The 144,179-nt window shown below is 44.7% G+C and overlaps 2 protein-coding genes across 2 annotated transcripts; one reads left to right on the top strand and one right to left on the bottom strand.

The window, feature by feature from the left end:
* Positions 1-41,212: 41,212 nt before the first annotated feature.
* Positions 41,213-96,477, top strand: SCML2 (Scm polycomb group protein like 2; the record flags this gene model as incomplete). Its single annotated transcript, XM_084305888.1, has 14 exons — positions 41,213-41,234; positions 46,281-46,349; positions 51,710-51,780; positions 57,144-57,378; positions 61,601-61,689; positions 63,079-63,322; positions 76,227-76,477; positions 81,047-81,182; positions 83,118-83,321; positions 87,368-87,550; positions 88,642-88,755; positions 93,880-94,161; positions 94,834-94,997; positions 96,352-96,477. 14 exons carry the CDS (start codon positions 41,213-41,215, stop codon positions 96,475-96,477), a joined length of 2,190 nt encoding a protein of 729 aa, XP_084162014.1.
* A 9,839-nt stretch (positions 96,478-106,316) lies between these two features.
* Positions 106,317-138,807, bottom strand: RAI2 (retinoic acid induced 2). Its single transcript, XM_084294364.1, has 2 exons — positions 138,681-138,807; positions 106,317-108,442 (listed from the first exon to the last, which is right to left on the bottom strand). Exon 2 carries the CDS (start codon positions 108,353-108,355, stop codon positions 106,706-106,708), a length of 1,650 nt encoding a protein of 549 aa, XP_084150490.1. The 5' UTR covers positions 108,356-108,442; positions 138,681-138,807; the 3' UTR covers positions 106,317-106,705.
* Positions 138,808-144,179: the final 5,372 nt, after the last annotated feature.

Below are 144,179 nucleotides of genomic sequence, written 5' to 3'. Positions count from 1 at the left end.
CAGTCACAAAGGATATCGCTAAGAGAAGTCCACATCCTGAGATTCATCCTGAGTGAAATCTTAACATCGCTCGTCACTGCTAGGACAACTGCTTACTTTCTGATTAATGAACGGCTTTAACCATTGGATGAGGGGTTTTATACATAATTCTTTTTATTATTATTATTATTAAAATATTTCTATTGGTACCTAACATGAAAAGCAAACTCTAAGTTACCACAAATCTGTACCCATCCCCTACTCCAGCAACCCAGAAAATACTTAAGAGCTGCCAGTATGTCTATCAACTAGCCTGAACAATATGAATTTGACATCCCAGTTAAGATGTGAGATTAAAAACATTTTCACATATTATACGAGATGCTGTATGTTTTGACAGGTCCAAGATCTCTTCACCCCTGGCTTGAGTCACATAAAAACCCGAGTCTGACGGGCCCCAATCCCGCACACACTTCTCCATAAGCAATACGACTCAAGTTGAACATATGTTAACTTACGACATGCGCACAAATAGTTGTAGAGAGGACTAAGTGACTCCAGGGAGTAAACAAAATGCTGCCAAGTGCTCAAAATAAAAAACAGAAGAGGAAACTTTTCCTGCAATTTGTTTTCAGCTACTGTAAAGTTTTACTGAACACAGCACGTTGGCGGAAATTGGGAACAAGTGTAGCAGCTCTGACAAGAACAGAAGAGCTGACTGTGACACATGCCTACCTTCCATGCCGTTTGGTTCATTACTATTTCAGATAATTGCCAAAACATAATATATTTTTTAAAAAAATCATCTCAGAAGCCGCTGAATGATCAAACTACATTACATGTACTCATGGAAAACTGCTCCGATGAACTTGCAATTAACATGATATGCTACAAGATGCAAGGCACTCTCACCAGTGGTTGCAAAATCCAGCACAGAGTAATATCCAACGTCCTTCAGCAAGCTTCTGAAGCTTTTCCACTACAGGGCTCACATCAGAGCACAGCTCCCTCTTCATCAGCGTCTTGGAAGTGTCCAGATGAAAGGGAGAGGAGAAAAAGAGAGCCCTGCACACCAGGCACGGCAGGCCTGCAACATTCAGGGCATGCTGGACCGTCTGCTATTCCAATACCAGCACAGTGCTGACGCACATGTAGGCAAATACAGAAAGCTCGTGAGACGTGGATCTCCTCCAGAAAATAAAAGGACCTTTTTCAGATTAGGAAATGTAGCACTAAGCATGGAGCTTATAAACACAGATGTGTTCCCTCAGGTTTCAATTTCATTCCCAAATTTCTGTGCTTGAAAGATAAATAACCAAGCCGACGTTCCGGTTGCCAGCAGCCAGCTCACGAAGTTACCCCCGAGCTCGAGGATGGAGGAGGCTGGGGCGCCTTCCAGCAGCTGCCTGCCGGCTCCAGCTCAAGCAACTGCACAGCCAAGCAGCTGCTCTCTGCCTAAGCACTAAGCTCAATGTAAAGCTGGTGCACCGCAGGTGATTCAGAGCCTGATAGGCACCCCTAGAAAATTATCAGCTCCATGGGAACCAAATAAAAATAAACGAACCCGTATCAATACCGCAAAGCCAACTTCCAAGAGTTTGAGAACCACGGGTTCCTGCCTCAAATACAAGGGCTTTATAAATGGCTGTTAGATGGCGAGAGCAAACAAAGCACAGCTCTAACAAACTAAGCGAAATAAGAACCTTCCACCATAAAATAAAATAATAATAATGAAAAACTTCAAGCGTTAACCATTTCTCCGAATTCTCTAGGAACGCACAATTCCTACAACCCAGTAGGACTTTTCAATGTTGACACCTAACCACGAAGAAAAGGCTGGGGGGGGGTTGTTTTCCTATTCAAGCTCCAAGATTTATTTTTTCTTTTTTTGTACACTGAATAGTTGAATAAATATTTGATTCTACTGAGCCACATCCTCCCCTTCCTTCAGTTGAATGGAGCAGTGTTACCAATAACAGCCGTATTTCCATAGTCATCTGCAAGAAAAGATTAACAGAGGCAGCGATACAATTCGGCAGAATAATGGAGCTCTGTGTGGCTGGCATAACTGTGATTCAGCTAAGAATTGATTCGCGCTTTGTTTTTTCAGAGGCTAAATTTGGTGGGGGGCTTTATTTTTATTTTTAAGTATTGCCAGGCAACCGTTTCTCATGAGTGCCACCTTCCTTCTTCCAAAATAAATGTCAATGTTAAATTAAGCTATGCTATTATTTAAAAGGCATTGGGAAAAGGGTTAATTTTCAAGACGTTAAGGGGCAATTCCAGCACAGGAAGGCTCAACCTGCTCAGATTTGAAGGACAAGCCTGAAGGCAAGCTAGAACACCGACATCTCTTCTGAAATAACAATAGAAAACTGAATCTCATTGCACTAAAGCTAGAATTAAAAGCTTCTGGAGACCTAAACATTCCAGTATCACAGTCAAGCATTATGGAAAGTCATCGTGTATTAACTGTAACTGTTTATTCCATGCACGTTTTCCTCATTTTAAGAGGAATAAAGTCCAATGCAATGGATTATTTTCAACTCCACTGCACCTAGACATAACTTAGGTACCAGCCCTTCGGATGAAGAGAGAAGCAGAGCACAACTCTGACTTGAAAGCCCGTACATTCAGGTGGTTATTCTTGCTGAAAATAACCCAGGGACACAGGCAAGGCAGCTCTTGGCAGGCTAGCTTATTCCTACAGGGTTCTCATGGTTGCCTCAGAGAAGGGAAGAAAAAAGAGAACGTGGGCAGCTGTGCGCACCCACAATGTTCCTACAGCTGCAAAGTTTAAGGCACGCAGAACCTTTTAAATTTATTTTGGCCCCTCGTGGTGCTTTCAGGATAATTATGAATTATTTCACTATCTTATTTAGCACAGCGATAGAAAAATATACTGAGATTGTCACGTAAACAACAACAACAACAAGCTTAGGCTTTTTATCTAGGTGGACACACCAGCATTGCGAACATCCACAAGTTCAACATTTCTCCTTCATCGATATTTAATATTATTAAACTGGGCAGACTCAGCAAGAGGGCTGATGGTCTAATAAGTACAGCCAGAAAGCCATTACGTATTGTTTTAATACTCATTTTAATTTATAGCGTGAAATTAATTCTCCCTGCTTCTGATGCAGAAAGCTGTTATTACTATTCACAAACAAATCCCTTTGCACCAAGACACGAAGGTACAACCCTTGAATTGTCTGGTAAAACAAACAGAGGTGGGAGAGAACAAAGAGTGGCCTTCTAGACAGAATACAGCATTCAGAAACAGGAAATAAACTCTATTCCTCATTATATCCCATACATTCTTTAGCTATAGCACATCACTGGCCATTCTCTCGCCTTGATCTCCTGATGTGGAAATGAAGATGAAAGCCTAGAGCTGTTCGGCTTAGCTCATGAAAGTAGTGCTAAAATTCTCTAAAATCCTCAAAAATAAGTTATGACAAATGCACACCATTCTTGTTCCGTTCACATGACGAGCACATAGAGCCTTCGCATACCTTCCACATCAGCCCATTTTCAGAGCAGATCCACGTTTGTGCTCTGCTCAGATTAAGCATGGATGCTCCAAAAAAATCTCATAAATATGAGCTCGTACCTCATCCAGAATTTAAGTAATACCTAGGAAAACTGCTGGTTATTTTCTTCCAGATGTCTACTGCTGAGCATTGTGTGTTCCAGAGAGCACGCTAACGCTTACACGCGCATGGTTTTCGAGAGCGTCCATATATAGGCAGCATTATAAATAGCTATTTTTATAATGGAGGAGAACTGGCTTTTCATATAGGAGAGAGAGCCTCCTGCATATAGAAATTGTTCTCTTTTTCCACCTTGTTCTTGCAGCCTCAGCTCACCTCCCACTCACACAGCCCTGCTGCACATAACAGAAATAGCCACTGCCGGTGTCAAACCGCGCTAGTACTACAGCTAACCGGACCAGCTCTCCAATAATAGTTTCCAACAGGCTAACCCAAACCTCTTTATAATAAAGGCATTTTCTTCACAGCGACTGTGCATTTTTTTTCATGTTTTCCTGTGGCTATTTCACTGCAGAAAGACTTATGAAATTGATATTCTCGAGGGCTTTGTTAAGAGCGCAGAGCTACAGTAAACATTTCAATACCTGAACCTCAAAGGGCATTTTCTCCTCATCATTTTGGGGCTAAACTAGAAGGATCCACGAAGAGCGTTAAAACAGAGCTGCAATTTCTTTGTTTAAACACCTCGAGCTTTAAGAAACGAGGCAGAACATACCACCTGCAACGCTAACAGGTTCGATAAAACTGATTGCAAAGTGAGACAAAAGGCAGGAAGCAAAATGAACTTCTGGGTTTAGATTTGGTTTTGGAGGCTGACACGATAAAAATACCTGACATGGAGCAACACCGTATATCAGATTCGCTGAAGCAGTTGACGTTCCAATAACGCTGGCTGTGAGATGTAACACTTGGAAGTGAAGCGTAATACGTATATATGAAACGTGTGTGGTTTTAAGTGATGCTGGCTGCTCTCAGCCGCAGGTCTCAGCCCTGGCAGCCCTAGGTGCAAGACACGGGTGTAGCGCTCGCATCTTGCAGCAAGTGATCGCTGCTGCTTCTAGGCTGCCCCTTTTCTCCTCGCTCTTTCCCCCACCCCCCGCATGCAGCGCAGCTCCCCTGCACCTCAGCACCACCCCAAGGCACCTCAGCATCGCCACGACCCCCACGCAACCCTGAGCAAACGCCGCATTTTGGGGGGAAACCCTGACAAATAAGGCTGGGGTGGGCTCCCAGAGGTGCCCCCTGCCCCATACCCAGCCACAGGCACCCCAATTAAGGGGATTAAGGGGGGGGGGGGGGGACCACCATCCCCATCCCCAAATTGTGCCATTTCCCACAGGCTGCCCCCAGCTGCGTGGGCGCGATGGCAGCAGGCGATACACCTCCACCTATTAAAATGGCGCTCCGTGCTCCCACTCCGGGCAGGTATATTTTATATATATATATAAAAATAGCCTTTTTTTCCCTTTTTTTTTTTCTCGTTTTTTTTTTTTTTCTCTTTTTCCCCCCTCCTCTCCTCCCCGCCGCACGCACAAAGGCAGCCCAGCCCCTCCGCCGGCTCTGGCTGAGGCGTTGAGCGGCCGTTTAACGGCCGGGGCGTTACCCCCAACCCCCCCCCAAACGGGGAAAATTTTGGGGAAAAAAAAAAAAATCACCCCCAACGCCCCCCGGGGACGGCGAACGGCAGCGGGCAGCGCCGCTCGCTCCAGCCACGGAGCCACCACCCCGGCACCCGGCGGGGCTGGCAGCCGGCGGCTCGCTCCCCCAGCCCGCGCCCCTACCTCGCTCCGGATCGGCTCCGGTTCCGCTCCGGATCAGGCGCCGGCTCCGCCGCTCCCCTCGCAGCCGCGCCACCGCCGCCGCCCCTTGGCCGCGCTCCCCCCGCCTCTCAACGCAAGCCGCTAGCCGCCCCGCCCCGCCCCCGCGCCCGGACTGACGCCTCGCCCCACCAATAGCAGGGCGGGGAGCCGGCTCTAAGCCCCGCCCTCTGTGATTTCCACCAATGGGAGCTGGCCGTCAGCCTGCCACCGCTGCCACCGCCTCTCCCCTCAGCCTTCCCGGCAGGCTCGGGTGGCGGGCGGCTGCCGGGCAACGGCTGCGGGGCCGGGTTGGGGACGGGGACGGGGGACAAGGGACAGGGGACAAGGGACAGGGGACAGGGACAGGGGACAGGGACAGGGCTGGGGACGTAGACAAGGACAGGGACAAGTGACAAGTGACAGGGACAAGTGACAGGGGCAGCAGTGATCCCAGCATCCTTGCCCTCAATCATAACTCAAAAATTTAAATTGAATTTAAATAAAGATACAACCACGCTGACTAAATGTAGTAAGTGTGCTACCCGTGTTCGCACTCCGTACATCACCAACGCCTTTTGTGGTCCTTAATTACTCCTCTCAGCCTGTGCTGGCTCCAGGACGGGAGGCAGTGGTGCTACCGGTTACAAACGAAGATAAACGACTTAACGCTCAAAAATAACGAACCGAGCTTCCGGTGACATATGCTAGCAATTAGAGCAATTTTATTTTTTTCCCTTCTATCCGTGTGTCTCGTCGTGTTCATGTGAGGCCAGATTGTAAGCGACGTGGTGGTGCGTGTCGAGTTCCTGTGAGAACACGGAGACAGGAGCGTGGCTGTGGCAAAGCCTGAGTGCATTTTTTTGTACAAAACTCCACAAAAACAATTTTATTTTCCTACAGTGCTTCTCACAAGTAACCATTTTTGCACACTGCCATGCTGTAGTTACTATTTTTACTGAGAGCTGCCTGGGTTTGGGTGTTTCTCACAATACGCTGCGTGATAGAGCGGATAAAACGCTTTGTAAGAAACGTTCGTCTTGAGCTCTGCTTTAACAAGGCCAAAGTTTACATGCCAGAAATCAGATATCACAGCCCACTTGTCTTCTGGGTTTCTTCAATATATTCATAATAACATTGTTCTCCCTCGCCTTGTGGTTATGACAGAAATGTCAGAGCACAACAGCTCTTTGTTTACTGCCTCCAAGAGCTCGAGGCTCATTTCACGCAGCCAAAAAGTCAGAATTTTCTAAGGTGAACCCTTGCCAATCAGGCATGGGTGTGGAGCTCAAGCCCCTCTCTTCTGACACGTGTCATGGTCTATAATGAAGGTTTTCTTGTGAGAAGCTAGGCTAGACTTCACCAAGTCACTAAAATAGGGAAAAATATGGTTTACCAGGTAAAATAACCATATGTGACTCTGAATACAAATAAGAAGTGGGTCTCATTCATAATAAGATGCTGTTTTTAGGCATTTTTCCTATACAAAGGAGGGGAAAATGCCCAAGTTTAGACCACCTAAGTGTCACTTTTTCAGGGACTCCAGAGTGGGGCATGGAGTGATCCAGGCCAGAGAGAAATGCATGAAGAAGGCAGCCAGATTGCCTCGATTCCTTCCTTGGTCCCACAGGCGCTAGCTGGCTCCTTGTCAGGTTGGCCATCCCGCACAGATTGGAGCGGTCTGATCCGTTCTGCTGGAAATGGCATGAAGTGCCAGGCACGTGCCTCCTCTAGGAGCCCGCACGGGTCACTGCACCAGCGGCAGGCGTATGGGATCGATGGCTACACGACATTACACAGCCTCGGCAGCAAGGGGCTGCTCACCCGCTGCATCCCTGCCGCGCCACTGGCACTCACAGCCAGGTGATGGAGGCAAGCATCGATGGGCATACGGGGAGAGGCATGAAGATATCAAGTGGGCAGCACTGGCCGTACAGCCCCGACAGGTGTAAACATAAATGCACGGAGCAAAATGGGAGCAGAGCATTTTAGAAGAGCTTTTACACAGGAAAAAAAAAAAAAAAAAAAAAAAAAAAAATCGATGGGAGTTTCGCCTAGCTGGAAAGTGGAGAAATTGGCACACAGATAGGAGCAGATTATTCATTATTCTTGCTTGCAGTGACATTTCATTACATACAGAAGAAACAAAAACCATGAAGAAGTGAATAGATATTGTTTCTTTCCTAGGGTCTTGAGAGAAAACAATGCAACAAAAGGGAGTGATGCTGCTTTTATTATTACTCTCTACAAACTGGCTGTTGCTTTCCCAGGAACTATGCTCTCAGTTGAGCAAGCAGTAATTTAAAAAGTGTTTTGCCACAAATTTCCTATGCAGCATTGCATATTTAATAGGTGCAATAAAGGCTGACAGTCACAATTCTCAGGTGGTAGAGTTTGCTGTAACTGCACTGACATCCTTTCACAAAGCTTTTCTTGAAATGTGTATTTTAAAATGTGTAATTTGCCAGTATTGCTCTTGAATGGGATCGTTTCATTTGGAACACTGGGCTCACGATCAAAGAGTTATGGCTTTATTCCTCTGCGTGATCGTTTCCACGCAAGTGCTGCAAACTGATTTTTTCCTCCTCCGTTTGGTGGGTGCTGCAACCATCCTCCACCCACCTGGCAAGTGGGGCGCTCCCCAGGATCTGCCTGCTATGCGTGTTTGTGGGGGTTCGGCAGGGATGTAGGTTTTCTGGGCAGCCCCGTGGCAGAATTGCCCAGCACTTCCAAACCCAACAGAGCCCTTTGGTAGGGGGAAAGTCACATAAGCAATGGTGCCAGTCCGTAAGAAATAGTTTTAGTGTCGTGTTCAACAAGGCTTGTTAAGGCTATGAAAAGTACCAGAGATCTAGAACTTACCTAATCTGCCTCTTAGTTTATAAATAGGCTTACAGTGCTTAGCCACCTGCTGTATACTCCTCTTATGCATTACCACTGCCCTTTCTTCTGGCTTCCTAAACGTATGTGGGTAGATTGCGAGATACGCGTTCTGCTTTTGCAGAGCCGGGACTCAGCCTAATTATAACCCGCAAGATCAGGATGTGACTGTTTTGACTTGCAGAAGCAAAGAGGAATAAATGAGCTGTTGACATTTAATTTGTTTGGATATTCTGAACTCGGTCCACTTTTTACCGTAATTTATTGTGTTTATGACAGTGCTGATACCTGATGAAAACCACCCGTGGGTGCAAACCATCATTTGCATTGTATTTGCTGATGAAATAAGATGGCTCTTATCAGACGCTTCTGTTGTTCTTTTATGAGTCTGAAGTCAATGTGTTTTTATAACTTCTCAATGACAAGAAAATAGTACACAGAGCAAAGTTAAATAATGTTTCTTTCCAGCCTACTGTAATTTAGACAATCTGACATTTCAAAGAACCATACATCTTTATTTCCATAATAATGACCAGTTATGGTTAATGGATTTCATTCATCCTAATATGTCTTACCGTGTGTAATAGGCACCTTCAGTGTGCACGTAGGTAGCTTTGCCCACGAGGTGTTTCCTCCCTGAGCATAATGCATGGTTTTATATCAGCATCAAGAAATTGGGAAGATGGCATGACTACAAGGCAGCTTTCTGTTGTAGAGGTCTGCGCCTTGAGTGCTGAGGGCAATTCCTGTATGTCTAGCCCCATCAGTGTTGCAGTCCTTGATTCACCTCCAAATAATGGCACAGACACACATCGTTACAGTCCCACAGATCACGTCTTATTTCACCCCTTTCCCTCCATCATGCTCTGGTGTCCCTAGCAATGGTGTCAGGATGAAAACAGTAGGCTAGATCACACATTTTCCATATTTTCTTATTTTCCAGTGACTGTTTTCTTAAAATCACTTGTTTTCAGAGCTCTCTGAACTCTCCATAAACTGTTTCCCAGAGCATGCCCCCCTCTCATTAAACTTAAATACTCTATTTTCCTTCTCCGCCTTACTTCTCCCTCATTCTTTCTCTCCTGGTTGCATTCAAACATTACTCAGTGACTATCCTACTTGTGTCAGTGAGTCATATGCACCTATACAAGCAGTATCCCTCACTCTTATAACCTGTTTTCTATGAGAATAGGTTTCCATAGGAAAGAATCACCCTTCCTCTCCAGCAGCATTAGAATTTACTATCATCCTAAGCCAAGCCTGATGGAGAGCCCATACTGCTACAGACAGCATTTATAAACAGAATCCTAAAACTTTTTGTATGAAAAAATAATATACAAAGCATTGCATCTAGGCTGACATTGTCCCATTACATGCAATCTTCAATGAAATCAAAGACATAACTAGCTTTTAATGTATTTTTAACAAGAAAAAAAATGTGTATTTTTCCATAGCCTGACATACAGAAGAAAATGTTCTGAAATATGATTGAAATGTAGCGGCAATAGAAGATTGCAGAACAATATCAACACCGTTGAGATGTTGCAGTTTCCACCTATTGTAGTATGTGTTACCACCACCCTTGTACCTAAGAGCCCTACTCTTGGCCTGACTCCTTAGTGGACTGGGTGTCATGGAAACCCAAAACAAGAAGATAATCCTGGCCCACAAAGCCTTATTCTTCAAGAGGTGACAGCTGACAGAGTACCAGAAAAGGATGAGTTAATTCACTTACTGAACTTATCTAAATCTGTAGCATGGTGGCAGAGGTGAATTTCAAACAGAGACTTTTAAGGGAAAAACAAAAAGGTTTTCTTGATCTTTCTGAGAAACTCAGCAAAAGCACTTGGGTGAAGCATGGGAGATAACATGAATGTGCCCATGTGAAATTTTATCAGTCAGATGGAAAGTATCATCCTGGGTAAGCTGGATGCAAGGGCTTGGGAGATCATATGGTGGGGATAGAACACAAATGGACTTGAAAATGAAGTCCATTCACATACACTGATGCTATGAAGACAGAGACCGAAGAAAGGGTTGTAAAAGAGGATGATTTAGAACTTGGGGTCTCTCTGAATGATAATGCATCATTGTTATGGCAGTGCATGGCAAGGGTAAGGAAACAGATGTTGCAGCAATGATGTTTGGCATAAGGAAAATTTGGGTGAGTTTTCGGTATGTAGATGAATGCAAAAAGCCTTCTACTAGAAATGTTAGTCTTGTTAGGATTATGGCATAGTTTGGTTATGAGAAAAAAGAAGGAGGTGGAAGGTGCAGATAAGTGGCAGGCTAGATAAGATTCGTCACCGTGACTGCAAAGGAGATGCAACCGAAGGTGTTGTTTTAAACATACTGTTCTTGGAGTGATGTCCAGGAAGAGCAAATCTGAGCCAAATTTTCTGAGACTTTCCTTCAAATAAAAACAGGCAGATCTGGAGTGAAGAGATGAATATTCAAAATAATAACTAAATAATCGTAGTGGTAAGTCATCATAAATGCTGGAGGTGGGTCTTGAAAGAGCTCCAAGTGGCCTGCAGTGGTAATGGACAGATGCACAGGGGGAAAGCAAAGAAAAGACAGTCACAGAAAGCTAATGAATACAAGGTTCCAATGCTGGATGCTTGTTTTTGAACCTTGGTTCCATTCAAAACTGAGGAGAGACACAGGTAAGAGCACATTACGTCTTGTCTAAGGGGAAAAGCTAGTATACAGGTTGAAAGTGGAGAAGATGTGTGTTCAATTAGCTTGGATATGAAAAAGAGGAGCAGAGCAGTCCATAGCTGGTGAGAAAAGGGGATCAGAAAAAAAATACACATATATTTTTGTGGGAGCATGAGAACTGAAGGAGGAGTGAAGAGCAGTGTGTTCGGGGTGGAAGAACTGAGGCAGACAGAGGAGTTGGAAAAGAGAAGTTCTTAATACGTGGCATGGAAGAAGGAAAGGAGATACAGAAAGGGAAGGGATGGAAAGCAGATGTCTTCTCAAAGAAGATGCTGGTTGAGATCCCAATGAGGAGAGCAAAGAAGATGCAGGAGCAGGATAAGAGGGAGGATGATTCAGGGCAGAAAAAAATCTACTTGAGATGACAGATGTTCTCAAACTGGAGAATGAGAATTACTTAATTAGGAAACTGGAAGAACTGAACATGGGTAAAAAAATGTGTAGTGGGGAAGGACAGCTTGTCTCAGAACTAGCTGTTTGGGAGTGAGAAAGAGGCAAAAGGAAAGGATGAAGAGTAAGGAAGGCTGAAAATGAATGTCAGTCCTTGAGGCAGAAGGAGAAAGGAAATAAGAAATGTGGGGAAAGAGAGGAGAGACAAATACCAATAAATACTCATGACCTCGAAGTTGTCAAAAGACTGAGTGACAAGGGATGTGGAGATGAAGATGGTTAAGTATGAAGCTGAAGGATACATGATTGCTGTTTAAAAGGGAAGAACATAGCAACAGAGATCTGGGAAAATGGGTGATGAAATCAATGCAAGACAGTAAGCTTTGGCATAGGGTGAACCAAGGGAGGAATGCTGCCTGAATGCAGAAGGGAGACGTGGAGCTACTCGGCAAAGGGATTGGGTGGATCAGCACAGACTTAGTGTAGGATATGATGAAAACAAGAGTGGCTTGAACTAAAATCAAAGAACAAAACCAAACAGAACTGCTGCATGGAGGACAGGCAGCAGGAAAATGGTAGGGGACAGAGGAAAAGGGTCATATGTAATGCTGCTAAAAATGGAGAAAGACGATTTAGATAGGGAGGAGCACAGGCAGGGGGAGAGCAAAAGCTCAATGTGACCACCATGAAATGATGCTGAGGGAAGAAACGCTTGGAAAAGAGAAACCTGTGAGAGAGAGAGAAGAGAGACAAAAGTATCTGGGCCTTGGTGAGGCTGAAGGCAATGACATATGAAGAAGTCATGGATGACAGGATTTTTTTACAGAGACAAAGAGAGTGGGAGGAAAGAAGGGTGTGGGTGTGAAACTTGAAGCTGCGAAACAAGTCACAGGTAGAAGCAACAAGAAAGGAAGACAAGAAAGCAGAAGGCAAGACAAAATCTTCCAACTTGGATGGTAAAAATAATAGTCCTAAGTTCTGCTTAGCCATCTCAGTAGAAAGTGGCTTTAAAGCATAGCCCCTCAAAACATTTTTCTTCATTTCTTTCCAAAGACCATCTGCAAATAGTTGCTTCGCTGTGTGGGCTTTCCTCTGGGGAGGGCGAAGGGAAATGAACTACTGATTCCTCCTCTCTCCTGCTCAGGGTGCTCATTAGGCAGTCGGAGAGGCTGAAAGAAATCACGTTTAATAAAGAGGTAGGTGATTGATTTAGCTGAGAGAAGGCATAGCTGTTAACAGTGCCCTTCCTTAACAAAACCTAATCTCTCTGTTTCATCACACCAGGCAGTTACGGTTGGCTGAACTACGTACCAGTGCTTCACGTGGGTTTGAACTCCAGTGAAACACAGGTGGCCAAGACAAGGTCACCTGGGGTTTGGATATATACCTGCAGAGAGCATTATGTAAACCTATTTCCAGAGCTCAGAAGGAAGCTTCCCCAGGTGGGATATACACATGGCAAAGCTTTGGGAGGGGATCTGTCTCGCTTGACTGCACCTCCTGCTCCTCGTGACAAGGAGCACTGGGGTGCTGCAGCCGCAGGCCTTCTCCTGCTGACCCCAGCCCGAGTGCTCTTGGTGGGCCCCATCTCTTCATTAACACTGCCTGGGGCTACGTGGCCTGCTTCCAAAATAAGCCTTCCCCTTCCTATTTTGGGGCTTGATTGTTCAGCTGGGGGAAACAGGGAGGGACGTGGTTCTGGTTTGTTTTCTAGGAGTGAGCAAGAGCAGTTGTTTGGCCTCCCAAGTGCGTTCTGGTGCCTCTGCTAGCAGCCGTGTCCCTTTCACAGCATGCGGGCTTGCTGAAGGCATGATTGTCATCTCATAACCCCCCTTAGTTTCCCAGGGTGCTTCTCACACACATCCTGTTATTTTCACTTTCAGGCTTCAGCCCTTCCATGTCTGACATACAGGCTTTTCCGGGAATATCTTTTAAATGGAAATGTTCAACCTGGTAAACATTTCACTTTCAATTATGTTCATTGTTGGCCAACGTCTGAAGATTTCTTCTTTTAAGCAACCTCCCTGCACCCTGCTTAAAAACAACATTTTGTTTTACTATATGAGCAGCCAAGCCATCTTAGAAGCAAAATATATTAAACGAAAAACTAACCTGGTAGACATTTTGCTCTCACATCAGAGCCAAAAACACAGAGAGTTCTTGATGAGAATAATGAATGAGAATAATGTATGCATAGGATTAAGGACTTGAGGGGAGGCTGCATCTGAAGGAAGGTGGTTATCTGAGTCCACAGAAGCAAAATGAATGAACTGCATGCAAGCTGGTTCTGGTTCAGGAATTATGGCTGTCCCAGATTAGCTTCCCTGATGCAATTTCAACTGCAAACAGTTCCTTGTGTTTGGTCCCAATCAAGTAACAAAGGCATAAGACAAAAATTGGATGTGAGGGCTGATACTCAGTGCTGCTTGGGAAGGCATAATGCTTCAGTTCTCCATGGTGGGCCACTCCCTAGTGAGGCTAATATTATCCTTTTCTCCCAAACTGTGCTAGAGCTAGCGTGCAGCACAGCATTATCCTGTGCTGCAGTGACATCTACTGAAGGAAAGCAAAAAAAATCCTTCAGGAAAGCAGTGCTGGCCTCAGCCACAGTGCAATCATTGAAGCTTGAATGCATTTTTGAATGCAGAGGGGGTTCATCTTTTTCCCTTTCCATACCACAGAGCTGTTATGATGTGATTGTTACTCAGCACCCCTCGTCAAAATGTTTCCAGACTTTGAACAAATGCATGCCCAACTAATGCAGCCTGATACCTGGTTTGCAGACATCCAATTCCTGAAAGGCTGTGTATTAGCTTTAGTTTGTTCTCCATTTGAAAATAGAAGTGAAGGGATTTTCCTCTCTGAAGGAGGGGAGAGGCTGGTATCTGGAGGCTTGCAAATGCACAAGGTGTTCAGGTAGAGCTGGCCCTGACCTGACTGCCTCTGCTGGTGGGAAGAGATGAAGAGACGAGAAGGACGAGGGCAGTTGTCTCTCTGCTATTCAGATGAACTGCTTGTATTTCTATTGCACTTATGAAGAGCTTGTTTGATCATGTGTTCTCTTCATGCTTTCTTCTTGCCAGCAAGCATTGTTTTATGCCAGAAATGAAACTGAACCCAGGTTTTTATTGCCCAGTGACTCACTTGTGTTACCTACAGCCGTTTGGAGTGGAAGGTCTGCCTCGTTTGCTGGTGAAGGTTTGTGGTCTGCAGCTGCTTCACCTGGATGCTTTCATCTCCTTCGATTATGGGCTCTAACCTTCCTGCCAGGCAGCAGTGGGGACAAGTCCCTGCATCGTGACAGGAACAGGGGCTCATGACTGCTCTTCCCCCCCCTATGAATTAAATGGCATCCTGCCCCTCTTGCTGTGAGACCCCCACCCTCCCAGGGACAGCTCCAAGCAGAAAAAATCCTGTCAGCACATACACAGCCCAGGCTAGCACTGGGCTAGAAAAAAGCGCAATGGGGCTGCAAAATGTTGGTAGATTGAGAATAAATTTGAAAAAGACCTGAAAATACTGTTGGGAATGTTTTATGGTTCTGCTCTCTTCTGCCTTTTTTTTTTTTTTTCTATCCTCCCAGAATGCAACTCTTACAGCCTATAATTAAAACAGCTTGCTGCTATTTGCATTTTCATGAAAGGAGCCTCTCCTAACATACCACTCTTATATCTCCTGTTTGATATCTAGTGAAATTTAATTTCAAGGCTTTCCTCTTTGCAGATCATTTAACTCCTAATGGCTTTTTTAGCCTAAATCCATCTCAGCTTCTGTCTGAGCTGCGTGTCTCTTTCCCTCTCTCCCTGTCTCTCTTTCTCATTATTTGTTCACCTTTAAGCCATTCCAAAGCTATTGGAAAGACAGATTGCAAAGACAGAAGCCTGAATTTTGCTATTACGCTCAACAATTCTGGCATGAGTTCCTCCACATTCCTATTAAAAATATGCCTGTAGCTGAAAATCCAATGAGAGAAAGATGGGCTCTGGTCCGTTAATTAGTTAAATAGTTCTATACGGCACTGCTTCCACACGGGAGTCAGATTTATGGATTTAGATGAACAGTGGCAGCATAGTGCTTGGTGCTGTATTCTGGGAAGTGCTGAATTTGAGGACATATATAAATTAAAATATTGTGCACATGCTAAGTGCTAGGTTCTTTGTGCAGTATAACCGAGCAAGGGATCCCTTAGGAAGGTAATAGCTAGCAGCAAAGGATGTCTAGCAAGTGGAATTTTCTGTTGGTTCTCTCATTCCTTTCCCTCTCTTTCCTTTGCCTGACAGAAACAGATGGAATTTTATTTTCTCACAATTACTATGAACTGAGACTAACAGCTCCTAAATTGGCAGTGAGGAGGTGGAAAGGTGCGAAGAAAAAAAAATATAAAAAAAAAAACAACATGCAAACCCTCTGTAACTGTCTGAACAGTGAAATGTGGAAATAAATCCTGTCATATGAATTAACCGTGACTGATATGTGGCTTGTGGACTATACCTCTTATATAATGACCCAACAGCTCGTCAAACAATGTATGCATGTTGAACAATAACACGGTTTGGTGGCCCTTCTACTAATGGTCAGAACTCCCAAACTGGTATAAAAAGGAGCAGCACTGTCCTATCATTTACCTAGTGTTGAGCTACGCAAAGTTTTTCAGCTTTGAAATTGGTGGTTAAGCACAATCTGTATGGAAGCCACTGAGTTTCTTATAACATCACATGTAGGTTCCTCTCTGCTCTGTTTCTTCTTTTGACAGATTTGACACAACTTTGTGTTTTCTTTTTGTTACTTTTTTTTTTTTTTTTTAAACTGTATAGTTTAATCAGGGGGAGGGCACAAAGGCAGTAAACTCACTTTAAAATCAACTCCAACTAGCATATGAACATCTTCTGAGAAGGAAGCCACTTGACTTTCTTGTAGGCACATTCTGGAGCTAAGCTGGACGTGCCCCAAGCAGTGTCCGTATTATGATGGCCTGACACATGCCCCAAGAACCACATGGGGACTTTCTGTGCTACAGCTATCGATCGTTTTGAGAGAGAGGACTTTAAAAGTTGAGCATCATAACTTCAGAGTTTTGGGTACTCCAAATTTTTATCAGTTTCCCCTTGTTTATTCTGTTTGTCCTTCTTCTTAGAGGTCTTCCTGAAGCTAGAGCAAGCCCTCTTCCTTTACTTTTGAGATCATTTCAAATTCCAGTCACTCTGAGCAAACCTACTCATGATTTAAGGCTTGGACTCTAAGAACTGCGGAGGCATTTTAAAGTAACTGTTCTCATAAGTACATTTTCTATTGCTTGTGGTAGAAGTAATAGAATTTTAAGAGTTTTTCTTCACAAAACTTAAATTCTGGCCCTTAACTCTCTGGCTGCTTGATATATTCCGAGAACTCACTCCGGCTTGAAATTTTCCATCTATTTCAGTGAACTAAAATATTTAAAACAAAGGGGAAAAGAGCGAAAGGGAAGAACATTTCATGTTTAATATCTTATGAGCCACATATTTCTAGCTGTAGGATGGGAGGATATTGAGCCAGTATTCTGCCAAAACCTGTTAAGTCAACAGAAAGAGCTGCACTGACAAAAGAGCGTTAGGACTGGACACTGAGGTGACTTCAGTGCCATATGCAGGTACGTGAATGGCTTTATGGTTAGTGCAGGAGGAAACAAACATGAGGGCACCACAGGATGGAGTTCAACACGCTCTGATTTACCTGATTACTATGAGAAGTCCAAAGTCCTGACAGACTTCTTCCCTTTCCTGGGTTTCATTTGATCTCTGGTGAAGATTTTTTGGGATGCTCCCTAGCATATCTGCCATAGGGATATTTCCTAGGGATATTTCCTAGCATAGATACCGTGTAATTCCAACCCTTACCTGTTGTCACTGTGCCCGTAAAACAAGGCAGTAGAGCTTGTGTCCCTTCCTCTTTGCACCCACACACACATGATCCAGGCTATCCATCACTGAGCTTAGCCTGCAGTGTGAAACACTAACCCCAGTGGTCAGTGATTCCTTCTCACCACTGAAGAACTTGAAATATGGAAGCTGCGAATGGTTGCACACCTTGAGCCTAAGCAAAGTTTCTGAGAAGATGATTGTGAAGCACGGGATAAGAGATCTTGAGAACACTAAAAATATTCAGCTACGTATTTTCTGCCAAGCGGACCCTGAAAGTTCTGGGAGAAATGCCAGAGTGATGCTGGTAGATGAACGTTTCTGAGCCATCTTGTCCTTGACTGCAGGAAAACAGAAGTGCTGTTGAATCAAGCTATTTTTCTACAGTGAACCTCCCTTTGTTTCATTTTTCTTCATTTGTGGTCGTGTTTAATACTAGGCCAAAAATCTTAAGAGTCACTGTTGGTCGTGCCCTTCTCATGGTAAACCATATGTTGGACAAAGCTTTTAGCTAAGCAGTTTGCATAAATTACACCTTATTTATTTCATGGTTGCCTCCTGCCAGTGTCATATGCATACTCCTAGGTTTTCTAGGTTTCCATTGTTTTGCTGATTCACTGCATACAGCACACTGAGAATACCAAGTAACCTTACAAACACAGCCCAATTCACATTACTTGTACTGCATCCTCATTTAGTAGAAGATCCAGCTTCAGTCTGCCTTAGTGTGTACAGCTGTAAAATGTTTGGCCCAAGCCATGTATGAAACCAGTTTCTTGAGCACTTGCTCAACAGGATTCTGCCTTGGATTTGCTATGTTGCTTTGGATTTGGGGCTTTTGCACCTGTGCCTAATGGCAGTGGCTATTGACATTTCTGACCTGTATGCAGAACTGGTCTCTAAAACATGGCTTGTTTGATTCTCACAGTTATTGTTATTTGCCTAAAAAAAAAAAAAAAAAAAAAAGGAAAAGAAAAAATTACTGCCAGAGTTGTATTATGATTGTTCAAATTACAATCTTTTTTCCTGGTAGTTTTGATTAAGTTAGAATGCTTCTAGATAATGACACATCTTGGTTAATCCCTTTGCAGCACTGTAAGTTCCTGGTGTTATTGCTGTCATTATTATTATTACAGTTCTACGGCTTTTTTTTTTTTTTCATCTTTTTCATATTTTTTTTTTCTGTTTAGCATAGCCAATATGAAGAAATTTTCATTTTATACTTGCTATTTTTTTTCCCTGACATTATAACATGAAGATTTCTTGCTGTTTGACTTCAATATCTTGTACTGATTGGTGTTTCTGAGGCTCTCTTTCATGTCTTACTTTTAATAATTGTAACCACAGTTTCAGTGGGACACTCATTTCACATTAGCTTCTTGTATTCCAGCAATTTTTTGCAATGATGTGGAAAAATAGTTTAAGTCTTCAAAGAAAGTTTGTCCAAAATGGAAGTGTTTAAGTTCATTTCTGAAGCATTTTCTGATTTTTTCCCCTTGTGAGAACTAAAGTAGCCAAATCAAATATATGTTACAATATTAAATATTTTATTTTAATATTTTAATATTTTTAATTTAAATAATTTTTATTCTGTAACATGGGAATGGAGAGAAGAAAGTTTGTAGGAGGTGCTGAACACATAGAAGTGAGTTGCCCTGTAGTAATAAATGTCCCATTAAATTTGCATAATGTTAGGTTTTAAGCCACTGTTAAGATTCATGGAAACATAGAATCACAGAACAGATTGGATTGGAAATGACCCTAAAGATCACCCAGTTCCAAACCCCCTGCCATGGTCAGGGACACCTCCCACCAGCCCAGGCTGCCCAAAGCCCCATCCAGCCTGGCCTTGAGCACCTCCAGGGATGGGGCATCCACAGCTTCTCTGGGCAGCCTGTGCCAGTGCCTCACCACCCTCTGAGGGATGAATTTTTTCCTTATATTTAATTTAAATCTCCTCTCTTTTAGTTTCAAGCTACTCTCCCTTATCCTATCACTGCACTCCCTGACCAAGAGTCCCTCCCCAGCTTTCCTGTAGCCCCCTTTAGGCACTAGAAGGCCACTGTAAGGTCTCCCCAGAGCCTTCTCTTCTTCCAGGCTGAACAACCCCAACTCCCTCAGCCTGTCTTTGTACAAGAGGCACTCCAGCCTTCTGATCATCCTTGCGACCCTCCTCTGGACTTGTTCTAATGCTTCCATGTCCTTCTTGTGCTGAGGGCCAAGGAGCTGATTGCAGGGCTGCAGGTGGGGTCTCAGGAGAGCAGAGCAGAGGGGGAGAATCACCTCTCTTGCCCTGCTGGCCATGCTGCTTTTGATGCAGCCCAGGATACAGTTGGCTTTCTGGGCTGCAAGCACACATTTCTGGCTCATATTCAGTTTTTCATCCACCAACATCCCCAAGTCCTTCTTGTCAGGGCTGCTCTGAATCCACTCATCACCTGGTCTCTGTTCAGGTTTGAGTTTGCTCTGACCCAGGTGCAGTTCCTTGCACTTAGCCTTGTTGAACCTCATAAGTTTCACACAGACCCACCTCTCAAGCCTGTCAAGGTCTCTCGTGGATGGCATCCCTTCAATCCAGTGTGTCAACTGCACCACACAGCTTGGTGTCATTGGCAAACTTGCTGAGGGTGCACTCGATCCCACCGTCCATGTCACCAACAAAGGCTCCTGAGGAAAACCACTCGTCACTGGTTTCCATTCTGGACTATATACAACATTAATAAGTCTAAACATGTATATCTTTGTCTGGGGTTTTCAGGCTGCTTTGAATACGCTGGGCATGATGCTCTGAGATGCAAGAAGCCCAGCTGCTTAACAGTAGCTTCAGAAATGCCACCACCGCTGAAGCACGGGGCCACACATGGATATGGTCTTCTGCTGAGACTCTGGTCATGGCAACTGGAATGCTGCTGTAGAACTAAGGGACAGCAAAGGAAACTCTGGCAAGCAATACAACCAGGAGTCTTCATCAGGTCACATATGGGATAGACAGGCTTGGAACTGTGGAGGAGACCACTTACCTCCCGTCTGACTCCTCCTGTGTTCAGGGACACAGGGCTGTGTGAAGGGTCTTTCTTAAGTGCACCACCGAAAAACTCATGTAATTAATGGCTGATGTGTAAATAACTTTTGTTTTGTTTTGTTTTGTCTTGTTTTGTAGTGGAAATACCCAATAAAGCCCAACATACTGGCTAGCTGTGTGATTTAAGGGGCAATAAAATAATTGCTCAATGCTAAGAATGAGTGCAGCACATCATTCTACAGAGAGTATCTCTAGGGAAACCAAAAAGTGTCTTGGCAACTATAAAAATGTTGATATATATATATATATAGGAATCTACCATGACACATAAAATTAAAATGCAGCTAGAGTGAAAAAATAGTACATGTAGAAATCTATCTTTTTATGGTTTTATACTTAGACTGATGGTAGACTGAAGGTAGGGTCATTATGACCTGTAGCACTGTGCATGTCAGGACTGATATTATGTGGAAGTTCTTCAGAGCAATGTGGTTCAAATTCAGTGTTACTGGAGGCCATGTTAGCATGGTCCCGACTCACAAGGGAGAGAAAACTATTTGGGGCTGGATCTTATTGTTCTCCCTGTTAATGTATCTTTGCTGGAATATATTCACCTTGTTTGATCCAATTCAGGAGCTGATTTTCAGCACAATTCTAGTTAATCTTGGTGTTTTGTTGTTGTTGTTTTAAGACGTGTAAGGCTAGAGTGGCGGCTTTCCAAAGCTATAAAATGAAAACAGCAGCTCCTTTTTCTTCCATTCAGTCAGCCACTTTTTCCTTCTGTTGGAAGGCGCACTATCTCACAGGAGCCTGTAGCCTAGCCTTAAGGTTAAGTGCATGCCTTCCCATTTCCTGCATACCTGCTGTAGCTTTCAGGATTTTTTACCATGCTCCTGCTGTATTATTTCTAGATCATTGCTACCTTAAACTACTGAAGCACTGCAAATGTGCACAAAAGGGTCTTTTATTTCATTAAAGGGAAGTACAGGACTTCAATTATAACAAAAAGAAGAGAAACACTGTCACTTCTTTGTGTTATCTCTTTGCAGAAGTCATTTCTCCAAATGCCCTGGGCATCTTTTGGACATCAGTTTATTAAACTTGGCTCAGATAAGAATTATAGGGCACCTCTTTGCAAAGGATGTTTTATTGCAGAGTTAACATCAAGAAACATTGAAAATAAAGGTTCCTGACTTTGTATATTAAAATAAAACAAGTTTGCAGTTTCTTAGGTAATGAAAACACTCCTGGAGAATTTCTATTTTCAAAAGTAATTTCCTGTGATCAAGACTGGATAGAGTAGTGACATTTGGATTGGGACAACGCGTGGCATAATGTTTTTCCCATCCCATGACCTCAAATGCACTACTTGGGTGTTACAGCCCTTCAACATGCCTCCTTTAGGTAACTGCATTGGATCAGAGGACGAAATTCAACCAGATACATCACAGCTATAGCAGGCTTTCTATCTGGAAGCATAAAGCATCCCACAATGTGGGCTCAGGTCCATGAAAAAAAAATTATCACAGTCCACATGATTTCTATGGGCTAATCTTCACTGCCATTGCATCTTCGAGTTTATACATGTATTTAAGAGACAGCTTCCAACTGGACATTATGAATTAAGAACGTACTGTAACTCAGCTGCTGCTGTGGCATGTCTGCTCAGAGCATCCCCTCACCTAGCTGGCCATGCCTAAAAGAGTGGCAGAGGGCATGGATACAGCAGTGGTGCCATGAACAGCAATGGTTCACTGTGAGCACAAGCCAGGGGAAGAGAAGGAAATACATGGAAACTTGCCGGATTCTAAATGAGGGGGGAAAATGGGCTTCAAATTATCAAAAATTATTCAAAATTATCTTCCAATGATTTAGGTGACCATGCACATTCAGGTGTTTGCCACAGGGCTGATGGCGGGGGAGATAAGGAGGAATGGAGAGTTTTGGAAAACCTTTTGGAAATCCAAAATCACTTATTTACTTATTTATAATTATAACAAAGTAGATGCAAGTAGTACGTTAGTAGTTTGGTATTTGTTCACAAAAGCAGTTTGGAAGAAAGCTAATTTTTAGTGTAAGGGAGAAAAAAAAATACTCAAACAAAGTCTGTCTGTGCAATGGTATGGCATTATCTAAGCCATCCATGTCTTGTCAGTGTGTTAGCACAACTTGTTCTTCACTTGTCACAGTGTGTAGAAAAGATCTTTGTCTTGTGCAAATAAAAAGACATTTGAGTACTTCTAAGTACAACTTTGAAAGAAAAAATATTTGCTTGAGACAAACAACTGTTTTGTGACAGAACTATTTCAGGTGAAAAGAATGTAAAAATCCAAGCAATGTGTCTCTGGTATATAAATAAATGCCCTGTAATTGTCTGTTAAAAGTGGAGGTAATGGTGTTGAAACAATAGGCTCCATTGAAAAATGAAATCCTGTAAAGTGATAAATGTGTAAGGTCAGCTGAACTATTTGAACGTAAATCATTTTTCTTTCCTTAGCTTCTGGCACCTCTAATCTTAGAAAGAAGACTTTCAGAAATTAACTCCATGTGTTCCACAGAGGTAGGAAAGGTCTTATACCAGGTATAGGATCACACCTTCCCCGTCATTTAGCGGGAACCCCTTCAGCACATTGCCTCTTGGCGGGATTAGACAATTCCTAGCACAAAAAATGTCCAAGCTGTGCTCAGACACGCTCAGCTCCAGCTAAGACAGTTTCAAGCAGATGGCTGGCAAGACTGATGAGAGTGACACATTTCTGACCAGCTTGCTGCTAAGGGGCTCATACTTCACATTCCTTTTAAGAGGTTGGGGTCCTTTAAACAGATAACAGGTAAAAATCCTCTCCCATACACAAAGAAATGTATATGGGTCCAGTGGGCCCAAAACTCAGCTGGAGCTTGCATCTCAAGAGGGAAGTGCTGATCAATAGGCAGTCCCTTACCTCCCAGCCATTCCCAGCTCTGATCTCTCCCAACCTCTGCCAATTCTATATATGCTTTACATATAAATATATATATATGTTATAGAGCATATACATAGATCTAATACATAGCACTGCTGCTGTCCCAGGCAGCAGCAGTATCCTGATGTAGAGAGTTTTCCTCCCCAACCACAAAACTCTGTCGAGGAGCTCAGGATCCTCACTGCATGTACAGAAATGCTCCGCTTGTGATAGGAACACGAACTTCTGGGCAATAACAACACGGTGCCAGTGCAGCGGGCTTCATTTGAGAAGGGCTTGGCTCAGTCTCTGTGTTCATGGCCTCTTTTGCTTTGAAAGCATGAGAATTTTTCCAATAAAGCTTAATTTGTGAAGCTATTTTGATAATAACTTCACACACAACTGAGCAAGAAGAAAGACCTAGCACAAGATTAAAGACATAGACAGTGGAAGAATAAAGATGAAGCTATTAATACCAAGCGTGTAAGAACTTAAACTCACAAAAAAGAACAGCTAGGAATAAGAATGCTAAGTTCAGATAATTCAGATATTTGATCTCTTACTTCTCATACGACTCATTTTCTTTACATCCCTGGTGTTTCCATTAGAAATATGACTCTCCTTTCCTGCCTCTTGTTCAGCTGGTATTTTGGTCATGACAGTTTTTCATCTTTAGGAACAAAGGAATTTTTGTGCTTTATAAGATCAGAGGTTGATGCAGTCCCATGACTTTTCTCTGACAATGATAACCCAACTGATTGCAAAAAAAAAGTACGAGCAATTGTTGCAAGCAAAAAAAAAGAAGAATTTTCTTTCTTCCTTTTAGCAGCTCTCAACTTCAAAAGAAAAACCTGAAGGGATGCTCACTATTTAAAGTTATCTCTATTATTATCATCATAAAATGGCCAGGCCTATTTTAACCTCTATGGGTCTATTCCTTTATGATGTCCTCTTAACTTTTGATAGCAATGTTATGTTGTGGTAAGGGGCTTATTCTATTTCAGTTCTTCAAATTTTGTGCTATTCAAATTCAGGATATGATCTTATGCTTCGAATAAAAGCCAATATGAACTACATTATCCATGTTTTCTTGTGTGGTGTTTATTTTTGTTGTTGTTTGTTTGTTTTGGTGTTTATGTGTTGTTCCTCATTCATTTCCGTACTAAACAGTCCCATGTATAGGGTTTTGCCTTGTATGAGAGTCTCTAGAGAATGCATATATTTCATCATCTGTCTTTGAAATAATTTCATTTGCACTGTTTTGAGAGGGAGAGAATAAAACTAAACAAAACAGGATATATGCCTCTGATTTATATAGTGCTTGTATATTTTCAGTGTTGTTTTCGATGTTGCTTATAGGCATGATCCTTTGATCCTACAAGGATGCTTATAGGTCATGATCCTTTTACCTATGTAGACACTTGCAAAGTGTAGCAGAATTTGCCTTAGGAACCACTGACATATTTGACTATTTTTTGGAAAACATTTGGAGACAATACCTTAGGTGAAGAGTGATTTTGCAAAGACGTTCCTGAGAAGGATCTGAAGGATCTCTTTGTTTTGCCTAAGAGTGAGTGCATCTTATTTTAGCAGTTCCACCATTTCTTTCAAAACTCTCTGAGGATATCATTTAGCCCTGAGAACTTGTCCTTTGCTTTATCCTGTTTCAGCACCTCTTCCTCTTAGGCTGGGTCATAATACCACAGATCTGTGGTGTTTCCATTAGGGAGCCAAATGCAAATGCTGCAAGAGATGCATTTGCTGCAGTCTCTTAGGCTGTCCAGGGAAGTGGTTGAGTCACCATCCCCAGAGGTCTTCAAGTAACATGTAGATGTAGAACTTCACAGCATGCTTTAGTGGTGGACTTGTCAGCACTAGGTTACTGGTTGGACTAGATGATCTTAGAGGTCTTCTCCTTCTCCAACCTGAATGATTCTGTGGTTCTGTGAAAGGAAAACCCATCACCTCAATGTATTACAGATCCGGGGCTGTCCATTATTAATGCAAACAGCTGCTTTGGGGAAAATGACCCTCACTTCTGGCTGCTGACAGGGAGGCTGCACCTGGCACTTGGCGGGCTCGGGCCGCAGAAGCTGAGCAGGCCGCACGCTGCCACCAGGCACATGTCTTTTCCTAATGAAGCTGAATAAACTCAGTGCGTAAATAAATAAATACTTGAGAAGCTGAGTAAGTGGAGCATCACTTTCTGTGGTTGATATAAGCTATCCTATTTGCAAATAATAGTCTTTTAGAGAAGCAGAAGGCACTTGCTTTTGTGAGCTTGCCAGCAGATAGCTGCAAGCAAGCTGCTCTGTCATCGAGGTAAAACATAATGCTGACAGATCTCTAACTTGACGCTGGCACTAAACAGGATTAACCGCTTTAGCATCTCAGGTTTCATTGCTTTGACACGTCAATAGGCGCTGCTCACGAGGAGAATGTCATTTGTCATAGTATTCGTGCCTGTGGTGGCCTCTCGGAGCATACCTGGCCTGACACATGGCACTAAAGTGTGTGTGGTTTTCAGCCAAGCCTTTGAGAGTGTCTCAATGGTGTTATTAGCAGTTCTTTGGGACTCAGTGTGCGTATTGAACACAGCAACCCAGCTCCAACGCCCTCCAGAGTTTGGGGTGTTCCCTCAGAGGGCACCAGTCAGCAGCTGTCCCCTCACAGCCCTACGCACAGCAGCCTTCAGAGGCCTGGCCCTCCTGATGGAGAACCAGGGACCCTGCAGCCAAACCCAACACGGGTCTCTGTGGTAACTCAGCCTCTCAAATGCCCCACAGTATTCTGCTCAAAGAAGTTCACAGGAGACACTGAAGAGATGGTGACCCCAGCATGTGGAGAAAGCCACTGCCATAAGAGAGAACAGGGGCACGGGATGCCACCTGCCATGTGGTGATATGCAGCGCCTCAGCTGGATGAGGATAACTAACCATAGGTTTCAACTATCACAAAATAAATCTGAATTTGGGTCAGGCACACGACTAAAATATCCAAGGATCAGTGACTTAGGAGGTATACTGCAGCATTTGCATTTGGCTCCCTACCACAAACCACTGATCTCTCCAGATTGTGACTCAGACATAAAAGTTTTGTTTTTTTGGTGCCACTGCTTTGTTTCAAACTCCATGCTTACATCTGTTCTGCAAAATGTCTTCCCCCATTTTATTCATGAGTTTCGGACTAGTTGGAAAGCTTCCTGCAACATTTGTACACTGAAATTGCCTGCAGTAAAGGGATGATTTTGCTGTTGTTCTTAGATCCAAACGAACAAACAAACAACAACAATGGTTGGATATTTTATTTCTCAGAATAGGACATTCTGAATTGGAAGTTCTGAAAACTTTGGGAACTCTGATTCACAACATTTCAATTCAAATGTAATTTATGTAAAAACATTAAAGAGAGGGTCAGATAAGGGCACTTAGAACCATTGAAAGAAACCATTTCCATTTACTGAAACAGTTTTACTTGGTCAGCTTATGGACCCAGTGGGGATTTTGATTTTTCAGTGTCAATCAGGATGGAAAAAGTACTTGAAATATGCAAAATTCTTCTGGAAGAAAAACAATTTTCTGCCTAGCCCTATGTATTATTTATTTCACTAAGAGGCAGCTTGAAGCCTCAGAGCATTTGACAGATGTCAGAAGAGCCCCTCATAACCTCAAATTTGATCTTTTTTGGTACTACAAATCTGTTACAGGTTTTTGTCCCCAGTATTTTGGAAGTAAGTATTTTTTGTTTGGTTGTTTGGTTTGGTTGTTGTTTTTTTGCTTGTCACTGTGTGGGAAGCATGCACCTGAAGTAATAAGAAAACAAAGAAAGCAGATTTGTTTTCCCTTGCTGGAGCAATTTTAATCACTATCTGTTCGATGGCAGAAGGTTACTCCTAGCTTAAGTCTACCTTATCTGAAATTGGTTCCTTGCTGCTTATCCCGTCCCCTACAAACCAATATCTAATGAATACAGTAAAATATTTTAAAAAGCATTGCGGCCAAGATTTTGTTCTCACTTATTTCTGAGAGTTTTCTGTGTCTCAGAAAAGTTATTTTCAGGTGTGCCATGCAAATGAAAATAACACAACTTTCCTTTCAGTGTTGCAGTTCTGGCATGCATATCTAAATACCTAAGCTAAACATCTAAACTGCTTTAGAAGGCTTGATTTAATTTTTTATTTTTATTTTTTTTACTTATTATAGTTGCAGTGAGTGTTCTTTACACTTGTCACCTGTAATTATTCCTGTTCTTAATCTACACAGTTCAAAAATTGTGAAGGAGGTGATGGCATTTCCTACAAGCAAGCAGAACAGAAAAAAAAAAGAAAAAAAAAATATGTTATTAAAAGAATATGTCATTGTCACCTTTGAAGAACTTCTGAGACTGTTCAGAAAAAGGTAAAATTCATTCTCAGGAAAGAACAAAGTGCCACCTTGCCTTCACATAAAACATCTACAATTTCTACTGAATTCACATAACAAAGAGTGGAAGTCAGACCTGTTTATGTCTAAATTATTTCTCTCTTTAGGGAGTGAAATTGTGCAGCTTCTCATATACCTGTAATATACTCAGTTACATGGGACAACCACACCGTGACAGCTTGAAGGAGGGAGGACTCTGAAAGCATGAAGGCAATTTGTAATTCCCCTTGAAACTATTCTGGCACATGCATGGTTGCTGGAGCAATGAAGCCCCTTCCCTGAGGAAGCAGATCCTCCAGGAAGGCTGCCAGGCTGTGAAGCTCGCTGCTGGCAGGGACCCTGGGGGACACCCGGGGGTGTCTGGGGCTGTGCAGCCCCCCAGCCTGCCTTCTTCCTTCCCTCACCATTTTACAGCCTTGTCTCCTAATCTCTCTTGTAGCACATACCTTTTAGTTATCTGGTCATTCAGATTGATCTTTTCTGCTCTTTTCAGGTCTACACAGTTACCAAAGCCTGACAGACCACTGCTGCTGAGCTTTTCTAGGGCTGTGTAAAGCCGTCTGTTTCACACCGAGTCTGTGCTTCAGTTTTCGCATCCTTGCATGTGGTTTGACATTCTCATTGCAGCACTCTGACATTGTCACCTTGTGTACAGACTGTGATTCACATAGCCACAGATTGTTTTCTTCTTTTCTTTTGCACATAATTGCCGCTTTTTTTTTTTTTTTTTTTCCTGCAGAAAATCCCCATTTCCTATGCATACAACTGATCCTATATTCCTCAGCCCAGCACCATGCACTTATCCCTGTTGAATAGAACTGTCCTTTTTACAGACTCTTTTGTCAGTGCATGAAAATCCCCCTAAATCCCACAACTGTCCTGCAGCACAATAAACTCTCCTGATTTGGAATAATCCGCGGTTAGATAAACACGTTTTCTAAACCACCGCTGAGTTCATCAACATCCTTCCAATTTGACAGTGAGCCACTCGTAACCACTCCCTAAATATCTCCAACCTACCTTGTTTGCCTTGTTTGCTTAAAGAACATCGTAAGAAACCATGCCAGAAATCTTACTAAAGCAACATCCAATGCGACATCCAATGTTTTTCTGCCACTGAGAATTCCTCTTGCTTTGTTGCGAGAGATGTCAGACGTCTGATGTCTTTTGTCGTTGACCAAGCTGTGTTGTCTGTAACTTGTTGCTTTATAAGTGCTTAAAAATAGCCTGTTTATTTCCTCCAGTATCTTTCCTGGACATTGAATTTAAACAGATTGGTATACAACTTCTATCTCTTCCTTTCCTTTCAATGCTGTGCTTGTCCTTTTCTGTCCTCCAAATATCTGTCCCACTATAAATTCTCAGTGACAGTTTCAGAGATTTCATCAGTTGGTTCTTTCAGTGCAGCTGATTGGAAAGCAGCTAATTTTGTCTGAATAATTTCTCACTTGGTAGTCAAGTCTGAAATCCAGCTGTCTTCTGAGGAATCAATAATGACTTATATTTCTAAAAAAAAATCAATAATAGGTGCAAAAATACTAAGAAGCTTGGCTTTCTTGCTGTCACCTGTCAAAAACTTTCCAGTTCTGCTTGACACTGGAGTAATCGTTTGCTCTATCTTTTCCATTCCTGGTGATGTGCTTGGAATGATTTTGTGTTACTCCTGATGCCCCTTATCAATTGCATCTCACTTTTTTGTCTTCTCCTCTGATTTCATCCCTGCGTGATTGGGCTACTGTTGTAGCTCTCCAGAGCAACCCAACAAAGCTTCTCTTTTCTGCACGCTTCACTCCTGCCTGAGCTTCTGGAATTGCCCATGACAGCCAGGTTGGTCATGCACTATGCCTTTATCTTTTCTGTGTGGACTGATGGTTCTCTTACTCACACTCTTAATGTTGTTTCTGTGAGGAACTGCCAGCTCTCTTAAACAACTTTTTTATCAGCGTGAACCTTCCAGAACATCATGTTGAACTGTTGTAGGTGTTCATTGGGGTCTACCTCCATGAAATATTTTTATTTTGATGTCATTGCGTCTTTCTAAAATCGTGGAATCTCCCTGCAAAAACCTGTGAAGCCACATGTACATGTACATGTGTATATGTACATATATATAAAATACGCATGCATGTATATATATATACACATATTCTATCTCTCTTTGTAAAGAACACTGAGGACTTATTTTCTTTTTTCTGTCTTTGTGACCCAAATAATTCAGTTTAATACCTATAAAGGGAAATGAAAGATGATGGGTGAGTCATCAGGAAACGAGCTCATCATACTGCTGGAAAATGGGAGCAGGCAGGACTCCTTATTCCTTTTCTAATAATCCTGTATGGAAATTCTTTGTTTTGCATCAGCTGTAGCTAGTAGGTGAGGGATACTTGTGAAGGTGTTATGGACACAATTTGGCTCCTAGATGACAAAGGAACTTTGAAAGTTTTATTTTATATATAAAATATATGTCATCTCGCAGACATTTATTCTTATGTCTGTTGTTTATTCCCAACATCTAAAAAGCAGTATTAATGCTGGTCAGAATTGTGATTTCCTCAGCTTCTGGGACACACGATGAGCAGGCAGAGGACTACACCAGCTCATGCTGGACAGCCAGGGCATCAAGAGCTCTGGAAACCATTGGTGTGGTCACCATTTTCTGCCAAAGCTTAGTAAGAGAGAACGGGGAAAAAAAACCATTTCAAATTAAGCAGCATCAACCTACGTTGGCTATGAGCACGCCACACTTGGCTATAAAGATTTTATGCAACCATATTTTAGTATTCCTTTATCTTTCTTTCGTATATTTTTAGACATTTGTGTTAGCGTGATTTTTCTCATTTCTATCACGTTGTCTAAATACTAAATATTAACATTTACTGCAGGGACTCGTTTGCCTTGTTTCTGAGCCACTTAATGCTTCCCAGGGTGGTTAAAACGAGGTAGCAGTGTGATGTGTGTGTGATACTCGTGTTGGACGGGTGAATTTGACTTTCATGGAGAAGGGTTTGAGGGGTTTTTGGTATAGATTTGGATTTATTTATTATTATTGTTAGGAAAACTACTGGAATCTCGCTCTCAGGCAAAAGTTTGGTTTGAGATTTAAGACGCAGCTTTCGCGTTACCCGAGCAGCAAAGACGACAGCCGGGCACGGAAAGCAAGCCCAAAACTTCGGAGACGTCTGTCATAGCCCTGCCGGGAACGACCCCCCCCCCAAAAAAAAAAATACCCGGAGGAAGCGAGCACCCTGCAGCCCGCTGCTTCAGGACGGGCTCTCCGCCAGCCCCCGGGGTGCCGCCGGCGGCCGTGAGGCACCACCACACGGTGCGGGCGGGCAGCACCGATGGCTCAGCGCCTGCCAGCCGCGCCCCGGGCGACCCCCGGGCGGCGACCCCCGTGCTCCGAGGCCTCCCGGGCGAGGCCCCGGAGCCCCGGCCCCCGGCTGCGGGCCGAAAGGGGGCGGCGGCGGCCGGCCCTCGCCCCCGGTGCCGCTGGCGGGCATGCGCGGTGCCCCCGCAACATGGCGGCGGCGTGAGGCGGCCGGCGGCGGCGGGAGCCGCTTGAGGGAGGCAGCGGCGCCGCTGCTGCTGCCCCCCCCCCCCCCCTCACCGCAGCCCCGGGCAGAATAAAACGTAAGTATTATTTATGGGCGATGAGATAGTGAATCGGTGTGAAGAATAAACGTGTTAAAGACACTTCGGTGCTTTATTTATGGGACGTTTTACGGTGAGGCAAGCGGGAGCGTGTGTTGAAACTGAAATTTAAATATAGAAGTACTGTAAGGGCTGTTAACTTTAACAAGGTCCAGTTTTGAATATTAAAATAATGTTTTCTGGTTTTGTTTGGGGCTCTTGGGACAGAGTTGTTGTGCTAGTTTTCCAGTTGCTGCAAATAGTGCAGCAGCATGCTTGTAGTGTCTTCCAGGTTAGTTGGTATTAAGTATTGCATATTCCGTTCATAATTCTGTTCAGATTCTGCAAAAAAGAAATGCTCGCTTTTGATTTCGTGTTATTAACTCCTTGCACAGCAATTAAAAGCCATGCAGGTACGCAAAGGTGACCGGCTCCGATTAAGTCATTCTTAAATTTGGGTCATACGGTAAGTGCTGATCTTGGTGTAGAGGTGTTGAGGGAAGGAGCGGTGACAGTCCTCTGAAAGATGTTTCCTCAGACTTTGTACATTGCTACTTTGAACGTACAGGTGCCTTTTTTTTTCTTTCTCCTTTCTCTTTTTTTGTTGGGGGTGGCTGCTGGTGCTGCCCTTGCTGCGTGCGGTGCAGCGCTCGGATAAGGTAGAGGCGTTGTTTGCTGCGGTAGCTGCCCGAGTTCAGAAGAGGTGTTGGAGACAGCCGAGTATAATTTCGTCTTCACTAGCATGAAACTCATGGTACAGAGAATGCATTCGTTCAGATGTCTGCCTAAAAGTTGAGTGTGTGAAACAACGACCCTGCTGGACTTGAGGGGACGTGGAAAAGCCTGAAGCAAATGTAGGTGGCGACTTCTGCCCTTTGCACGTTGGGTGTCCTCTTCGCACAATTGTGTCTCGTTGTTTTCTTAGTGCTGACACGGGACTGCGAGCTGGAAGTGAGCCGTGCTCGCCCCCTTTATCTGTTGCAGTCCATTCGTGATGGAGTGGGTGTGCGGGGAGGCATGGAGTCCTGGGTAATTATCACTTGATAATTAATAAGGAGTGTCGCCAACAGGAAATGCCATTTGTCGCTAACTGTCCAGGACACTGCCGCCGACCTTATTCGCCTGGCTACCTCTCCCTCCAGCAGGGATGGGTGAAATACACGATTTTTCCCGTATATTTTCAGATAATCTCTGAAAATACTGTAGTGTGCCGTAATATTTTCGGAGTGTAAAAATAAAGCAAATTACAGGTGGGGACTGGGACAGTGCTTCAAAGGGGTCTACACAAGGAAGGCTGTTAACCAGCTTCTTGACCTCTGCATCTGCTGGGGCTTTCAAGTTCTGTTTACTCCCATTTGACAGAGGTAGCCTTAGGCACCCAATCTTAGTGCTGATTGCTTCTTCCAGAGATTAAAATCTTAAACGTCGAGGACTGTGCTGTTAGTGTTCTCTAAAATGTAAGACATGCAACGTCAGCGGCTCAGGACTCCGATTTCTCTAGGACATGGGAAACCCTGTCTGAAGTTGCTGGGGCTTAATAGAGCTGTTTTTAAATGTGGAGCAACAGAAATGTTAAAGGTAAAATTGTTTGTGCTCGAATGTTACAGGTGTTTGCGTTGCACGTCATAGCCCTGGTATTCTTGCAAATACTTTTGGTTTGGCTCAACATAATTTGAAATCCCAGAATACTTGTTAATGTTCTGGTGTGGTCTGGTGAATGCTTTCTTTTTTGCTATGACGTGTTTTTTTGGTATAGGAAAGTGTTTTGCTAATAACAATTTGTATGATTTCTTTTAAGTTCCAAGTCTTTTCTAATTTGGTGATGTCTTGATGTAATGGTGGGCAGCTTTAATAATATTTATATGCAGTCAAGTTTATTTTTTTTATTAGATACATGCAGTCAAGTTACAGTGGTGGCTGATAATGCTGAGATACAGGCAGCGTGTGTGTGCAAACAGCTTCACCTGCGCTATGTGGAGAAGCAATCTGTTTGCTGCAGATGAAGACCCTCAAAAGTTCTGGTTAAGTCCCTGGAGGTGCTGTAGCTTCTTTTAAGGATATGTTCCTGTGCCAGTCCCATCTTTTGTACAAGTGTGCTGCGGCTGGCCAGCCTGGGTGGCAGCAGCATCGTGCCAGGACGGCTTGGTGAGCTACCTCTTGCTGCCTGAAGCTGGCGTCTCACATCTGCAGTCTTCTTTAAGCTTGCCTCTAGTCCTGCAGGATGGGCAAAGGGGGCTGTGCACCCGCTGCTGCTGGGGCAAGGACTCGTGGCACAGCTGCTGGCGGTGGAGGGCACGCTCCCCTGTTGCTTTCAGCACGTTTACGAGCAGAGTTAACAAGGGCATGAGTGATGGTGGTACAAGAACCCTCAGAGGTACTCCTGTCTCTTCCTTGTTAGTCTTTCTGCTTGGTCGGTGAGGAGATAGGTCTGGAGGAAAGTCAGGAGCTGCAACACGGCTGTTCAGAAATCAGCAGCTATCTTTACAAGGCTCCTTATCTCTGCCTGATGGGCTTGCTCTGATGCTTTCTCTTGTACACAACGGATACAGAGCAGCCAGGTCCCAGTAGAGGGGATATGCTGTCTCCTACCTCCTCGCAGGACTGCTGTCACAGGAACTTGCAGCTTTAGTTTGTATGTCCTTGGAACAGGACAATAAAAATCAGTAAATATGAATGATGTGAAGAAATATACAGTTCTTCGTTGTGCTGGTGAGTTTTGTCTGTCTCGTTTCAGCACTGTAGATTGAGAACTGGTTCGTAGTTCTTATCTTTAGCAAAGGTGACTGCTACGTGTGTAGCATTTGGTCATTTTGGATCCAGATTGGTGCACCACTAAGTGTGTGCTGAGCGTGTTCTTCCATGCACACTCTATCTGCTTTGCTGAATTACTGGCAGAGCCATTAAGATGGAAGTATTTCTGAAATCCTCAAACCTCTAACAGAACTATAGTGCTCTTCCACTTGTTTTAGGAGGCAATAGCCTCTCTGCTCCACAGGGAAGGTGCTTTCTAGCTATCTAATGTCCAAACTAATCTCAAAGTGCTTTTTCCTTGTGGTTTGTTAGAATAACGCTGTGTGCAGCTCAAGCATGAGCAGCGGTTTTGGAGTGTTATTTTTCCCCTGTAGGTGATGTATTATCTGTGTGGCTCCCCATTTAGCATGTTGTCATCTAAACCCAAGCAAGGCATCGCATTAAAGGTAGGTGTCCTCCTTTGAATCGTTTGGTTCTAGGCCTTCGGCTTCACAAATCGGGTCAAATTCCACTTGAGGCAGCAAGGAAACCTAGGCCTTTCATGAAAGGGTTGAACTTCTTTGATGGAAGTCTCAGTTTGTTGCCTCCTCGGGGTAATACGATAGCCCTTTTAGCGCAGGGCGAAGCCGAGGCTGAGCCTTTCATCATCTCCAGTGTCCATTAGCTCGGGGAGCATCTGAAGTTTACGAAACGTGCGGGAGAGCAGCGCCGTTCCGATGAGGTGCATGCACACAGCAGAGCACCTCCATTATTTATGTGCTGCGTGGGATCTGCTGCAGATGAAGGCAGGCAGGGGAGGTCGGTGCCGCCAGCGCAGCTCCTGGGGCGCCCCTAAAAGCCCCTTTGGAAAGAGCAGTTCGTACAAGCTACTCTGGTACGTGGTGGAATGTGAAAGGGTATCAGGGCTGCTACATTTGGCGGAGCTTGCCGCTGCCGTCTGTCGGGGCTCGGACTAAAAGGGCTGGGGCGTGCACGATGGCACTTCCAGTGCTGAATCTCCTGTACGTGCACGGGAGTCCACGGGAATGCCTTGTGGTACCCAACAGGACTCATGAATGTCCATCCGAATAGGCAGGGGTTGGAGAAGGAAGGTGGCAGCAGGAGCATGTTGCTGCTGGTGTTGAGTGTGAGCAAGGAGAGGCAAACGTCGTGCTTTGAAACAAGCTGACTCCGTGTGGGGTGCTCGCAAGGCTGATCTGTGCAGAAATATCCCAAGGTTGTTCTCCAGCCCTCCACTGGAAAAGAAATTGTGTACTTTCATAGATTTCTGCAGCAAACAAAAGGTGATCGTGTGAAATCGTGATGGATTTCCCAGCTCTGTGATACGTGCATGGGGCTCTCGGATCCTTTCAGGGCTGAGCCTGAGCAGTCCCTGCAGCGCTTGGTGGCAATGTGGACGGGAGGAAGCCAGAGTTATCTACGAGGTTGTAAAACCCTTTTCCACCAGCCCTCCTCTGCTTGTCTTTCTCCCCGTTTCCCCTGAACACACGCACTCTCTCTTACTACTGCTTTTAAAACCGCTGGTATTGCTTGCTGTCTGTCAGAGATGAGCGCAGAAAAGCCCTGTAGGGATCTCTGGCATCCCATTCCGCCCTAGGCTCTGGGCATCTCTTACTATGTTTGCAGTAGCAATTTCTTTTCTCCCTTACCTGCTGCATTTGCACTGTGCTAAAAGTATGCTCGGTGCCTCCCAGAACAAATAGAGAGCTCTCTGCTGTGTCAGGGGAGGCTGAGCTGGAGGCAGAGGAGGTGCATCTGGGCGTACAGGGAATTTCGTGCAGGTATTTAGCTCGTAGCCAGTCTTCATCGTGCAAGACGTGTGTGTGTGTGTATTTTTTTTTTTTGATGCATAATTTAATTAGTTTGCTTCGTGAAAGAAATCTGAGTTAGGCATTTGAACGAAGCCAGGCTGAATAATGATGATGAATGTTTCAGGAACAGTATTCCAGGCTTGAAGAGGGAAGCAGAAAAGCAGCACAGAGATTTTGGTGAGTTGAATCCACCAAAACATTTAAACAATTTGTCGAGCTCTTCTGCTACTGCAAAAATGCACTGGTAAACTACTAAAACTGACAGTTTTACTTAAGATGGAAATGTAAGTGCTGCGAACTGTATTTTTGATTTATTTGAATATAATGTTAAATACCCTTTCATGTGGGAAGGCTGGTGTTTTAAGAATATTTAAAGCTGTTAATGGCCAGCCAGCCTCTTTGCTGAACTGCTGACTTCACACATACCATTTCCTTTTTCAGGTTTTTACAACCCCATATCTTCCAACTTTTAAAGCAGGATGGGGGGTGTGTGTAGAGGGGAGAAGCTATTTATATTTTCCACTGGTAGCTATAGAGCAGCTCTAAACTTCAATTTTTAAAATAACCATCCAAATAGTAAATATTGAGTGTATGACATGGGATGTTTCTGTTTTCAGTTGATAGCAGCTGTGTTATTTAATCTAATTCTGAGACCTAATTTTTCAGCTGTTCTCATTTACAAGTATTTTTTTTTTTTTTTGCTTCAGGAATTTTGGGGACAAATCTGTGGTCTAAACCGTGTTAACGCTGCTTTTTAAAACACACAATGCCTTGCTCTGTCCTGAATACCATACACTTAGTGCAGATTGAGAGCTTACGCTTTTGTAGTCTCGAAATGTACGATTCACTGTAATTACAGTTGCTCATGTCCTAAAGCAGATCGTAAACTTACCTGGAAGGAGGGCAGAACATTTACAAATGGTGTTTTACTGCTGACAGCTTAAAAGTTTGTGTATGCTGATCACTTCATAAATAGTGAGCAGGGCGCTGTTGGGGACTTTCTGAGGAGTTCCGCTAGTGCAGAAAGTTTCTTCTTGATGTTAAGGCAAACGCTGTTAAAAAAATGATATTTGGAAAGCCATAATTACCTACTCTTGTCTTTTAACAGCTTAAGAAATGCTCAGCCATAGTTTTTTATCATAATACATATGGCTAGCTAGCATTTACTCTTCTGAAAGCCCATAAATTCTCCAAGAGCCTAGCTCTGCTTTTATCTGCTAGAGAGGCGTTCTGATCTCTCAGGTCGTTAGAAGTTCTGCCATATGAAAATATGGAAGGTTAATTTCCTTTCCTGGAATGATTCTCGCTTTTATTTATTTATCTGTGTGTTTATTTATGTACAGAGAATTTGAACTCAAAGGGATTTTAACGCAGATCAAATTTCTTGTCAGAACACTAGCTGGTTATGTATGCATAAATGAAGGAAAACCTCATCTTCAGGTGTTTTTTTTTTTATTTATTTATTTTGAACTCATAAATGTGTAATGCTAAATAATACTGATTTTATGACTATGAAGCTTGTGTCACATCTTGTAATCTTATGGTATATTTGTGCAGGTGTAAGTTTTTTTTTTCTTCTCCTAGCCTGTGAGATCTTACCTTTCTATAATGGCACTGCAGTGTGCTCCAGAAGATTAGTTCAGGGACGATTCCTGCTGCAGAAATACAGAGATACGTGCTGTTATGTCCTGAAGTACACGTGAGGCTACGCACCGGGTGACTTACCTGGAAGGATATTTTCAAGGGGACTTGGAAGTATCGCATGTTACAGGAGTCCTCTTCTTAACCTTATTCTGTGTATTTGCCCTATTTCAGCACCTTAAGGGCTTGTGCACAGGGTGTGAAGTAGTATTTTTATTTAAGAGATGACAGGTGAACGGACAAGCAGGTTAAAAAACAGCATTCCCCTCTCAGGAGCAGTCACTGTGGCGGGACCGCGCTTTCCTGTCAGAGGAGTCGGTGCCTCAGGTACGGGCTGCCCCGTGTGGGAGCTGGGCCGGGGTCTGCAGGGCTGTGGGATGGGCAGGGGGCTGTGAAGGGACGCAGGGGACTGTGAAGAGACACACGGGACTGCGAAGGGATACAGGGAGCGAGGATGGTGACAGAGGCCAGGGTGGTGGTGCCAGCCCCGTGGCTGGGCCTTCAGAGGGCAGTGGCGGCGGTGTGCTGCTGGCGAAGCGCCCTGTTGGGACGGAGCCTGGAGGATGGCCGCCCGCACTCCTGTGTCCTCTGTCCCTTCGGTGCAGCAACACATGGCCTTTGAGTAAATCTTTCAAAATGAGAAGAGCAGCGTTAGACAGGAAAAATGCTTTCCATCCTGTTTGCTGACACCTGGCGCTATGTGGTAGCGACGCGCTAAGGGGGAAGGTTTAGGCTTGTCTAGTAATATATGTCCTTCTGACAAAAGACTTACACAGTGGGAGGTGGCTAGTAGGAGTGATTTGGGCATTAACAATAAAAACTTCAGTAAGGAATTAAAGGCAGATGAATGCTTTCTGTCTGTCTATTTATTTATTTATTTTTAATTTAAAGTAGCTGATGCAAGGGAAGCTAATCAGAGAAGGAATGAAACTCAGGATGAATTAAGAAATAAATGATGTAAATAATACAGTTGATGAGTGTGGAGATCTTCCCTGTTGCTTTAAATAAGATATATTCCAATGATGAATTTAATGTTACCACAGAATGGTTTGGGTTGGGGGGGACCTTACAGATCATACAGTTCCTTAGGTTCCTGCACTTGTCTGTTTTTTTAATGTACAGCAGATAGTTTTTCATTGTTTTCTGGTATTGATTCTGGACTTCCATTCCTAAATCGGTGGGTTTGGGCCATTTTCTGTATATGACTGTCAGTCACTGTGGTTAGCTTGGTTTTTGAAGCTTTGGTTTTCATTCTCGTGCTTTGTGCATGCTCACTCCATCACGCTTCACCCTTGCCAGCACATTTCTATGTTTGTTTGCATGTTCCTGGCCTTGTTTTATTTATTTATTTTTGCCTGTGTTTCTTAAAGCTTCTAGATTAATTTCTTAACCTTACGTTTCTGTATTGCTCACTCTGCTCTCTTACCCTGTTGCACATGCGAGAAAGAAGCCTCAAGCTCTGTCCTCTCTGTGAAATTTTGCCGAAAAGCACCTGGAGGTTTCTCCCCTGGTCTAGCTGGCTGTTTCTGCTGGGGATGGCGAGACCATGGTGAGAGGTGCCTCAGGTAGCAGGCAACGTGATCAGCCTCGCTCACCCCTCGTGCAAGGTGGTGGTGGTGCTGGAAAGCTGTTCCTGGGCCTGCCCTGTCTTCTGGAGGTACCCAGTTTTCATTTTGCTGTCATCCAGCATCGTGTAGCGGTTGTTAGAGGCCCAGAAACACCGCTCTTGAATGTCTTCTGTGACAAACATCGCTATCTACCAGCTAATTAATAGAGACTCTACGCTGAGTACTGTAAGCATGAGCGGGTTTGAAGTAGCACCTCTTCCAAACAGTAGTATATTGTATTCCTGCTCCGCGGTTCGCCCTGTTTCTCAGAGCTCTCTCAGAGCTTTCCCTTGTCCTATATTTTTAACAGGCCGGTGGGCACGCTGTAAAACCGCCTATCTGGTGGAGCAGAGGCTAATGAAACGCTGGAATCCTTTTTATGTCCTGACAGACGCTCCGGTTGTGCTAAACTTGATGACTATCACTGCAGGGTTGGAATCTTTATTACTGCACCAAGTGCAATCTGGTGCTTGGAACAAAAAGATAAAAACCATGCACTGTTTTAAAGTAATCTGTAAAACAGTTACTTTGACTCTGCATCACCTTTCGCAATTTATTACTCGCAGCGGAAAAGCTTTGAATTTTGGGGGGAGTCTCCCAAAGTATCACGTATTTCAAATTTATTTGATGGCTTAAAAGGGTTTCTCTTCTTAATCCTGATGATCACTTATGCTGTGAATGCTATTGTGTAGGAAAACCTGCTTACTTTATGTCAGTATCCAGTTTTATTTATAACTGCTTTCAAGTCTCAGTCACTTAAGTTTTTTTCTAATAACTATCCGGCATGTCCACACGCTGCAGACACGCACAAAATGCATTCTTCAGTCATTGACCTTTTTAAAACCATATTTAGTTTGTTTTAGCCATGGGGCTAGCACTGCATAAAGTTTTTGTCATGCAGTCTACCACCATGGCGTACAATTTCCTCTAAATTTCACTGAAATGTCACAATTTCAGGAAAATGCTTGCCTCTATGACACACCTCTTGTTACATGCAATATCTACGTGCAAATTTTTAGCATGTGAGTGTAAGGTTCAAGAAATTCCAAACAGATATCTTGCTTTTCAACCACTATTCCTTTTTTAAAGCACTGGAAAGGTGTAGCTTCCAAAAATGTTATTCTTGGCAAAATTCATCTTTTGAAAAAGTGTCCATGCATTTAAATAAAAAAAAAATCTTGAACTGTTGATGATATTAACTGTAAGGTCATGGGATTTCCTTGAAAAGAAGTGATGAAAGAAGACAATTCAGAAATTTGAATGTATTTTTATGCATTATTACTTGAATAGTGAATGGGAAAGGATAATAAACTTGCCCGTTTTGTTGCTTTAGGGGTAAGAAGCCTCAGCTGAGTTTCACTTGGTTTGAGTGCAGTCGAAATTGCAAAGAATTGATGCTGGAGTAGAAAATCCCACTAGCACGCACACAGAAATTGTTTTTGCTGTGTTACAATGGTTTAACTAAGTTGTTTCTAAGCTCTGCAAGAGCGTGGGTCACTTCTAGTTATCTGCAGTCAGCCTTCCCGTGGTGGGTTCTCCCTCCTCTGCCGTAAGCGGTAACGGGCAGTGGTAGCAGTGAGCAGTTGTGCCTTTGTGTAGGTTTCTTACATCAGTGTTTCGTTCCCCTTCCTGGTGTGGTTCTGAAAGAGCATTTCATCTAGAAGTGATTAAAGTTACGTGATGGAAGATAAACTCTGTGTGTGTAAGCCAGGAGGAGCGTGTGATCCATGAGTTTTTCTTCCATTTTTCAGTAGAGTTTGTTGGGGAAAACAGGAAAGAAAAAAAAAAAAAAAAGCATGTTTTATATCTTTGAATTAGAAATTCACTGAAAATGCAAATCATTCTACCACAAACTGTCGAAATCAACGAAATAAAAGTTTGGGTTCTTCTATACCCTTGCTACTTTGACATATCCATTGTTTACGTGCCGCTCTTCTACAAGCAGCTTGTTAAAAGTTTGCAACTTTATACCAGCAAGATAATTGTACAACAATACAAAAAAAAAAAAAAAATCCTCCTTTTCCAAAACAAGAAAGCCCAAACCCCAACAACCCCCCCTAACTTGTTGTATTATTACTCCACAGGAAACTGTTGTGCTGAAAGGAAGAATTAACTGGTCTTTCAACTTCAGCCTTTTTATTGTGAGAGAGAAGATCACAGAAGTGTTACCATGGGGAGAACAGCAGCTAAAGGTGAGGCCTGATAGCTTTTATCCAAGAGGAAAGAAAATAGGGAACCTGTTAAACTGTCTCTTCTGTGGTGGTGGTGTATTACTTAACAATTAGGATACTGTGGAATTCGAGAAGAGAAGTTATGATATATACTGAACGCAGGTAAGTATGAAGTTTACATTGTTTTAGAGTAAGTGTGCTAAATTCAGCTTAGCCTGGAGTTCTATACAAGTTCAGCCAAAGCAATTCTGTCCTGTGACAGCCTTGAAGTCATTATACTACTCTAAAATTGAACAGTGTGTCTAGATGTGGTATTAAATGAAATGTAGTGCTTTGTTTTGTAACTGCACAGAATTTATCAGGAGGATAACTGAGTAGTGCAAGGAATAAAAGTTTACTGCAGTGAATAGTATTAGCAGCTGTCTTCTACAAGCTCTTGAAGATAAAAATGTACACTTTTAAAGAAATTTGTCCACAAATGCACAGCGTAGTACAAAGGTGTGATACCCACTGTGTCATGTCTGCAGAAGATAATTGTGAGTTAAGTGCTAAAATAAAGAGTGAGGCTGAAGAAATAACAAGTGTGTTTGGGTTGGTGAAACAAAGAGAATGTAAAGCGAGAAAGACCCGCTCTTTCAAACCAGCTTTCTGCTGCTTTTTAAACCTTTCAGATGAGTGGGCTTCCCTCCTAAAACATTACTAATACTTTTGTGTTTTTCTTGAGCTTTCCACCTTCAGCCCAAGCTGCTTTATGTGCTTGTGTGCTCCCTTGGTAAATAATTGTCTTGCTATAATAGATTTTCTGGAATGGCAGCAGTCATCTATTTAATTGTTGAACCAAGAGTTTATGGAGGAAGTCTACCCCCTTCTCTTGTAGTTTTTCTGCATGGCTGTTGTCTAGATATACTGAAAGAAGCACTCTGTGCTGGGCAGATAAGAATCCCACTGGGAAGCAGAGAAAGAAAGGGAAGGAGGCATTTTAGATTCACTCTGTCTTGATATGCTCAACTGCATGCACTGAAGTTTGGGGAAGGGTAGCTAAAATGTGCTCACAACTCTGTGCGCTAGAAAGCAAAGGCAGCCCCTTCCTGACCTATGGTAAGTCTTGGGCTCGTCTTAGCAAACTTCGTATGAGGGTAAGTAACTGCATGGCATGGGAAGAGCAAATGTTTCTGTCACCCAGACGTGTTTCATGTCTGTCTGGAAGAGACAAAGGATTTCTTTGAGAAAAGCGGTCTCCTGCCAAGTTTTGAACACAAGCTGGAGTTGAAGGCTTTAAGATGGCGAAGAAGTAGCTGCACAGATCTCGAAGGCATGACTCTGAACTTTTTTTCCCCATAATGGACAGCAAGCAAATAGGAAGTCTTAAAAGATGACAAATACATGACACCTCATGTAACACGCCTCTCTAAAAACTAATGCTGTCAAAAGAGATGATGCTTGCTAGTATACAGGCAAAGAATCCATCTTGTTTGCTGAAAGATTAACTTATCCCAGAAAGAAGTGTTGGGGATTTGTTAAGTGTCTCAGAGAACAAGCTGCAGTTCAACATGAGAGTTTGTAAGAGGAAATATAAATTGGTCACTAGGATCATCTTTACCAGACCTTATTATGTTCTAACGGTGCTTTTTTTTTTTTTTTTTTTTCCTTTTTTTTTTTTTTGCATTCACAAGCCAGTAAAGATAGCTTTGTCTCGTTTCTTCCTTGTCTCTAATTTCTTGCATGATAGATGTGGTTACTCTTGCCTGTCGTCTCTTGAGTAATCTTATCAGCAGAAGAATTCTGTGGTTACAGATAGGGTGAAGTAATGTAAACACGTGGAGTTTTGAATCAGTAAGGAGAAAACACTATGTTAAATAACCTATTCTAATCTTCTTTTGTAACTACTGCTTTAGTTTATGGAGTGTGCTGTTGAAAAACTGCTGTTTCGTGAATAGAATGTGCCGCTACTTTTTATTTTTTTAATTAATTAAAAAATTAATTAATTATTTTTAATTGATTTTAATATATGCTGTATTCTTATCTAGCTACCCATAAGAAAACATTTTTTTGCAGGGTTTTGAAAGTAGATGTTTAGCCTCTATGCGTTATAGGCTACCTATATATGTATTTACACAGTGAATATAAAAGCTCTTAAATATATACTTAGATATATTACTGTATTTTTAACACTTTCTTTGAAAATAGGATCCAATTCTTTCTTTTCTTTTTTTTCTTTTTTTTTTTTTTAAGAGAACTGAATAGCATGTAATTAGATCCACAGTAGTATCATTTCATTTTTGTTTGTGTTTTGACAAAGTGATCTAAAACATACTGTGTTTTGCATTGGGAAGTACATTCAAGCTTGTGTCTTTATAAATGAACTTTATGAACAGAGAAAGATAGATAATGAATTCACCTGACTTCTTTTTGTCACAATGAACTTCAAGCTTCTAGAACTAATAAGTCTCTTCAAACTCTAATATATAAATAAAGTTCCCATTTTCAAGTCCACTTCTCAGCGTTGAGGGAAGTAAACCATTGAGCAGCTAGCTGAGAGAGATGAAGGGAAAATACTGATTGTACCTGCAGAGCTATTCATGACCTCATTTTTGAGATTAGACGTCAAAGTTTGACCAAAGTGAGCCTCATTTGCTGAGGGAGTCGTATTTCTCAGTCCAATTATTTGACATAATACTCTTCCATTTCTTAATTTTGTTTCCAGTGATCTTTTGGAATTAAATTTACCAGAGTATAGGCTATCAAAATATCCTATGTAAACTGGCACACTTAAAGGCACTTAGATTTATAAATTTAGTTTTTAATAAATCTTATTTTCCTTAATGTTTCTTCTAAAAATAATCCATAAATTCTTATCCACCCTCACTAATGGCATTGGAAGAGGCGCGCTGCACCACAGCATCATAGCCTTTGTAAAGTGCAGACTGAGGGAAACCTTTCCAAGTGGTGGGAGGTAGTAGTAGACCCAGGGTATCTCAAGGAAAAACAGGACAGTAATTCTTACAGTTAATGGCTTTTCATCTGTGCAGACAAAACACTCCAGCTTTGTAGTGGTCTTCCCAACATTGAAATATGGCATGCGTAAAAGCTGGGGGGTATGGGACGGACGGACTTGAAAAACAATCTTGGTTTAATCAGACTTATTTCTTGGATGCCTCTGCATGTGCTGGGTGTGTTTTGCTTGAGCATTTTAAAGAATAGCTTTCTGCTATTCTTATATAAAAACTCTATCTATCTATCTATCTATCTATCTATCTATCTATCTATCTATCTATCTATCTATCCTATATATATGTATATTATATAAAAATAAATGATAGTGCTTTGAGTTTTTATTATCAATTAAGATGCCTACAGCTCAAATGAAAGAGGTATCTTAAGGAACTTATATTTCTTTTCATTAATGTCTTCATCTCTTCTTGTTCTCACAGTTTTCTAATTGATGATTGTAAGTAAAATGTGCCACTGAGGGTATTCCATTTCAGCGTTTTTATTTGCTATAGTATTTGTGGAATAGGCGTTAAACCTGATACAGGAAACAAACAATTTGGGTGGGAGATGTCAGCAAAAATTCATCTGGTGTGCAGGCCATGGGTTTCCACATTCTTTCACCTGTTCCTGATTTCTCTTATCATGAAAGGCTGTCATCTCGTTTGAAATCTGGCACTGTTGGGTCGATGTTCTTTCATGGCTGTCCTTTCAAGCTGTGGGTATTCGCAGGAAGCAGTTATTAGTTCTGTCCTTCAATAAGCCTCTTATGTGGGACTCCGCTGGATTTCCTCTTCAGTAATAAGTGGATAGGGAAGTCTTCTGTTCTGCAAGCTATCATGCGACAGTCCCATGACTGTTTCATTTTTTTTTTTTTAATTTTTTTTTGAAAGCCAGAATAACCGAGCACTGACTGGGTTCAGTTCAATCCCAAAGAGGCTGAATGGAATTTATTTTGAACTGTAGGAAGGAGGCGGTGACTGTTGTCTTTGTGTCTTGTCATGGTCACTCATGTAGTTTTAGTGCTACCCCTTGTGTTCTCACTGATAGTTGTCAAGGTGTAGGGTGTCCACTTGTGCAGGTGAAAGCCCCACTCCTGAGCAAGGTTTAGAGCTCTGTGGGCACCACCCAGAAGTATTGCAGCAGGTCCATCTGAAGTCGACCCCCTTAAGGATTTTTCCTTGGACACCTGTCAGCTGCTTTCAAACCTTCGAAGGCAAACTTCCAAAAGAAAGAGCATGCAAGTCAAGAAAGAAGACTAAGTAAAGGAGTAAACATAGCATTTTTTCCCATACTTTCAAGGATCTGGAGTATTCCATATGTGCCTTGGGAGAAGCAGGTGGTATTTTTGCAGCACATTTTGAGCATTTACGTAGTTGCCGGTTTACTCCTATGTAGCCTCTCTCAAGTCACTGAAATTCTCTTTGTTTTCTACAACTCTGGAGTCTGGGTTATCTTATATGTGGAAGGTGTCTCGACACTAATAGGCTTTAAAGGTCCTGACCAGCCTCCCCTGGGACCTTTTCTCTACCCTTTCCAGGCTCAGGTCCGTACTTCAGCCTTGGGGCTATCAGTCCTTGCTGCAGTGAGGCAAATAGATTCAAGGATTCAACAAAATGAATATAGAATTACATCTTTAGCTCAGAAATACATTAATAGGTTTTGTTTTTTTGTTGTTTCTCAGCTTGCAGTGGTCTGAACAAGATTTAAAAAAAATAACCAGCAATTTGAGGATCTCAAATTGTGTAGATTGAGTAAAGTTATTTGGAAAAAAAAAAGGCAGGATTGCTTTTTGTGGAGCTAGTACTACATTTTCTACAACTAGATGTATTCTGATAATGTGATATAATGTAATCAAGCTCTGCTTTTTCATGCTGTACTTTGCAATATATTTTGAAAGAAAAATAGTACAGTGTCTAAACTTGTAATATAATTTACCTTTTGATTATGCACTGAAGTAGATGAAAGAAAGTTTTTGGAACAACACACTCTGTACTGTTTGAAAGCATTCTGTGTTATGCTGGACATCATTATGATGGGAATATTACATTTATTATGTGATGGAATCTTCTCTTTTAGATTCAAAGAATATTAAAAAAGAGAAAGATGGCAAGAATCAGCAGGCAAACAACCCGTCTTTAAACAGTGGTAGGTATTGCAGCTGTCAGGTTATTAGTTAAGGTGTCCTGAAAGGAAACGTATGCATTTGGATTGCAATGTCTCTTGAGGCTTTTTTTTTCCTCCTCTAATGTCTTTGAATATTACTGATGGTAGTTAAAAACATACCATTGTTTTTGTTTAACTTAACAAAGCACATTTTGGTGTAGCAAATGATGGTTGAAACTGCTTGACTTGAGTCTGATAGTTTTATTAGCTAAGACAAGTACTTGTTATACATATAATCAAAAACTCTCTGTAAACACTAACTTTTTAGATCATTTACTCATCTGTCTGTTGTTCTAATCATGTATTTCCCTGTTTAATGCCTTTTATACCCCAGTTACCTTTACTTTCCTTAATGTATTTGCTGGTGCCAAAGAAAGGCTTTTGGGTATTGCTAACTGGATTCTAATTTTATTTAAAAAAAATGTTTTCAAATCAATTGTCTATCAATAACAAACTAAGGGAAACTTCACACTTACCAAAAATGATCCAGCTTCTTGTCAAACTTAGACAACTTCCGGTGTATCCTCAGCAGGTGCCATGGGGCATCATATATGTGGGATTGCTGGGATGTGTGTGGGACTGTGGGCAGTTGCACCGTTGTGAGGTTCAGTAAGAGGGCAGCAACATCCCTATATGCTCCTCATATATTTGTGGTAGTTGCTTGAATTTGGGCCAGCAAGAATTGTCACGAGTACTGTTGACTGAAGTGGAAAATCTTTCTGGGAATCCTTAGCTCTTGATAAAGTATCACTGGGTTACTTAAACTCTCACCCAGCTTGCATTTCCATACCCTCTGACTCCTAGTAAATGGCCTGGTTCAGGGGTTATCCTGGATACCACCCGAGGAGTGGGTTACTGTTGTGTATTCATTGAACGTACTGGTTGACCAGTGCAGTAATAGAGTGGTTGCCTTGATGATCTCATGCCATACGGATGAGATACTCTGCTACCACCAGCCATAGTACAGCTTTATGCAGTTAAGTTTCTCAGACTTTTTTCTTTCACTTCTTGGGATTCTATCAGTGGTAGTGTTCTGCTCTGTTACAAATGCACTTTGCATGTCTCAAAACATGTCTTGTTTCCCCTCTACAGTAGTGTAACTCCAGTCAGACTGGACTCAGCATGCCTGTGTTTCAAAATCAGGTTGTCTGACATGACAGATGGAGCCCCATAAGACAGCCCCCACCAGCAAAGTGCTGTTCACATGTGACTAAGATAACCATATTTTGTGAGTCACTATAAAACTTCTTGCCTTCTTCTGCAGTAGGGAACAGCATGTGGAAGATGCTTTGTGTAGGAATCGTGCTAAGCAAGCAGGCTTTACTCTGTCGTCAGTGTTCCTCCACTGGGGGCTAGCTGTTCATCAGCTTTCTGAGCACTGAATTTACTGATGAGATCCAGACTCAGCCCTGTCAAACACCTAGAGAGGAGTGACTTGCTCAGTATTGTGCAAGGTATCTGATTTTTGATAGATTAAATGAAAATTTTTGTCCTGTGTTGTTGCTTGTTGGTGGCCAGGAAGAAGAAAGAGCCTCTTTTGGTCGTTGGTTGAAGGAGGTTGCTTTACAGTGCTTTGGGCTACAATCCAGCAAGTCTCCAGATTGTTCAGGGGGATGCGTGATAGGAAAAGTCGAAAAGGATGGGAAATAGAAATGTGAGAAGAGCAGCTGAAAAAAAAAATAATAAAGTAGGTAGGGAAAGGCAGGAGTAGAAAAATTCTAGCTGAATGATCCCAACGTGTGGAAGGTTAGAAGGAATAAAAGGAGGATATGAAATACCTTATACTTTACCTACCTTGTTTGCAGGAGTGTGTAAACAAAAATTAAAAGGAAACATCGTCTTTGGCAAAGAGGGGTGGTAGGATGAAGGCTAGAAAAGAGAGATCTCCGTGTCAGAAGTTTTAGGTGTGTGCTAAAGGATCCTTGGGATGAGATGAGAAGGCACAAGGTGCTCCATCTGTACAAACAGAACTTAGACTGTGGTAATACTGTACTAAGCAACAATAAACCAGAACCTTAGACTCTACATATTTACAAGCTACACTTGAATCGTAGTTTAAATCTTCAATTTAAAATTTGTAAAACTTGGATTGGAACTAAACTGAAGCATTGTGTGTGGAAGAGGACGATGGAGTTAGGGAGCACTCCAGCAAACGGGACGTCCACTTGTTCATGGGACCAGATGGGGCCTGTGGGAGCTGTCAGATTTGGGGCTTCCCTATCATTTTGGTGACTGGGGAAGTCTGATGATGACTGGAGAAAGGCAAACCACATGCCTGGGGTCAAGAAGGGAGTATTTGGGGAACTATAGGTCGGGCTGGTGGGAGCCCTGTACATCTCAGGGGAAGACACCTGCACCTGGGGCCTGCTGAGGCCAGGCAGGCCGGAGGCGGGCTGCCTCAAAAGGAGCTCTGCCAAAAGGGCCTGCGAGGCAGCAGTGTGCTCTTGTGGTGACAAACGTCAACTGCACCCCCGGTCAAATCAGCAAAGATGTAGGCAGCAGGCCGAGAGAATATGTTTGCTCCTTCTTCTTGGTGTTTGTGACACCGTGCCTGGAGTACTCTGCTCAGTTTGGAGCTCCCCAGCATGGAGATGACAGTGATGTACCAGAGCAAGTCAGCTGGCAGGCCACCACAAGCAAGAAGGTTGTGAGATATAAGCAGAAAATGGATGATAACACCAGAAGAATGATTTCCTTGGCTGGAAGAAGCAGCAGCTTGTGGGAGATGATCTTGCTGTCTTGAATTGCCTGACAGGTGGCTGTGGAGAAGACCAAGATGGATGCGTCTCCAAGGTGCAGTGGAAGGATGTCTTGGCCATGCTTGTTGGGATGTGAGGTGTTCCTGTGTCATGTGAGGAAAAAAAATATTCACGTAGAGGGTGATGAAACCCAGGAATTGGGGTTTAGAGGTTACCCACAGAGATCCTCAGAACTCAGCAGCCTTGCTGTGATGGGACCTGCTTTGAGCAGCCGAGCTAGCAGCCTTGTGGGGTCCCTTCTAGACAAAGTTACTGTGTGATGGGCAGAGCTGGTCAAAAAGAGGCAGGTTTGGAAAGAACAGCAAGTGCCATTGGTGTGCGGGCCATTGACTGTAAGTCTATGCTATTGTAAGCAACAATGGCATAAACTTATTTCATCCATTTTTTGTTATTGTTTTTTAATTAATCAGGCTGTTGGGCCACACTGATTTTTTTTTTTTTTTGTGTTACTGTTTTAGAATTGCATTCCTGTGCTGGCTACAAACTATTTAATTTTTTTTACCAAGTTTCCTAATTACCTTCTGTGTTTGTTTTTTTTTTTTGTTTGTTTGTTTGTTTCGTTTTCCCTGTTCCCACTATATGCTTATTTGTTCTTCAGCATAAAAACTCCTTTTTTCAATTTTCTCTTTGCTGCTGGGTTGGTAGAGTTGGGCTTGTTGCATAATAGGTTTTTCTTGTGCTGTTTAATTCAGCCTGCAGGTTCGAGTGGGAAGGAGAATAGAATGCATGTTAAATCATTTAGCAGGAGCTCGTTTTCTTGAATTTTCTTCATTTGTCAGAAGTTGTATGTTTTCAGGGACTTCAGAGTTAGGAAGATGTAGAAAATAACTGTTTCTTTATCTGTGCATGTTGGATACAAGGAAGCTTTTTTGGTAATTTTTTTTTCCCATGTGGTTGTCTTCCTAGACATGCATCTTATATGCTACCAACATACTTTCATTTCCCTTTTCTATGATTGCAGTAATTAAATGATAATTACAGGCATTTCTGAGACCTTTAATTTACTACAGTGTATCTTCAGAAGTGGAGTGGTTCTAATGTAAGCTTCAGATCATTTTGCTTGATGAAAATGGTTCTAATACCTAGGATTTCACGTCCTGTTATAACAACTAAGGTAGTTTGGGAAATGCAGACGTATGGATGTAATGTTTTCAGAGGGGGTGAAATAGGGTTTCTCCTCTTGAAAGGTGTCCTACCAAAATGTCGTTGTTAGCAGCCTGTAGAGAGTCCAGTCTGCCAAATTAACAGCTCTTGAAATGTTACTGACTTGTTATATAGTTAGCAATTGCATGCCTTCTGCGGTGTCACAGACAGATCATTCATACCCTTTTGAGTCTGCTGTGACAAAAAATGAGGATCTGAGCAGCCCAGAGGGGTGTTTCTCTTCTGCTTGAAGCCCCATGTAAGTGCCTCACTAAGTGCTGTACTAATGCAGGCAAACACTAGGTTCAAACCGACAGACATCCTTCAGAGAAGCAGTGTGCAAGAAAACACTGACGTTTTCTGGTTGTTTCTTTGCTTCTGAAAATTGCAGGGAAGTGTTTAGCTGTGCTCAGTAGTGTTTTTACTGATAACCATGATGCAATTTCTCCATTGCTGCTACGGATTATGCTCTGTGAAGTGACTGCTGCTTGGAGCCACTGGGTGGCATCATTGCACTATTTTGGGGTGGGTTAAGTGATGATGTGCTCTTCAAGAACATCAGAAAGATGCCAGCTGCCTGAACAAGAAAACTAAACAAACAAGCTCGCCTAGGTGATTTAAGGACAAAAACTGTGGTGTGGTAGTTTTTCTCTTGTGCTTTATATTGATTTAATGCTTGCTTATATCTGTGGCGTTAGTGCTTCGTACTGTTCCAGTTGTTCAAAAAATGGTAATGCTGATTAAATCAAATGCAGGATACACTCAGCTGTGTACATAAGCAATGCCAATATTAACACTGGAAAAAATGATTCTGTTGCTGAACATTACAATAGTATTTACCTTAAAAAGACAGACCTTTATGTGACTTCAGAGGAAAAGGCAGAAAGATGCAGGTGGAAGGCCGAGCTAATCCTTTTGATCTATTGGACTGGGGATAGTGGTTCTCAACATATGCTTCATCAGACACAAAACATCTGTGTTTTTTTTTTTTCCATGTATTATTTCAGCACTCCTCTGAAGTTGTTATACCAGTGCTGCTGTTCCCATGCACTTGTTAGGGGCACTGAGATGTGGAACCGCTGATGGGATTTGTCCAGGGATGCTTGGGAGGTCTTTGTGCAGAGAATTAAGTCTAGATATCCCAACTCTTGTCTTTGTGTGTGGACCACAAAACGAAGAACTCGTGGGAAGTTTATATTGGTATCTGCCAATTGTGTGATTTCTGCTGATGGATATACAAAAAGCTATTTCAAGGGTTGTGTATTTTGCAAAGATGGAGTTTACATTTTATTGTAATCCTCTTCTTGGAAAAAAATGTATTCTATGAGATAGTTGGATGTTTTTTTTTGTTTTTTTTGTCCCCTCTCTTTCCCCAACCTCTCTTAATTTGTGTTCCCTTTAAAACTGTCAGTATGATCTTTTTTATCTTATGTCTTCCAGAGCAGTTTAATTGGGATGACTATCTGAAAGAGACTGAATCAGTAGCTGCCCCTCTGCATTGCTTCAGACAGGTATGCCAAATACTTTGCAAGCGTATATGTGTGTGTGCTTCCATGTTACAGGGTAACGATGAAGCAACTTTTATGTTCGGACTGCTTGCAAACTTTCTGTTTGACTTCTTTTGATCTCTGTTTATCAGTAGCTTACAGTTTTGGCAGAAGCCAGAGGCTGAGATTTTCCATTCTTGGTTTCTGCCTTAAGCCAAACTTTGAGGGTTTCATTAAAGTTGTAGCTTTGGACTCTTTTTCTTCAAAAGAAGACTAGTTAATGAAAACAGATAGAAGATATTTCTGAACTCTGATAAGCCTATTTTTTTCCAGTAATCTTGGAGGTTTACTGTGAGAATTAAAATTTGGCTGATAATCAGAGGAGTCTTTCTCCAGCCCCATTTCTGTAAGAGTCCTTTCAGTTCTGAGAAGCTACAAGATGTACAAAATACACGTTTGCGTGTGCAGGAGAACTTATTCACTGCTTCTTTTCTGGATCTCTCAAATATGTTGCATTTGGGCTCTTTCAGAGCAGGGTGTAATAGATACTGGAGTTCAAAAAATACATTAACAAAAAAAAACAAAAAACAAAAAACAAGGGGAAAGACTTTTTACTAGGGTCTGTAATGACAGGAGAAGTGGCAGTGTTTCTTAACTGAAAGTGGATAGATTTAGATTGGATATAAAGGAGAAATTCTTCACTAAGAGGGCGGTGAGGCCCTGGCACAGGCTGCCCAGAGAAGCTGTGGGTGCCCCGTCCCTGGAGGTGTTCAAGGCCAGGCTGGATGGGGCTTTGGGCCTGGGCTGGTGGGAGGTGTCCCTGCCCATGGCAGGGGATTGGAACTGGGTGGTCTTTAAGGTCCCTTCCAGCCCAGACCTTTCTGTGATTCTGTGATAGAATACAAAGGAAATACTAGATTTATCATGAAGAAAACTATTTGCCCCTGAACTTAGTGTAGTTATGGTTGCTGAAGTGGTACTTCTGCTAGGCAAAATATGGAGAGTGGCTAGGGTTAAACGTATCAAAGGTAGGAATTTAGAAGATCAAGTTTACTGAAGTGCTTGCACGTGCTAGCTACAGTCTTAGGTTCTCAGGATTCAGTATTGTTCCTCGTTCAGTAAGAGGTTGTAAGGAGTGCAAGTTCCGTTCACCCCTTGTCCTATGGTTTTGTATCTATGTGCCGGTGCAGTTTAAATCAACCATCTTGTGTAAGCTGATGTGGTGGTTTACCCAGCTGGGCAGCTGAGCTCCACCACAATCACGCTCTCACTCCCCCTCCTCAAAGGGAAGTGCTCCTGCGTGGGCTCCTCTCCACGGGCTGCAGCTCTGGCCCGGGGCCTGCTCCTGCGGGGGCTCTCCATGGGCCGCAGCCTCCTCCAGGCCACATCCACCTGCTCCACCGGGGGCTCCTCCACCCATGGGGGGGCTGCAGCGTGGAGATCTGCTCCATGTGGGACCCATGGGCTGCAGGGGGACAGCCTGCTCCACCAGGGGCCTCTCCACAGGCCGCAGGGGAACTGCTGCTGCCTGCCTGGAGCACCTCCTACCCTCTTGCTGCACTCACCTGGGGGGCTGCAGGGCTGCTTCTCACTCCTCGCTCTCCCAGCTGCCATTGCCCAGCAGTTTTCTTCCCCTTTCTTAAATTTGCTCTCCCAGAGGTGCAAACAGCATAACTCACTGGCTTTTGGCTGTGGGCAGAGGCAGATCCATTTGGAGCTGCCTGGAGCTGGCCCTTATCTAACACGGGGCAGCTGCTGGGCTCTTCTCACAGAAGCCACCCCTGCAGCCCCCGCAACCAGAACCTCACCATGTAAACCCACTCCAGCTAATGACCTTCAGCTGGTTAGCCCTCTGGAGACTGTCATCTCTGCAGGGATTTTTCTCTCTGTAGGGGGAGCTGCCGTCCAGTCTGTTCCCAAGTTGAGGAGCGTCTGAGCTGGCTGCATAGAATTACGTAGGAAGAGTTTCAGTGTGTATGCCTTCACGGTACTGGGCAGGTGGATGCTGAGGGATCGGGTAGTTGAGGTTGGGAGAACTGTACCAGGTGTGACAAGCTGGGCATGTTTGGTTTGCTGGACTGCATCTGTTCAGAAAGGTATCTTCGAGGGTTCGCTGGCAGTCTGTGATAACTGGTCTCCAGTGGGGACCAAACAAAAAGCGACATGAATGGATAATCCAAGGAGGAGAGGAGCATCATACAGTGTATGTGAAGTTGCTTGGAGGAACAGAGAACAGGGAGAGGGGAGAGCAGGTGGTAGTGTTTCCTCATACTAGATCTTGAATCCCAGCTTTCTCTTCAGGAGATGAGCATAAATGCCCTTCTCATGCTGCTTTCAGTGAGAGAGGGATAAAAAATAGCAATGTCCCTATCTCTTTTTGCCTGGAGCACCTAAAATTTATTATCTTCAGAAATTAATTCTACAGTATGTGGTTTTCAGAGTGGATACCAGCTAAGGGCAGAGACCCCAAGCCCTGCCTGGGTAGAGGCAGAGAGCAGCAGTGCCATTTTCACAGACCATGGGCCACAATGACCAGAGCAGATGCTCTTGAGATGTGTAGCTATGGCAGAAAACCATTCAGGAGCCTTTCTGTGTGTCTTTCTTGTATCTTTCTCTTTGCTACTAATGCTCAAGAGGTCTGAACTGAACAGAATAACATCTTAAATAAAGGTGTTTAAGTAATGTGCACTAACTGAGATACATAAATCCGAGTGACTTGGATTGCTTAAGCAGTGTGTGGGTTGGGAAGAAGAGCTTTAATGTCTGTGCTTAGCAAATTTCAAAACAATTTACATATGCAGACTTGCTGTTTCTTCTAGAGGTTGACCTTTAAGTAGAAAGTGATACGCAATGTTAATTATCGCAGTGCTGGCTCCTCTCACTAATTAATGTTTGCATATTTTAGAAACTAAAGCGCTTGAGCTTTGTGTAGGACTAATTTGACTTTTATTGGGTTGCCCATGAATTGTACATGTCATTTTCACTCTGTGTAATGAAAGAAAGACGCTGTTCTGGCCAGCCAAAAAGCAAGCGGAGAGAAGTTTAATTTGACAATTATATCCAAAAACTGTGACTTGTGGGAATTTTACAAAGTTCAAATTTTGTAGTAATTAAAAATGACCTGGGGAGCAGTAGATTAAAGTCTCTACCATAAATTAAGATACAGGCATAGACAGCTAATGGGAATTGATTAGAGCCTTTATCTTAATTCAGCTTGTATTTTATCTGTTGCTCTCGGTTGTTTTTAATTACTACCTACAATTTTGAAGCATTCCACATCCTTTTCTCTCACCCTGCAACTTCTTTTCAAGCAGCTGAAAATTTAAAACATAAAAGCGTCTTGTGGTTTGAACAGAGGTTAAATCAAGGCTCTTAATCTAGCAGGTTTTATTATTTTGCTGCAAGGAACTGGTATGGAGGAGTCACCTTTTTAGTACAGTGCCTTGAGTTGTTACTATTTAAACAAGCTCACCTTTCCTACAAACAAATAAACCAAGTCCCTAAATTTTCAATCTCAGTTGCCTTTCATGGTTGTAGAAAGTAACAGCTTGACAAGCAATATCCTGAAATTGAATTGCCCTTTAAATTTAATATGCTCAGGCTCCCCTTTCAGACAGCCTGCTGGCTAAATGCAGCACTGGCAGATGCTACCCTCAACTCTCACTCAATATTGCTTGTCTTTGGGTGTGTTTTTGTTTTTTGTTTGGGGGGGGGCTCTGGCTCCTCCGGGGCTCCTCCTGTTGATCTGTGTCTGTTTGGAACACTGCACCTGCACAGCATGGCGAAGGTAGAGCAAGATATGCTTTAAAAAATTGAGTGTGGTGGAGACAAAATATTGCTAACACTTGTTCAGGTAGCAAGCTTCTTCAGCCCAGGCATACAGGTGCACCCTGTGTGCCTACTGTGGATCCCAACCCTACCTGACCTGGCCAGACGGGCAGGGGAAGGGGCACAGAAATCTGGTGAGTGTGAATGCCTGTGTTTGTGGTCCTGCTGCCTGCCTCCTGTGTTGGGATTCAGGTTGTGTGAGTCTGTATTGGATAGATACTGGGTTAAAATGGCACGTGGAAGGCTGCCTGTGGTTCTTGGTGTCTGTGTCCAGGAGCAGCTTCCTCCTGGAGGAGGTGCAGATAGTCTTCCAGGATGCGAGAGTAGCAGTCATCACCTCCTACAACAAACGTCAGTGCTTGGCTTGTTTAACTTGATGAAACATTACTGCGAAATGATCAGGTTGCCCTCTGGAAATACACTGTAGATTTTGTTTATAGGTTCAAAGATGCAGAGAGAATTTAAGGTAAGATATAATATTGGATAAAGTTACCACGAGCAAGTTCAGGCTGGAAGGGAAGAGATAGCTAAAGAGAACAGTGAGATTTGGAGTCATCTTTCTACGTGACTAGGTGAATCATTCAATCCCAGTTAGCGCTGATACAAATTTTTGATCGTAATGAGATGAGCTTATTGCCTACATTACTCCAGTAGGCAAGCAAGCAGACTGCCATCCAGTCAGTCTCTGGCAGCACTGTGTTGTTCCGTGAGCTTTTCTCTTTTCCTGGTAACAGCTCAGTAAGAAAATACTCTCCTTCTCTTTTTAACCTTTAGCTGTGACATAAAGATCAGCTCAAAGACCAAGTTGCATTCATCACATTTCTTTTCCCCGTGCCATTATCTTTTTCCAAAAATCTCATGGCTGCTAATTAAATTGGCATTTCATTGTGTGTTTGTATGAACGTATTCAGTTCTCTGTGAATCAGCACAGGTTGTAGTTCATATCTCAGCACAGAAGTCCTGTGTGTCTTTAGGACTGTCTGTTTCCTTTTTCTGTAAACTGCAGTTAGCATTAATTCCTTTTTCTTCTTTCTTTGCATTATAAGCTGTTTTTTTTTGATGCAGAACCTTTTTCATGACTTAAGCTCTTTTTAGTTCCTAGTGCTGTAGGGTCCAAATTTTGTTTGAATTTCCAAAACATTACGAAAATGAGAATTACTAGCTTTCAGTTCAAAAGCAATATTTATTCTTGTTTGTTTGTTTTTGTTGATTGTCATGTTTCTTGTGGTCCTTGCTTTCCATTCACTGCAAGTATTAATCCCCCATCTTTGTATTCCTCTTTTTGTCAGGATTCCCTTGTTACCCTTCCTGGCAGTGCTGATCTTTTTAGCTGGCAGTCGTGTTTATGAAGCAGAAACACCAAGTGTCTGAGATGGTGCTGGTGGGAGGTTATCCACACTTCTTCTCTGATCTGCTGCTAAACGCTGCAAGTTGAAAAGCTTCTTGATATTTAGCAGTTATTTGTAATGTTTGGGTGAACGAAAGCTGTATAGTGACCTAGCTTGTACATTTAGCAACGCTAAAGAAAGTAAGAAAAGGTCTTTTGTCTCTTACTGTAGTCCAGAAGTCCACCTACGAATGATTTCAAAGTCGGCATGAAGCTGGAAGCCCACGATCCTCGCAACGTTACCTCGGTCTGTATAGCCACGGTCATTGGAATCACTGGTGCCAGGCTAAGGTTGCGGCTTGATGGAAGTGACAACAAAAATGATTTCTGGAGGCTTGTGGATTCCTCGGACATACAGCCCATTGGCACCTGTGAGAAGAAAGGGGGCATGCTCCAGCCTCCGCTGGGTAAGCAACAGAGCTTCTGAACCCACGTGTATGGAGTAATGCTCTTGTGTAGTTGATTTTACCTTTTTGGCTTGGCAAATTCAGCGGTACTAACATTTCATCAAACCGTTATTTAACTGGAAAGGAGAGGTGAGCAAACTAATTCAGGGTAAGTGAAATGTGGGGTTTTCTTCTTCTTTTTGGATTCTTTTGACGTAAGAATGAGCAGCATAATTGCTGTGGGTTTTTTTGTTTGTTTGTTTCTTTGCTTTTAGTTTTTAGTGGAGGTCCTCAGTGTTAGATGGTAGTGTCTGACAGCATTTGTAACAGTGAGACACAGTCATGTGCCCCTTCTAAAAACGTTCCCTGGCACACACCCTACCTCCTGAGTAGGTAACATCTTCATCCTAGGTGTTGTCCGTGCTCCTTTTAGTAGACCTTCATAAGAATTGAGAGTGCTGGAGAAGACCGACTCCTGTTTTCCTCTTCAGGAAACCAGAGTGGCCCACTAGAAGGCGCTCCCTGTTAACCAGAGTGTGAAAGGCTCAGCTGGGCTGCAGAAGGTGCATACAGTTTAGAACAACTGGAATGTCTTCTCAGGCACTCTGAGCAAATTGTGATCTGGGAAAGGTGGCACTGGGTTGGTTAATGCAGCATTCTGCTCAGAGGCAGGAAAAAGGCACTCCAGAGCTCTAGCAAGCTGCAAGCTTACTGCATGCAATTCTCAGCTACTCAAATTGACAGATGTGGGTTGGATCAGTTTGCCATGAGGAGTTTGTGAGCATGACAAACCTCAACGCACAGGATGCAGCTATCCTGGGCTTAGAGGGAGTCTGCAGGATTTCGTTTGCCTTCCATGAGCAGTGTGGCCCACGGCATGTCTCCCCAACCTGAGAAATGGTGCTTGGGCTTAGTCAAAGCTTACTGTGAAAGTTTATTAAATGTGGAACTGTACAAAGGAATTCCTTGCTTTAAAACAAATGCTCAAAGTTAACTGATTAATTACTGTGGGTCAGGTAATTGTGGTATCATTTTTGTCTGCTGTGATTAATCAGTATATCTAGATCTACATTCTTGTACCATGTTTGTTATATCTAAAAATTCTAGGCGTGGAAATCTTTAAAGAAACTGATTTTTCACATTGGTCTGAAAATAGTTCAGCTTTTGAAAAGATGGAAAAATAATAGCCAACATTTACTTTAATTTTCTCCCCACAAAACCAAGCCAAAACACAACAGTAACACCTCTTTTATTCTGCTATTTCTTGTAATGTTTAAAAGATGCAAGAAATAATGTTCTTAATGTAAAAAATGAACTGTAGCCAAGAATTGCTTATTGTTGTCTTCCTGTCTTATGGTTCTGGCTTTGGTGTCTTCTAACTGTGACATGTGGCAAGGCAGAGGTGCAGTGAAGAAGACTGGTATGCTTCCTCTTAGTGGCCTCTCAAGAAACCAGTCAGCCGTATTTGTTAACAGCTTTTGGATCTTCTGCTAGAAAGGTGAAGCGAAAGGGGTAATTTCATTACAGTGTGAAACTTGATTTGCTCCTAAGCAGGCAAACAGATACAGCAGCAGTTCACGTAACCATTAAGATGCTTCATGTAGATTAACAGGGTAGAGTTTTGTGCTGTTGTGCTGCTTTAGAAACACAAGAAAGCAGTGCAGCTTGGGCGCCAGTCTGCAGAAGTATTAGTTGAGATAGAGTCTGAACCCAAAAGGGTTTATTTTTTCCTTATTTTATATGGATATAGACATTTTGAATGGAAACACTGGAAATTTTTGAGATTGGAGGGGAATATTCTGATTTTTTTTTTTTTTTTTTTTGAGAAGTAACTCAGTGTAGCCTCTCTGAAGTGCTTGGTACAACCTTGTAGAACGAGTACAGTCATACCAGTATGAGCAAGGGTAGTAATAGAGAAGAGGACGTCTGTTCTTACGTGTATGTATGGCATTAAAATTATGGCTTTAGTCCAGGATGACAGTGATTTATTTATTTTTTTTAAACTTGTTTCTAAACTAGCCTGATGAATAACACAACTCTGGGTTATGTATAATGGGGACAGTCGATCCATTACAAAGAGAAACTTTCCGTGACCATCAGCAGAAGGACTGATGCCGTTACAGAATCACAGAATCACAGAATTTTCTAGGTTGGAAGAGACCTCAAGATCATCGAGTCCAACCTCTGACCTAAATCCACGTTCTCTGGATACTCTTTCTTACTCCTGTTCGGTCAGGCTGCTTGTAGTGCAGCACCAAACAAGCAGATGTTTCCCTGCATCTAGAAACATAAGCTTACCTGCCTTCAGAACAATTGCTGTTATTCAGCAAAGAATGCAAGTGCCATTATTTTTGTCCCTCCTGTCTTAGATTTTTTTTAGAGATAGGCTGAATTCCAGCAATCAAGCATTCTGGCATACCTAGATAAATTTTTGAAAAAGCTTTCTTGGCAGCTTTACAGCATCCTGTTCCTGGGCAAAGCTGGGAGCTAATTGGGTGTATAATTACCTCCTGTTAGACATTTAAGCAACCGATTTTTTTATTATTTTTTTTCCCTGAGTAGTAGGGAACCTTCTGGATACTAATGCTCTGGTTATCTCATAATCACAAGTTAAAATAGCCCCTCCTCCCTGATTTTAACATCGGTTTAATTATACGTGTTACCTAAGGTTTTTGAGAAAATGATTAGTGTAGGAAAAGTGTTCTTGTTCCAGCTTCTGGTTTTCAAAGGGGAGCTTTTATGGTTTTGCGAGCTTAATGTTCTCAACAAATTACGGTGAAGATAATGTTTTGTATGGTTTTTACCAGGACAACTTACAGGACAAGTGAAGCTAATTGAAACTGTTGTGTAGTTGTCGTTCCTCTGTCTTTGTGTATGTATCCTGTCTCTGCTAGCTGCTTAGGAATATTGCATTTCAGTAATCACACATGTTTAGATTGCATAAAGACTCTGGTGTCAAACCAGGGGTGATGATCAGCTCAGCAGTCCTCAAATTATGAGGCCATTCCTCAGGTGTGAGCTTTGTGTTAATTTGGGTGTTGCATAGGTAGTTCCACCATGTAAACTGTTTATCCAACTGAAAATAGCTTGAAGCTGCAAGTTCAAGGACTGCTAAACCATATGATCCATGCAGTCCAACTTTAGATGATGTAACGATTTAACTGATGAAGAATTGCAAATCCATTCCACCTTTCTAGGGACATTTTTTTCCAACAGAATCTTCAAGATTTGGTTGTGAGGAAGCTCCTCAGTTCCTGGCAGGTTTTGGTAATGTTTGCTTTGTGGAGGAATGTCCAATTCTCACTATTACATCACTTTTCCTGTAAAAATCTGCCAGATATACAGGATACTAAAGATGTAGAAAAAATGTCCACTGCATTTGTTACCTTACTCATTACTTTGAAGCATTCATTTGGAAAACACAGAAAGCAAAGGGGATGTTTTTCATTTTGTTTCTTTAACCAGAGAGTAGATTCTGAGGGAAGGTTCTCAGGAACGAGTGTTTTCAGCTTAACCTTTGTTCTCCTTGAATAAGGTAGTTCAGCTGAACAAATTTGATTACTGTTTGTGCTTTTTATTCACTTGTTTAATGAAGGATGTTGAAGTAGAAATATCTTTGTTTCTCAATACGATACATGCTTTTTATAACATATAAAAACATATATATATAACATATATATAACATATAAAGTCATTATATGTTTGTTCTTCTCTGTTGTGTGCTCTTTGTTGAAGAATTTCTATTTATTTATTTTGGGGGTGGAAGAGGAGAAACCAGGTGGTCTTTTTCTCGCCTGTGGTCTGGTGAAAGAATTAAAACAGCTTCAAAAATTAGAGGGTCGCTCTTCGATAAATGAGGGAAGCCGGAGCTGAGGAAGTTGAGATTGAGAAGTGGCCCTGAAAAGTCAGCTCGGTACATTTCTGTACCAGGGAGGTTCCACTGAGCCAGGGGCTATGTGGGATGACCTGGTAGTCTCCTGTGCTAGAACATGCATGTTGGTAGGTCTCACACACTTAATTATAAAGTCACAAATCAACAAGTTCTGAAAATGGCCGTGTATTGCACAGCTTTCTGCACCAACACCTGCCCTGTCTGTTCCTTCTTGATCACTTTTATTTTGGCCATGTGCAAAACACAGGGAATTAGGCATTAGTAAAGCCAATTTTATATCATTTTCTTCCCGTTGTATCTTACAAACTGACGGTAGGGATATTGTATACGAGTAATTTATTTGTTACTTAGGATTCCAGATGAATGCATCTTCGTGGCCGATGTTTCTCTTAAGAACTCTAAATGGAGCTGAAATGGCACCCGCAGCGTTCTTCAAGAAGGTAAGAGGAAAAGAGCCGCTACTAAATGAGTTTCCATCAATTGGTCCATGATTGCATTTTTTTAGTGAGGATGCCAAGATAGTGCCTGTTGTCTGCAGCACAAGAAGGCCAGAATATTATATAAAACTACTTTGAAGTGGATTGTCAAGGTACGAAACCAGACAGGATATATCTGCCTGTTGGATGGCATCTCTTTTCCTGAGTTGAGACTTCTAAAGTATGTTGTGTTGTTCAGAAAAATTGCATTAATTCATTTTCTGTGTCCTGGATTTAAGATACGATGCATCATCTTACACTCCTTGACAGCATCACATTCATGTAGTGACTGTGCACAGGAGTAAAAAAAATTTTTTTAGTGGAGAGCAAGAACCATCAGAGAAAAGTAGTGCTCTGAAAGGTTTTGTTAAGTGTTTTCACTGGGCACATTACTCATCATGTAAAATGTAATCAGAAAGTAGTTGATGGTAGAAAAAGCTGCTTGTTTTTGAACATGACTTGGGTAAACTACTGTGAAACATGAAAAAACAATTTATGAAAACAATAGTAATATTAATGTGGCTTTGTTGTGATGCTGTCGCATTGGATGTCTTCATTTCTGATACTGGGAACGACATTCAGAAGTATGTCAGTAAATCAAGGAGTTGGTTTCAGGCCTGCAGCCACATCGCTTACATGTTAACATATTGTAATTTTGGGGGCTGTGATGAATCGTACTTCCTGTGCTGGCCTATCAGTATGTCTGAGATCATTTTTGGGGAATGAGGTTCCTGAGGCTGAGGTGGTCATTTGGGTTCCCTTGGGTCACAAGCTCGGCAGTGAGGGTACGCTTCTGCTGGTCACGTTGACTTTATTTCTGGTTCTCTTTTGTCCATTTGGAATTGGTCTAAGGCAGGCTTAGTTACCAGAGGCCTATAAATAACGTCCAGTGCTAATGAATTTTTCATGGGCTAATTGAGAGGTGAAGCTTTTACCAGACAGTTATCAGTCCCCAGAAATTCCCATTCCCTGCAAACCTCCTCTTCCTTATTAGCATGTAATGATTTCATGGTGGTGTCTTTGCTGTCTTGCTGCCGAGGCATAATGTATTGGGTGCAACCCATTGCTTATGTAAATACTTCCAGCACAGCCTGGCTGCCATGGGGAATTTTGCTAATTATCCCAACCGTGTTTGTGGGAATAGAGTCTAGATTTTTATACCACAGAAGAGAAAAAGCAAATGTGAAGCATCAGTAAGTTTCTTTGGATGTCTACTGTAACTTTTTGAGAGTAGTGAGTATAAGAAATAAAAATGTTGAAGAAAAATGGATTTTCTGTTGTTGTTTTTTTTAATTATTATTATTTTTAAAGGGTCATACAAACGCAAATATTCTACCAATCTTACTTTTGTAGGAACCACCAAAACCTGTGACAAACTGCTTTAAAGTTGGAATGAAACTTGAAGCTATAGATAGAAAGAACCCGTACTTGATTTGCCCAGCAACCATCGGAGATGTGAAAGGAGATGAAGTTTTTGTTACGTTTGATGGCTGGAGAGGAGCATTTGACTATTGGTGCAGATGTGATTCTCGAGATATTTTCCCAGTTGGATGGTGTAGCTTGACAGGAGATGCATTACAACCACCAGGGAACAATGGTAAGATGACTAATAATATTGCTTAATTGTTTTTCCCCTCAATTACAGCAGAATTTTAAAAACCAGCTGGCTGTATGCAGATAAGACTGGATATTTGATTTGCGAGCAGTTGATGAGGACGAAATACTGTTGAATTTTCTTTACGTATTTTAAAGCTAATAGGATAGTTTCTGGGAAACAGGTTTGTCTGTTTGTAGTAACTCTGGAAGCATTTTATTTAATGCTCTACCATTGAAGGGCTTTTGATAACCTTGAATTTTCCTGGGCTTGTGAAAAATCTTGGACTAAACTAGTTTTGCCGTTTGTATTGTAGATAGATGCTCCTGTTTAACGATACCAATATATTCTCTGCAGCAGCACTTTACATTAAGCTAACCGCTAAGAAAATAAAGTAAAATAATCTTTTAAAGAAGAGAATATTAGGGCAACTTTGCTTCTGTGAAGGTTGAAGGTTTCAAATATATATTTAGGAGGCTTTTGCTTCACACTCGCAAAATTCTGTCTCGTAGCTGCCTATTCTGAATGCTTTATCATCCTCGTACCTTTATGGATATTTGTGCTTAATGGTTATAGAGTCCTCTTAAGTACCACCTTGTTTTATAATCTACAGCCGCCTACCCTAGAAAGTCAGAAACAGAATAAAGAGAAATACCCTGAATGTAATCCCTCTCCTACTTCGTCACGTTTCTATAATGCAAGTTTTTTCTGCCAAACTCTTTGGGCTCTTCTACCCTTGCCCTCTTCCGATTTGAATGAAAGAGGGGTTTTTAAAGAGGGGAACTGTGTTTTAGTTAAACACTTCAATACTGTTGACCAGACTGAGCTGTTCTAAAGGTGAGCACTTTCATAGCTGCTGCTAGGTAAGGAACAAGCAAACTGGTATCACAGAGCTCCCACAGGAGGTGCCAAAGAAGGGAAGAAATCAGTCATTCCTGCTGCTTTCTTCCTGCCTGTTATTTTTCTCAGTCCCTTGCCGACCGGTCATGAGCTGTATGGAAGATCTAGCTGAGATGAGTTCAGAGTCCCTTTCTCAGCTGTTTGATTCCTCTGTGTCCTTGTCCTCACCTGCCCCTCTGTAATAGTGTCCGCAGTTACTGGGTCACAGTAACTAATCTAGTTTAGTCCATAGCAGCAGATTTCAGCGAGGGAGCAATGGTGTGTGGAGCTGTACGGACAGATCCAAGATGTGCAGGTACAAATCTGCAGTGAGAAGGCATGGGAAAGGGAGTTGAGGACGGTCTACATTCAACCAAAATGATATAGTGGGTCCCAAACTGACTGCGGCCTGATGTGTGTGTGTTCCCAATCTGTAAAGTGCACAGCTCAGCTTCTTCAGAAGGGTGACTTTGTCTGGAGAAGTCCTGAATGAGGTGTGTTGTTATGGTAAGTTAATTATGTCAACTATGGAGAAATAAGATGGCTTTATAGGAAAGGGGCCGTGTAAATAAGTGATGTAAATTTTTTTTAGAAGATATTTTTATGACTGTTTAGTTTGCTGACTCCAGTTGTATCTTTTGGAAAGAAGCGTTATGAAATTGTTTAGTCTACTCCAGTTTCAGTGCTGGAAACCCAGCAGTGTTTTGAGATAACATGTACAACATTCTTCTTGGCCGATTAGTGTTTGGTAGAGATCAAAGGGTTGTATAACAATTAGTTAGTAAATTTGATTAAATATTCCAGTTGTTTGGGTATTAAAATAAACACAATTCCTGAGTGTGTTCAAATTTGGTGCAGGCTGAAATTACCTAGCCATGTCACTTTCTGGATTCTATCCCCTTTTTATGAAAAACAGTGACACTTCAAGCACTGATAAGACCCAAGGCAACGTTCTTGCAGAAGTTTAGTCAAAACTGGAGAACTTCAGAGACATGATAGAAGTGGGGAGCAGGAAGGTGAAGGCCAAGGATTTTGTTGTTTGCAGTTCTAAAAGCGTCTCCAAGGTTAACTGCAGTTTTATTAAAACTTTGTGTGGTCCTTTTTTTTCCCCATTCAGAGCAGGAAGAGTTTCTTCTTCAAATTTTGCTTCATGTGCTTATTTTTCAGGCGTGCATTTGTCAAGTTTACATAGCTAGATGAAATATTTTTTGCTCTCAGGTTACTTATTTCACTGTTATTTGATTGCTTTTGAGCCATTAAAGTACTGTAATGAGAGTCCTTTATTAAAATGTAAATAATAGCTTCAAGGAGAGTGTAATCAAGTCATTTCAATTCAGAAATTTGATAATGTTGTCAGGATTCTTCATTAAGTCACATTAACATTGACTACTCCTGTTATGGAAGAAAGCATGACAGATAACATATTGTAGGAATTCACTTGAAATATTATGGTATCGCTGTAGCCCAGACTTTTTTCCTGCAGGTTAGTTTAGTATTTCTGTCTTGAATTGCCACAGTAGAGAGTGAAAAAAATTGACGGAGCGTGGCTTAGATTTCAGAGTTGGTATGATGTGAAATACTCCAGGTTTTTTATAGCTACTTTTTTCCTGAAGTCATTTAAATGTGGCAAATCACTAGCGAAGGGCTGAAAACAAAACAAATTTTAGTCACTAAGCAAGAACAATATCCTGTAATCTAAGTATGAAAATGATAAATGATGCTTTAGTTTTCATCCGTACCTAAGACAACAATTTCCTGCCATGAGACTTACGTGTTTGTTGTCTGATTTAGCACTTAGCAAGAGAGAGACTGCAGTAACGGAGATGATCTGAAAATTAGAGAACATTTTATTGCAGCTGTTTACTCTCTTAGCCATTTAGGATGCCCAGAGAGAATGTAGGCCCTCTGTCATGGGTTGTTTTTAAGAACAGTTTGTACAAGGCCTTCTTAGATATTGGTGAATTTATTCAAAACAGGATATGTGGTCTCTTCAGCCTTGCGCTCTGTAACTCGCATTGGTTTTAGAAAGATAAGCTCAAGAACTAAGACATGATCAATAGAAGATAAAATGACGAAGGTAGGTACAAACAGTAGTCCAAAACAACTTTCTAATGTTCAGTCCTTAATCTTCTTGCCGATGCTTTGTCTTCGGTCCCTTCCAGCAGATGTGACTTGGTTGGACCTGGCTGGGTGTCAGGGCATGTGCTTAGTGGGATGAGATGTACTTGTTTAATGTTTATACGAGCAGAAGCTGTACTTAGCTGATTTTGTAGCTGGATTCCTTAGAAATATCTAGGATAGTAGTAATTTACGTAATGTGTGGTTTGACAGCAGTGCTTGATGTTGGGTTGACCTGCTGGCCCAAGGTTAATATTTTAAGGATGCAGTAGCTTGTTTTCTCCGAGTCTCTTGGGCCCTTAAGTGCTTTTACAGATGACTCGTCACACAGGAGCAGCAGCGTGAGCTATGGCTGGTGAAAAAAGTTGGCATGATAATATCTATGCTGGATGAATGTGAAGGACCTGCTCCGGGAGGCTTTTTCCAGCAGAGGCTGAAAGCAGATGTCTGAAGAAAAGCAAAAGCACGCAGGAGAGAGGTTTGCAGATGTGTTCCTAGTATCTGGCACTCTACGGCCCAGCACTGCCCAAGCCCCAAATAATTTATGCTGAGTGCCTCCTGGAAGAGTTTGTTTCTGTTCACTTATGTTTTGGAGACATGAACTTTTAGCTCCCAAAGCATCCTGTAGCAGGGAGGTGTGTGGAAGAGGAGATAGCTTTTCCCTTGCTGCTGGTTTCATGTTTTGCCCTCTAGTTCTTGGACTGAAACAGCTTCCCGGGCCTCCAGTTCTTGTACAGGAGGAGTCAGTAAATGGCCATTCCCGAACAGCTTTCTTGATATCCACCATGGTTTATCATCTTCCCACAACTGTCTCTATTGAAAACTTGTAAAATCCTGTTCTGCTTTACCTTGTTATGTGATCAATTTAATTCCACTGATCACCTTGGCTATTCTGTACAGTTTCCAGCTGAGCTCTGTCATTTTTGAGCCACTGGAACCAGAAGTGCATGAGGTATCTAAGACTTGGTGGCATTGTTCTGATTTTTCTTTTGTTTTCTATTCCTCTTATTCCTAAATTTGTATTTGGGATCTTGGACTGCTGCTGAGCAATGTATTAATGCTGTCATGGAAATATTTATTTTCATTCCAAGACGACCCTTTTGTGATGCTTCATTAGTCGCAGAAACTGGATCATTCTGAATTGCTTGACACTGAATTTCATCTTCTATTTTCTCATCTGCTGAGCAACTGCTTAGTTTGCAATATCTTTCTTTACCAACTATATAATTGTTTAACATTTGTTGCCATCTCATGCTTTGTTCTTGTTCTAGATCATATACGGTTCAAATGGCACAAGCCCAAGCAGAGATCTCATCAGGATTCCTCTCGAGTCCTCTTGATTGTGGAAGTGTCCATTTATTCCTGGACACTGTGTGGTATTTTCTAACAATTTCTTCAGAAGGATCATAAGGACCTTCTCTCATATCCTCCACTGTTACTTAAGGGTTCTTAAGGCTTTTTTTTGTTATTGCTGTTTTTTTGTTGTTTTCTTTTTTTTTTTGTCCGTGGTGTGAGATCTTGTCAAATGCAAGTTCACAGACTGCATCTGCTGACTTTCAGTCATCTGCTTGTGTGTTGACTCCTTAAAAAGAAGGTACAATGGGTTTGTGAGATGGGACTTTTTCTCTACAAAAGCTGTGTTTGGTTCTCCCCCAACTCATTGTATTTTTCTTTGTGTTCACTACCTCTATTCTATGGCTAAAACAATATTTTTTTAGCAACTTGCCCAGTATACACATCAGGTGTCCTGTCCATGCCTTCCTGGCTGGAGTGTTAGCATCATTTTAACATTTTAGGTGCCTTAAGTCTTTGGATTTGAAGCAATTTTAGGGACAAACTTGCACAGTACCGTCAGTAGCTTGGACGTTTCATCGTTTTTCCTTACTAATCTAGGGGCGGTGTGTCCTGCCAACCCACTATTGTTTGTTTTGTCTCTGATTTCTGACCTCTGCTACTGGTACTTCATGTCATGAACTTGCTTGAAATCCCTGTGAAGAGGGGTTCTGATATGGGAACTAATGTGAGCTTCCTTGGAGGGAACGTGAATGCAAGAAGAACATTGAGTCTCGTTGCTTTAAGATTACTGCCTGTGATTGCTTGTTCTGAAATCTGATCATCTCTTGGGTCCATATAACTTCTGCCTTTGATACGTTTTAAAAAGGCTTTTTAAACGTTGATATCTTTTGGATGTTCTTCTATCAACTCTTTTTCTGGGCCAAACGCCTTATGCTTTTCTATTTAACTGCTATACATGTTGATTTTTATTTTACTCAGTTGGCTAACAGAGAGCTGTTACTATGCCTAAGAATATTTTTGTATTGCAGTGTAGCTGCTTGTATCTGAGGCTTATGATTAAAATAGAAGGCAGGATGACTGGAGATTCTTGGAGCAATTTTGGTTTGCTGTTTCTGTGAAAATTCGTTTTACTGTTAAGTCATTCCATGTAAATGGCAATTGTTTAGGTAATCCATCTTCTTATTTGTAATGTAAGTAAAACCTCTTCCACAGAAGAATGAAGAAAAGAACAAGTGGGGACAAGCCATGTAGGAAATAAGTAGTTTCACCTGCAAAGATTGATTTCATTGCAGTTATATCTATCATTTAGGTGTGAACTGCATCTGGAGAGGGACCAGCTTTTGTAGATCCCTGTTATCTGCTCCACCACAATCTTCTGAAGTTCGATCTCTGGCAGATCGAGGTGATGCAGCAAATCGTGAAGCAGGAACTGCTCTCTGCACTCTGCAGGAAAGAGTCCTGGTCAACAAGGGAAGATGATGTAGTAATCTAAATAAAAACAGTGAAGCACTCTAGCTTTTATCGTTAGCCCCCTTCCTTCCCTCCTCTCTTTCCCCCTCCACACCGTGCGTCAGCTCATTGCTTTTCTCCCAGTTCCGTGCATTTATTGCCAGAGTGATTGTCTTTCACTGTGCTAATCAGCCTGTGATGATGTGGTCTCCTCCTAAAAGCTGTCTGCAGTGATAAGAGTAAGACAGGCCCAAGTAGAGATTAAAAAATATCTTGTCTGTTTTATGGTTTCTTATTTAGTTTTACTTAATCTTCAGACATGATCTCAGTATTTTGTACAGATCTTTAAGCTAGTTACCAAAAATGCACTTAATGCACTTCTCTGTTGTTGATAATGAAATTGTGTCAGGATTGCTGGATTTTCAGCAGAGTTGTACGCAAATGTACAGCGTCATTGTAAACTTCAGTACTGCTCCACAATGTTTGCAGACAAAACAAAAGCAGCATTGAAACTACTTTAGAGAGAGCTACAGTAGAATCTATGAAAAGTCTGCATTGTTCGAAGTAGCAAAAAAAAAATCTGATAAGTACAGTAAATCTTAAGTTTCGTTAGCGAAAGAAACATGCTGAAATTGTGCAATTTCATCCTGCCAGAGATTTCCTTTTGCTTTCAGTGCAGCCAGCTTCTTTTCATGAACAGGTCACAGTAGTTAGGCACACACAGTAAGCAGATTTATGCTGTCTTCGGAGTTGTACATGAAAACTCCTCAGTGCTTCAGGCTACGCTCTGATTTCCTACATTCTCTCACATGTTAAGCTTTTTTTTTAATTTGGTATTAATGTTTCTTGGCATCTTGCAGCAAGGCCTGGTTGGTGCCACTACAGGGCAGAAAGCGCTTAGGAAGGAATAAAGGTTTTGCCTTTCCCAAAGCTGAGGCCTTATTTGTAAGCCTGATTGCTTGACTATCTTACCACGCTTATTTAAGGTAATTGTAATTTCCTTTTAAACTCTTAAGTGCTCCAAGCACATGTATTTTTGATTGTTACATGGAAAATATTTTGTTTGCTCTTAGAATAGAGGTGGAAGTCTAGTTGGAAGGGCCCTTCAGAGGCCATTGAGTCCATCGGCCTGAGCACGTCAGGGCTGCCCAGCAGTTAGGGCACATCACTGAGGGCATTGCCCAAACACCCCTTGAGCACTGACGGGCACGGGGCAGCACCCAGCTCCCCAGGAAGCCTGTTGCAGTGTGTGCCCACCCTCACGGCACAGAAACGTTTCCCGATGCCCAGCCTGAACTCCCTGGTGCAGCTCTGTGCCGTGCCCGTGCCTGGCCATCGGGCCACAGGAGCGGAGGTCGGTGCCTCCCCCTGCGCTTCCCTTCCTCAGGAGGCTGCAGAGAGCAGTGAGGGCACCTCTGGGCCTCCTCTCGTTGCCAAAGATGCTCACAGTTGGACAACTTGCTCAGAAGGATGCTGTGAGGGCCAGGACTAAAGGCCTCACTAAAATCCAGAAGGATTACGTCTGCTGCCTGCCTTTCCCTCACCCGCCGAGTGGGTGACCTTATCGTGGAAGGAGATAAGTGGCTCAGGCAGGACTTTCCCATGGCGAACTCATGTTGACTGTGCCTGGTCATAGCTTTGTTCTTTAAGTGCCTCTCAGTATCCCCCTGGACACTTTTCTGCATAACTTTTCTCAGGACTGGGGTTAGACTAACAGGTCTGTAGTTCCCTGGGCCCTCTCCCATGCCCTTTTTGTGGATGGGTATAACACTGGCCAGCTTCCAGGCAGCAGAGACCTCTCCAGGCTCCCACGACCTTGGCTGAATTGTTGAGAGGGGTCCAGCTTGTAGCATCCACAAACTCCTTCAGCACCCTGGGGTGAATCCCATCTCACCCCGTGGACGTAAGAACATGGAGCTGCTACAACTCTTCCTACAGTTCTGGTGATCACAGATGGAAAGCCATTGTTTCCACAGTCGTGGTCCTACAACTCTGAGGACCTGGCAGCCCAAGATCTGTTGTTACTGTTAAATGCTGAGGCAAAAAAAAGGCAAAAAATACTTAACCTTTCTTATTAGGTGACTATCTGCTTCAAGCATCGGTCTCGTGTTTTCCTTTGACCTCCTCCTGCTGTTGGTGTACCTGAAAAAGCCTTTTTTGTTGTCTTAACACCACACTGGCCAGTGTCGACTCAAGGTGAGCTTTGGCTTTTCTCGTTTTCTCCCTGCAGATGTGGGCTGCTGCTCTGTCCTCTCCCTCTGAAGCCAGGCCTTGCTTCTTGAGGTCATGTATTTTCTTTCTCTGCCCTGCTTCCAAGAGTTCCCTGTTCAGCCAGGCCCCACTTGCAGCACAAGTCAAGACCTCTTATGGAGGTCTCCTGGATACTGATGTCATGAGGGGTTGTGTTGTCCAACTGGTGGATGGGACTGAGTGAATTTCAATTTACCGTGTTAGTACACATAAGCTACCCCCTGAAGCTTGTGGCGTTTTGTCTCACCTGGGGCCCACCTTTCATCTTGGTGATGGTCTGTGGGGAGCAATAATGACAAAAACTGGACAGAATAAGTAGCAGCATCAAGAACCACGATGCTAAAACTTGTACCTGCTGGGTAGAGGTGGGCTTTGCCATGCTTCCTGTGGCAAACTCCCATTAACAAACCTGTGACAGTAAGCTATTTGGAGAACTTGCTAATCTTTTCCACTTCCTTTCCCAGTTTGTCAAAACTATCACAATAAATACTTAGTGAATGAAAGGTTAATTTTATAGTTAAAACCCTGGGCTTGAATTCAAGAAGTCAGTTTCCATTGCTTCCACTGTGGGATTCTCACATGGATTTAGGGTAAGTTGCTCAATCTCTTTCCCTCATTTTTTATTTTTTTATTTATTTTTTGTATCTGGTAGATGAGAGAAAGGCCAGGCTTTTATATTCAGCATTCAGCTTCTTCCTCAGTGGGGGCGTATCAACAGTACTGCAGTAGGAACAGAATAATTTCTGTCTTGAAAGAAATGCTGGTTTAAGCACCGAGTTACTGTTTTTACTGTCCTAATTGGCACGTTCACCCGAGGAAGCAACGCTGTGTTCACGGAGTGCATGGCAAAATGGGCCCGTACCTTGCTTCATGCGATCTCACTGCAGCTTTCTGAAGACTCTGTGATGCTAACCGAATGGTGGATTTAAAATGTTTAAATACTACAAATTGGGAGCTTTTTTTTCTTTGGCTTTAGCTAAAGAGGTAGAGTGACACTGTCGCTGTGGATTATTTGAGGGAATTTTAATAATTAGAATTGCATGAGGATTCGGAGCCGTCATCTGCCCCATCCCCTTCCCAAGTGCTAGAGCTTCTCAGTAGCTTCAGATTTCAGTTGTCTTCAAGTATCTGACTTATTCTAGCAAGAGATCTTGGGGATAATGTTATGGGGTTAAATTTTGCGTTCCTTCATGTGGCGTTTGGCCCTCATCTGAAGCCTGATACCCTTCTCGTGTAAATAAGCTCAGTTGACTCCAGCGGATCTGCTTGCACGAATGAAGGATGGTGGTAACGCATCTTTAGGGCGTGGGTTCCAGGACATTTGGGTTGTGCATTTCTCTTAAATATGCTGGATACAAAGCTCATAGGTGCTGGATTCTCACAAGAGTGATTTTTTATTTTTTTGGGGGGGGAAAAAAAAAGTTCAGAACAAGCAGTCATTAGCAGTATGAAAGCTCTTGGTGTATTGCATGGGCATCGTCATCTGTGGCCTTTGCTAGCTCCATAGAGCAACTAGAACTCGGCAGCCTTTGAAAACTCCCTTTAGTTGCTAACATTGCAATGGAAAAGCATGTTTATGTAGGCTGCTCTCCGGTCTCCCGTCGCTGAGGACAGCAGTAGAGCTTTTTGGATCTAAATAAGAGACTTGGGAAAGAATGCCACACAGCGCATCGAGCTCCTGAAACTTGAGCGGTTGATATTTTTGTAGAAGAGCAGCATGAAGCAAATGCTTTATTTTGTTTGTGCAAATGAGAAGAGCATTGTGATGCAAAGCAGTATCCTGAAAAGGCAAATGTGCTTTTTTTTTTTTTTTTTTTTTTTCCCCCGTTGTAAATATCCCAGCTAAATACTGCAGTAATTGCAAGCAGAGCTTGGCATTTTTTCTCTCTATTCTTTTCATCGATATATTTTAACAAGTCCTCATGAGACTATTAAAACGTCTTAGTTTTTGGAACATGTGGTCTAGTGGGGATAACTTTGTCTGCAGATGCAGTGGGCTGGCAGCTAGGTTTTGCATGTCTTTTCATTTCCCTCCAGATCCTCTGACCCGGCGTAACCTTTGGTCTCCCTCTGAAGGCCGGGGTGAAGGAAGTATGAGCAGGTGACTGATGATCACTGTCAATACAGCCTGCAGACAATATGTGAATTACTTTAGCAGTCTCCCTCTGCCCCCCCAGCTCCCCCTCCCCTTCTCCTCTCTTAAATCAACAAATGCAAATAGCTGCCTCCTTATTTGCTGCTATCTTGGAGGCTGCCCGGGCAGCATGGGCTTTGTTGTAGTCCCTGCCTAGTGAAAAAAGCGGCTTCAGCCTTAAGTCAGAAGAAAAAAATACCAAATGGGACCTGAGCCCCCCCCTTAATGGCTAATGCTGCTAATATTTGGTCCTCTGGCGTGTGCAGGTAGGCAGATGCTGTGCTGAGAATCCTTGCTGTCTGTGTTTCAGGAGGGCTGCCCGCAGCGGTTAAACTCCTTGCTTTGTTGCTCTTTGTCTGTAAATATCCTCCTGGAGAGGAGAAGGGATTGCCCAGCGGGTCGAAGCTCATACCTGTGCTCGTAGACCCTGCTGCCATTGCACGCAGCTCTGTCTGCAGCACTGGCTTTATTTGCCATGGGAGAATGGATGTGCGTGTGCGAGATTTCAGCAGAGGCACAAGGAGTTTGTCAACCCATGTTTACTTACGAGTTTATGATCCTTTTATTAAACACCTAATTGCGTGGCATGACTAAATAAAAAGAGCTGCATTTTACCGTCGTGTAAGCCTAATGTAGGACATAATATATAGTACTGTTTAGTACAGCGTACAGTTGATATTTGTCTGCTTTTCCAGAAGCATTGCTCAACGCAAGTTGTCACTCAGCAGTTCAGATACATGAGCCTAATGCCTTGCCAGGAGGTGGTTAAAATTCTCCTCGGTTTATTTTAAGCTGTCATTGCCTATGAAAGTAAGTTTGGGTACAGACAAATATAAGGAAAGCGATTGCTTTCCACGTCGAGAAGGTGGTCCTTCTCGGGTACCTAGGGATATAATGTCTGTATTTAATGTCTTAGGATTGCAGCCAGCCGTAATGAAGGAGTTTCTCCTGACCTGCCATTCAGGACTATTAGATTAGTTTGGCTGAACCAGACAAATCGCAGTGTATGTAAATGCTCCTACAGCTTTAGAAACGTGTGTCGATAGAACGTGTACTTTATAAAAAGTCTGCTTGCAGTGTGTAGTTCGTCTTGCCTTGACATTTTATATTGCAAAAACTTTGTAACAGGTAAATAAAACTTCAGAGTTAAAGTAACAACAGTTGTAAAGCTGGGTAACTGTTGAGGTGGCCATCACTTGTGCAGCGAGATGTTAAAGCTGCCGCTTAATCTCCAGGTATATTCACAAGATCTCTTTTCAAATAATATGTTTCATTTGCTTACCAGAAAGTCTCAATGTGCTAATAGTCTGGGGGGGGAGAAATGTTACAAATTCACCAAAATCCAAAAAGTTAACTTTTTAGAAGTCACCCATGTTAAAGTTTTAGTCTGCAGTAGTCCTTTGCATCAGGTGCTGGTGACTGACACAGTCAAAGCCCGCTTGGACCCTCGCTTGTAATACTTGTAGGTCACATCACCTGAAGCTCACAGCGTTTACAGTTCGGGTGGATCATGGGGAGCTTTTCCTGCATCAAGGAGCCACAAAAGGCTGTGGGAAAGACAGTATCATGCTAGAAATCCAGCTGATCTTAGTATAAGGACATGAAATGCTTTCAAAGATGCTGTGTGTTCTCCTTTTTCCCACACCTCCTGTAACAAGGGTGGTTTGCTGTCACAAAATCTCCCATTTTCATCCTCTGCTTCCCTCTCCCTTTCAGCTTCTGCATCTGTCTGCCAGCAACCAGTCCAAGAAACAGCACGTAGCTCTTCCTGGGCTCTTTGGGTTATGGCTTTGTGCTGGCCGCAGGTAACACGGTGCAGGGCATCTCCCTGATGCTGTGCCCATGCACTTAGGTTCTGTCTGACATCCTCCTGGTGTTTTAATCCATCTGTTGCTAAGAGAAATGTCACAACAAAATCATCATTATTACTTCAGAGAGGTGAGACGGGTGGAAATGATTGCTAACTAGCAAGTGTAGCTCAGAGAAATCTGATTACAGCTTGCAGGTTCGCATCAAATTATAATGCAGTCACAGCACATTCATGCCGGCTCCATTTCGTACTGCGGTGGGAGATTGGAGAGAACCACTTCAGTGTTATGAACGAATATAGATGTTATTTTATGCTTTAATTTTGGAAGTCCTTCTTCTAAATAAAAATTGAAGTCTGGGTGGCTCCTGGCAGAAAAAGCTGGGTACAATTATGTGAACTTAACTTTCTAAAGTAGCATTTCAGACAAATGCCTATTCGTGGTACTTTGCCTAGCACCACTTTCTCCTCTTCAGTTGGATGATTTCTTCACTGCTCCAAATCGCTTTGTAGCTTCCTAGAAGTAGTCGGCGTGTCTTGTGGTAGTGGGAAGTGCTCTGAGAGGGGAGAGAGGGTGTATTATGGGCTGTATAACTTGAGAAGCATTTTGAAGGCCTTCTTGATGAATGGCACTCTAGCTTGTTATAATGAAAATTACAGAAAGCATTTATAAGGTGAGTGGATTAATACTTTTTTTTTTTTTAATTTTTATTTGAATGTGTTTCTTTTTTTCTTAGGCAAATCCCTCTAGACTAATGGGTATAAGAGTTTTCTCTTTGGCTTTAAAGAAGTTGAATAGTTTTGTGCCAACTGCTTGAGTTCAAACTATCCACGTATATTTCTTTTACGATGTGAATTGTGCACTACACTTTTCTTTTTTTCTTTTTTTTTTAAGCCTTTATTAGAAAAGTTGCTTTCCATCATTCATTTTGAGGTTTTTCCCCCCCTTCCCTTTTGTTTTTGTTTTTCCTCAGTTGCCATTACAAAGAGCAGTGCAAAAATCCAATCTTCCCCTTCCAAAGTGACCCGGCGTTCAATGCAGTCTCCACAGAAATCTGCTCCAGTACCAGCGCAGCGAGGCAGGAAGCCAGGTCGGGGCAAACCCCCTGGACAGTCTGCAGTTCCCAAGAAGGGCAGGTCTCCTAAAAATATCCCCCTGACCAAAAGCACCTCTCATACTGAGAATCTTAAAACAAGGAAAAAAAGTTTAAAACCGGGAAAAAAGGTTAGTCCTTATCTACTATTTTACTTTATATTGCAAAATTTTGTAGTGAGAATTTTTTTATTTTTTTTTTTTTAATTTGATTTTCTGGCTTTTCTTCAGCCTTCAGGGCTTTAACTGTCTTCAGAAGTTGATTATAGGAAACGATCTAGACTAGCTATTCTGGAATATTTTAGGATAAGCTTCTGTGGATTATCTTATTCTAGAACAGGAATACAGATTTCGATTGATTTATGGGTGAGTTGTTGCTGTTGAAAATGACTATTCAGGACTAGCCATTTTCAGAAATATTCCAAGAGCCAGGGAAACCTTTAGGCTTTTCAGTCTGGATTATTTTGTTACTGAACCATACGTACACAGTTTACTTACTTTTTGGTCTCATGTTTAGCAACATAGGGTTAGGAGCATTGAGGGTTTTGGCACAAAATGTAGGCGTCTTAAGTGTACAGGTGGACCTGCCATGTTAATCTCTTGGCTACCCCCTTGTCCTGGGGATCCTGCACGAACCACGAAGCTTCCTCCCAGGCAGTGGGTTTCCCCAGGTGCGAGCCTGAAAGCTGTGGTGCCTTTTTCACCTCAGAGCTGACTCCGAGGGCTGGATGATGCTCGGGCACCACCAGCTGCCATCGGGTCGGCCGTGCTGTCACTCCGTTCCCCTCCACCAGCACTGGCAGGCGAATGATCCCAGGGTGGGCTGGTTCAGCTGCCCACACACCTCTCCCTTCTACTCCCATCTTTATCTGATCCCCACAGAGAAGCACGAATGCTGCTGCTACTGTGAGGAAGGGCAGGATCACAGCCGGGCAGATTCAGACAAGCCCTGAGCTGCTGTGGAAGCACAGTCTGTTTCCTGAGGCTCGTTCAGCCCCTGCAGGGTGTCGAGGCCGGGCTCTGAAGCAGCAGCCCTGCAGTGTCTTTCCCTAGACAGTTTGTATCTGCCACCCTGCTGCTCCCTGCTTTGCATTAGCACAAGTTGAGGGTGGGAGGCATTGCTTTTTGTTGGGTTTTCTCACCCCCATCCACCCCCAGCTTTACAAAAAGTGGAAGTTTTGCTTTTTTGTGTTGTTTTCTTTTTTTTCCCTTCAGCCTGGGTCAGTGTGGGCGTACAGGAAGAATTGCAGGTGGTGCAGGTGAAGGGATGGAGGAATGGCACAAGGGGGACCTCTCCCGTCAGTGCTGGTCAGTGTGAAGTGCTAGTGAAACACCTTTATTGGAGCACACCTAAAAGGTGCTGGCACAGAACTGGAGCCAGTCACTTTGCTGAAGTGATGGCAGCAGGGTAAGGAATGATTCCAAGGACTGGAAAATGAACCCTGAGCGGTCTCGCTGCTGCCTTCCCCTCCCAGTCAGGCATCCAAACTGGTGCAGGTGGTCTCCAGCTTTCTCTCTTGCTTGGTTTATGGAACTTCCCAGAGGCAGAGGGTAAAGAGAAGAAAGCTGCGCCCACCTGGACAGACTGAGCTGGTGGGCAGGGTGTTCTCTGTAAATCTGAGGGGCTTTAAGGGAGATCACTGAACACATTTTATATCTTAAGGAGGTACTCAGATGGAGCAGGATGTGTGCTTCTGTGTAAGAGTTTTATGTTCCTCTGCCTGTCACGAAAAAGAAATAGAGACTAGTTGGAGGCATCTCACCTTTAGGAGAGGCTTTCTGGGCTGGGTGATGGGAAATGTCTGCGTGGAGCACTGTGCTTGGCCTGCTCTGTGTGAGGTCAAATCACTTCTGATTTCCTCCGTGGGACCAGGGAACCAGGAGTTAAGGTTTGTAGGATCTGAGCAGGAGCTATCCATCTAACTCGGCCTATCACTATAGTAACTTCTGCATTAAAAACTTTAAAAATGAGCTCCTTTTGAGAAGCCATGGAAAGTTTCTATTGCTAAAGTACGTGGTAGGATTGCCAAGACGTTACACACACGTGCAGTCTTTGCAGCGTTATACCTGGTGCTGTATGGGCGAGGAGAGGGAATCACTCTGTGGGAGCTCTGTATCTGTGGGGTGTATTTGACACAGAGGGCCACAGGGTTTACACACTTCACAATGTGTACACAAAGTAGTGTAAGTGATAATGTGCTTAGAGTTTTAAATGCCTTTTTTTTTTTTTTTTTTTTAAGACTGATACAAAAAGAAACCACCCACTTTTTCAGACTGCAGTTGTGCTCCAGATGTGAGCTGGCTGTGTGTTTGGGGAGGTTGGTCTATGCCTGATGGAGTATAGATTTGTTCAGCTTCTTAACTCTTACACTGAAGAGGCAGTCTGGGGCTCTGCCTTTTTAAACTCATTATGCTGCTATGTTTATCATCGTGCAGGTATTAATTTGTATTATACAGCTAGGAGCATTAAGCTGTCTTGTCATTTTCTCCTTTATTTAAACGTATTCTAAGCTTCTCCATGAGGATGACATGCGTGATGGGTTTTATTTCCCATTCCCAACCCACAGCGTGCACTGTATGTTTGTTGTTTTTTTTTTTAATTCTGTCACAATGAAGCAGAAATCTTCTTGCATCTCTTCCATCGCTTTTTAAAGTACACTTTGCAGAACAAAGCCAAGCATTCCTTCCAGACCCACTGATTAACACGTACTTCTCGAGGAAGGGCCTTGGACTGAGTGTGGATCACAGCCCTAAATCTGACCCCACAAGAGCAGCATCCACATCAGGTCTGTGCAGTCAGTGAGGGCTGGATGGCGTGCAGGGCTAGGTGGTAAAACTCGGACCAGGCAAATCTGCTGGGCTCTGCTGGGAGGACGTAGGTTTGCTGCTCCTCTGTTTGGGGTTGCAAAATGAGAACCTCAGTTGAACAAGCACGATATGCTGTATTTCCAAAACATGTCTTCCGAAATAAGGAAAGGACAAGGTAAGAAATCACTTAGGTGTTTGTGTGGCTGGTAGGTAGTTCTTCTTAGCTTGGTGTTTGCATTTTGTTTTCATGCCTCATTTCTCCCGTTGCCTCCCTCCGTGTCCCTCTCGACTCGACCACTGGTATTTTGCGGCATGACAACAGCCAACTGGTCCCCTGGCGAGTCCCTTCTCCGGAGAGGCTTCAGGAATGTCAGGCTTCAGATCAAAAGCCCAGACTTCCTAACTGCATTTTTGTTCTCTGTGTTAAGGAGGAGATTCTCAGTGCTGAGGATGAGACCTTTCTGCTTCCCGGCGTTAAGATGCATGGGCAGTTTCTGACAAGCCATACATCAATGTTTGGCTCGGTGTTTGACCTGAGCCACTCACTCACAAAGCAGCGCCAAACCTTGGCAGTCTCTCTCTTGTGTTCATGGTGATTCCCTCCAGTACCGTGTTGTCAAATAGTTTCTACAGCCAAGTGTATTTTCTCTGATCTGTAATGAGCACAGAAATTTTCTTTAATGTGCTGTGGGTTTTGGAAGGAAATCAGTTTATTCTCTGTAGGTGTTCTGCGGAGGTTAAGCACCGTTGCTCTTAGGAAGGTGTGTGTTTTGATTGCTTACTGCATGATTTTTTATGTATTATTTAGTAAATACTGTGCTTGTAAGAGTGGTTGCTGATAAATGGATGCTTCTCTTAGGGAACTGACTGATTTTTCTCTTAACTACAGAACAATGTCAGACCACCAGAGTCAATCCAGAGTAGCCAGGTCTCCGCTGCCTTCAGCAGTGTCGAGACCTTGGGTAACCTCTTCCCTTCCTATTCTTTTGTGGTAGGTAAGAAAATGAGGACATAACCTGTTCTCAGGCAAAAATAAATGGTGTAGGAAGAGGTGAAGAACTATTTTCCAGTTAATTGCTTCTGTTATTTCTGTGCATTTTTCATAACACGTCAGAGCACGTTAGAAGTGCCTTTCTCATGTATATCTCTTTCCTAAATCCCAGCCCAAACCAAATTACACCACCATTTGCTTTTCCTCAGCTGGAAGGTAAGGCATGCTGACCAATTTCCAAGTCCTTGGGCTATGAGCTCTGGTTGTCTGTCATATGATAGGCTGCAAATAAGTTTGGTTTGGGAAAAGAAGAATGTTTTGGCAACCCATGTGACTGGATTATAACTACGGGTTTATTTGATATCTTGCGTCAAACACCCATTCCTGAAAGTGATTAGTTGAGAATTTCAGCCCGTTTGAAACAAGTTGAAGGAAAATGTAGATGCACTGTAAAGCTGACAGCTGAATTTGAATCAGGATTTATATGTGAATATATACATGGCCCAGTTAATTTATTGGAGTTATGATAAACCCAGATGATTGGAAGAATATGGCCAGGAAAGTAATCCAAAACACCTCTTCTGTGATTCGTAAAATGTAGAAGGGTCATGAATGGATACATAAAAACTCATTGTTTTTCTGCTCCTTCTCAGGTAGAGGTGGGTTTCTTTTTAAGTCATTTGTCTTCTGCTACTTCACTCAAGTAGCTGTCAATGCAAATGAGCAGTTCCTGGGTTTCCTTTCCTGGATTTCATCGTCTTTGCAGTGTGTGGTACTTCTGTAATAAGGAGCTACACACACTCCTAGTAGTATGATAACTGATAGTAGAAAGGGTTAGTATGCTACTTAAAAAGCATTAAACATTTTGACTTTGTTTTTTTTGTTTTTTTTTCTTGAAACAGAAAAAAGTCTTCCCAGAACAACTGTCTTCCGCACCACCTTCTCCTCTTTCTTCTCCTGATGGGGACAGTGGCACTACACAGATACTTAAAGATGGAGTTAGTTTATCTGGTGCAACTGCAGCAGTTATATCCACAGGTAAAAGGAAAAAATAATGACATTTTCAGTGTGAAATTGCTTCCATTTCAAGAAAAATAGTTATGTCATTTTATGGAAAATACACTATAAACTTATTACAGCAAATAATTACTCGCCTACTCTTTTTTTAAGGTATTTGTAGGTTGCTGTGCACAACTAGTATTTAAATGCCTGCATTATAGCAAGAAGTGGTGGAACAGAGAGATTTTTGGTAGATCTACAAGACCTGGCTAGTGCTAGACTAGTACAAACGAGACTAGTTTGTTTCTGTCTGAAAGAGAAACTGCGTGGTTCTTCCATGTCTGTTGCACTCCTCAATATATGAAAAGGGAGCAGATGTAGCTGAAAAACCAATATGATACTCAAGAATCATTCACACTTGACTATCAAAAAACAAAAGTGAGATTTTGTCTCTCTGTAGCCTTACATTATAAAAGCAATTCCATTAAAACCAAGTTAAGGCGATCAGGGGAAGTAAGTCCCTCCTCCCCAAACAAGCAAAGTTAAGAGCAATGAAAAGTATCTTAAACAGGGTTGGCAAAACAAAAATAAGCTACTTAATGAGCGAACTCGTTGAGGAACCTGTAACCCTGTAATGAAACAATTTGTATGTTGTCAACTGAAATCTCAGAACTTTCTAAAAAGTCTATAAATTGTGATAATTTTGTTTGGGGTACTTTTGACATTTAAAAACTGTTCTTACAATAGAAGTTGTCAGGCCCTTCTCAATCCCAGCTTCAGTGATGGATGAGGGGAAAATACCTATGTGTTTCCTAGGAACATAAACCTTGCAGGATTCAGTTGTTACTGAGATCAGACAGAAGATGTCACAAAAACTCTTTTTGCTGATTTGTATCTTTTTTTTAATTCATACAAGGATGCATCCTCCAATATGAAGACATCAGAGAGTAAGCTGATATGCATGAAGATAGAAGATCATTGAAACGCTTCACAGAAATGTTTCATTTATAAAAGTCAAATGTTTTTAACTAAGCCCGAATAGCACTACGGTTAAGAGAACGTGGCAGCCTTTTGTATAGCGAATGCTTAGGTTGTCTGCTTAATCAGCACAGAAAGACGTTTTTTCTTTAAGCTATAATAGTGCCTTGGGTGCATCCTGGCCATATAATAGTCAAAAAGAATGAAAAATAAAAAATCTTCAATTATGTCTTTTCCTCTTACTTTTTTACAGTGTTGTTCATTTTGAAAGGTTTTCGTAGTCCCTGTAAAAAGTATTTTCGAAAGTCTGGTTTGCTTCTGTGATAAGCTTTAAACCACCTCGCACAGTTTTCAGAGAAGCGTGTTCGTTTTATTTAGCAGAGAAGGCCAAGCTGTAGTATGGTAATCATACACGAGTGGTTTGGGGCTGCTGAGGGTAGGGATGCTGGCCATCATACCTGCACGTGGCAATGCTGCCTGGGTGCTTCTGAACGGGCATCCATGGCAGGCATATGCCTTAGGGTTTGGTTTGTGGCAGCTTCTCAAATATGAGGGGGAAAAAAAGGAAGCAATTTGCTAAGGCCAGCTTTTTAGAATTGATTTTTGGTACTTCAGAGGACTTGCCGGTAGTTTTTACTTTATTGGTACCGGGGTGTGAATAGAGATGAGTCAAAAGAAGAGCACAGATTGTGACGGCTTTGTTTCCTTGGCAGGGTAGAGAAGGGCTGTAGGGATCAGAGGGAAGCGGCTATGGGACTGAGGCAGGAGAACCTCAACAGAATGCAGAGAGAGAACTTGCTGCATGCTCAGAAAGTATGCATGCATGATGGTATGTGTGTTCCACTTTGGGCTGAGCGGTACATCTTGTCAGCAAGACTCAAACTGCAGAAACAGCTTGCAGTTCAGGCGTGTGAAACGTGTCTCTATTCTTCCGTGCGCACCAGCTGTGATTAAAGCAGAAGTACTCTACAGTTCACACGGCTCCTTCTTTTGCAGTGTGTGTCTATGTCAACAAGCATGGAAATTCTGGGCCTCACCTGGATAAGAAGAAAGTTCAGCAGCTTCCAGATCACTTTGGGCCGGGTCCTGTCAATGTGGTACTTCAGCAGGCTGTACAGGCTTGTGTGGATTGTGCCTACCAATCCAAGACCGTCTTTGGATTTCTGAAATCTGGCCATCACGGAGGGGAGATGATAACTGGTACGTGAAGACATTTGATTTCTGTTTCTTCGCAACAGGGGAAGGAACTGCAGGGAGTTTGTATCATTTTTGTAACGCATAAGCACAGTCAAGAGTATATACTTGGGAACTCTGTTATTAAGAGAGCACTGGTGGAGTGTAATTTATCTCAGCGTGGGCCGAGGATGTTCTGAACAATTCTTAAATTAGAATTCAGCAATAGAGAAGTTAAATTCCATGTACACTCTGCAGTTAGGTTCCTGTAAGTAGAGCTTGTGCACCTCATTTAACAGCTGCAGCCAAACATTTGTCAAGTAAGCTCAGTGCAAGGGAAATATCAGATTTATTAATTCAAGTCATTCGCATAATCTTATCCATACATAGTATTTGTGTTCTTAATGCCTTAAGCAAGTGGGTGAAAAGTTTCCAACTAATCTGTTTAGCTTCCAGGCAAGTGATTCCACATGTTAAATTTGCTGCTTCTTCCCTTCCCCCGTTCCCCAGTCTCTTAGGTCAGTGTTCATCCACCTATGTCCTCTATTAAGGAATAGGTTTATCTCTGCTACATATTAATGGCAGGTCTACAGATAAATTACCCATATATCTCAAACTGAATAGCTGCTGCTTGACGTTTTTTTTCTTTCTGGGCTAGGAAATATTCTGCAGAGCAGTTAGCACATCAATTCATAATTCCATCACTGGTAGTAAAAAGACTTTGCATTACTTTAATCTCCTTACATTAACACCAGATGTGAAAGATGATTAGTGGGATACAGGTTTAATTAAATCCTCATAAAAGATGTTGCTGTCTAACGATATTTAAAACATAGTACCCTGACCTGCATGGAGCAGAACTTCAGTAGTCCTTGCCTATGTATCCCCATGAGTTTGTTCACAAAATGGGTGCTTTTTCTTTGCTGTGTAGTTCTTATTTATTTACATTCAAAAATTCTGTAGGAAAAGGAATTGCTGGGTTACACCAGGCTTCACTACAAGGCCTGGATTCAGTAGCCCTGCTCAGTAGCCCTGGAGTTGAGGAACCTCGCTCTGTAGATTGCTCCCGAAGCTCAGTCCTGCAGCTCACTCAGGTGTTAGAGCCACAAGACTCCAGTGAGTTTCTTGTGGTCTTGAGCTCCTGCCTTCCCATCAGCTTGTCAGGCAGGTCTCTGAAAAACTGGGTGAACAAACACTTAAAACTCCGTGTCGTTTGATCAGAAATTTTCGTGTGATACATTTTGAGAAGCACAAAATGTGACTTAGGTTAATGTAGCACATTACGGCCGGCTGTGCTTGTGAGCATCATGGAAAAACAGAAAATAAACAGTAGAACAAAATGAGAGAATGAAATTGTGTTTTCTCGTAGAAATTTGTTTGAAAGTGTTTTTAGCGTAGGCTTTTTTCTTTTTTTTTCTTTTCTTGAGACTAGCAAGAAAAATAATTTGTTGCATCAGAGACTAAGCAAAGAAATCTAAATCTTCTGTGGACTCACAAACTTTAATGGCACGTATTGTATCTGCCATAGGAGGAAGCTGTATGCTGGGACATGGATAAAATAATCTTTCTGGAATATGTGTGAATAATTAGTGGGTTCTTTGGTTCAGCTGCCAGAGAAAATAATTGTTTTGAATGGAGTTGAATTTAGCTTTTTTCCCTCTTTTCTTACTCAAAACAGAAACACAAACCATTTTATTTTTGCTTGATGCATAAGGTTTCAATTCAGGCGAATGCAACTGAAAGGAAATTAGAGGCTTGATTAACAAGCCCACTCATGGTGGTAGTGTCAGCCTCTTTTTTTCCCCTCGTAGCTCTGAGACTGTGGCATTTGGTGGATGAAATAGTCTGAGTTTCAGATAAATCTTCTCAAGCAGAGAATTAAATCAGTCTCTTGGGTGATTTTCTTCACTATCAGACGAACACATTTGTCTGATAGTTTCGCTCTCAGCCTTTCTCCTAGCTTTCTGTTTAAAACATGCCTACACAATGGAAAGTAAAGAAATGCGAATGACTTTTCATCCCATGGGCTGGGATTGCACAAACAAGCTCCATTCCCTCTTTATTTGTCGTTAAATGCCGAGGTTATTGCACCTCGGAAGTACTCCTTTTTATTTTCAGCCCTGGCATTTATCTAGGAAGTAAGAAGCATGTGCTGTATCCCCGAGCAGAGCTGTGTGGATCTGGATCCCTCTCCTTTGCTTGGAGTTCCTGTGGTTGCCCTCGGGGGTTTGGAGTAGGAGGGAGCTGTGTTTGCACTGACTGAACCCTTACTTGTGGATTTTTCCCATGGTCTGCCTTGTTGGGGCGGTCAGATGGCTTCGGATGTTTCTTGCTTTATCCTCTTGACAACTCAAAGATAATATTGTTCTTTTCAATGCTTCTTTTCAAAATGAGACATTAAGATGTGGAGAACAAGTAATTTCCCCAAGGCCATATAAGACTACCTGTAAGGCTATTATAAAGCGTTTTAAATTGTGGTTGGAGCTGACAGCACTACCTTGCAGTAAATACCAGGAGAGCAGCCTGTGCTAGGTCTCACAGCCCATTTGCTCTCCAAACGGGTCGAGCTGCAAGCAGAAATACGCCAGCAGAGACCCCTTCCCCAAGCAGGAGGTAGGGAACCTCGTGGCTGAGCCACATGTGAGTCAGCAGGATTTCATCTCAGCATTGGAGACTGGAAAAAATGAATGGGCTACGGAAACCTGCGGGTCCGGGGCTTGTCCCTGTGGTACTGACTCTTAAATTTTAGGCACTTGTGTTGGGTCATGAAAGCACACAAGAGGTAGCACGTTATTGTTGATGCTCACCTGTGTTCTCCCATTAATTCTAATCATAAGCTTGCTTACGTTGGCAGTGTAAGTCACACTTGTGATTTCCTAAGGAAGCCTAAAATATGCTAAAGCTTGGGCGTTTTCTTTATTTTTCCCTATGTTATCGCCTCTTCTGTAACACAGTATGGAAATATCCCTTGCCTCAGATCTGTAACTAAAGACTTCCTTGTCATTTCTGTTTTTTTTGTGGTTTTCTGTTTTTTTGGTTCATTTTTGAAAATGCATCTGCCACCAACAAAACGTGATCCTCTACAGCTCTGCTTGTCATCGTGCTAAAAACAGAAAGCTGCTTGATAGGCTGAAAACCCAAGAAGACAAATCGATGCATAAACCTGGTGTCTATGCTACTTCTTCGCAACCCTAAGCATAAGTTACAAGTCTGGTCCTGTTTCGCTGTAATGTAATCAGAAATAACTACATCCAGCTAATGTAATGGTGATCGTTTATCTGTGTACCGGTGGTGCTTGCAAGATTCAGTCCTTCCGAATCTTACCAACTGTCACAGAAGAGGCAAATACCATTAACAACATCAGTCTGAATGTTTGGGGGATGAGGAAGGAAGTCAACGAATAAAAGACGCTGGCACATGTCCAATCTCTTCGTAATTGCTCATTCGAGCCTGTTGTTGTGGTGTCTCTGCCACCTTGCTCCTGTTGAAATAAATGGGAGCCTGACCGCTGCAGCGCTGACAGCAGGACAGATTTCTCCAATGGTAAAAGATCAAATGGCAAAACAGCTTCTGCAGTCAGAATTTCAGTGGCAATGGATGCCAGCATAATACCCCAACTAAGCTCAGTTCAGTTAGAAATGTTAAAATAAATAAATAAATAAATAAAATAAAATAAATAAAATCTCTTGCTTCCTGCCCTTTTTTTTTTTTTTTTTTTTCCCAGCAAAAAACTGCAATGGGTCTTTTCTATGTTTTCTCCTGCAAATAGGTGGTGCAGAGGTTACTGCTTTATAAAGCAGACAATAGAAATTATCCATAAGGTTTCGTTTTGTTATGCTGGTGTGAATCCAGAGTTATTTTATTAACGTAAGTTCCCATAGAGCAAATTTAAAGTGGCATGGATCCAACAGAAGGTCGAATCAGTCCTTTGGAGATAAATTTGTTAAATATCGGAACGATTGTTTACTCCTCTCATGTCTTGCATTGTTTAAATCAAAGGTCCTTTCCTTGGTGGTGTTTTGTTATACTTCATGATGCTTGGGGGATGTTTGACATCGTCTTCTTGTTCACAGCTTCCTTTGATGGGGAGAAGCACGCCATCAATCTTCCTTCTGTAAACAGCGCATCGTTTGTCCTACGTTTCTTGGAAAAACTCTGCCACAGTCTGCAGTGTGATAATCTTTTCAGTAGCCAGCCCTTCAGCCCTTACATGGGATGTGCGCATAGCCCTACGGAGTATGACAGGAACAAACCAGGTACTATTAAGCAGCTCTTACTTTCAGGTTCTGTTGTCTTTGAGAAGCGTGGTGACTTTGTGGAATTTAACGTTTTAATCTGCCTTGCTCTAACTTGAATTGTTCAGTTTGTGGTGAATTCGTTCCAGAGTGCACGTGCTTTGACAGGTTGAGATAGCTCATACCACATGTGCAGAAATCATTTTGTTCAGCAAATTCTTCCTTGCAGTCAAGCCAGGAAACATATGCATGTTGTATGTATCACTGGGTTGCTACTAAGAGAACAAGCTCAAAACTTCACATTTCATCTGTTCAATTTCTGTTTGAATCATAAAATAAGCTTACAGAAAAACACTCACTGTCTCATAAGAAGGGGCTTGCTCTGACAGGTGATACAGTTCAGCCCATCCCATAACAGGAAGGAGTCCTTTCTTCCATCTTCATTCGTCTTGCTTAGTGGCAGCTCCAAAATTTTAAATTCCTCAACATACTGTCTGGTCTTCTAGTAGAGAAGGTGGGTTTTGCAGGTGGCTGCTTCTGATATTATATATCAGCCCAGTATCTTTCTCTGCTACACCAGGAGTGTAGAGAGAGTGAGAGGGAAATGGCTTGTGCAAGATCTCCCATCAGGTGGTTTGCAGTGCCTGGTATTACAAATCCCAGCCCGAGGGTTATCAGGAGCTGTAGCTGAGAAAACTTTGACATCAGTGCAATTTCACAAGATTCATATCGGGGATGAAGCTTCCTCACAGCTGTCTGGTAGCTGAGTCTGACTTCTAGGAGCTGCTTTAGAAAAAAAAAATACTCTTTTTTTTTTTTTTTTTTTTCTCCAATGGAGAAATTGGATTTGTTTCAGCCTGTCAGATGAAAGTCATTTGTTTTAACACTTGTCAGAAAAGTAGCCAAGGTCAAGGTAGTTTGGATGATGACAACATAAACTAAGCTGTTATTTCATCTTTGAAGGTTTGTATTGAAATGGCTGAGTTTGTGTGACATAAGAAACTGGTCTGTAACCTGGTGAATGCCTGATGTATGTTTTTGCTTTTGTCCTTTTACTTTCCCTGTGAGCGTTTTATGCCAGAATAAGTAGGTGGTGACTTTCCTCTTCACAGCAAAAGAAGAAATACCTGAAAACAGAAGTGCGAAACGATACTCTCAGGACTCTCCACCGTACACTGCTCCCCTTTCCCCTAAACTTCCCAGGAATGATGCTCATCCATCTGAAGGTAGTTACGTTGTATTGGTATTATATATGAGGATTACCTGTGATTTCAGTACTTCCAGTCAAAATGGACCGAGTACAACGCATGTGTCTAGTTTGTCTGTAGCCCTTGACAGGCCAGGGTGGAAGTGTGTTAATTATTGACCGGTGGCACAGATTTTGTGCTTATGGAAGATCTACTGCAAGTTCAAGAAGTCCTCCTCTTCAACATGCTTGCATTTTTCATGAAGTCACCCAGGCAAATAGGTGATGTATGAAGCCTCCTGCTTCTTGTATGGCAATTTAGTAGAAAACCAATTGCCTTGAAATGGATTAGGAGATAAATTAGAAGCAACTCTAATAACTCTGGGTTCGAGCCAACAGGTGAGTAAGGGTGCATTTTGATGATACAATTAAGCTCCATTTATGGCTGGCTGCCACGGAAAGCTGTGCTGATCCTGCTTTCCTCACCTCCTTGTCCTTGTAGCGGGCCCCACGTCTCCCTGACTGGGTGGCAAGCTGAGCCTGTGACCCAAAGCACAGAAAACATTTTGGTGAAGCCAAGAGTCTGTGCAATTTTCTTCTCAGGACTGACTCCGTGTGGACGCAGATGAGCGCAGAGAAGAGTTGGATAAAATGCAGCCGTGGCAAGGGGAGCAGAGCAGCCCTCCCCGTGGCAGCTAGCTGTTAGGATGCTCTGGCTCCAGGACAAATAGTGCCTTTGCCTGCCCCACAGCAGAGCTGCAGTAACTGAGCATGCACCCACTCTTCGTCTGCCTCAGATGTGAGGTAAAGCATGCTGGTTTAAACCTCAGTGAGAGATCTATGAGGGAATGGTCTTACTCCCCTTTTGCTACTTAACTAGTTAAGTCATAGTAACTTGTTGATGTGACTCATCCCATCTGATCCATGCTTTCTGTTGCTGCAGTATATTGGGATATTATTGCCAAAGGCTTTTTTGAAGCCAGATAGAGACGAGCTCTTTGCTTCTTCACAGAATCACAGAATCACAGAATTTTCTAGGTTGGAAGAGACCTCAAGGTCATCGAGTCCAACCTCCAACCTAACACTAACAGCCCTCCACTAAACCATATCCCTAAGCTCTACATCTAAACGTCTTTTGAAGACTTCCAGGGATGGTGACTCCACCACTTCCCTGGGCGGCCTGTTCCAGTGCCTCACAACCCTTTCAGTGAAGAAGTTCTTCCTAATATCTAACCTAAAACTCCCCTGGCTCAACTTAAGCCCATTCCCCCTCGTCCTGTCACCAGGCACGTGGGAGAACAGACCAACCCCCACCTCGCTACAGCCTCCTTTAAGGTACCTGTAGACAGCAATAAGTTCACCCCTGAGCCTCCTCTTCTCCAGGCTGAACAAGCCCAGCTCCCTCAGCCGCTCCTCGTAGGACTTGTTCTCCAGGCCCCTCACCAGCTTCGTCACCCTTCTCTGAACCCGCTCAAGCACCTCCATGTCCTTCTTGTAGCGAGGGGCCCAAAACTGAACACAGTACTCGAGGTGCGGCCTCACCAGAGCTGAGTACAGGGGGACGATCACCTCCCTAGCCCTGCTGGTCACACTGTTCCTGATACAAGCCAGGATGCCGTTGGCCTTCTTGGCCACCTGAGCACACTGCTGGCTCATATTCAGCTGACTATCCACCATCACTCCCAGGTCCTTCTCTGCCTGGCAGCTCTCCAACCATTCCTCTCCCAGCTTATAGCTCTGCTTGGGGTTATTGCGCCCCAGGTGCAGGACCCGGCACTTGGCCTTGTTGAACTTCATGCAGTTGACCTCAGCCCATCGGTGCAGCCCATCCAGATCCTCCTGCAGAGCTTTCCTACCCTCAAGCAGATCGACACACGCACCTAACTTGGTGTCATCTGCGAACTTACTGAGGGTGCACTCGATGCCCTCGTCCAGATAATATTTTCTTCATATTCTTTTTTCTCTTTTTTTCTTTTCTTTTTTTTTTTTGGAGGTTCTGGGGTCCTTTTGTAGTTATTAGCCTCAGCGTGGGCAGAAGGATCTCTTTTTCTGTGCAGATTAGAAAGTCATAGGACTTCAGTTAAAGCAGGAAAGGAAATCAAATTAAAATGTTCAAAGTGATAGTTCAATAAGAGTCACCATTTCAAATGTACAGTAACAGCGGCAGTACAGAAATTAACAGTCAATGCAGAACTGTACCTTTCCTGAAGGAATACTGGGTTAGTTGAACAATATCTATGCAATTAAATCAGGCATTTCTGGTAGGTGACTTCAGGAATAAGCGTAGAGCATTTAATTCAACTGAAATAGAGTTGTTTTAATTGGACAAAGCAAGCGTTTTGAGTTAGAGCTGCATTCTCTTGTAAGAAAGCTCCCTCAAAGAAAGCCAGCATGCACGTACTGCTTTTTATGCCTCGTGGAGTAGTTCAGTACTGGATCCCTTTTATAGATGAAGTTAATGTATTCCTTAAAATGCATTTTAAAATCAGTAATTCATTACAAAGTGCAGTTACCTGGGGTAAAAACAAAAATAAAGAAAGTTTTGCCATGGTTTCAGAAGTTTGAGTTTGCACTCTGTGTGTTTCAAGAGGCAAAGTATTCTCTAGTGTTGTGTGTTTCCCATTAGGGCAGTGTCCTCTGCTGAAAATCTGGAGGTAATTTCATAGCGGTCAGTCATGGGCTGGTTAGCAAGAAAGATCTGCCCCTGAAAAGTTCTGGCTCTATTGAGACATAGCCGTCTTGAAAGAGCTGTTTTGAAATATCATTTGAACGCAAAATGGAATAATTGTGGGAAAGGGTCTTTCAAACAGCTCGTTTTCCTTCTGATCTGCTCAGAGATATGTTCTGCAGATTTTGCTGTCTTTTCTGCTCACTAACAGTTTCTTCTCAAAGTTTTGAAAGATAAGGGAGAGGAAAGAGAAATAACCCGGTCTCCCTCCCCTTGGAAACAGAGTGTTCCTAGCACTGCAGCCAGTTACATCACGCAGTTATGTATGGCAGAACAACTGACTTCCTATTCCCGGAGGAGCTTCAAGAAAACAAAACGTCCAATTCCTGCTAAGGCCTTCAGTCCTAAACACTCTATTGTCATCCTTACAATTGAAACATAAGGCCATAACGCCTTTTACTAGCTTTTTATTAATTTATCCACAGATCAGGCATTCTGCAGTGGAACCTCCCATGAAACAGGAAAAAAAAATAAAACAGTTTGCTTTCCATACCATTGTTACACACATCTGGTCAAAATGTTGAGGTAGGAAAATTGTCATTCATTGCTGCGTTGTTGGCAAGGCTCCGTGTGTCAGACAGCAGTCCTGAATCAGCTGTCAAGCCAGTTGACCGCTTCTTCAACGAGACTGCAGCTGGGTTTTGCTCGTAGAGAAGCTGGGTGGATGGAGAGGGAGTGGATTGGGTGGCGTAGCTGCCAGGCACAAGCACCTGCTGTAAAAGATGATTGCCCCCTGCAACATGCCAGCATTCCCACCTTCTGAAATTCGTGTCTGTGTGTTCTGCTGAACCTTAGACACCTTCGTGTTGCTTTGCTGTAGCTAATGGAAATATCAACTCTGCCTTTTGGTCTTTGACTGAGGTTCCTGTTAGTGTTCTCGTTTCCTACTGATCTAATGTTCTCTTGGTTTCCTCTAATTTTACAGTGCTTATCATTGACTGCATCTGTTATTCTCTTGGAAATTGTATAGGAAGATGGCTTTTGGTTTCATTTTGGCAAGTTGCTGCAGCTACTTCAAGCTGACAAATGTAAAGGGGTTTGTTTTCTTTGAAAACCTCAGTATCCGCTGCTCAGCTTTTTTGATACAGATCTAACAAACTATAAAGTATGCAGTGGTGGTTTTGGGGCTTGGGTACTTAAAGGCTTCTTTATGCCACAACTATCAAGTTTATTGAAAGATGTTACATCATCTTGTAGATCTTGCTGTGCTGAGTTCTCTAAGCAGGGAGCTGATGCTCTCATTATCCTTGCCCCCCTTTGGGATTATGTTGTCTGAAGACCATTACTGCAAAACACACTTAATGTTCTTCACTAAACTTTTAAGCAGGTTTCAGGAGAGAGAACCTAAGGCCTCATGGAGCAAGTTAAACATGCTTGAGAAGCTCAGTCTGGTGTTGTTGGCTTTTGTTTTTTTATTTTAGTTTGGTTGATTTTTCTTTCTTGTTTGTTTAAGAAAAAATGCTCTTCCTTTAGCTTTAATCCTGGTATGTTCCCAACAAATGGTTGAAAGTTGCCATATAAGAAGAGTAATAAGGAGTATATTTTAGGAACTTGTTTTCGCAGATTGTACCAGTTATCCCAAAGAATATGCTACTCCACTAGCATATGTTTTATAACTTTGCTAAGAGTAATTTTCAAGATGGTATTGCGGGGTTTACACTTCTGTGAACCTGTTAGCTATATTTTCCAGCTCTTAGCTCTCCTGCCAAAGCAGCATTTGTTTCATACAGATTTTTACATCATGCTTCCAACTTCTTTCTCAGGCTAGATGTTGGCCTGGTGCAAATGGAGATGAGTCATACGAGGGCTCGAGAATGGGGTGGTGCTCTCACTGGTTTCTAACTACACACCAATACAGCATCGTGGCCAGGGTGCATTGTATTAGTGTGTGTGTATCTGGGATTCACTGCCTTCTGTAGCTTTGCGTGTAATTTGTTCAATTTTTATTGATGGCCGGTGTCTCTGGGCATGTTGGGATCTACAGATGATAATTGTCCACTTGTTTATGAAGTTATTGATAGAAGTTTTTGTTTATATTAAAAAAAAGATCATGGAAATGCTTGCTGAGATTGCACATGTATTAATGCTAACATCAGGCAATTTAAAATTAAAAAACAACCCTTATGTCCCTGCCCTGTTGGTAATATTTAACAAATATATGTGAAATAATTTATGGAAGGTTGTCTCAAACTTTAGATGTTAGATTAATTTATTTATTTATGTAGTAAGGGCCCAGTGATTACTCAAGGAAGAGGTCAACTGGTCAACTATTCTGCAGTAGTGCTTTCCTCACAGGAGATTGATTACCAGGCTTGGAACCTATAGTTATCTTCAGGAGAACATAGCAAGGATTTAAATAAAAGAGTTAAAAAGCCCATCATTTTGAACCGATCAATCCTTTTTTTTTCCTTTTTTTTTTTTTTTCTTTTCCTGTAGCGGAAACGTTACCCATAGAAGAAAACAGCACTTCCAAAGAGCATCGCTTTTCTGAGGACTCTATGGATTCTGCACTTAATTCAGTAAATCCTTCCAGCCCGACCTGTCGAAATTCCACTGAATATCGTTCTTCAGGGAGCACAGCATATTACAGAAATTCCTTTCAGCCAGTGACTGCTACCTCAAATTCAGCCCCTGTCCTGCGCCGGCTCTCCTTGAGCTCTGCTGGGAACAGCAGTTTCTATGAAGTCAGTAGGAATCGAATACAGAGGAGGATTGAAGGTATGCTTTATGCCTAGGCTTTCCAAAGCATATAGCAGCTTTTATTAACATACAAAGTCCGTGAGTTATGAATAAAGAAGTTCTTTGCCATAGAAAATAGGTTGCGTATGGATTGAGATGTTGTGCTGTTGCCAAGCACGTCAGGCTTGTTAACCTAAGTTCAAATGCAGAACCTAAGCCTGTTAGAACTAACGCTGTGGTGCAAGCCAGAGGGGTCTTGCCTGCTGCACTTTCCTCAAACTAGACTGGGCAGTGCTAGTTACGTGCAACTCACTTCCTGAGCATTTTTATCAGCCATTGCTGTGTTGCTGAAATATGGAGATAGGGTTTCCTCCTGTCCCTGTCTGCACAGTTCGGCTTGCATTTGCCACGTTCCCAGATACCAGCATCTCAGGACCCAGGAACCAAATATGAGTAAAAGTAATCCCTCTAGGTATGTCATCATGCTAATGTTTATGCTGCTGTTATGCAGTTGTATAAGGTATTTAAAGACAAATGGAACAATTCAGTATTACTTGGGGGAAAATAAAACATCCTTCATCTTAATATATGGCAAAGAATGAATAATAAAAGCCTGTTGTTAATAGTAAGAATGCCTTATGTGAAATGAAAGGTGTTTTCCCTGTAAAGACTAGTGATACTTCTTCCTTTCACACTATTTTATCCTGAAAGCCGCAAGTTCCACAACTGGACCGGACCTGAATTCGCTAAAAAGGGAACCTTCAAGAATGTTGAATAAGGATCCTTCCACCTGGTCGATAGAGGAAGTGATGCGCTTTGTGAAGGAGGCTGATCCGCAGGCTCTGGCTCCACACGCAGAACTCTTTAGGAGACATGTATGATGCATATCCATTCTGTTCTAGTAGATCTTGTCTATCACACTAATCTCTTAGAATACAGCTTTCATTTCTGTCACTGTGTTTGCAAGTGAAGGTAGAACAGACTCGACTCACTTGTATAACAGAAGGAGGCTGAAAAAATATTTTTCTGCCTGAAACTCCTCATGTAGTGTTTTGGTCTGTTTCGTAGACTGGTTATCCCAAAGTAGAGAAGCTTTACCTGGTTACCTTTGCACTTGGTCATTAATACTAAAATTCAGAGGTTGAATTGAAATGTTTAATTTGTCAAGCTTGCTTTGTTTTGCCAAGCAATGCATAGAGTTTCCTAGGATCTAACAAGATGTTGTATTTAGAGAGAGAAACTCTTAAGTGTTGGTTTCTGTTGCTTTTGGTCTCCCCTTTCCCTTCTTCTCCCTGTGCTTTTCTATGGCAGGTAGCCCAGCAAAAAGCTGCTTTATTATTTCATTTTATACGTGGCCCTCCAAAACGAAGTTGGCTTTCTCGTTAGTGGTATTTCCCCCTTGTTCTGCGCTGGCTCTTACTAACAGATAAATTTCACATTAAGCTGAATTGAAAGGAAAATTCAAAGTCACTTTTTACAGAACTTCCTGTCTTATGTGCTAGTTATTCTTAGTTGTATAGCAAGACCAAATGTCACTTGCTTTGTCGGGTTTATGTTTAAAAAAAAAAAAAAAAGACAGAGTGGTTTTCTTTATGGCGTTTTAGGGAACTAATTGCCTGTCTACGGTATGTAATGCTACTAAGAGCTTGGGACTGCTATATTTCAGCAGCTTCTCAACCAGGCAGTTGCAATCTGCCTGAGTTGTCCTCGGTCTTGATCCTAACAATCTGTCTGCTTTAACCTGGATGTAGATCTGTCTTATTTCACGGATTCAGATGGTTTGTAACCCCTTCCTCTGCGTGACTATTTGCATGCACACGCCAGAACCCTCCCACAGCTGTGTTCAAGGTTCAGTGCAAGGCCTCAGTGCTTGGATCATTTAATCTCCAACTGCACAGACCTTCCTTTGCAGCTTTTTTTTCTTTCCTTGACCTATTCTTTTTTTTTTTTTTCTTCCTCTTTTTACTTTTGCGGGCTGTTTGGTCAGTTTTTTACTTACTGTAATATTGTTTAGCATCTCACATGCCTTAGTCTTACCGTAAAAATACTGAAACAAATTTCCCTTCGGTGGCCAGGTGTAAATATCAAAGTACTGCACTAAGTTACTGCCTTATAAATGGTAGATACATTTTTACTGCAGTAGAAACAAATGCAGTGTACTTTCTGGTGTCACCATGCAGATTGTTAAAGCAGTTGTGTGTTGTTGTGTTTGTTCTCTTCCTTCTGCAGGAAATTGATGGGAAGGCACTACTGTTACTGAGGAGTGATATGATAATGAAATATATGGGACTGAAGCTGGGGCCTGCCCTAAAGTTGTGCTACCACATTGAAAGACTTAAACAAGGAAAGTACTAGCCAATGGGGATACCACAAAGGGTGTGTTCACATCACACTAAGCTCTCAGGTTAACAGCCATCACCTTTATTTAAAAGTGTTTTGTTGCAGAAATCACCTGTATTTTTTGAAGGCTCTCTCAAAATGTGAAGACGTCTAGGATAAAGAGGGGAAAAAGAAAATCTGTATTACATTCCAGTATTTTGTGAACTGTTTCAGAAGGTTTGCAGGGAAGGACTGGACTGCTGGTCACACTGGCTGGGGAGCAGGTTGGTAACAGTGCTGAAAAGCACAGTTATTCGCTGTTGCAGACTCCAGCCAATGCATCTGTATTCGGAACCAAAACAGCTGAATCCCAAAGGAAGAAAAAAACAAAAACAGCATCAGGTGTTAATAATTTTTACAGGGGTGGCTGTAAACTTTTACATTGCGAGGAAAATGTAAAAGAGAAGATCTCATCTCAGTAGTAACTGCTGTGCCTGGTCCTCCAGCAGAGTCATACTCAGCTAGGTTTCTCTTCATAGATTTCCATAAAGGGAATAGCCATATGAACAGGTCGGGGGGGAGGGAAGCGTTGTGGAGAAGAGGGTTTAATACAAATATAAGCTTTTATAAAGTGTGATTATTGGTCCTTTGGAAAGTTACAAGGACAAATGGACAGTGTGTTGTCAATCTATGCCGGCGATCATAGTTCTGTTTTGTGGAAGATCATATTGGCTGTATAAACAGCCAGTTCTGGGACCGACAGCTTCGACTGGAACAACGCATCCACCTTATAAACATTCCATCTTTTTGCTAAGTTTGGCATGGATATGTGTGTTCATGCTTTTATATATACACGTGTATGTGTCAGGGAAATGCATACTATATGTATATGAAAATACACATGCACACTGTACATACGTGTTCAGTCTTTAATGTACTTTGCACTGTGCCAGAGAGAACTGTACGATTTCTTGTTTGTTTGTTTTTTACCAGTAATTTCGGTCACGTTCTACTTTCATATTCATTAGCACCTGTTTAATTTGTTGTCCGCTCTTGGAGTCAGAAGGTGACAAACAATCAAAGGGTGGATTTACTCCTGCAGGCAAAATCCCTGTACTATGCAATACTCCTGGTTAGTCATCACTGAACTCTGAGCCACGTATGCTGGTGTATTTCTGAAAACACTTGTTTGGTTCTGATGTTTTGGGCTTATATTTCCTTTCAGGAAGTGCTACTATGTAATTGATAAGCCTGTTTAAGGTAAAATTGATGCTGTTTGTGTAAGCTACAAGAACCAGTGGTGATAATGAACCAGTTTGTTGTCACTGCCGATTGTAATATACATCAGGGATAAGAAAATGTACTTTCTGTGTAGGAAACTGAATGTACTGTATGTAATAGTGCAAGTGATGAAAGCTATTTGCTAAGGAAGATGTAGTCCTAAATTGGTAGGTTTTATTATATTTCTTATTGCCTTTTTATATGAAACTATATAGTAAAAATGTATTTTTTACGAATCCTTTTGCTGAAAATGCCTTGTTGTACCAATACTCTGATACTCCTCAGGTTTCAGCAGAGATACTGCTGCAAAATAACATTTTTTGTAGCTTACAAGTAAGTGTCTTGAGAATTTTGTTAGTTTAAGTGACTGCAATGCAATTTTAATTTAGCAAGTCGTTCGGGCTTCCAGGCTTGTTTTTATTATTCCATCATTAGACATTTGACACTAAAGGTTATCTCTATTGATTTGTTTTGCATATCTTTTGTGGTGCGTGTATGCTTAGATGAATAATACAAGCACGCTCTTTGTAGTAAGAAAAGGTCAGAGCATTGATTGGAGAAAGCATATTTTCTCTTTGTGTTCGGAAAATATTGACTTGATCGTTGGTAAAACCCTATGAAAGTTATAGTTACACTGTGAGGAAAACATAATGCCCGACATGTGGAGCATAGTGTTTAAAACTTACTTCTTCTGTGCTTTCTTATGCTGAATTTCAGAGTTTAGCTTAAAAGAAGTACTGCTCATGCAGTTTAACCGAAAACAGTTTTAATTTTTTAACTGCCATTGGCATAGGAGAAAGAAAGATGTTTCAAATTTCCCTCTGGCTTTTATGGAATGAGCTTTTTGTACATGGTACTATGATGGGTATAAATATTTGTTCGAGGCTCTGTGTGTGCCCAGGTGCGCAGGGCTTACTGTGAAGTTACAGTACCAGGGTTTCACCCTGCGCTACACCGGGTGAGATTCATGCGTTCAAAATGTTGCAGCAGAATATATTTTTTATTCTTTATTTTCCATGGGATGTTCTTCTCTGTAAACAGCAATAAAATAGTTTGTTCATTGTTGCCTGCTTTGTTTTATGTGTAAGCACCATCTGTGTGCAGGGGTAGCTGTCGTACCTGGCAGTTCGTGACAGCATCTGATGGGAGGAAGCTTTAATCAGAAGGATGAAATTATTCCAACATAGTTTATCTGAAACAATTAATTTTAATTTGGGTTGGTCTGTGCTTTCAAAATAACAATTCAGGAATATATTCAACTATTCAGGTTTGAATATAGTATATGGCTGCTTAGAGTTTACTGAATTCTCATAGAAATCACTAAGGGGAAGAGACTCCTAAAAACGAGTTTGTCCTGTGTTCAGGTGACGATCCGAACTATTTTTTTTAAAGCAGATAGTACCAGTAGGTTTAAACTTCATATACTTGAGGTTTTATCATTTATATTATAGAGAAGTCTGTTGTTTTGATGCCTCTCTGCAGTGATCTGCCTGTGTTTAAGAAGTAACGTTAATTGTGTTAATGGTAACCTCAGTTACTTCACAGAGAAGTTAAGGAACTTGGAGGTAACAACAGTCCAGAGGCATTTTGCATCTGTTTTCCCAAAAGAGAGTGAATATCTTTTTGGTGCATATTCAATATAAAAGACAACATGGTGTATTGTCTTTGTTTTTCTGAGTTGCTTTGCTATCAACAGGGCTTCATCTGCTTATCTGGTTCTGGGTCTTGTAGCCTCTCGCGAGGCAGCACTGTGGCTCATCAGCACACGGTAAGATCTCTTCTGTGTAAAATCAAACTGCAGCTGCTCCAGGAGGGCTGGCAGCTCTCACAGCCCTTGCTGCAGAAGACCCATGCAGTATGGAAATGGAAGAATACTGCATGGCGGGGCGAGTGCACGTCGCAGTTGACGCTACAGCACTTCCAACACGTTTGGTGTGGCTGTGTACATGTTGTAGGACTCTTGCAGGAATAGCAATGAAAGACAGCAACGTCACATTGGCTGAAAGGATGGAACATCTTCCCATTTTTTGTCTACACCACTTCAGTGACTTTTATGACGCCAGTTGCTCTAAAACTGTGTGATTTTTAAAGCTCGTTCTCCTGTAGACTTTAAATAGTAACTGGTAAGTAACAATGGTGTAGAAAGTTGTAGAGAAAGCAAAGTGAAGTGTTCCTAGGTTTGTCCCCTGTCTGCTGTTCTAAGTAGGAGCTGAGGAGTGTGGTCTGTTTTAACGCAGCGGCGTGTGACTGAAACAGATTTTAGAAGTGGATAGCAGTATTTTTTTTTTTTTCCTTTGGTCGATTAGCTGTTCACATAATAGAGTTAAATGAATGTTTAGTTCCAGCGTTAGATGTGTGAACCTGGTCTAAAAGTTAAAAGGCACCTTTGTGTTTCTATTGCTGCTTAAGCTGAATTGAAGCTATACAGAGATAGGCTGGCTTAGTTCAAAGGAAAAAAAAAAAAAGGAAAAAAGACCCCTTGAGATCAATTTTGGAGGTCATATATTCCTCCTCTCTTTTTTTTATTGCATGTAAAACTATTGGAGTGAGTAAAAAGTGCTTGCTTGGAATTGCCTAAGTGATGCAGGGAGGCAGAAACTGATTCACATCCATTTCTCTGCTGAAAGGGCTGCTGCTTTTTTCTCAAGCCTTGGTTGCAATCTTTTGCTCCGTGAAGCTCACTGACTAGCCCACAGATCGTGGGATCCCGTTCCCAACCCGTCAGTGTTCCTGTTGTTTCTGAGATCACGCAGAGCCATTTGGGGGCTTTATCTTAAAATCTGAGGTCTGTTGTAAGCTCGCTGTGTTTTGAGTCAGCAACTTTGAGACATTTTATGCTGTGATTGATTTATTTATTCGTTTTTACAGCGGAAACCCCAGAGATTATTAATTTTAAAACAGCAAACACATATATCTTAAAAGATTCTCCTCTGTTTGCCCTAAATAAATTCTTACTGCTGTGGCTGTGGAGATGATGGGAGACCTGCATGTGCTTCAAGTATGCCATTACAGTGGTCCAATAGGCTTTTAACTCCCTCCCTTACATGAATCCTCCATCCTTGTCCTAGCAGATCATTTTGATTAGCTGTAATTTGTCCCATCTGAATGAGAATCAGCTCTCACCAGCTCCGGAGTCTCCCAGCCCTGCTGTATGATCTAAGGAGTCCTTCCTGAGCTGCTTCTCCCCTTAGCTTTCTGGGCTGCTGCTAGTTTTATTCCAGCTTTCATTACCTGCCGCGGAACTGGTTAGTGCTGATGGCGGAGGCTGCACGCTGGCACTTCTGGCCTTGTTAAAATACACGAAGGCATTTTCATCCGCCGAGATTCACTTTTTCAGCCTCCGAAGTCAAAGCCCTTCCAGGGCAAATCGTGTGAGCAGACAGATGCCAGCGCAGGAGGAAAGGGAGCTCGCATCCCATCTTGTGCGAACAGACAAATGCGAACAGATGTACGGCTGGAAGCTGGCAGGAACACGCTCCTGCCAGTGATTCCTTTCTAGTTATGACAGCTGGAAGGAAATGAATACGCCACAAAACCACCATGGTAATTGCCATTACCCTGCGCTGGCAGTCTCAGCGGTGAGGTCAAGGATGGGAAAGACAAAGGCTCATCCACCCTCCCAGGTGGGAGCTGAGGGGGATTGGCGAGGCACTGGGAAGGCCTCCGTGAACGGTGGCGCACCTCAGCCTGTTTCACAAGCACGAAAGGCTGGGATTTCACTGGATTTCTCATTTTCTCACACGTGGGTTGTTTTCCCATGAGTTATGGCAGTGCTGTGTTCCTCCAAGCGATTGTGCTAACGCTGCTGAGATCGGAGTGGAGCTCCCAGGCAGGTCTGAACAATTCCTCCCTCAGCTTCCATCTCTGCCGGAGAGCCTCTGTTCTGAGGGAGGCGTCTTGGCACGTGCTTCTCGCTCCTGCACGGTTCGAAAAAATAAGGGAAGGGCCCTGCATCTTGACTGCATGATCCCAGTGCAATGTGCTGTTGCTACCGATTTCTGTCCTGGCCTGGGAATGCTGGTGGTGCTCTGCTAGGAGCAGAGGCCTCTCACCCGAGGCAGTGCTCTGCTACTCAAGGTGTGGCCTGCAAAGAGCTTTCCGTTTGTCGGGCTGCCTCTTAATTGCGTGTGCTTGCATGAACACAGCAGTGGGGAGAGCAGAATTAAATAAATGCTCAGTTCTAGTCTGGCTTTGGCTTAATGCTTGTGCTTTAGGGGTGAGCTACGAGATCGGTCAGAGATCTGAGGTGCGTGTCCCAAGGAGGCTACTTGGATCTCCAAGGCCTAGAAGAAATACAGAGGCCTCCTTGGAGATCCTTGCTTGCTCTACAGAGAGCTGCTTTCCCTTCTCCACGGGGGATCTGTTTTCCTTCTGTTTCACCACTGCAAGCCCAGAGATGCCTTTGGCCCACCTGAGCAATGCACCAAAACCCTGCCGGTGCTGTGCCTGAGATGGCAGCTTTTGCTTATCAGGCTCAGCGGGCAGCGGTGGCTGCTTTGTGGGTGTGGGTTTTTTGTTTTGCTGTGTTTTAACTTAATGCTGCTTTGTGTGTTTTCAAAGGATCGGAGCAAGGAGTGCTCAGCTGAGCCACAGGGAACGTATTGCTTCCATTTATCTCTGCGCTCACCGTCGTAGTGCATTAATTGTAAACTGCCTTTGGGTTTGTGTGTGGCTACGGGAGATGAACAGGTTGGGGAAAGTTTAAGTGTTTTGAAAGAAAACAGAAATGGGAGGCAGGGGTGAGTGATACGGCTTGTGTGCAATGAACACGGGAAGGAAAATATATGGAGAATGAAGTAATGGAAAATCGGAGGAGAAGGAGGAAGCCAGGTGGAGGTACGAGCTCACACAGTTTCAGGTTTGGATGCAGCAATTGCTGAGTCACAGCTCATGTCTTTTGACTACTTGACCTGGGATTTCAAGGCGGAGAGTTAGAGGTTAACACTCTGAGCCATGGAAGGGGTGTGAAATGTTTCATTTGTGTCAAAATGGATGTTTTTCTCCCTTTGGTTTGCTGTTGGCCAGTTGAAAATCATGATGTGTCTCTTTAGCATGAGCGCTGTGGTGTGTGATTAAAGGAGAACCCACGGGCCTGTCCGTAACAGCACATGCCAAGGACTTCTCGAGAAGATCTCATCTGCAAGCATGGGCTGAGTCCTTGGATTCCCTACGCGATTCCTGGGGCATCCTCTCGTTCTGTCCTTCAGTTGCTTCTCCCTAATGGAACGAGCCACTGCTACCACTCCGCTTTCGATGTGATTTCTTTTCAGGTCACACCTGCAGAGGAGCACAGGATGGGGTTTAATTTCATACAACCTCATGTCTTCATATCCTATTTATGTCTAGACTGTCTCTCACTGTAGTCCCTGTCGGTCTAGTTGACTGGGTTCAGGATAGGAGCGATCTGACCAGACTCCAACATCTGCTTCACGAGATCCGAGCTCTCCTGACTGCCTGGGTTTTATTGGCACGATTTCTGGCATCTATCACGGGAGCCGCAGTGCCCGTCCTGCTTACCTCCAGCATGCGAACTGGTTTCCCACCAGAAGTGCTCTTGGTTTTAGGTAAAATGGAACAATCCCGTACTCAAACCCTTCGGAAAGACCTACCTGGCGTTCAGAAGGGGCACATTTTACCAAAATCCACTCGATACCTTCACAGCGTGGAGCGCAGGTGGGGTTTCAGTCCTTTCCCTTTTGATGAGGCCTCAACAGACAGCAAATGACTTCTGCAGCAGCAGCTCCCACCTTTAGTAGCTTTCCCGTGCCTACTGATGGACTTTTTGGGCTTTTTTTTTGCACTTTTAGGGGTTTTCTCCCAGTGGGAGGGAGCTCCTCATTCCGTGTCCTGCCCTTTGGTAGCTCCGGTCCGTGAGGTGCCAGGCCTGGACAAAACGCTGCCCATCATCTCCGGCTCTTAAGCAGAGAAGGATGGGAGCGCTGTCGGGGAGGATGTGGTGAGGAGGATGATATTAAAACAATGCAGAAAATGCGGCCGTCCTCAGACAGCTGCGGGCTGAGGAGCATTAGTAATCCCGGGAGCCGGGGGGGGCCGGGCACGGGCTGGCGGGGATGCGGTTTGCATTACCAGTGCTCCCTGCAAACACCGACTTCTTTACAGCGAAAGCTGGTGCTTTACCTGGGAAGCAGAGCTCCCTTCTATTAGCTCGTATCCTGCCATTTGCTCGTTTAATTTTCCCCGCTCTGTTTGGAAGTACCCCCGCAATTTCCGTGCTGAGATCTTAACGCTGTTGTTCCAGGAGAGCCTGGGGGACGTGGCCACGAAGCGGCGCTGAATATTTTAGTGGTTAGTAATTTTTCTCCCCAAATGTGTAGAAATGCTTCAGATGGTTCAACAAGGGAACGGATTTTCCTAGCAGGGGCGGGATACCAGGATTTTAACAACTGTGGAAAACGTGTTTTCTTCGCTGGAATTAGGGGATTTGTTTGTGTGCGCAGGGCGGCCGTGGGGTGCTCTGCATCCAGCACTGGCAAGCTTGGGGCATCGTCTGGGAGACATGAAACTTTCAGTGAGCATGGGGGGAAGCACTGAAAGAAGGGAAAAGTGAGTGAAAAAGCCAATTTCACAAAGTCACATCACTGCTGTGGTGGTGGTGGGCTGGCCGAAGGCAGGGAGGCAGGACCCCGTCCCAGCCAGCTCAGAAGGCCTTTGCCTGAGCGCTTCAGCGTGTTTTTATAAACTCGAGCACAGAGAGAAACCAAAACATCTGGCACCGGGATATTATGTAATGCTGATTTATGCTGCTTTCATTGTCTGAGATCCTTGGCCAGGGCTGCTAGCGGGTGGCGTGCTGTCAGATCGCTGTGCTGAGGAGCGGAGGGGCACAGCCTGCCCGAGGCGCTCCCCTGGGCGCTCGGCGGCCACCTCGGCGCCCGTCTGAGCTTCAGCGTGCAAGAATTGAATGAATTCGGTGATGCCCCGTGGGTCAAACCTCGGCAGGGGTGTGCAGGGCGGTGTGGTTTATCTGGCGTGTGGTTTATCTGTGCTGTGTAGAGTGCCTGACACGACGTTCAGCCTCTCCCCCTGCTCTTGTGTCTCAGCTACCTCGCCTCCCCTCCTGCTGCTGGTGCTGCACGTCCCGGGGGCTGCGCTGCTCCTCTCTCTACCTGGCTCACCCCCATCCTTGTAAAACATCCTCCTCCTCCTGCCATTACTGCTTAATGACTTTCCCCCCAACATCAGGCGGGGCATTAACGTCTCCATTACGAGCCACCAGCAGCGGAGGCCCCGTATATCACACGCATAGCTCCCCAGCCTTCTCCTCACACAACTTTCGGAAGCAGTTAAAGCATTAAAGGAAACTAATGGCCCCATACACAAAACCCGTAACCTGCTGGTGGCGAGGAGGAGCTGGAGGTGCTGGATCTTGGTGTCATCCCCGTGCTGAGGGGATGTGGGGCTAGTGCTCCACACGTGAGAGGTACCTGCGTGGATGGATGAGCCCAGCCCGGCCTGCGGGCACCTGCAGCCAGTATCGCTGAGGGGCACTGCCCCTGCATAGCCCTGGAAAAACCCCAAACCTCCCTTTTCAGAAGGTCTCGGTGCTCTGAGCCCGGCCCCATGGAGGCAGCGGGGCAGGGAGAGCGGGGACGGCTGTCCCAAGGGATTTAGAAACCCTCTGCCTCCACGCTGCAGCAGCCGTGGAGTGAGACATGCCGTCGGGGACGTTTCTTGGAAGGAGCAAAGCAAAGTAGCCGAGCATTTTCAATTAGGAACGGGGTTATTTAAAAAGCTGCTGTCAGATGACAAAGCATTAATGAATCCGTCAGCGCTTTAAGCTCTTCTGAACGTCTCCGGTTCTGCCAGCTTTGGGGGAAAAACAAAGGCTTTAAAAAAATATTTTAAAAAGCAGGAGTTTGACAGAATCTGACGCCGTGTAGCATCCCTGCCATGTGCAAATTCCTGACTTTTCATGTTAAGCAAGAGGGCTGCGATACCTCAGCCCAGAAGAAGAGCAGCGTGGTGCCCTTCCCAACTTCGGAAGGCGGAGGCGTTTTCTGGATAGTGAGCTGGCACCTTCCTCACGAGTTTCAACAGATTTTGGGGTGACGCCAGCGCCTGAGGACGGGATTTCTAAGCCAGAGGCTGCTGCTTTGGCCAACTTATTGCAAGAGCTACTGCAGCGGCCTTCCCGGAGCTGCTCAGGAGGGGGCTTTTGGAAGTAGTTTGGCTGCAGAGGGGTGAGGGAAGGCACGCTCAGTGTGCTGCGTTGCCCAGATGATGGGCTTACAACTGCTGCTTCTGCACAGACAGCACTGTTCAGGGAACACGGCATCTGAAATAATAAAAAGGAGTTTTTCTACCCAACAGGTATAGCCGCAAACAGGCAGTGTCCCGCCCAAATTGTTATGTTCTCGTGGCCGTTCCTCCCTGGGGATGGGTTTTCAGACATGAGCCACCTGAATTTAACAGCCAGTGTACAGGAGGGCGTCTCCAGCTGATTTCCACACACCGAGTGCCAAACCATGGCCTCCCAGGGCGTTTATTTGCATCGTACACTCACATCTCTCCACTGGCGTGGAAAGCCCTTCGGAAACGAAACGACAGAGATAGCGCAGCCGGTCAGCACGTACAAACATTTATTTCGAAATTTCCATTCTAGCCGTTATGAAGAGTTACATCATCAAAGCACTTCATGGCAGTGAAAATAGCTCTTACCCCTCTGACTCATCCGTTACTCCATTAAAGCTGCAAAATGTGCAATCTGCTTGAAAAATAGGTTGCTTTTTATTCAGTTTCCCATGAAAAGTCAAAATTCAATAACAAAAACAAAAACAAAAAAAAAAAAAAGGAAAGAAACCCAGCTTATAGGGACTCTACATCTGCTCCTCTCCCCCTTCCCCCAAAAATAACTTACAAAGATAGTTTAAAGTTTTAAATGAGTTTAAAACCAAGTGCATCTTTTTTATTTTATTTTATTTTTTTTTTCCATAATAATCTTAAAATTCTAAAAACCCATAATTTACTTTCTCGGAAAAAAGGCAGCGAGCCGTTGCTTCTTGATTGGAAGAATGTGTATTTCGGGCGAGTTCATTTTCTTTAGCTTTACGCTCCTGTTCTTTACAGGTTTCCTAAGCGCCTCGGCGTTGTCCCGGGGCTCGGGCTGGCTCTTCACGTCGTAGCACTGCAGCACCGAGTCCTGGGGCATGTCCCTTTTGAAGGAAAAGTTTTTGGTGGACACTCCCGACAGGCCCTTGATCTTGCCGCAGAAGATGGTGGGCACGGCGTCCTTGACGGAGACGATGACTTTGGCTGTCTGCGAGGTGCTGACGATCTCGATGTTGTTGCCACCAGCCTTGGGCTCGCAGCCTGCTCTCCCCGCTGGCTCCACCAGCCACTTCTGCGGTGGCCTCAGGAGCTCGCCCGGCCCGGGCCCCGCCGCCCTCGCCTCCACCTTGCCCGCGGCCTCCGGTGCTTTGGAGGGGGCGAAGGGGGCGGCCGGTGGGGCCGAGGGGCTGCCCTCGGCTGCGGGGCTGGTGCCGGCCGCCTCCCCTTGTGGCCCCCCTGGCTTGCGGCAGGAGGCGAGGGACAGGTCCAGCGCCCCGTCCTCGGGGGACGGTGGTGGTGGCGGCGCGGCCTCGCTGGCACGTGGCGCGGGCGGCCCCTTCATGGAGAGGTCCAGCGCCTCGTTGTCGCTGCCCATCTTGATGACGGTGTGGCGGCTCAGCTGGGGGAAGTCCCGCTGGGGGACGAGGTCGAAGGGCTTCGTCTCCTCCTTCTCCAGGGGGGTCTGGGTGCCCTTGCAGGGCTGCGGGGTGAAGAGCGGGGGCTTGGGCGGGTCGGGGGCCACCTTGGACTCGGCGCCGTGGGGCACGGGGATGGGGACGGGGATGGGGATGGGCACGGGCACGGGCAGGGGCACGATGACGGGGTAGGGCACCAGCAGCGTGGCGGGGGGCACCAGCGGGGAGAGGGGCGAGCTGAAGGCCTGGGGCGGGAGGGCGGCATAGTCAGGGGGCGGCTGGCAGGGAGCCGAGCCCAGGGCGCCCTGCCCCGAGGGGAAGAGGTCCTGCAGGACGGCGGCGAAGCCCGGGGTCTGAAAGACGGGTGGCAGCACGGGCTCCTGGCCCGGGCCCGCGGGCTTGGGGTCCAGGAGCTGGGGCTGGCCCACGGGGGCCGAGGAGCCCGGGAAGAGGCCGCCGTGCAGGGGGCTGGTGGGGCAGGCGGCGCCGGGGGGCAGCACCAGGGGCGAGTTGAGGTGCTGGAAGACGTGCTGCTCCAGGAGGACGGGCAGTGGGACGGGGCCCTGCGTGGTCATGACATAAGGGGTGGCGTTGCCTGCCGGCATCTGCGGGGCGGCGCTGCCGGCCACCTGCAGGTGGATGGGCAGGACAACGGGGCTGTCCCCCAGGCAGATGGGCTGCAGCACGGTGGCCGCCACCTTCAGCGCCACCCCGCTCTGCGACTCGGCCGGCGGCGTCAGGATGGAGGGCGCGGGGACGGTCACCAGCGGGGACAGGGCCTTCTTCATCAGGTCGGCCGAGTTGATGTTCCAGGCCTCGGCCGTGATCAGCTGGGCCACCCCGTTCTCCAGCTTGTTGTTGGCCATGGCCGCCGGCGGGCTGGTGACGTCCATGGGCAGGTTCGGGGTCTCCTTGTAGAGCTCCTCCATCTCGCAGGGCTGCGGGGCTCCGCGGGCGCCGCGCTCACATCGCCGTCAGCGGGGCTGCCGGGGGCACCGGCACCGACATGGCTTGGCCTGCGAGGCAGAAACACGGGTTAGGCACTGCATCAATCTCCCCCTTAACATAATATTTGTGACTGCCTTGAAGGACGCCGTCGCCGAAGGAAGGCCACTCAATGTCTCCACGCTTCGGGGTAAGGGCTCCACAGCGCACCACAGTAATATATACATGGGTGCTGTGTATACAGACGTCCCTGAGTGCTGTGCGAAGAGTTTTGAGGAACTTGTATTGAGCCGTAAACACAGATAATTTAAAAGGACTCCAGGGCTGGCTGCAGTCAAGACACCACCCCTCCTGCAGGCAGGCTCCCGCAGGGGCTCAGGCACTGCTGCGTTTCACAGATTTAAACAAAGCCTCGCGTAATGACAGCACAAGGCTTTAGCTCAGCAAATGCACAAAACCCAACATTTCTAAACATACACAGCTCGGAAACGTCCCGTCGTGGGCAGAGGGTCCTCGGTTCCCCCTCGGGAGCCGCCCCTTGTTGGTCTTGCAGGGATTTACCAGCACGGGTTGGGCCATCGGTGCGGCAGCTCCGGCGGGTCACGAAGCAGCCCGGCTGCGCTCCCCCCGACGGGAAGAAACCCAGAGCAAAACCCGGCCAAAACCCAGCACCTGCCCCGCTCGACGTGGGCAGTCCCTCGAACCAGACACCTGGTTCGTAAAAGGCAGCGGGGATAAAAACCAAAACGACTTCAAATCCACTTTGCCAGCCCACGCCTTCATCTAAACCCAGAAAATGTCAATGGAAATAAAAGGGCAGAGATCATTCCTGTTCGTGATGGCAGCGAAATTTGCAGCCTGTTTCCTACAAAGATGAACACCCTGCCTCTCCCCCTCAAAAAAAAAAAAATTAATTAATGTTGCTGTGCATTCATTTATTTAGAAGAGTAAATAATTTACGCCTGCAGATTTTGCCTGGAGGACCGCCACGCCGCCTGTGCCGCTCCTGAAGTGAGCAGCGCATCCTGCGGTAATAATCACCATGGAAACTTGTCCATTTTTAACTCTGTTACCATGGGGAAGCACCAAAAGCACCCCAAATTTACATTTTTCACCTGCACGCAACTGCATCCTGCTACCCAAGGGCGAACTGCGCACTGTCACCACCGCGCTGGCTCGGCCCCGGGTGCTTCCCTGCATCCTTGGGTCACGTTTGCTGCTCGGGCGAGACGAGACAGAGGGCAGCAGGACGCTGAAATGGGTGTGAGGAGCCCGGGCCTTGGGATATATCCCTGTCTGAACACACCCGGATAGCTTCACAGGCTCTGCTACTCACATAAATTACTCACTCGTGTAGCTGGCTGCAGGAACCTGCAAGCGAAACGGGGACAGACAAAAAAAACCCAAGCCCACGAACAAAGGCTAAAGCATGGCCAAGGCTGGGGAGCGGGAAATCTCAGCGTCTCTCCCGAGACTTGTAAATCCCCGGGCCTGGCAGCGCGATGCCACGGCGAGCGCGAGGCTCCAGCAACGTCGGGAGTTAATAGCTGGGGCTGGCCGAGCAAAATTCTGATAATTTATCATCAGGCCCATCTGATTTTTTTAAAAAGGATTTTAAAAAGTAAACAGATGAGTCATTCATTTTCCCCTGCTGCTGCTGGCTTAGGGAGAATAATTCATGATTTTTTTCATCTCATGAAATGTTCTGAAGAAAATATTCACAAGTACAGGGCTGAGGTTTTTTGTTTGTTTCCTTTTTCAGCGTTGGCTGAAACAGGCTGCAGGCAGGCAGAGATTCCCAAGCACAGAAAGGCAGGAGAAAAATAAAATCACTTATTCAGAAAGTGACAAGTAGTGGTACCAGAAAAAAAAATAAAAATAAAAAAAATCAGACCAGTCTTGTTTGGAAAAATAAAGAGCTAACGTTTCTAAAAATAAAGACAATGAGGAGACTGCTCAGCAGATTCAAGTCGAAGAAATAAACACTGTTGGTTTTGTTAATGAATTAAAAAGCCATTTCATACTTCTGCTACAGCCTCTTTCTTCAAAAGAGCCATTTACAAGCCCTTCAGCCTCTGCAGCTTGCAGCAGCACCTCGGCTCCTCTCGGTTCTGCGGCACGGACGAGTGTTTTGCAAACCAGGCTGGCTATTGCTGATTTCTCTGTGTGTTTGCAAAGCGTGAGATCTCTGTGTTTTCACAGAAAACGAATGATCTGGTGGGGACAGGAAATGACCTTCTATTCCCCTGGCAAAGCCGTTTAACATTGAGAAATAGAAAAATTAAGATGAAAATTATGCTGTGTAAGAGCCTTGAGGGATTAGCATGCCGTACGGACCCACGGCGAGAGAGACAGATAACCGCAGAGGATGAAAGTATAAAACATAATAAAATCCCCCACTGCTGCTTTAAAAAGCGACAGGGCAGAGGAAATATCTAGGCGAGGGAAAGAAGAGCTCATCTATCACCATCAGACACCTTGAAGAGATGCCTGCTTTCCCTCGTTGCCTTTTTTTTTTTTTTTTTTTTTTTTTAACTTTAAGGCATGGCCAAATGTGGTTCCCCAACAACACTGGAGCTGCCCAGCGAGCTGTCCTGTGGCTCCCGGACTCCCTCTTTACACGATGAGTGTCGAGAACAGGGTACAAAAACCCACGGTGGTGTGGACAGGACTCTGACTGAATGGCGCTTTCCAGCCTTGATATTAACAGAGAGAGCTGTACCACCCTTCCCCTTTAATATACACCGACCTGAAGCATGTGCTGCTTTTTTCTTTGACGACTGCTGCTTCGCCGTGCATGAAACATTAAAAGTTTTTAAAACTTAGTTTCATGTATCTAATAAATGCAAAGGGAGGCAATACAGCTCAGTGAAATTGCCTTAAGTTTCCTCTGCCTACCTCACCTCAGTGTCGGAAAATCAATTAATTTCACTTTCCCTACTTATCTATTTAATATTTAATTTGCTGTTTGTTTTAATTGAAAATAAGCTCCCAACATTGAAAAGAAAGCTATTGTAAATATCTGGGGTTTTCCCACCGGGGTGCTGATAAGAGTTAAGTTCATGGCAGTAGGCAATGATGTGTGTAACTCTACAGGAAATGATATGTTAGCTGTACAGAAATGCCATTAAAAGGGCGGCGATAACTCTGGCGTGTTTTTTTTGTCCCCTGCTGATGGCCGTGCCGCAAACTTTTCTCAGGGCTGTTGTGTGGGACCGCAGCTCTCCACACTGTGGGTGCAACGCATGCAGTGGTCCTGGTGCTCCAGCATAGCCCAGTTCGATCTCTTGACCTAATGGCATGAACTGGGTTGTGTAAGGACCCCAGGCTGGACCCACCTGTCCTCAGCAGCCAAAGCCCATCCCCTCCCTCCGCATCCATCCGCGGTAAATAAGCAAGGGGGCAGCCAGGGCACGTACCGACAGCAAGGACCTATAAATCATCTTGCATCCCGTGACTTTTGTTCTGCGTCGCTGCCGCCCGACAGGAGCAAAGGCTTCGCATCACACATCCCCACCAACACTGCTGGTGTCGCCGTCTTGGCTGGGTGCAGAGGCACCGGGAAGGCTGGTGGTGACCCCCTCGGAGAGGAGGAGACCCCTGCAGGGTGTCTGTTGAGACAACCAGCCCTTCACCCTCCTGCTGGCTGACAGACACACCCCAAATGTGGCCCTGTCAGCCCCAGAAAGGGGCTCGATGTGTGAGACACCCCGAGCGGGCCTGCACGAGCGGGGCGAGGGCAACAGATCTGCCAGCTGCACTGCTGTTGCCAACAGCCTGTAGTCTGCAATCCCTTCTGGGGAGGAGAGGAGACACTTTCTGCTCATTTTAAAACAAATCGGGCCAATTTTAAAAAAAAATCCTGTCACAGATCCGAAACCGGTGCCTTCGCTCCCAAGGGCGGCGTGCAGGGGACAGACAGACAGCGCTGGGGGATGAACGAACAGAGCGCTGGCCTGACACATTTCAACCTGCAGTGAATTTTTACACCCGACTGAGAGGCCTCGCTAAAAATTCCCAACTGCTCGAGTCTCTCACATCCACCGCACGTCCCAGTCCCTTCTGCCTCCAGGCTGTGCGGTGGGAAGGACCTTGCAGCAACTTTCTGAGGAGAAAACCTTTCCAGATGTGGTTTATTTCCTCCCCCTTGGCGTACTACGAGAGCCTGCAGCAAGCCCAACCCACTCAGACAGCGCATGGCGATCCGATGCATTAAACCTGACACGCGAAGGACAAATATAAATTTGCCAGCCGTAATTACTGCTGGCTCATGTGCCACCCAGGCCGCTGACATCCCTTCGACCTCGCAGGCCCTTGCGGCTTCCACGCTCTCTGTTTCTGTCCAGAGAAGGGCCGCAGCTCTTCTTCAGAGAAGGGCGAGACAGCAGCAGCCTCAGAAATTGTAAATTAAAGGTAAAAAACTGTGTGGGACAGCATTGGCACCGTAGCTCCCGATGTGCACCATACCTGGGCCCGCACGGTGCCTACACGCACGCTGCGCCCACATGTTGGCTTTTGGAGCGAGGCTGCGGGGAGAAAGGAGGCTCGTGCTGGCACTAAGAGGCTTCTTAGGCTCGAAAAGCGAACTGCGTGATTTTCCTATGGGAAAAAAATATTTTAAACAATTTTTCCTGACATTAAAAATCCCATTTAACTGATTATTTGGTATCGCTTTCAATCAAAACATTGTATTTGCCAGCGAAGCAAAGAAAAATGAGCTGTTTTGAGAGCACAGAGCTAAACAAAACAAACAAGAGAGCCGTCGCTTTACAGTAAATTTTAGAAAACATGCATTCTGCTTTCCCAGCAATCGATACCCCAATGATAACAGGAGGGGAAGGACACCAATTAAATGTAATTGCCCGTCCCGCTTCCCCCCAAACCCGCAACAAAAAGCACTCAGCCTGATAAAATATTTGCTCCTTCCCAGTCAAGAGCTTTATTAAGCAGTCCTCCAAGCACTGCAGCTCTTGCAAAGGATTGCAGAGTTTGATATCAGTTAAACAACTTCAAAGCCTCATTAGCTCCTCGGCAGAGATTTGTTCCCCGCTCAGAAACCCTCGGCTCCCTGTTTTGTCCTGACGCAGTTCCCTGATCCCAGCCTCAGATGTTTTTCTTGCGTTCACTTGATCTTTCCCATTACCTCGATGAGAACTGGCGTGGCAAAAGCTGCCCCCGTTGCCTGTCCCTTCGGGACGAGGTGACTGTGTCACTCCCAGCTACACATGATGGGGACCTCCATGCACACCAGTCACCCCGTTTCAGCTGACCAGGTCAAGTCAAAATCCATTTTTAAGCTGCTATGGGTCTTCTGCAGGTGAAACACCTGACCCTGGGCCCATTATGCCACGATGTTTCATCATCTTCAGGTGCCTCCTGACCAGCGATGCCCACCAGAGCAACCCTCCACAGGTCCCACAGCTCAGAAGCAAGGGAGATGCCACCAGCACCATGGGCACCCCGTCCACCCCAGCACCTCCACGTGCCTGGCCCTCCTCGCTGGACCTTCTCGAGGCCACAGGGATGAATGAGCAGAAGCCAGTTTGTGACTGCAGGGAAGAAATTCCCTGAATCCAGGCCCAAATGAGAAGACCGAGCACAGGGAACCCAACACGGAGCCATCAGCTTCTCTCCTCCTGTGGGCAGGGTCTCACTCAGGGGCATGGTCAGCTACCAAGGTGCAGGAGTATGGGGGTGCTGTTTTCGGAGAAAAAGGGTAGACTCTTCCCTTCTGCAGTGCAAAATGTGGTTATTTAATGCTTCATCCTCCCCCACTGACTCGAGTAACCCAAAGCTCGTTCGGCTTGCCAGTCCAAGCTTTGTATTCATAGCGCCAGATTCACTGGATTCTCCCTCTCACTGACCCTTTACCAACCCCGGCATTTCACCAGCATGATGCTAGCATTGATTTTGAAGCAGAAAGCACAGCCACGTCAGATTTCAAACTCACCCTGTTCTTGTCCCACCCTATCTAAAACTACGTGGATGGAAAAACTTTCAAGAGAAAGCAGCCCCTCATTTTCATCCTTGCAAGAATTTGTAAGCAGACGCCGGCATTTTGTTTAAAAGACAGAAAAACTCTGGATTCCTGTGATGTGAGGAAAAAGGCACTGTTTTCTCTCACTTTCACACCCTTTTACACGCTGCCTTTCACCCCAGTGGCTGCACTGAGCCTCTCCTGGTGTGATGGGGAGAGGCAGGGATGACCTGTTCCCTCGGTCCTGCTGTCATGCATGAGGTGCCAGCCCTCTGAATGCCAGACAGCACCAGCATGAGATGCCACCCTGCACCGTGGATGTGTGCCCTCACCAATTTTCAGCAGGTTTTCACCGGCTGGACTACAGCAGCATGGCTCCAGGGAGGCGCACGCCCCGCTTACCGCTCCTTGCAGCTGTGCTCCCCCAGCTTTCCTCTTCCCCCCTTCCCATCGAGGTCCAAAAGTAAATGTTATTTCCCTGACACCAGGAACCAGCCAACGCAAACCTATTTTGCAGATGTGCCTTGCGAGAGAAAACCAGATCGGTGCTGCCCATGCTTCTCCATCACACCTTCGGAGAGCACATCCATTGCTACGACTGCATCACACCAAATTTTGTGCTTATCGCGTCCCCACCTCGCTGTCGGCCGGCTGGCAGCAGGATGGAAGGATGCCCCTGACATATTTACTGCGGCGCTCGTCACCAGCCCTTCCCATCGCAGCACACGCTATCACGTGCCGAAAAAAACTCAGAGGAGCGGTGGGACACGGAGCGGCAATTACGTCTTTCCCAGATGAGACCGCTGCATTAATGGCTCGGTGCAATCCATCATCATCGACTGAAAGCCCTCGGGGAGCGTCGGCGGGCCACTCCGACAGCCTGGCTGGGAGGTGTGGCGTTGGGGAGGCAGCGCAGAAAGACGCCCGGAGGGACAGGGATGGCTCGGCACACTGGTGCAGCTCCGGAGCAAATTTTTCTGTCAGTCTTCATCCTGCAGGCCACCTCGGTGCCTGCTGAGGCGATGCTGCCTGTCTGGGTGGGATGGCTGCCAGCGAGGGGTACCACTGCCACCCCAGGGTCTTCTGTGCTGGGATTAAGCTTGGGAAATCAAAAAAAACCCACCAAAAACCAAAGAAACTGCTCAAAACACAAGCCATTGAGCACCCACCGAATACAGGGGGCAGCATCCTCATCTGCTGCAAACCATCCCCAGATCAGGATGCGGTCCCTGGTCTGGGTTGAGCCCCTCATCACCACCCATCTGTGGGTACTGAGATGGTGGCAGCAGCCTGGGGCTCCCCTGGCCCCCCCAGAGCAGCGTGGCGGGGCGACGGACCCTGCTGTTTAGGTTTGGCTGTCTAAACAGGCACTGAAGGATTAGGTCCCATTGCATCTTCTGCGCTAATTAAAGGTTGTTTATTATCCGATTGTCCCCGATAGCATATATTTCTTCCTTGTGTAAACACAGCTGACTCTGTGGTCTAAAAATTCACCAAAACAAAAAAAAAATGTGAACCTCTGCATTTGGGCAAGTTATAGGGTGCGAGAGACGCCCCCCAGCCCTCCCCGCCAGCACCCGGGGATCAGCAGGGCTTGTGTGGCTGGCTGGTGGGCCGTGGTACCAGCCTCCATCCCCTGATCTGGCAGAAAACACACAAAATGAACATCTGAAACCACTGGTAGCATCCTGTCACTCTCTGTTGAGCCACAATTTTGGGGGCCTTGGAAAGGGTTTGCTTAAACCTAGGCAAACAAGGTGCTTTGGCAATGTCCATGTCTTGATCCATTCAATGGAGTCTTGAGGTCCATGTCTTGACCCCTTCAGTGGAGAAGCCTTGATGTCCTCATCTCGATACAGTCAGTGGAGACGTCTTCATGTCCATGTCTTGATCCACGTCTGTCAATGCAGTCTCCCCCAGGCCATGCCTTTGGGTGCGAGGTGAGCTTGGTGGGATTGGATCCCAGCCCTGACACCAAAACACCACCAGAGCTGTGAGCTCGGGCACAGAGGAGCAAAGCGATGCAACCTCTTCGTGGTTACCTGTGTTCGTGGCCCTGTGTGGCTGCAGCAGAATGTATTCGTAAATACACAATCAATGAGCCCCTCTTTTCCAAAAGGCCTCTGTTTTTCTGCAAAAGTACAGATGCAGAAGGAAAAAGCAATTTTTTCACAGGCCTCTTTGTAACTTTCAAGCGTCTGACTCCAAACCAAGTAACACTTTTTTTTTTCCTGCAGATTTGTGCATGTAATTTAGAAGAATTAAATTAGTCTATGAATCTACTTTTAATGATTTGAAGCTGCGTGCCGCCCTTGTAAATTTATAGAATTATTTTAGATTTCTCTCGCTGCATATTGCAAAGGCAACACAGCGCAGTTTCAGTAGTTGAATTTTTAAATGTGTTTATCTGGGTCACTGCTACTTACAGCATAAGAAGATTTAGTGAATCCAGTTTAGCATCAGTCTAGTGCAAAGGAAAAAAAAATCTTTAATTAAAACCAAAAGAATTATGGTGTTTGGTGGGTAAAAATCTGAACATTATCAAATAAAAGCCTTTTGACCGAGCCAAGAAGAAAACAGACCCGCTTACAATTTAATTCCAAAGGGGCTAGGTGGTTTTTTTTTGGCTCACCAGAAATGATCTTGTTTAATTGGCAATTTCAGGTATAGAGAAAAGAACTGAGAGCATTCGGACATCAGGATGGCATTTTCTTCTGTGGCATCATTTAAAACCAAGATCGTGGCTGCTGGTGGTCCGCTTGCCATTCAGGGAGCAGGGCTGCCCGCGTGCCCGACCGCTGGAGAGGCGACACTTCTTGGCCATGCAGTGGTCATGATAGAAGGAAATCTGTTTTGATGTCTACTCTCAAACCCTTCTACCAGGACAGAAATAATCAAGCAGGTAATGTTCAGAAGACGGGAGAGGCACCTAACATAGTTTTTCCAGCAGTCCTAGCTTGCCCTTTCATGCGCATTGCCTTGGAAAACGCCCGAAGAAACCAAGACGTTGTTTGGGAAAGGACAAGCTCCCGTTCTCACAGGAAATGCGGTAGGAGGCTGAAAGGTCACGGTGAGAAGAAAGCCCGAAAATATCCCTGTGACGCGAGAACAACATCCCCAGCACCACGCTGCCCGGCGGGTGACACGGATGTGACTCAGGAGACGAGCGCGCCTCGGAGATTCGCAGATGGGGGACAACGGCAAGCCGAAAGCATCCGCCCTGCATCCTCCAGCCGCCGCTGGAGCCCTTCGGTGCCCACCTGGAGGTGGCCCAGAGCTTGTAGGAGAGAAGCTGAGCCGCTGTCCTGCAGGGCATCGGTGTCACGGACACGTGGGGCTGCAGAAGCCGCGCCGCTGGGATCCGCAGCTGGCTGCTCCCCAGCTCCAAGCAGCAGCAGCAGCAGCACGGGGAAGAAAGGGGCGAGCGTGTAGCTGGTAGTTTGACCCTGTTATCGATTTGATGCTAACAGGGAGTGCAGGAAATAACTAACTACAAAGTATTTCCCGTGTCAAAACCGGGGAGGAAGGATGATGGATTTTCTTCAGATTATTAGCGGGAAGAAAAGCCATAAATCCTCAACCCCCCCCCCAGAGTTGTTACTTATTTTCTTCCGACCACGGTGGATTCTCTTCCTCCAGCTCCCCAAATCTATCTGTTGCTGGCAGATGGCACCCCAGACGTGCAGCTTCACCCCCCAGCATCCCTGCCCGATGACAAGAGCCACCTTCTGGCAGCCTCGTCCCTCCGAGTCAGCGCTCACCTTGCCGTCCATGGGGCAGCCACACCACGGCACTGCGTGAGGGAAAGGCTCAGTGCCTGGCCCTCGGAGATGGTTTGTTTTATCACACTGGTTCTAGAGATTTATCACTTCCTCTACCTTCCTCCATACGCCCAGTGAAGAAAAATCTGTTTTAAACATGCGACAGGCACAGCTGCCTTCGGAGAGTAAGTTTGGGGGGTAAAACAAAGGAAAAACAAGAGCTATTTTTAAGCCGGGGATGACAACCGTGCTGACCAGCGAGCACAAGTCCACAGCCGTTGTTCAGCACACAGCCGTTGTTCAGCACATTCACGAGGTCAGGCTGCCACATCATCCTTCAGATGCTTCACTTGCACCCCTTTCCTTGCAAATATGGCTGGAGAAAAGGATGGCGTACAGGCTCGGGATTCTTGCGGCTAAGTATGACCAGTTTCTTCTCCTCACCCACCTCAGAAGTCTGCTGCTGATCCCGAGGGAAAAATGCCTTTAGCCCTAATGTCGGGTCCCACGGGCTGTGAAGCTCTACCTTCAGTTTGGTGGGACTTCTGTGCAACAGCTTCGGCGAGGCGTAGGGGGTGGACTCCAGGAGCGCAGCTACCTCTGGGAGCAGCCAGGACAGCCGGCCCACGGGGTCAGGAGCACGTCCCAAAAAGCTGAAGCAAGGGGCAGAGAGAGAGGGAAGGGGGATAAGATGAAGAGCTCCTGACATCTGCATCGCAGAGCTGCAAGGACCTCTGGGTTGTCTCCAGATCAAAGGACCACTTGATAGCAGGCACCAAACACCACCACTCATCTCATCCTTCGCACATCCTCCCAGGAGAGCCCACTCCGCTGATGCTCCTCGTGATTTATCCCCAGGAGCGGCTGCTGTGGAAGGAAGTGGGAGCACATGGAGACCTGCCACGGGCAGTGAGACCAGCAGGACCCAGCTCTGGGGACACCCGGTGCCTGCTGCAGAGAGTGAGATGGTGCAGGGCCCAACGCAGGGACCTCTGGGCAGGAAAACATCCAAAAAAAATAAATCAGCAGTGTGACTGCTGTAGGGAAGATGATGATGAGGGGAAAAAAAAAAAATGGAGCTGCTGACACAAGGGATAAGATGCACAAAGCTGTAAAGAACACCGAGGGGATGGAAATTTGAGTTTATTGGGGAAGAGTCAGAGGGAGTGAAAATGAAGGGCCGCTGATTGATGCAATGCCCTTAGCTTGCAGAACCGAGCCTCACCGTGAGATGTCTACTGTCCTTCTGCAGCAGCTGCCGAAGACGGATGAAAAACACCTCTGGCCACAAGCGAGGCAGTGATGCACTGCCGCAACTTTGAAAGCTGGAGAAGAATTGCAGTGTTTTGGCCGCCCTGCAAAAAGGCAGGTGAGGCAAACCGGCGTCCTCGGGCAGGCCCACGCGCTCTTCCACAGCCCTCCTTGGGCTCCCCAAGGTCTCGAATCAGCAAAACAGCAGAAATGGCTAGAAAAGGTGTCACACAACCTGCAAACACCACGGAGCATGTCCCAAGCTTTACAGCAAAGGGTTACCATGACTAAGCAAAAAGCCTCCGATCTTAGCAATAAAGCAACTAAATAAAATGGCAGCTGAAACACATCAACATATCTTCGAAGGCCAAAATGAACAAGAACCTGAAGAAGCCAAAGGAGAATCAATACCCTTTTTTGGTTTTATTGCTTTGATTAAATAATGTTCTTTGGATAGCGTTGCTTGCTCAGTGCAACCGTGGAAATTGGATTGGCAAATACTGTGCTGTGATTTATGGATTGGAAGGTTGTCTGATTTCACGGGGCTGGCAAGTACAACAGCGCAAACACCTTCCCTGGACAAACTATTCCTAAACTGCTCTATCAATATTCAGATCATCAAAATTGATGTTTGCCTTCAACAGGAACTGTATGTATGTGCACGTGCACACACACACACACTTATATTCTCTTTCTCCATCTTTTGGACTGCAGGAATGCACGCTGCAGGAAATGCTGCTTTATCCCAAATCGAGACCTCTCCACCTGCAAGGTGTTTAGCCCTTCATGTAGGATGCGTTTCTGCCAACTGAACGTGCCCCTCTCCCTAAAATAAATTCTCAGAGAAACACTCTGCAGCAGTTCAGTTCAACTCCTTGTTATTCCAGATCTACAAAGGTCTCTTCACACCCAGTTTACTGTGACATGAATGATGGATAATTGCAGAAGCCCGAAAAAATTCTGTCCAACACTTATATAAACTCTGTATTTTTTTAGTAGAGCAAGGTAAATACCCAAAGGTATCGCTGGTCCCTGTGGGTGCATTTGTGGAGAAAATTTGGGAAGGCATTAGGGAGACTGCAAAGGAAGCTCCAAGGACAAGCACCCATGCTCTCCAGCAGGCAGGAAACCTTGGCACGCTTCTAGCTATGATAAATAAAGCAGGCCACATCCCGGTTTCTGCAAAACGCTGCAGGAGCTCACGGGGTGAGCCTTTACCTTGTCCTCCTCGATCACTGTCACCGCAAACAACAACCGGCTCTTATCAGCGGAGACGTCTCTGCTGGGAACAAGTGACTTCAGGACACGGCGTCCTTCCCCGCTCCCTTGAACCCTGCAGACAATTTACGGCGCTGTCACTGCTACACGCGGCCTCCTCACACGCACGGTTCTTTCCCCTACATTTAGCATTTTGATTTTTAACTAAATGTCCTCTAAGGCTCTTGCGAGACCTTGATGAGTGGCCATCTTATGGATGCTCTGGGTCACTTTTCAAAATATTTGCAGGCTATAGGATGAGCAGCATTTGCTTTTATCCCTTCTTTGGGAGGTAACATTTCGGTAACGTACATTACCCAGATGAAAATTTATTGGTTAGCACTGGGGAGAGCAGATCCTTTACAAAATTAGCCTTTGACCCAGGGAGTCTTTCCTAAACAGGCAATGATTTAAAAAATCCTCAGTGGCTCAGAGATGTTTGCAGTGCCGGTATCGACTTGCACAAATGTTAAAAGGTGCAAGGATAGCACAACTACCTCATCTATATTTCACAGCAGAAAGAGCGGGGATGAAAAACTCCCGAAAACTTCCCTAATGAAACGTCAAAGCCAACTAGCTTCACTGGAGCTAATCCGCAAATCTTGATGACAGTGCAGATTACCCAGCCTGCTACACTGGCAAGCGTCCAAGGCGGCTCATCTCCCGGGGATTACACCTCCATTTAGGGCTGCCGTAGTCTGAATTATGTGGAAGAACCCTGGAGGAAACAAGTTGCAGCTCACGTTATTCACCTGGGGGGCTTGCAGTGCGCTACCGGCTCCCAAAACATCACGCAACGGCAGCACGTATGGGCACACGAGGGCAGAGCCCCAAATATTGGCAGCGTTGTGCCACGGCCAACCACCGACGTGCCAGCGAGCTGCTGACAGATGCTGCGAGATAAACCTCCTAAGGACCTTAGGGTCTGGGGAAGAAATCCCTTCTTCTGCATCCACCCCGTCCCCGTGCTCGGTTCGGAGACCCGCCCGAGACGAGGGATATTTTCTCTCTCACGGAGGCTATCTATAGACGATCCTTTTTATCATTCTCCGCCGCGCGGCTCCCGAGTGTCAGGCCCAGCACATCTCAGCATTTTATTGTAATTTCGGGTTGTTTACTTTCGCGAGGCAGGATCTTGGCAGAGGCGCGCGTTTCCTCCAGGGACGGACGAAGAAGACGGGGGCGGGCGGGGGGAGAAGGATGGAGGGATGGAAGGAAGCACTTTAACACCGACCTCCCCATTGTCTGCCTTAACAGGGACACGGGCCGAAACACAAAGGAGAAGGTGGCCAAACAGACCTTTGATCCTGGCTGAGTCCTCAGGCGAGCATCCTGCACCCGCCTCGCTCCCAGCCCGGCCTTTCCTCCTCCTTCCAGCTCTCCCTGCGCAGCGCGGCCATCGCAGCTCCCCGGGGAGGAGGAGGAGGAGGAGGAGAAGAAAGAGGAGGAAGAGGAGGAGGTGAAGGAGGAGGAGAGCTTCTCGTGCCTGTCTGCCGGAGACACAGAGCAGCACCAGTGACTCCAGACGCACGGGCTTCTGCACTGCATGGTTTCCAGGGAGATTTGACTCATCAGTGTTTGGGTTGGCAGCGCTGAAGCTAATGGGAGTACCTGCAAGCTCTAGGTGGGGGGAACAGGGCGTCTGCGTTTCGAGGTGCTACGCTGGCGTCTCGCACATCCCCGTGCTTTCAGGCCCTCCCCGGGGGCTGCTGAAGCTGTGGTCCTCCGAGGAGAAGGCGGCTGCAGCTGCCCGCCGGGCACAGCACACCTCCCCTCCTTCGGCAGCAGCTTTCTTGCTCCCTCTCCAGCTTTGTTTAGGTAGAGAAAGTGGCTCGCAGAGACCCTTGCACAAGCTCACCCCAGCAGCAATTGACTTTGCCGCCTAAAATGATTCACCGATGTTTGAAAACCACGCAAACAGGAGCCCGCTCGGATTTTATTACCGGCTTTCCACAAAGGCACTGACGCTGACTACCGCTAATGCTATGTCTGGCATCAGCTGCCTGTGAATATCTCTCAGCAATAACAACTGATAGCAAAGCCCGGAGCCTACACATCACCCTCCTATTTGTACGTAAATTCCCTCTGAAAGGATTTCAGCATCCTCACACTGGCTCTACCCGAGCATTTGGGCTCTTAAAGTCAACTCAGCCAGACAGCACGGTGCCACGCAGCTACAAACAACACAGGACGATTTTTTTATTACAATACGCTGCACTATTATTTCTAAAAGCCCAGACAGTAATATGCGGCGTGTAAAAATATACATTCATCAGAAAGAGGCTAGATACTAATTCCTGCAGCTTAATTTTTTTCTTAAGGGCCCCAGCCCATTTTTCAATTAAGGCAGGATAATATTATTAATCATAAGAAACTGCTGATGTGTAAAATTGTTTCCTTTCTAGCTAGCATTGCCTGAGAAACGTCAGATGCGACGTCTCCAAATTATCCCAAGGTGGTGGCAGTCCGGGAGCTGTCACACCTTTTGCATCAAGGACCAACCTTTGGCAGCTCCCCGGGCGATGAGCAGCTCGTGGCAGTTGTCTCCTCTGCGGCTCAACCTTTGGCCATCGCCTGGAAAACTTTCGGCATCGCTCCCAACTTGCGTGGCCCCGCGGCTCGCCTCCTCCCTCCCCAGTTCCTCTTAATCCCCCGTCCTGTAAACAGCATCCTCCTTAATTTTTCCCACAGTGACCAATCTCCCCCAGCTGCAGATCCCTCCTTCTGTTTCCCCCCGACACGATCAACCCTTCAGTGCTGTTCCTGGTTATCTGTAGCCTTGTGCCATCAGTTTTCTGACATCACCAAATGCTTCCTTATCTGGAGTTGCTTATATATTACATATATACATATAAAAGGCTATCTTCCACCACCTTATTAACTGCTGAACAAGAGTAAACAGTGTAAAGAGAACAGGCAAGACACTGGGGCTGTCCTGTGGGATGCCCCACCCCGATATCATTCCCTCTTGGCAGACACTGACAACCAGAGCACTTCACTCCACAGCCTGCGGAGGCACATCAAATAAATAGAAACTGTGAATTTCAGCCAAAAAAATCCTTTCTGACACGAGTCGCTCCTATTCAAATGACCGGTCTCATGAAGATCTGAACTGGAAAAAGCTGCAGGACGGAGCTCGTGTAGGTCTCTTTGCCGAAATGCTCAGCAGTGTTTCTCCTTGTGAAAAGACAAACCAACCCTGTGCCACCACAGCGATAAACACAGCACGATTAATGGCCAGCAACGCACCGGATACTGCGTGCAGCAGGGCTATAGTTAGTAACTACTTACTGACACTAATTGTTACAAACAACTGAGTTACCAGAGAGATTTTCATCTTATATACACACACACACACACACGTATATATATCTAAATACCGCTTTGTACAAATCCAAAGCATGTGAGGCTAAAGCTAATGGGCTAGCTTTGTCGAGCATCTCAAAAATCAAATTAGCTGCAATCAAATTCATGGCACAACTCAGGGTTCATTTCATTACTATCAGAAAATTCAATCTCTGAAATCTTACAGTATTAAGCTAAAGCAATGATCTTTCTGTTAAAGTTCTTTCTTTTTTTCATTTTAAGGTGAGAAAAAGCTAGCAGGCCCTGAGAAGGTGGGGGTGGGGACTCCTGATGGATCCTACTGAAAGCTTGGCAAACATTCAATCGATTACTCTTATATAAGGAATAAAAAAAACAGGCAGCCTTCCACACACATACTGAAATACGTTTTGCAGCATAAATCCTACCTTTCATATCTATTTCTACAACATGCCCTTCCTTACAAACAATGAGTACGTACACACGTGCACATATATACGCATATACATCCTTAAATTGAAAACGCAAATCCATTAGGGAGCTATTTAAATCTACTCATTGCTGCAATAACGAATCATCTTATCTCTGTGTCATACTGTATGCGGGAGAGTCAGAAGTTCAAGCAAAATGCGCACACTTATGCAACATTTTAATGAATCTGCCTTTTTGGTTCATTTTACAATAAACACTCTTTAACCTTACTGTAAGAGCCAAAAGGAGAATACTCACTGCAAGCTCAGCCTCCTTTTTATTCCTTCTCTTCAAGGTTTCCAGCTATGTCTCTCTGCAGGAGTCAAGTGTGGTTTTAATAAGGCAGATGAGGCAGGGTTTCTCAACTGCTTTTGATAGAGGTGAGGTGGTCAGCTCTTTATTGACTTTCTGCAGTGCTGCAGCTACGTACTGTACAGACAATCCTGCTTTATGAGCATGCACCAGACAGGAAATGGGCCTGGAAATTTCCAGTCGGTGTTGTTTGATGCACTGTTTGAAAAGCTGCACAATATGCATATAAAGGAAATGAAGGAGAGCCTTTGCTGTTGTTGTTGCTAACCCATCGCACTGCAGGCACTAAGTGTAGCCAGCAATGCCTGGGCAGGAGCCATTTTAAGAATTAGCATGTTTCACCAGAAGAAAGACCAATGTTGATTATTTTGTGTACGCAAGTACTGCATATCTAAGACCTTTCTATAAGGGAAAAAAACAACATGGGAGTTAACTAGCTGCTGAACAATGTTACAGTCCCTTTCCTACATCATCAGCCACAGTGATATACACTGTACACAGGGCGCAACTGCACTCACTGACAGCCACGCATCTTCACGAGGGGATGCGAAAAAAAGGAAGTAATCACAGGCCGGTACCATGTACTATTAAGGTTTTATTGACACCAGCACGGAGCAAACACATCACTAATTAATGGATACTCACAAGCTGCACACATCCTTCCAACGGAGTGGCGACAGAAGCACGCAGCGCTCCTCGCCCTCATACATACATTACTTTGGCTGTTCACCCTCTTGCCTTTTCTTCTGGTCTTCTGCACATCCCTGGTCCCTCACCTCCTCACACACAGTAGCCAGGTAGGTTTCTCGAGCATAGAGATGCACCTTCACGTCCCCTGCCACAAACCCCCCACGTAAGGTCGAGCAAGCCAGGTTCATAGGCAGACATGGCCTGGAGTACACAGACACACGGTCTGGAAAAATTCCCCCCGAGGTGTCTCTGCATATCTGGATGTGAAAATAACTTTTAAAATCCGACCTGACATCTCTCTGTGCCTCTTCTTGCTCTCTGCCAAGGGGGGGTAATATTCCTCTGCCTTCGGGGAGCGCAGTGACGGTGAGTAGATCAAAGCTGGCAAGAAGGTGCAGGCACTTCAGTGGTGGCAGATGCACAAAAACCTAGCACAGACTACAGAAATATGGCACATACATACCCATGTGCTGGCTGCATGACCAAGCACCAGCTCGCACCTCTGGAAACACTGGCTGCAGGACTGCTGGGGCCAAACAGTGGATGGGCACACATCACCCCACCTCCAGCCGAAGACCTGCATCAGGGTATCAAGAGCTGCAGGGTATTTATCATGATTTCATTTCTTTCAGTTAACTGCAGAGCCCTTGGGGATGCTGAGAGTAAAGCTACACACGCACACGGGGATTCAAAAACCTTCAGCTCCAGCCTTACAGCTATCGTGCTGCTATCAGTGCGTATGTCCCTATTTCGTGAAAGATACAGTAATGCTTAAACGCTACTGACTTCAGTAGACATAAGGATCTGCTTAACTTTCATTAGGTGCTTAAGTGTCTTTTCTCAATTGATACGCCTTCCTCCCCAAGCACTTCAATGCATGCTAGCCATTTGTTTTATAGTCACCTGGGTAGTATGTCTTTCCTTTCCAAGTACAGCTACTTACACAGGAGGGTATTATTTGTTACATATGTACAGAAGATACAGTGGAAACTGTGGAAAGCTGTTTTTTTTTTCAGTCAGCTTGTTGAAAAATTACAGGACCACAGCATGGCTGAAGCTGGCAGGACCCTCTGGGCTCACCTGCTCCAAGCCCTGCCCAAGCAGGGACACCCAGAGCAGGCTGCCCAGGACCATGCCCAGGTGGCTTTTGGAGATCTCCAGGGAGGAGACCCCACAGCCTCTCTGGGCAGCTTGTGCCAGGGCTCCTCACCCGCACACGGGCAACAGACAAGGACAAGAACATGGACAATGACAGGCAGATGATTTTGCTGCACACTGCTCCCAAATTTTTGCCTACTGAATAAATTATCAGTGGGCAGCTACAGCATAGTCCTTAAGGGAAGGCGATGAAATGCCAATAACCCACAGCAATGAACGCTTTCATCCTGCGTTCTGCATTTATATTTAAAATGCAGCTACAGGGAACAGGCATCGTGTGAAATAACAGATGACAGGCTCTCACAACACACACACACTGCTTTAATTCAGAGGACTGTGCTGAATTAGCAAGCTAGGTCCAAGCTAAATGCCCACCTCCTCTCCTGAACGCCCGCCTCAAGCAGACCTGCTCTGGGCTGCTGCTCAGCCGACCTGTGCTTGCTCCCAGCCCCCCACCTGCAGGTCCCCAAAGCGTGTTCTTGTAGCAGTTTGGCTTGTTTTTCCAAATGAGATGCTGTTACACTGTGAATCTCACGAATTTTCCTTGCTAAGAGGAATTAGCACTTCGTTTCTGACTGGGGAGAAGTGGGGGGCTGGCCCGGGCCTGCTGCTGGGCCATGCTCGGGGCCTGCTCCCCGTGGGCAGGAGATGCTCGGCGTCTCTAGAGAGGCACACCAAAGGCACTTTTTGTGGTGAAATGATACATTTCACCACAAAAATCAATGTATCATTTCACCACATTGACACGCAGGCTTCACTCTCTAAAGCCTCACTCGAGCAGCACAAACTACCAATGATTTAATTTTTAAGGCCTTTTTTCCATCACTTTTAAAAATTACTCCACGAGAAGCAGCAGACCGGCACTGTCTCCAGGTCTTTGCTGGTGGTGAAGGAGATTATTCCTATCATATTCTGCAGGGGTGCTGTCAAATGCTGTTCCAGGCTATGGGCCAAAATCTACCCCCAGCCCATGTGCTCCCTTCCCACTGGCACCAGTGATATCTCCACCAAGGACTGACAGTAGTAAATGGGCAGAGATGTGCTGGCTGCTCCACTAGCACGATCTATGTGCTGAATAATTCATTTTAAACTGTTGCGCAGATGTCAAAATGTTATTGCTGATTTCTAGCCAGCAGGATGGGTGCTGCTTCTCCCGATGCGAGCATGTCACTCCCAGTAACACTAGAGACAAGCTGGGGGGTGTCTCGGCAAGACAGCAAATCCTGGGGTGCAAACTCCATATGCCCATGAATGTAAAATTAAATTCCCAAATGCTCATCACAGGCCACCTCTTGCTCTCCTTATTAGAATTTTCTTGTGGACACACTCACCCATTCCCTCTAAAAAATTTCAGAAAATTAAGTTAAAACATTCTGTAGTTACACACGTACATGGTGTCCCACAACCACCTCAACCCATGGGATTTTCTATAGGGTCTCACAAAAAGCATCTAAGAACAAACAACTTAAGGGTCACAGCCAAATTTGGATCGCAAACAAAAACCAAAACAGAAGAATAAGACCCAATCCACCCCACCCCACCCCGTCTAAACATGAATAAGTAGATCTAGCCTACGAAGTCTGTTGACATGGTCATGGCAAGAGTGCCTCATGGCAGAAATCAAACATCTCCCTCCTCTCAAAAAGAAAGAAAGAAAGAAAAAGGAGCTTTCCTGTGCTTCCCCTTTTGCTAAACCCAGAGCAGCCAGTCCAGCACCCACCCAGCCACCCCAGGGGGCTGCAGATGCTGGTGGCCAGTAGCACCTCCAGGAGCGAGGTGGGGCTGCTCCGTGCATGGCCTTGGGTGGCCCTTCCTTGGCTGGAAAGAAAATGGGAACAACACCGGAGAGCCATAGGTTGTGAACTGAGGTCAGAGATCGGGATCTCTGACATGAGCCAAAATAGCAAACAGACCCCCTGCCAGCACAGGCACACCTCCACGAGGGATGCATCAGCTCAAAAGTGAGATTTTCCGTGCCTGTGGATGTGCTTTTTCATGTCAGCTGGTCTCTGTGGAAGCAGACCTAGGTTTAATGAGTTCTAATTTGTTTTAAATCCATAGGTTTCTTTTTAATAATTAACAGTCCCCATCGTTCAGCAAAGCCATTCCTTACCCCTGACTACTTGCTATTAGGAATGAATTTGCAGTGAAATATTGTTAAAAGGTGGAAAGCAAGTGACATAATTCAAGTTTTAATTAAAAAAAATATATATCACACAAAGCAAGAGCACTAGGAGGAATCATAATTGAATAAGCAACAAAAAAAAGAAAGACCCAACGCGTACTCCTCCCAATTACCCATTTTATTCTTTTTATGCTATTTGAATTCTTGTAATTGGTTTCCCTTACTGGATGCCCTGTGCCCAGGACGTATATAACATTTTCTCTCTGCAATTCCAGGAACTACAGAACGCGTCCACATCATTACAGCGAGCATTACACATGCTCACACACTGGGGTCCAGGAACTACAATTAACACATTAAGAAATAATAACTGCCAAGGGAGCAAGGGAAGATAAACAGCATGTAGCTGATGTAGCAAGAATTCAGGTTGGAAAAAGGGCTGTCTCTTGGTTAACAGGCAAGAGAGAAATCGAAGTACGGTGCAGCACTGCCCCACCATTAAGCTAAGAAATCCCGAAAACCGGTTGAACAACAGCTTACACATTCATTTCTTGAAGTCCAATTTCACTAAAAGTACTGCTGGCTTCAGACTGTATTTTGAAGGAACCTGAAGGCTTGTATTTACAAAGAAATAATAATTGTGTCCAAATTGAAAGTTTAAACGGGATAGGGTTGAAATTGAAAACCATTCCAAGTATTATTGAGAAAAAAAAGGTTCTTTTATTTCCAACTTCCAGTCTAAAAATGTGGGAGCAAACCTGTAGAAGCCATATAACAAAGACCACAAGAGCATGGTACGTGGATATGTGCTTTCACCACGCTAACAAGCAGAAGCCACGGACTACGCTGGCCCTTTTGGGTATCAGTCCTGAGTTTCGCTATTGCTTTCATCTGGACCAACAAAGGCCTTGGCACTTTATTTTTTTGCAGAGATTGGAAGCCAATGGAAATGGTGGCACAACCAGGACTCAGAGGTGGCTTTGTCTCACCTCTCTCCACCCAAACACAACCAAAACAGTGCCGCGACAACCCCTTTCCTGAATTTTGTCACCTCCCCACGGGAAGGGGAGGAAGGAGAGGCACAAATACAGGGCCATGCCAAACCCCACCTTTTGGGGGGAGAACAGCCCCCCAAGCCTGTTACCCACGTGGTGACGTGGAGGAGTGTTTGTGTGAAAGGCGTGATCCCCCATGCTGCCCTGAAGCATCTCTCATCAGTCAAATAAGACATTTCAGCAAATAACATGGCACTTTGTAAAAACATAATTGTTTTTATTTTCCAATTTTCCATGTTTTGTGTAGAGTGCTGCTGTGTTCAAGTGAACTGAATAAAAGCATAAACAGTAAGCACCATCTGGAGAACATTCTTCCAGCATGCTGAGAAATAGCAGCCGCCTGTGCTCTACCTGCTATAAATAAATGTCATTAAAAAATGTCCAAAAATTTGTTTGCTCCTGTTTGATGGAACTGCAGCCAGATAAGATTTTACTTAACCCCATATTAGGGTACCTGACATCTTCACAATGAAAAATAAAAGTGGGTACGCTTGTTTCTGAGCGCTTCGTGTTAACATCAGTATTGCCAGCAGAATATCAATCCTACGCATTATTCTAATAGCAGCATCAAAGGCTGCAGCTTGGGAGTAACACATGAACAAGATATTTGAAACCTGATTTCTTTTAAACTGTATCAGGTTCACGCTGTGGTGATATCCCTGAATCTGCTAGCAAGAGATTGGGTGAAATTATTCTTGCTCTAAAACGACAGTGTAACAGTTTGGATTAAAAAAATAAAATAAAATAACGTTGGTTATTTCTTTTCAGTCTAACACAAAACCATTCCAATCTCCCTCCCTGATAAAAAAAAATACAGGCTAAGTCGGCCGTGGGGTTGTGATGAGGCTGTGAAGGGTCAGCATTTGCTGTGTTTGTTTAATCACTGCAATTAGAGCTATGCAAATAATGAAATTGTTTGCTACGGTGGCCAGGCTGGCTGAGAAAAAAAAAAAAAAAAAAAAAAAAAAGAAATGCTTGAGTTGAGCAATCAAAGAACTATTTTTTTTTCTTGGTAAAATGACAAAATAAAAGTGTTTTGTTTGCTCCACTCAGAGGGTAGCAAGGCCTTGAAGGAATCAATTCAGCTTGAAATGAAAATACATTTTCACACTGGAACAAAGCACTTGAACATTTTACATTTTTTCCCCTTTTTATTTACTTTCTTTGGGCCAGAATCTTGGACAAACATTTTCAGCACCCTGAAACAGATGCTTAGGAATACTTACAATTTGGGAGGGTAAAAAAAAAAGGTGAGGGGGAAGGGAGGAGAAGGGGATTTGACTGTTCTTTCACCTAACCTCTGCCACATCTCTCCAGGACAGCATGCAGGGCTGAGGCAGCACCCGCCGGGGCTGCTGCCTGGCTGACAAACTACCAGCACCAGCGGGGAGAACGATGGGAAGACATTTTAGTTTCCTTTTTTCCCTCTTCTTCAACCCACTAACCTTGGGCTAGCAAGTGCCACGTAGTGATGGGAGTGAATGTGCCTTGGGGAATAACAAAAACAGGCACTGGGTCCCTCAGAGTGGTTGTAATTCCCAAGACACAGTGCATTGCAGCCTAGGTCCTAATCCTAATTTAAAGGCAAGAGTGGAAGTGATGGACATGAATCAGATGCTGTCCTTCCATCAAGTTTTTTCCCCAAAAATCAAGGCTGCTGAGCACCGGTGTGTTTGAAGAGCAGCTCTTCTTGTTGCCCTGCTGTCAGTTATGCCTTCCCGTGGGTCTCACTGAAAGCCATTCCCACTGGAAGCTGGTTTTTGGTTTTGGAAGGACTCCATGTGCCAGGAGCTGCATGGATACACACGAGGGCACAGTCCTTTCCCTGGTGAAACAGTCATCTCAGACACAGCAAGGGCAGGAAATGATAGCATGGTTATGGTTCACATGAGCTGTCTTTTCCCTATAAAAATATTTGAGATAGATTTATTCAGAGCCCACTCACTTCAGTTAAATGAGACTTTGCACACGGGTGCTTCAACTCTCTGGAAATGAAGATGTTCAACTCCTGATTTTGGCAGGGTGGGAATTTGCCTACCCCAATAAGGCTTTCCAGGGGCAGGTGTGCTGGGAAGTCAGGTGGTGGGTGTCTGTCTGTCCGTCTGGATGGATGGATGGATGGATGAGGGGGAGGGCTGTTCTTTGTTTTGTTTTTGCCTTTGGTCAAATTCAAACAATATGCGGTAACAAGAACTAAATGTCATTTTCCTGCCATCCATCTTAATTTGGCATCCATTTTAAAGCTTACCTTTGACCTTTTAAAATGTTAATACACTTAAGCAGATATAAAAACCACACAGCTCCTGGAAAAATTAATCATAGCCATATCATGATGTTAGTCTAAAAATGTAGCATCAGTTGTTTTCCTCTGTAATTTTAAGAAATGTTTGTCAAAGTCAGCAGCGGTAACTACGCCACAATTAGCCATTATTTCCTTTGCAAACAAGTATCCATGCTAAATGCGATAGCGAAATCATGTCAGCATAACTGGCACAACTTACTGTGAATTTCTTTTGTTTGATAACTGCCGAGAAGCACAGAAAAGGACCTGAAAAGGGCCTTGAGAAGTTGGCTGAGCCATCGTCCTGCGCCACAGCAGGATCAGCTATATCTAAGCCACTCCTGACAGGAAACCTTACTTAGACTTCCTTAAAACAGCAGCCTGAAATAGAACCGCAAAATTTGGTTGCGCAAATCAAAACAATTAAATAACGTAAATATGAAAATAATCCGTATATGTGCGCCACACACACAAATACAAAAAGACAAAAAGACCACGCTGACCTACACGGTAGCTCTCCCACCTCCGACCACTTCGCATTCTGTAGCCAAAGTTACAAACAGGAAACTCTAATAGAAACACCCCCTTCCTTTCAAAAAGGAGAGGCCGCTCACTTGAGAGCCTCAGCTCCTTGAAGTTCAATGGCACCTCTCCCCAAGAAAAGCAGTTTCAGAAGCACCGGGGTCCTAAAATATTTGGACCTTTGTGCTTCAAAGCCAAGAGCTCTTCAGTTCCACCCGAAAGCAAACAGGAAGCAGGAGTGTTGACCGGCCTCTCCAGCAACCACAGCATGGCTAAGATGTCCGGGAGCCTGTTCCTGATCAAAGACATTCACCTGGGCTTCTGACTGAACTGTTTCGGGGTCGGCTGCCTTTTGGATGGGGGCTGGGAGGCCGTGCTAAGTCTCTCCAGGACGTTGTCGGCTCTGTGGTTGCACGCTATGAATGTGAAGCTCGTGGCACGCAGCCGTGCTCTGCTTTCGCTTTCTTTTCTGTGGCATTTAACAACGCTTAGGGCCATCAATTTTAATGATCCTCTTTAGAAGACAGGAAGTTACGGTGACAGCCAGAACACATCCTAAAACGCAAGCGATGGCTTCATGGCTAAGCACATATGGGAAGGACCCACAGCTGCTAATTGAGCATCTGAAAAAGATAAATTAAGGACCTACATGGCAAACCCAAACCAAAGGCTGATGTGTTCCCTCAGTGAGCTCCTCACCACCGCTTTCTTCCATCTACCAAGACCATTTCAGCTCCAGCACAACTGGAGCTTGGCCAAGCAGTCTTCATTAAGCCGAACAGCTGCTTAGGTGAAATGCCCGGGTGAGATACGAGATATCGAGCCTGGCACCACCAGCCCCATCACAGAACACCACTTCCAGTGCCCCCTGCACACCCGGTGCAGAGGAGCTGTTCACAAGGAACCTGGTTTCTTGCGTGACAGAGGCCTTGTTAATCCACCCTCACCACACAGGTCCTCCCGTGCCAAAACAGAGAAAGGTAACACCATCCACACCGCCTCCACAGACTGGAGATGAGTTAACAGCACCTCAAGGCTACAACAGCAAAGATATTCTCTGCCTTTGCTCCTTCTAGGACAGGCCAACACGAGTATGTGTGGAACTATGTGCCCATGTACACATATCTACACACCACGTGCTTCACCCTAGGTACAGAGTAGCCTTTGCTGTCCCACCAGAAGACCCTCCAGGGCTGCAGACACTTGTTGATCTTTCTCATGGAGCCCTGTGATCCAACTGCTTTCCTGTGGGACTTGTGGAAAGTTCTCCTCCCCCCACCAAAATCAGGCATCTTAAATAGGACTTGGCCCCTGCCATAACTTTCTTTGAGGACCCCAAAGAGAGTTGCACAAGAAGTAACAAGATTCTCCCAAGAAAGACATGGTAATTCTCTTCTTCTTCCCTGAAAAGTGCACAAGATTTAAAACAACAAAATCCAAACCCAATGATGTGTGTTTTGTACATAAATTCCTACTGACTTCTGTCGTTCCCTCAGTGTCCCTCAGCCTGGAGAGGGAGGCCCAGCCCAGGTGAGGCCTGATGCAGCTCAGGGCAGCAGTCCTCTTCCACCTCGCTGCAGGACAGAGCTGCCTTCCCATCTCCAGCCCCACCACCGAGGCCAGAGATGAGGACATCTATTATTCTGCTGCTGATGCCTGACTGCTTGGTTAGGAAAAGCCCGATTAAAAAAAACAACGCGTTGCCCTTCCTGTTTGCTTTGCAATGGCCTTGTGCGAATCCAGCTCTGCAGCAAGTGATCCATCACCAGCCACCAGAAAGATGTGCATCATGCATACACAAAAATACATTTTACTTAGCTTTCCACATTTCTGTTCTCACTGACCTTTTGCACTAGTCAGTTCAACACTCCTCAGTATCTTTGCTTCAACCTAAGGACAACCTTCTTTTTTTAAAAAATAAAACAAGGACCATTTCATGCAGTATTGTCACCTAAGCTTTCAAACATGATCAAATATTAAATATATATATATATAAAATGAATACACATTTCTCACTTTGCCACTCCTGACCCTGTAGTCTGTCTTTTTTGCTGGCATGCAACACAATTCACATGTGCAATTGTTATCCTGTTTGCAACTGTTTTATTCAGCACCTTCTGATATTCAAGGACTGTAAGCTAAGTAACGCTCTTCTAGCTAATTAGTTTACTCACTAAGCATAGATGAATAACTGATGAGCCACAAAAAGTTGCTATTGTTCCAGTCAGTCACCAAATAACTAACTTGGCCATTCAACCAGGGAGAAGTTTTCTTCTCTGAAAGGTGACAAGTAGCTCTGTAATGACTTCTATTATTTTCTCAATAAACTCGGAGAAAATAGGATGCTGCAGTTAGAAAAACACAGAAAAGAGAAATTAGCTACTACTGTCATTAAGGATTCAGAGGCTGAAAAAGAACAGTTGGTGCAATGCAGCTGGAGCGCCTTTCTGGAGCGAAGCGATTATGCTCTGGCCGTTAATGAATTATTTTTTGCTGGAATGCAAGACCTGCACTCCTCCAAACAACCTGGCTTTGCTGTGGGGAACAGGCTGCCAGAGCACGTGAGAGCCATTGTTCTCCTGGCCCTCCTGGTAGCCACCGCGTTTCTCCGGCCTCTTTGTTTCCATGTCACAATAAAGGCAGAAACATAATGAAAAGGTTGAAGCAAACACAGGTGTTGGAGGGGAGAGCGCTCTCCAAAGCCAGCCTGCACTACCTGAGTGGGGATGTCCAGGGGGTGCCTGCCCTCAGCAGCCCCACTGAGGTTCAGGAGGTGGAGAGGTGAACTTCCTTCTCCTCTTGGGCCCATCAGGGTTCACCCCCTAGTGCCAGCTCGAAGACAGTAAAATAAGCACATGAGAAATCGAGGCACTTCTGTGACACTGCCGCAGTGGTGCCCTGCTCCAGACTTGCAGGAGAAGCCATGGACATGGCCAGTCCTGGGAGGACTTGTTTGAGATCTTTGAGCTTGCTGTGAGAGAGCTGGGAGCAAAACCCCAAAATCTCCTCCTCAAAGCCAACAGACACTGTTCTTTGGAGGGTGAAAAGGACAAGAGGCCTGTCCCAGGCTCTTGGGTTGCCTCTTGAGAGCACTCAGCCGCAAATCCAAAGCCTCAGAGAAGCATTTTCAAATATCTATGTACCCTATTAACTACCCAACGAAAACATAGCAGAAATAGCAGGCTCCAGCTGCTTGCACTCAATGCCAGCCCTTGAACATGGAGCAGCAGAGCATCCCCAAGCCACCCATCCATGCGCTGGTCTGCCTTCCACTGCTCCCACCTTGCTCTCCCTAAAAATCCCATGCAAAATCCCAAGGATGCAATCCCATAAACTCACCCTGCCCACATTACAGCACCACTACGTGGCTGCCGTACATTACAGGGCAGCCTGGATAGATCTGCCTGAAAAAAAGAGAAAGCCACAACTAATGGGCAGCACTACATCACTTGACAAAGCAGCTCCTCTGCAAGGCAGCCAAGTTACTGAGTTGTTTAGTGCCCTGGGAAGGATGGGCAACACTGGAAAAAAATCAGGAATGGGAATTCCTGAGACCTGGGGAAGGTTAGCGATGCTTCTTTGTAGCCTAGGACTTGTCAGAAAGCTGCCTCCTTTTGGAGATCTGGAGTCTTCTGGGACAATTAAGAAGAAGGGCTTTGAACAAAGCAAAAACAAGAGACAGTATATGGAATCTGAGCAAAGCTACAAAATATTTACTGTACTGGCCCTCTGTAGATGCCGTTTCTGGAGGCGTGACCCAGCACAGCCCGACCTCAAAACAAAGCAATTCGCGGCTGGCACCACGCATCCTCACCCGGCTCCTTCCGCTCAAAATAAAAAAAGCAGGCACTCCCATAAATCATTTATCCACCCCAGTTCTGCAAGGAGAACGTTTGTCAGCTCCCATTTTGCTTCCCTTTCCCTGGCTGCCGGCTCTGCAAAGCCACCATTTCAGCTGCCTGCGGGCACACGCATCCTCCTCCTGCCCGTGGAGATCCAGCCCGCCCGCCAGCCTCGGAGGCTCTCAGAGACCACGCAGGGCTGCCACAGCACACGGGTAGGCTCAGGTGTAGCGAAGGTGGTGGTGCTCTACTCAGTACAGGTTTTTAAATGGCAATTTTTAGGCAGGTATATACCTTTTTGGAGTCGGTAGCCCTGGGGCACCCCTCACGTGTACTCGGCTACCGTAACCATCACGTGATTTATGTAGAAGTAATTGGGGTTAAACTCTCTGCCACATCGAACTCGTCACATTTGGCCCCATCTCTAGGACCTAGAAACATCTGAAATAAATAAAGCCCTGTGTCACTTCACGGGGTCTGGGCTTAATTAGGATCATCCTGGTTTTTATGGGAGAAATCTTGTACTGCCAGCTTGATGTGGCGAGCCCATCACTCGCAAGGTTATCTGTTTTTTGTTGTGTTCCTTTTTCCTTTTAAACTACCTACGTGAAAACATTTCTGTTTCTATTTCTACAAAGCCTTATTTTTTTGTTGTTGCAAGTCCTCCGAGCAGCCGGCTGACAACCCCTCCTTATCTTTGGCCGTCGTCCATGCTAAAATAAGCATCCCGTTGTTACGCCAAGGGAGCTGCACCCTCCCACCTCGGCTCGCTGTCGGCTCGCATACAGCTGGCTGCGCAGCGCCGCCCGGGGTGCCATTTTCTGGGATTCACTGCTAGGATTCACCCTCTCTCGCCACAACCTGCCTCGCCAAGTCATGCCAGGCCCCTGGCACGCTGGGGATGCCCCAAACCTCAGCCAACACGGACTGACCTTGTCCCGGAGAGCTGGTGGCACTCAGCCCCCGGACACGAGGGTGGCGATGCAGTGGCATCAGCAGCTCAGGACAGCTGGGTTAGGGGAAGGACGGGGTCAGGGGCTGCTGGCGCTGGTTGCCACCAGCTCGGGCAGCTTCCAGCTGTGCCCCCCAGGTGAGGCGAGCCCCCGCGGGCCGGGGGCAGAGAGGAGGGGAGCGGAGGCAGGGCAACTGTCAAGCTTTCCCTAAGCCCTGCTGCCGATCCGCGGCAGAGGCAGAACCAGAAGCCGGATTTTTTTTGCACAAAATGAGTTCCTGGAGCAGGAGAGCAGCCAGCCGCCTTTGTTACGGGCGGGTGCATTTTATTTTTTTATTTTTTTTATTTATTTATTTTCCCCCCCCTCGCAATTCGTGCTGCTGCAGGCTCGCCTCTTGCTCGCTGGGCTGCGACTTTCCACGGCCGCTGGCAGTGGTGCCGGGGGGCTCCCGGTGCTACCTGCTCCGTGCCCTTGGGGAGGGGGGGGGGATCCCACCGGCACCCTGCCAAAACCAGCCCCGGGCACCTCTCGCTGCCGGAGCCCCCCGGGGGCTTCACGGGGGGCATCGCCCAGTGGTCGCCCCCTCTCCAGAGCCGTATCTCGGGGTGCAGGCGATTGGGGCGGCTGGGACGGGGTCCGGCTGCCGGAGCTGGTGGCGGAGAAGCCACCCAAGGGCTCTCAGTGGCCGCGGGGACAGCGGGGCGAGGGTGCGGGATGGGGGCAGCGCCGGGCGCGGTGCCCGCAGCGGAGCCACCGGGGCTGCCGGCGGAGCGGCGGCGGCTTTCCCAAATGTATAGAAAAGAGGAGAGAAAAAAAAAATGGGAAAAAAGGGCAAAAAAAAAAAAAAAAAAAAAGGGATGGCGCTGATTTTGAGCCACCGGCGCGCCCCGGACACTCCGAGCAGCGGCGCATTAGCCAGGAGCCCTTCCCTCCCGATGCTCCGGCGGTAAATGACGTGCGAGGTCACCGCGGAAAATCATAATAGCCATAATAATAATACCAGTAATAATAACAATAATAATGATAATAATGATAATAACGATAATAAAAGCAGCGCTTGCCCGCGGGGACGCAGAGTACCTGCGTGCACCCCGGGGGCCGAGCCCCGCGCTCCCCCGCCCGGCCCCGGGGGCTGTCCCCCCGCTGTCACCGGCGGCCGGGGCTCCCCGCAGCCCGGCACAAAGCGGCGGCGCCTCCGGGAACAATGCTGGGGCCCGCGGCGGCCGCCGCCCGCCCGCGGCTCCCGGGGGCTCCGCGGGGAGAGGAGCGGGACCCCCGCCCCGCACAGCCCCGCGCAGCCCCGCGCAGCCCCGCGCAGCCCCGCACCTACCTCCCTCCGGCCGCCGCTGCAGGCTGCGGGAGCCCCCGGCCGGGCTCCGCGCCCCGCGGCCCCGCTGCTGCCGCCGCCGCCGCGGCCAGGGCGCAGCCGCCGCCCGCCTCCGCCTCCGCCTCCGCCCGCCCCGCCCGGCCCGGCCCGGCCCGGCCCCGGCCCGGCCGCCGGCACCGCGTCCCGACGCGCGCCCCCGCGGGCCGGGCGGGGCGGGGCGAGCGGGGAGAAAGGGGCGGGGCTACGCGGGGAGTAGGCGTGGTTAAATGGGTTGTGGGCGGGGCTAAGAGGGAGTGGGCGGAGCTAACGGGGTGGTGGGCGTGGCTTAAGGGGTGGTGGGCGGGGCTAGCTGTGAGGCTCTGAGGCTCAGGGGGGTGAGCACTGGACCTGGTCCTGTAGGGGGTGATGCCCTGTAGGCTCTGATCCCCTGCAGGCTCTGATCCCCTGTAGGCTCTGATCCCCTGCAGGCTCTGATCCCCTGTAGGCTCTGATCCCCTTCACTGTTCTCACAGCGCTCAGGCTGCACAACGAGAGGCGCCGTCTGCCTGCCGGGTTGCCCCAGCTGCCGCACTGCATCCCAGTAGGAGCTCCTGAACCTTGTGTGAGCATCCTCGCAAAGCCAGGTGGTCGGGAGAAATGTAGAGCATACAGGAGAAATATATTCGACTCGGCGTGAACTTCGTGTATGGCCCGTGCTCATATGCAAAACCAATGGGTTGTCGCCGCTTCCTTCGGCGAAGCATGTAAAGCAGGCAGCTGTGCCGTGCATCTTCCCCTCTTACTCCGTCTCGCAGCAATGCTTTGATCCCGTCCCGCGGCAATGCTGTGCGGCAGCAGAATAAACGCTGCCGGGTGTGGTTATTAATCTAACAGTCCGGGATGCACTGCAAACCTTAAACTGGATGCACAAATTCAGCATGAGCACCCACACTGTAAATGGGAGGTAGGGAGGACTGGTAGATCAGCACACCCGCACCGTCTGCGGTGAACATCCAGAGCACTGCAAGGGTGCTCGCCGTACGTGAAATGGGGATTCAGGGCGGCTGCAAGGAAGGTTTGCAGTGACAGGAGTAATTTTCAGTTTTCCTCTAATAATATATAGACAGTAGGAAGCCTGTGGCAAGTCGGAATTGAGCACCGAGCAGCTTCAGAATTGTGTAAGGCATTATCTATTATAAGGAAGTTTATAAAGCTCCATCTCCATTATTTGAGTTTTCATGAGGTCATAATCCACTTGACCCCCGTGGTTTATTTCATCACTATTGCCCCTCCAAGGAATTATAACCTTTACCATTACCACTTGCTAAATATATCAAGAGGTTTTAGTGACATTATAACAAATCACCAAGCTCAGCTTTGTTGCTTGTAATGTGACCGTAGTACCTACTATGAGAGTGATTGTCAGCCTGACGTCGCTGTATTTTTTTGATTGCTTTATAACAAGAGCACATGATAATGGATCTGAAAGTGTTTTGCCTTTCCTTGTGTACTTACAAATTGACTTTTTCTGAGGTCATCTGAAACTGAAGTGCTGGCTTCTTAACCATTGTTTTGGGGATCAAGCAATGAAAAATATAAACTCAAGAATATTGAAATGAAGCACCAGCGAATTAAGGTAATGCTCCTCGCAATTATTTCTCCTTTCAATTAAATGTATGAGTGTTCATTAGGAATCATACTGTAATTTGATTATCCTGAAAGCATTAATTGCTGATCAAGGATATCACAGGTAAGTCTGTGGCTTTTTAAAGGGACACACCACAGAGAATGTAACGACAAGCGAGAATTTGGGGTAAAAATAATACACATAAGCTACTTTTATAATAATAATACACAATAAGCTACTTTTTACGGTTCAATCTGTTTTCCAGCAGGGGAAAGGTGGGTCCTACGTCAGTCCCCCAAGAGATACTGGTAAAATCATAAAGAGAGTTTGCCCAATAAAAGATTTGCTACTGAAGCCAACGTGCAGTCTCACTTCAAGACCAGCTAGAGCCAGATCTTGGCCTCAAAACCATTTTGACAAGACATACCTTGTCAAACTCTCACTGGGATCCAGCCAAGCTGCTTCTGCAACCAGTGCTGTAAGTCCAGCTTGTTTGCTGGAACTGCTGGTGCCCCAAACCGTGCGAGGTTCCCCTCTGTGCCGGCAACTGCAAAATAAGCTCGCCTATCTGTCCCACACGATACCACGGGGCAGGTCTGGGCATACGGTACCATCTCAGCTGATGTACAGCAAAACACCTCCGCCGAAAAAAAATCTCATCTGATTAAAAACCTGGAAGTCTGGCTCTGGGGAAGAGGTCTCTGGCTTTATCCTGCGGACCGTTTTGCTGGCCAACAGGACTGTAGGGGTGCACTTTAACATCCCCCATCTTCCCACCAACCCACTGTTTTTCACACCTACAATGTATTAATTTCCATCTGAGCTAGTCACTGTTTTCAACCTTTATGGTCAGTGGAGAGAATTAGGCGCTTTTAGGATGCAATTCATTTGACCTTTCTTAGACATCTACTTTAAGAAGAGATAAATCACTCCCCCAAGTGTCTGTGTTTCTCTGTCGACCACAAAATGGCCTGAGGGTGGTTAGTTCAGCGTCAGGTATCAATAGTGTAGGCGGTCTACATACAATTAGGTGAATCCCAATCCGGTTTGCTACAGTGCTGCTGTTGCAATGACTGCTGAAGTGCTCTACAAAGAGTTTTATTCACGTATCTTGAGCATGTAAAAATATCGTGGGTTTTGTCCTTTGACAGTCTTTATGTTTCAGAAGCATCGTGCTAGCAGGGTCTGTGTTTTGTGCTGAAGTTGGTCTGACAATTCTGTTCAGAAGAGTCTTCAGTTACCCACCAAGAAATCATCAATTTCTGCACTTTTTCAGCCAATGTCTTTCACAAATATTTGTGTGATTTAATTTAAAGGTAGGGGAAAGGCACAATGTACAACAAGGGAATGAATACAACATTAGAAACATCTCACATCACTGTATACAGTTGAAAGCAAAGTTGAATACGCATACATTTTTGTTTTTATTTGATCACAGGGCAAGATTTTAAATAATATTAGTAATGAAAAATCTATAGCGGTGAGAGTCACTGTAATGCCATAAGCACACTAAGCCAGTGTACAGTACATCTCAGAAAAGGCCCAAGGCTCAGATGTCTATCTCTGTGTTCTTGTATTCCCAACAAGCAGTGAATAATGCATTAGTTTTGCTTCAAGCATCCTATTTTGAATATGCTTTAGCCAGAATTATTAGCTTTCATGTAGTGTATATTGTTAACAGGGGTCATGCTCAGTGCCCACCTAGTGCTGTCTCCAGACGGGCCCTGGTAAGGAACACAGAAAGATTTCAATAAAAATTTCTCCTTGCTCGTTGTCCCTACGGGATCCCCCAGGATTTCCAGATGATAAGGCTAGGGCCAGCTGAAGGTGGTGGTGGAAATCTCCCTACAAGCCCCATGGTTCATTGGCTCAGGCCCAACATATTTAACAAAGCAGAAGGAGGCAACCATTTCTGTTGCGTTGACATGGGAGGACTTGCACTTCCTCTCCACAGAGACCCATCCCAGGACCAGCCACCCCAAGACACCCCACTGGGCGTGTGTTGAGCTGTGTTGGGAAGAGCTGGAGCCATCCGTGCAGCAACGAGTAACCCCCTGGAGCTGTCCTGCAGCTGGCTAAGGGGAGGATGGCCTGAAAAGAGCCTTCCCTAAACTCATCTTGGTGAGGGCCACCAGTGCCCAGGACGGATGATGGCCATGGTCATCTGCTGAGCAGACCTCAAGTGTTGAGGGAAGAGCTGCCAAACGCAGCCCCGGGCCGAGAAGCTGCCCCTGGCTGTTGTTAAGCTGTTGTGCTTTCTCCTCCTGCAGCCGGGGTGGTCTATAAAAAGTGAATTAGCTTGCAAGGAGCTATTAAGAGCATGCCATTTGAGATACAGGGTATAATTTGCAAAAGAGTAGGTGTTTACACATACACGTATCCACACGCACATCCCGTATTTAAGTTTCCACAGCTACCGCTGGAGCAAGCAGCCAGCTGCTAAATCCAAAATAGCAACGAGAGCACATCATCCGCCCTCTGTATTACCATTTGAAAGGGACAGTTCCTTGGGAGGATGGGAATTTGACAGGATATGAATATGTCTGAGACTCTATTAGGCACTAATTCAGCAGGACTGGCTGAATGAGATGAAGAAGCAATGAGGAGGAGAGAATCTCTTCAAATCTGAGCTGATTGGTAATTTTGATGAAAGCCCTTCAGTCTCATTCACTGCCTGTTAATTACCTCTGGAAATTAACGTTTATTTTTCTCTTCAGGAAATGTTGTTCAGCTGCCAATATGGAAAGATTAATTAAATTCTTCCATGGATGAAGGTGAAAGTAGGGTCCTTGTGGTCAGCGCGCGTTTTGGCTCTGGAGGCAGGTGTGTCGTGACAAATCTCCCTTTGAAAAGAGCAGTCCAGATCTTCCCTCCCGTGTTTTCAGAAGATAAGTATGTCCCTGTCCTCCTGGGGTGGGGTTGGCATGTCAGGTGCTTTCAGCGGGGAAGTCTGAGCGTGGAAGTGCTTTCAAAGAGGGGAGGGAAATGGCAGCGAGGACTGCAATTAAACAGTTTGGAATTAAATTAGGAGAAGCCTCTTGCTCCACCCAGTGAGAATTAATTAACAGCTCAGGACAAAGGTATCTCTGCTTAACTCAAAGGGAAACCCTCAGCTTGAGCCCATCTATACAGAGAATCACAAAAGTTAATTGATTCAAAAAAAGTGGTAACTCGAACCTCACATTCATAAACTGTTCATAAACACGACAGCTTCTCCTACCAGTTCTCATTTATTTGATCTTGGCTCAGCCTCAAAAGCTGCTTTTGTCAGTGCTAACGATGGCCCTTCCACTGCTCAAGAGTTTATTTCCAATATCCACTATTATGCTATTCGCTCCTGCTGTGCAGGAAAGAAAAAAGAAGAAGAAAGAAAGGAAGAAAGAGCAATGTTCCAGGGAAACTCCCATGCATGTTTGGTATGGGCATGTGAGTTCCTGATTCATAGCTGTGAAACCAAGTGTCTGGGCATGGTTGGTAAAATCAGACAGCATCGTTAAAGGAAAAGGAGTGCTCTGTCCCATTTTATTTTATTTTATTTTAATTTTATTTTATTTTATTTTATTTTATTTTATTTTATTTTATTTTATTTTATTTTATTTTATTTCATTTCATTTCATTTCATTTCATTTCATTTCATTTCATTTCATTTTATTTTATTTTATTTTATTTTATTTTATTTTATTTTATTTTATTTTTCTGAAAGGAAGTCTGCATTAAGTTTTAATGATAGACAAAATAGGTGGGAAGCCCTTGGAAGCACAATGGATGGGTTTCAGGCTGCCTCTGTGACACTTGCAGGGAGGAAATGAGGCAGCTCAGAAGGGCACCAGGCAGGAGGCAAGTAGGTCAAATAGACCCAACAGGCTTTCCAGCAGCAACCTGGTGGAGAGCAAGCT

This window comes from Netta rufina (assembly GCF_964035555.1).
Source record: "Netta rufina genome assembly, chromosome: 1".
Classification (NCBI taxonomy): Eukaryota; Metazoa; Chordata; class Aves; order Anseriformes; family Anatidae; genus Netta; species Netta rufina.
This window is presented reverse-complemented; position numbering and strand designations above follow the sequence as displayed.

Excerpts from the sequence above, each read along its gene's own strand:
- RAI2 (XM_084294364.1), bottom strand. The coding sequence starts at position 108,355 with ATGGAGGAGCTCTACAAGGAGACCCCGAACCTGCCCATGGACGTCACC.